The sequence below is a fragment of the Lithobates pipiens genome, unplaced genomic scaffold (genome assembly GCF_037356315.1).
Source record: "Lithobates pipiens isolate NorthernLeopardFrog02 unplaced genomic scaffold, aLitPip1_a1.2 Scaffold_18, whole genome shotgun sequence".
In the NCBI taxonomy this organism is placed as follows: domain Eukaryota; kingdom Metazoa; phylum Chordata; class Amphibia; order Anura; family Ranidae; genus Lithobates; species Lithobates pipiens.
Window position 1 is genome coordinate 250293873 of NW_027507758.1, and position 144179 is coordinate 250438051.

Sequence of the window (144179 nt, forward strand, 5' to 3'; positions counted from 1 at the left end):
GGGCTCAACATGCCACTTATCAATTTCCTTAGGGTGTCTACTTTCCAAAATGGGGTCATTTGGGGGGGTTTTGTACTGCCCTGCCATTTTAGCACCTCAAGAAATGAGATAGGCAGTCGTAAACTAAAAGCTGCGTAAATTCCAGAAAACGTACCTTAGTTTGTAGATGTGACAACTTTTGCGCAAACCAATAAATATACAATTATTGACTATTTTTTTACCAAAGACATGTGGCTGAATACATTTTGGCCTAAATGTATGACTAAAATTGAGTTTATTGGATTTTTCTAATAACAAAAAGTAGAAAATATCATTTTTTTTCAAAATTTGCGGTCTTTTTACGTTTATATCGCAAAAAATAAAAATCGCAGAGGCAATCAAATACCATCAAAAGAAAGCTCTATTTGTGGGAAGAAAAGGACGCAAATTTTGTTTGGGTACAACATTGCATGACCGCGCAATTACCAGTTAAAGCAGCGCAGTGCCAAATTGTAAAAAGACCTCTGGTCATTTACCAGCAAAATGGTCCGGTCTGAAAGTGGTTAAAATGTCCTCTTTTACCCTGTAAAAGTGTACACGACACAGAACATCTCGTGACTTAAACCGTGCAGGAACATGAGTCCTGGGAATCCTATGCACCCGGTCAAGCTCAATCTGAGTATTCGGGGGATTTTGCAGCACTTGATTTAAGATACTCATCACTATATCTTTTAGGGTGTCCCCCTCGCTCCCCTCCGGGACTCCCCTAATCCGGATATTGTTCCTTCTACTTCTATTTTCTGTTTCCTCAGATTGCAATTGTAACATAGCCATTTGCTAATGTTGTTTACATAGTTTCTCCTCCATAGCCGCCAGTCTTGTGTCAGTCAAGTTGTTTATCTTTTCTAGGCTGCACACTCTGCTATCAACCACTGTTATATTATCCCGTACCTCCTCAATTTCTTCTTTCTTGATATCCACACCCAAAAATGTTTGTTGAGGGGACTATTGCGGTACTAAATAAATCATAAAAGACTTTGTTATAAAAAAAATGTACAAGTAAGTTAATAAGGACAAAAAAAAAATGAAATCCATCAAAACTTTCATATTGCTAAAATCATATACACCACAATTTAATAAACTACCGACGGGTAACCCCGTAAGGTTTCTATTGAAGAGGGGTACAGAAACGTTTCCTCTACCGGTTTCGCGGCGAACCGCTTCTTCAGGAGGATAGTCTACAGAGTAAATAAAAATATTTGCAAATAATCAAATAGCAGCGAATCATATAATGACATAACAGAAGAGTTACAATAATTTAAATAGCGAGGGGATCAGCTCACCCACAAAGGAGGAAGCAGTAGATCACAGGACCCATCGGTTTCCTCCCACGGCAGATGCGGGGGGTTGTAAAGGACTCTTCAAATTTAAACAGATATATATGATATGAGAGTTAAAGTGAGATGAGACATTAACCTATACACACCTAAAGAGCGATATATAGGTGAAAAGGGATGGAAAATAGACTGTGTATAGGGGCTGTAAAAAGAGCCTATAAAAAGGAAGTGCTTAATTGTGCATCCTAAGGTGTCCTAAGCAAGCAAAAAATTACCAAAGAAATGTGACCAAATGGGAAGAAAAGGAAAAAGAAATAAGGAGTCTGTGGAAAAGGGCAAACCACCACAAAATATAGGGTAAAAAGGATATAAGTGAAACAAGTGTGAAAGTAAAAGCCAAACATACCGTTTGTGCTATATTATCCAGTGCACACCACCCATGTTCATAGAGGGAGATCGAACAGGGCAACACCATAGTAGCCAAGGAATGCAAATGTATAGTGTGCAGGGCAGGTATCACCTACTATATATATAATACACTCCCAGGGCATGCCCCTGTAGAAGACACATATGTCGAAACGCGTTGGGCGAGCTGTTGGCACCCTACATTGCTTTTAATTTCTATTTTAGACTGTCTATGTGATCACTAAGTCACTAATTATTTTTTGACTTCAATAAATCAACCTTTTTTATACCGTCTGACCTGCACCATGTGGAGCCTTTTTTCTTTTTTCCTTTTTTCTGTTTCTCTGGCTTGAACCTCCACAACGTCTCCCTCCCTATTTGGGCGAGATTGGAGCATCAGTACAACGGGCTACGTCTGAGATTGACTACATACACCCTTGACGTTCCATTTGAAAGGATCCATCACAGGGCCTACAATCGTTTTGAGCTCATCCATCAGCTCAACAGACCTCCCTCTTCGTACTCCTCGGTCCCAAACTGTGACCTAAAGCCTTCTAGACTCAACTGTCATATGACTGTATGGGTCCAACTAAGTCGGTAAGAAGTATTTTATCCATTCTTCTCTGATGTTACAGTCAAGCAGACTCGCATGAATACATCCGCTCAGTCCAATTTCCCCCCTCTGTGACGGTTCGGCCACCCTTGGGCCTGCTACATAGTGGAATGTGCGGCCAATATTGGACTTTTCTTTAGGCATTCATATTTATATTATTTTTGCCTTTATTCATACAATTTATGCTGACCACATTCATTAGTGAAGCGCTACACTATTTGTACTATTTTGTTAGGAAACAAACATGAACCTGGGTATTGATCGCCATCTGTGGGGGTACACACAGAGCAATCACTTTAAGCACATATGAAAAAAGGCATAAAGTAAGATAAGACCAGGAGACCTAGGGTACTAGAGGTCCTAGTCATCGGGTACAAAAACAGCAATACTCTAACCTGTATAGACATGTCCAACAGCGTCGGTAGTTTATTAAATTGTGGTGTATATGATTTTAGCAATATGAAAGTTTTGATGGATTTCATTTTTTTTTTTGTCCTTATTAAATTACTTGTAAATTTTTTTTATAACAAAGTCTTTTATGATTTATTTAGTACCGCAATAGTCCCCTCAACAAACATTTTTGGGTGTGGATATCAAGGGAGCAGCCTCAGCAACTGCCCCAATATCCTTAGAATTCCCAATTCTTGACAATTATCAATTGGGATGATGGTACTGTTATATGTATTGCGTATATTTTGTATTTGAGGCTATACTCAGTCTATGGCTAATTTCTTCTTTCAGTGAACCCACTATACAGGCCAAAAGTTTTTGTATATTTTCCTTCGTTGGGAGAGCCTGGATAAGCTGTCTAATATCAGGCTCGATCCCCTGCTCCTGTGTGTTATATGTGGCATGCGTACATACCTGCTCCTCTCCTCTTGAGGCTATTGGGGTCATCACCGTGTGTACAGCACCAGCCGTCTCAGAGTGTAGCCGACACTCCCCGCTGTGACTGTGACCGTGACTGCGAGGTCACCGACGCTCCACACTGTAACAGATCCACAGCCGGAGCCTGTGTCAATACCTCCACAATAGGCTCCTGTGTCCGCAGCATTCTGGTATCTGCGTCTGCCGGCTGTTTGGATTCCCGTTTTACTGCCAGGTATCTGGTGATGTATTAGTGGGTTGGAGTGTGTGCCCTTCCTGCGCTCTTCCCTCTCCTCGGCATGGGTTAGATAGGGATGTGCGTACAAACACTGTCGGTCTCCTGAAAGGTGCAGCTGAGCTCCGCTCTACATCGCTCTCAGTCGCCATGCTTAGGCCACTCCCCTTCAACAGGAAGCCTGGTCAGTGTGTCTCCTGGCAAACCATCTGATGCGGCCTTTCCCGATGAGGACCCTCACCCTGGACCAGAGTATTTTTAATTTCCGACTGTCCAGAGCCAGAAGAGTGGTGGAGAACACTTTTGGAATACTGGCCAGCCGGTTCCGCCTTTTTTTAACGCCTATCCACATGGAGGAATACAAAATAAATCACATTGTGCTGGCCTGCTGTGTTCTTCACAATTTCCTAAAAAGACATTCTGCAAACTATGCGGTCTCAGTTGTCCAAGAAGCAGACTTGCTGCAAAATGAGAACCTCACGGGCCTTGAAGCTGCTTGTCCTGGCTTGCCCCCCCCCCCCAAAGCGCCCGTGAGGTTAGAAATCAATACATGGAGTACTTTGTGGGTAGGGGGGCCATTCATATGCCAGACAATGTCTGAGCTGCATTTTTGGAATACATTTTTCTTTGAAACTCCAATATTTGTTTTCATTTACTGCTTGGCTTGGTTTTACGTGTCTCCTAGGTAAATTTACGTTTTTTATTGTTGTGCCTTTTTCTCCAACAGTGCAAACCCAAGTTCTGAGCGAGACGAGGGGAAAGTCTCTTCTTCAGATAATCTTATGATGTTGTGGGTCTGCTACACACACACCTTGTTTTTGTTAACTAATGTATGTAGTGCATAACTGACCAAAATCTTGCTAATTTTCAGCACCATGACAGAAATATGTGGGCTCAGGAAAATGGCATGATTGTGAAAATTAACACATCACTGTGGGTGTTATTTACTAAAGGCACATCCACTATGCACTACAAGTGCACTTCAAAAGTAAACCTGAAACTGCACTTGGAGTGCAAAGTGGAGTTGCCTTTAGTAAATAACACCCATTGTCACCGAAAACAACAATTTTACTACAAATACTGCTTTTGCGCATTGAAAAAGGAAGCCACACATTGTTGATTAATTAACTTTTTAATCTAAGCACATTCACATGTGCGTTTATAAAAGGGTTTTACAACAAACCAACATATTGGGTGTATCAAAAACATTATTTCAGGTAAAGTTTTTGTGTAAATAGGCATGTATCTAAGCGTAGCATACAGAACACAGGAACTTACAAAGTTCAACTTTGAAAAGTGAAGACAATATCAGACATGAGTATGTACAAACTGGGCTGATATTGCCTTCATCACATGGGGTGTCACCCCTGGAAAAGCCAACTTTGGAAGATGCACACAGTGTGTCAACATGTGCTATCTCCCATCATGGGGGATCAATGTACATGTTTTGGGGCTGCAACCCCTTCATCTCAGCCACTTTCCACAAAACACGTACATTGATCCCCCATGATGGGAGATAGCGCATGTTGACACACTCTGTGCATCTTCCAAATTTTGATTTTTCTAAAAGACAAAAGTTGTTGTTTAAAAGCAAAAAAATAAAACCCTATCTAGTTTGGGGTCTTTCACACTCTCCCCAAAACATCAATGATGGTCTTCATTTTATTTTTAACATCATTGATGTTTTGCTGTATATTTTCTAAATCCCGATTGTACCCCATTATCTCCCCAATCAGGATCTGGGCACTTTCACTGGTAAAATGTGATTCTTCTTCCACATCACCTACAAAACAAAGCAAAAAAACACACCATGTATTATAAATATGACAACATACATTGATGAGCTTACCGGAAGCTGTGTGGAGTATGTATGCAAGCAAGAATAATCATATGAACACACGACAACTACTTACTTTTTTGAAGAACACGCTTGATCCTTCTGTACTGATTGTGCTCCCTCAGTTTCAGGTCTGACCAGCGTTTTCTCAGTTGATCCCCAAAATTCTTCTGAAGACTCTTCACAACTTTAGTCATGATCTTGGCCTTTCTGATATTTGGGTTTGGGTAAGGTCCATACTTCCCATCATAGTCGGTCCTGTTCAATATGTCCGCCATCTCCAACATCTCTACAAAAGACATATTTGAGGCCTTAAATCTTCTCTTCCTGGATCGGGACGTTTCAGGCTCCGGGCTTTCCTCACCCTCCTCCTCGTTAGTGGAACTCTGATTGCGCACCTGCATTGTCTCCGCCATGTGCTCTCCCCACTGCGCCAAAAGCAAAGGGGCGGGGAATAGTCTAGAAAGAACGTCAGGGGTGGGCGGAGTTTCACGCATGCGCACTGTATATAAAAACACAACACGCATGTGTCGTCCGTACGTTCTGTGAACAGAGTGAGGAGCTGACGCGACGATCGTGCAAACGAAGGTAAAATTTTGAACTTGGTACATCACTAGACTAGACTGCTTCTATCTAGGCCTATGTTGGGACAAGATTAGGAGGGTTTATCATGGCATTATTAGTATTTTAGGGTTTGTCTTGTGTTGTGTCATGCAGACAAGAAGGATCCCTTCAAAAACCCCAATTTTATGGGGCTATTCCTTGAAGTGTACAGGGAGCTGCCTTGCCTGTGGCAGATCAACAACCCCTTTTATCATGACCGAAGAAAGAGGAAGGCAGCGCTGGAGAAACTTCTTTCTATGGTGCGGATCATGGTCCCCACGGCAGACATGGCCTATGTGAAGATGAAAATTGGTGCCTTGAAGATTACATATCTCAGGGAGAGAAAGAAGCACCTGGAGTCCCTGAGATCAGGAGATCCAGATGCCACTTATTACCCCAGGATGGTTTAATTCGAGAGGCTGCATTTTCTGGTAGACCAGGGGGAACCCAGGCCACCACTCGACCGTCTTCCTTGAAGGCTTCCTTCACCCCCAGCTGAGGCTTCCAATGCCCAACCTGGGCCTTCCAGGCAGCAACATGTGGTGGGGCCCAGCTTGAGACAGGTATTGCATTGTTGAACATATTTCTTGTCATACATTTAATGATGTTAACTAGATGTTCTTATTGATCAGTAAGTTGTGATTTAACAAAGTGGTTTACATATCAATAGACAGTAGTGACCAAAAATGATTGGGACAAGAATGAAAAATGCTGGGCTCAGAATGATAGTCTGTTCTATTTGGTAACATTCAATTTGCAACAGTCATGAGCTAAAAATGGTGTAATTGATGAGCAAAAAACTAAAACTTTTTCTTATTATACACAGTATCAGCAAAGAGGTACTCACCGAGGCCAAGATGCAGAGAGCGGTGGCTGTTGCAACTCAGCGCACACCACCCCTGGAGGTGATACAGGGAATGGGTTGCACCAAGAGGCACAAGCCTCCAGCGGGATACCTGACTTGAGTGAAGGTCTGGAGGAAGACTTGTGCAGGATGGACAGGACCAGAAGGTAAGCAGCCAGCAGGTCCGTAAAACAAGTAAAGAAAGTGCAGAAACAGGCCGAGGGTCAAACACCAGTAATCAGTCCTGGAGCCAGCAAGGCTGAGTGCAGAGGATAATCCAGAGGCAGGCCGAGGGTCAAACACAGGTGATCAGTCCTGGAGCCAGCAAGGCTAAGTGCAGCAGACAGAGAATAATCCAGAGGCAGGCCGAGGGTCAAACACAAGTATCAGTCCAGTGCGCAGCAAGGCTAAGAGTAGGAAGTCCGTTTAAACAAGCCAGGGGTCAGGTCAGGAGAGAATCAGCATAGTCTTCAGGCAATCCGGGTCAAAACAGGAAGTGGCAAACAGGAACAGGAAGCAGGGAAACACAGGTGAGCTGAGACAAACCAGCAACTTGTCTGTGTGCTAAGGATCCTTTTATAGGCTGGTCAGGGAATTCACGTTATGCGCGTGCTTGAGCGCACGCCTCTCAGTAGGGCTGCGAATGTGCGTGCGCCGATCCATGGCAAATTTGTGTGCGTCTATGCGCAGGTAGATGGTGAGTTTGATTGAAATTACTTCCCTGATAGTGCCCCCCCCAAGGGGCGGCCTCCGGATGCCCAAGCTGGCCATCAACTCCGGATGTTCCTGATGAAAAGCTCTAATCAGTCTTGGAGCATGAAGATTACCAGAAGGTTCCCAGGAGTTGTCTTCTGATGGGTACCCTTTCCATTTTACTAGGTACTGAAGTTGTCTGCCCGACTTTCTGCAGCTAAGTATGGCTTCCACTTCAAATTCGTCCTCCCCATCTATTACAACTGGAGGCGGGGGAGGCTCCTCTCTTCTGGGAAATGGACTAGGAACCACTGGTTTTAAGAGAGATACATGAAAAACTGGATGTATTCTGTATGATCTGGGTAAGTCTAACTCGAAGGCCACAGGATTCACCATTCTCTTGATTGTGAATGGGCCTATGAACCTAGGACCTAACTTACGTGAAGGGCAGGGTAGTTTGAGATGAGTAGAGGCTTGCCAGACCTTCTCGCCAATTCCAAAAGCTGGATTCTCCTTTCTCCCTTTGTCGTAGTACTTCCTGTAGTCGTCTTGAGCTCTTTGCATGGTTGCTCGAATCTTTTGAAAATTTGATTGGATAGAGACTATCCGATCCTGAACAGCAGGGACTGACGTTTCAGGGATGGAGTTGGGGAGGAAGGAGGGATGGAATCCAAAATTCAACCAAAACGGTGTTTGGTTAGTAGCCGTGTGTACAGAATTGTTGTATGCAAATTCTGCATAAGACAGAAGGGAAGACCAGTCATCCTGGGAGCCGGAACAGAAACAGCGGAGATATTGTTCTAGAGATTGATTTGTCCTTTCTGTCTGACCGTTGCTCTGAGGATGGTAAGCAGATGAGAGACAGACCTTGATTTCCAAGGCCTTACAGAGTTCTTTCCAGAATTTAGAAGTAAACTGAGCGCCCCTATCTGAGACGATACTGTTAGGTACTCCATGGAGTCTGACTATTTCCTTAATAAAAGTATTGGCAGTGTCCAAGGCAGAGGGAGTACCAATCATGGGCAAGAAGTGGGCCATTTTTTAAAGACGGTCAACCACGACCAGGATGGTGGTAAACCCTTCTGAGGGTGGCAGGTCCACAATAAAGTCCATAGAAATGTCTGCTCATGGCCGTTCAGGGATAGGTAGGGGTCTCAGTAATCCCCAAGGTTTGGCTTTAAATCCTTTGTTGCGTTGGCACGGAATGCATGAGGAGACAAATTTCTGACAGTCCCGCCTCCAACCAGGCCACCAGAAGGAACGGGAAATCAATTCTGACGTCTTCCGTATTCCGAAGTGGCCGGCCAACTTGTGGTCATGAAAAGTCTTTAAGATTGCTGGCCTTACTTCCTGAGGGACAAAGATCTTGTCATGTGCCCAAAGTAGATCATTGCGTTTCTTCAAGGAAGACACTACGGGATCGGTACAGTGGCTTGAGGCTGTTTTAATGGCGGTTACCAGGTCGGATTGTGTAAGCAGGAGAAAATTTTGCGGTGACAGAATGGTGCTGGGTTCAGTAAACTGGGGGGATTCAGGGAACATCTGGGAGAGTGCATCCGCTTTGCCATTTTTGGACCCGGGACGGTAGGAAATGTGGAAGTTGAACCTAGAAAAAAAGTGCCCAACGGGCTTGTCGTGGTCTTAAGCGCTTGGCTGTTCTGAGGTATTCCAGGTTCTTGTGGTCTGTAAAAATTGTAATAGGATGAGTTGCACCCTCTAAGAGATACCTCCATTCTTCTAAGGCAAACTTAATGGCCAATAGCTCTCGGTCACCGACATCATAATTCTTTTCCGGAGGATTTAGCTTTCGGGAGGCAAAAGCTACTGGATGCAAAAGGGCCTTGGGGCCCCGTCTTTGTGAAAGAATGGCTCCAGTGGCGGTTTCAGAAGCGTCAACTTCCAACACAAATGGCAAAAGTGGGTCTGGATGCTGTAGAATGGGTGCTGAAGTAAACAAAGATTTCAATTTAATGAAGGCTTCCTGAGCTTCCTGGGACCACTGGAAGCGTCCATGTTGACGGGTCAGCTGCGTAATCGGAGAAACAATGGATGAGAAGCCGGCAATGAATCTTCGATAGAAGTTAGCAAAGCCTATGAATCTTTGCACAGCTTTTTTGTCCCCTGGAGCGGGCCAATCAAGAATTGCCTTGACCTTTTGGGGGTCCATGGCGATCCCCTGAGTGGAAATGATGAATCCAAGAAATTGGACAACGGTCTTCTCGAATTCGCATTTTTCTGCCTTAAGGTATAGTTTATGTTTCCTAAGAATGGTAAGGACCTTTCTTACATGGTCTCGGTGTAGTTCAATGGTGGCAGAAAAAAGGAGAATGTCGTCTAAATATACGACTACAAAGTCGTCAAGGTAGTCTCTGAAAATGTCATTCACCAGGTGTTGAAAGGTGGCCGGGGCGTTGCACAGACCGAAGGGTATCACTAAATACTCAAAATGCCCAAACCTGGACCTGAAGGCTGTTTTCCATTCGTCATTGGTACGAATCCGAACAAGGTTATAAGCGCCTCGTAGGTCAAGTTTGGAGAAGATCTTGGCAGTCCGAAAGCGCTGAAATAGTTCTGGGATGAGCGGGAGTGGGTATCGGTTTTTGACAGTTATTTTATTGAGTTCCCTATAATCGATACAGGGTCTGAGGGAGCCATCTTTTTTCTCAACGAAGAAAATACCCGCCCCGGCTGGAGATGAAGAGGGCCGAATGAAGCCTTTTTCCAGGTTCTCATCGATGTAGGCTTTGAGAGCCTTTAGCTCAGTCTCGGATAGAGGGAATATGCGTCCGAACGGAATTTCAGATCCAGGTAACAATTCGATGGGGCAGTCGTAAGACCGATGAGGTGGTAGACAATCGGCCTTCTTCTTATCAAAAACATCCCTAAACTCGAGATATACTGGAGGGACATGCTGAAGACTGTCGGATGCAGGAACGACTGCCATACAGGTAGCTGGAACTGGAGGAAAACAGTGTTGAGAACAGTAAGAGGATGTAAAAGAGACCTTCTTTCTGCTCCAGTTAACTTGGGGGTCATGGGCCTGCAACCAAGGGAGTCCTAAAATAATAGGGAAAATGGGAGAAGAAATCAAATCAAAGCGTAGGAACTCCTGGTGGCCCGAGTCCGTGATGGTGAGAATCGGCTGGGTCTCTTGTGTAACTGGTCCGGAGCGAGGTAAAGACCCATCAGCCAAGTGGACAAGAAGATTTTGTTTTTTGTCTTGGAGAGGGATGTGAAGTTTTTGAGCCACAGAGATGTCCAGGAAACAACTGCATGCTCCGGAGTCAATTACGGCCGGTAGTTTAATCCTCTCTTCCGCCAGCTGCAGAGAAACAGAAAGAGTAACATAAGACTGGGTGAGGTTTGTGGCTTGATAGTTCATAACAAATTGCAGAGGTGGCTTACAAGGTTTCACTGGGCAGTTGCGAAGGTAATGGCCAACCCCTCCGCAGTACAGACATAGGTTGGCCTGTCGTCTTCGTTGCCTTTCATCTGGGGTGGGACGAGGGCGAACAAGTCCTAGCTGCATGGGTTCCCCTTCCGCGGCCAAGGGGCCGGCAGGGACCGGAATTGAAGGGTAAGGAGTGGTCGACTTGGGGAGCATCCAGCTGGGCCGAGGGGTCTGAAGGCGCTCAGAGCGACGCTCCCGCATGCGCCTGTCCAGCTTGGTGGCTAATTGAATCAGGTCCTCCAAAGAGGCGGGGGTCTCCACTCTAGCTAATTCGTCCTTCAAAGTTTCGGAAAGGCCTTGTCGGTATTGGTACCTGAGGGCGGCCTCATTCCAGCCGGTGTCAGCTGACCACTTACGGAACTCAACGGTATAGTCCTCCACTGGTCTCTTTCCTTGTGTTAAGGTGTGCAGAGTGGCTTCAGCTGTAGCAGTACGTTGTGGGTCATCATATAACTGACCCATGGAGTTAAAGAAGGTTTCCACCAAGTTCAGGAGAGGACTTCTTTGTTCCATAAGGCTATGTGCCCATGCCTTGGGTTCTTCGGATAGTAAGGAGATGATAAATCCAACTTTCACTATTTCAGAAGAAAAAGTCCTTGGTTGCAGGGCCAGAAGATATAAGGAGCAGGCATTTTTAAATGCCCTGAATTTTTTTCGGTCGCCCGAAAATCGCTCAGGCATAGGTACCCTTGGTTCAGGAGTCGCCATCACCAGAGCAGGCGGTGAATGGGCCTTTGGGGGCGCTGGTGCTGCGTTAACTGGTGAAGGTGTTCCTGCTAATTGCTGAAGACGGCTGTCGATTTGGGTGTACCCTTCTTGCAATTTCTGCACAGCGTCTGCAAGGGCTGTAACTTGCTGGCACAACATCTCCAAAGGTGAACCCGCTCTGTTGGCCTCTGACATGGCTGGTTTGTACTATCAGCAAAGAGGTACTCACCGAGGCCAAGATGCAGAGAGCGGTGGCTGTTGCGACTCAGCGCACACCACCCCTGGAGGTGATACAGGGAATGGGTTGCACCAAGAGGCACAAGCCTCCAGCGGGATACCTTACTTGAGTGAAGGTCTGGAGGAAGGCTTGTGCAGGATGGACTGGACCAGAAGGTAAGCAGCCAGCAGGTCTGTAAAACAAGTAAAGAAAGTGCAGAAACAGGCCGAGGGTCAAACACCAGTAATCAGTCCTGGAGCCAGCAAGGCTGAGTGCAGAGGATAATCCAGAGGCAGGCCGAGGGTCAAACACAGGTGATCAGTCCTGGAGCCAGCAAGGCTAAGTACAGCAGACAGAGAATAATCCAGAGGCAGGCCGAGGGTCAAACACAAGTATCAGTCCAGTGAGCAGCAAGGCTAAGAGTAGGAAGTCCGTTTAAACAAGCCAGGGGTCAGGTCAGGAGAGAATCAGCATAGTCTTCAGGCAATCCGGGTCAAAACAGGAAGTGGCAAACAGGAACAGGAAGCAGGGAAACACAGGTGAGCTGAGACAAACCAGCAACTTGTCTGTGTGCTAAGGATCCTTTTATAGGCTGGTCAGGGAATTCACGTTATGCGCGTGCTTGAGCGCACTCGCGCACGCCTCTCAGTAGGGCTGCGAATGTGCGTGCGCCGGAGCGCCGATCCATGGCAAATTTGTGTGCGTCTATGCGCAGGTAGATGGTGAGTTTGATTGAAATTACTTCCCTGATACACAGGAAGACCTCAGCCGGGGGGAGGCTGTGGCAAGTGGCAACCAGTCAACCAACGCTCTCTTTCTCCTCCTCCTGCCCCAACTACAGGAGCCCAGCCACAGCCTCGAAGGATGCCTGGCGGGAAGTGCCTAAGGAAGACGAGAGAGTGATGGCCTGGGTTCAGTCTGGTCTGACAGAAGATGCAGCCTCTTGAAGAACCACATCCTGGGGACATAGATGGCATCTGCTTTTCCTGATCTCTAGGACTTCTGGGCCAGACTTCTCTCCCTGAGATATGTACTCCTCAGGCCACCAATTTTTTCTTTTTCAAATTAGTTCATGTCTGCCCTGGGGCCAAAGGCTTCGCCAAATTGACAAGTTTATCCAGCGCTGCCTTCCTCTTTTTAGTTGTTTGAGACCTAAATAAAGGTTTTTTCTGTTTGAAGAAATACTTGTGTATGTGTTTGACTTCCAAAAGGCCAGTTTATTTGTGAGCAGGCAGGTACATTTCAAAAATACAAAGTGAAATGAATAACAAGGGGTACCAACACTAAACAACCTCCTGCAGATTAAAAAAGAAAAAGAAAATTTAAAAAAGATAATAATGTTGTTGTGGTAAGTTTACACACAAAACACACCCCAAAAAATGCAAAGATGAGCAAACTGTCAAAAAAGGAGATGTTTATGAAAAAAACCAAACACAAAATTCACCCAAAAAATAAATAGTGTAGATGTGACGATTTCAAAAATTGTATTGCTGAAATGAGTAAAAAAGACTCAGGAAATACGTTCGTGAGAAGTGTTTGTGACTATGAGTATCAAAAGAAGTTCATTCTTGCAGGATTGTAAAGAACAAGAGAATGCGCTTCATGAAAGAATTTTTAACATTGCAGTAGTTTTACCTGAGCGAGCGCTTCCGTGTCAGAATTTGATTGTGAGCATGCGTGGCACCTTGTCCGTCGGAGTAGGCTACACATGATCGGAGTATGTCCGATCGGAGCATTTGGTCAGAAAATTTTTACCGGCAAGTTGGAAAAGTTGGTCCGTCGGATATTCCGACGGAAACAGTCCGATGAAAACCACACACAGTCGGAATATCCGACAAAACGGTCCGATAGGAAATATTCAGACGGAATCTCCGACCGTGTGTACAAGGGCTTAGAAAAAATACAGAATATTTTCTACAATTTAAAATGCTTCTGACATTCATGCAACTCATTTTGTGTGTGGCAATACATATTAAGCAGGCATTGGCCACAGCTCAGAGACTCTGAGGAAGCGAGTATCACCCTTAAAACAGGCCAAGCAGGAAGGAGACTGGAAATTCTGATAGAGGAAATTAGCAGCACATGGACTCAAAAATAAAATGAAAAAATTAAAAACATACAAAAAAAAAAAAATGTTTATGATACATCGCACTTTAGCAAAATAAGTGTCCTTCAGTTAGGGTTTACATCTATTTTAAATATTCTCTGCATAAATTAACAGAAAATAGAGGTGTCATTGTATTTGAGAGATGTATGAGCTTGTACATAACACATAGCAATGGTTTATTTGCAAGTGACTGATAAATGTTGTCTACACTGGAAACAATGCGCTGTGTGTTTCGTGGAAGGACAGGTGTTGGATTGTTTATTACATGGAAAGCTATGCTTTTACTGCCTCTGTGTTTATCATTATCATTATCACTAGGTATTCTTAACATGATTGTACATGGAACAATATGTAGTTGATTTCTGAGTCCTATACTTAACGTAAAATTCTCTCCAAGTAAGAATTAAGATATTATTATATTTAAGCAACCAGAAGATATTACTAAAAAAGGCAAGCAAGCTTAAATGATACAAGTACACAATTTGTATCATGTTTTGGATATTGTAGCAAATGTAAAGAACCTCTATTATTATTATTTTTTTTGCTGTCTGTGTTTTGTTGGGGAGAATTTTCTTAACTTTCTGTCCCAAAGATACAACATGAAGCAGCTGGGGTGGGAAGGGCAGCTAAAGCAGGCAGTTAAGCCCCGACCTCCACAACACAGGGGTCTGTTCACTTGCCCCAGCTACAATGCTTTACATTCCTGCTGCCGGAAACTTAAAGAAGTTGTAAAGGCAGAAGGTTTTTTTTTTAATCTTAATGCATTCTTTGCATTAAGATAAAAAACCTTCTGTGTGTAGCAGCACCCCCTAATTACCTTCCTGAGCCTCATCTTTCTCCAGCCATCCAGGACACTACTCCTGATTGGCTGAGACAGAGCAGCGGCGCCATTGGCTACCGTGGCTGGCAATCAAAGTTAGTCAGCCAATCAGGGGAGAGGGGGCGTGGCTCAGTGTCTGAATGAATATACTCGGCTTGGGTGCCCCCTGTAGCAAGCTGCTGGCTGAGGGGCATTCAAAGGAGGGCAGGGCTAGTAGCAGCAAAGAGGTGCCTGAAAAGAGGAGGATCTGAGCTGCTGTGTGCAAAACCAACTGCACAGAGAAGGTAAGTATAACATGTTTGTTATTTAACTGCTTGCCGCCCGCCGGCTGTCATATGACGGGCAGGCGGAACGGCTCTCATTCTGGAAGGGCGTCATATGACCTCGTCCCATTTAAACGGGGAATTTGCGTGATCGTGCGTGCGCATCCCTGTTCCTTCGCTGGCAGAGTGTCACAGAGACACTGCTCACCACCGAGGGGGGTTAACTGCTAGTGGGCATGGCTGTTTACCACGTGACTTCATCACGGCCGATCGCAGGTGGTACTGTCCCACTTTGCACTGCACATACTCGTGATCGGTAGCGCTCTGCACGTGCACGTCGGTGGCGGTGTGTTTCCGGGAACACTGCTCATCACCAATGCTGGTAAACAGCCATTGGCCGGCAGCTATTTACCACATGATCAGCTGTGATCCTTTCACAGCCGATCACTAAATGTCAACAAACCCCAGTAATGAGATGCTATGTGGTTCTCCTCCTCACACACTGATCGTGTGTGAGGAGGAGATTGCGGTAACATCTTGTTACCGCCTACAGTGTACACCAATACACACTGATTGCCCCCCCCCAATAAAGAGGACCTGTCACCACCCATCAAAGTATCTGTCACAGGCCATCAGACTACCCGAGTACCTGTCACAATCTATCAGAGTACCCGAGTACGTGTCACAGTTCATCTGTGTACCTGTCAGTCTATATGAGTACCTGAGCACCTGTCACTGCCTTTCATAGTCCCCGAATACCAGTCACCAGCCCATCAGAGTACCCGAGTACCTGTCACCAGGCCATAAGAGTACCCGAGTACCTGTCACCAGGTCATCAGAGTAACCGAGTACCTGTCACCAGCCCATCAGAGGACCGTGAATCACACAGTGCAAACAAGCAAATAAATATAGTCCATAAACAAGATGGAGTTGAGTGACATTCAGTGACTTATTAATCTTGTGCCTCTCCAGTGAGATACGGGTGGCTTAATACTCCTGTGCCTCTCCAGTGTTCACAGCACACCAGGTAAAATGGCCCCTTACCTTTCTGCTGTAAGGTAAACAGCAAATTTGCCGAGATCCAGATGCTATATCCCATTCCTTGCAAATTGAACTGTCACCCCACACGGCTGGCATTAATATTTCACTATTTACATGAAGATCTCATAGAAGGAAGGAAGGGGCTCCAATAGTGAAATACGTAAATACATTTATTTTAAATTAAGTGTCAAAAGGTACTCACAAACATCAATGAAAAACATGCATAATACAAACGAGCACAGCGCTCGTACTGCGGACGTCACTTCCGGTGTCCTATTCTCCTCATATTCCTATGCGCATCATCACCTATCACTTGACTTCATCAGAGTGACCAAGTAACTGTCACCAGCCCATCAGAGTAGCCAAGTACCTGTCACCAGCCCATCAAAATAACCTGGGACCTGTCACCAGTCCATCAGAGTACCTGAGTACCTGTCTGTAGCTCATCAAGTTACCCGAGTACCTGTCTCCAGCCCATCAGGGTACCCGAGTACCTATGTGCAGCCCATGCCTCATAGAACATATGTTGGGGTGCTTGCTTTCCAAAATGGGGTCATTTTGTGGGTAATTCCACTGGGCTGGTGCTCAAGGTCCTTCAAAAGTGTGATGGGTAGGAATGAAATGAGATGTGTAATTTATGCTCCTAGAACATCTGAAGGTACTACTTCATTGTTGGTCCTCTGTATGTGGCCAGGCTGTGTAAAAGTCTCACACATGTGGTATCACCATACTCGGGAAGTGTAGCAGAATGTGTTTTGGGGTGTAATTTTTGCTATATACATGCTATGTGTTAGAAATATCTTATAAATTGACAACTTTGTGTAAAAAAAAAAAAGCGTTTTAATTTTTTTTCAATATTTTCCAAAAACTTCTGGAAAAAATGTATAATTTAAAAGACTCATTGTTTGCTTTCTAAAATGGGGTAATTTTGTGGGCAATTCCATTGTCCTCGTGCTTCAGGGCCTTCAAAAGTGCAATAGGTGGTTGAGAAATGAGATGTGTCATTTATGCATGTAGAACGCCTGAAAGTGCCACTTCAATGTTGGGCCTTTGTATGTGGCCAGGCTGTGTAAAAGTCTCACACATGGTACGTGGTATTGCCATACTCGGGAAGAGTAGCAGAATGTATTTTGGGGTGTAATTTGTTGTATGCATATGCTGTGTGTGAGAAATAACCTGATAATATGACAATTTTGTAAAAAATAAAAATAATTAAAAAAAATCTTAATTTTTCAAATTATTGTGGGAAAAAATGACAACTTAAAAAAAACTCACCATGCTATTTACTTAATACCTTGTTATGTCTACTTTCTAAAAAGGGGTAATTTGGTGGGTATTTGTACTTGACTTGTTAGTGTCTCAAGAAATGAGATACACCTGAAGTACTGAAGGCCTGATCAGATGTGATCAATTTTCAGTGATTGGCACCATAGTTTGTAGACTCTATAACTCTCACAAAGACCAAATAATATTCACTAATTTGGGTTATGTTTACCAAAGATATGTAGCAGTATAGATTTTGGCCAAAATTTCTGAAGAAAAATTACTAATTAGCAAAATTTTATGACAGAACCAAACAAAAGGGCATTTTTTTCACAAAACGTATTTATAGCACAAAAAATAAAAAACCCACTAGTGAATAAATACCACCAAAAGAAAGCTCAATTTGTGTGAAAAAAAGGACGCAAGTTTCATATTGGTACAGTGTTGCATGACTGAGTAATTGTCATTCAAACTGTAAGAGCGCTGAAAGGTGAAAATTGGTCTGGGCAGGAAGGGGTTGTAAGTGCCCTGTATTGAGGTGGTTAAAAAAAAAAAGCCTTTACATCACTTTAAGGTGGCATAGCCTGTCAAACCCAGCTATTCAAGTCAATTGGGCTGAGATGCAAAAGTGAGCCAAAACTTGGCTCGCATTTGCAGTGCCTCAGTCCTATTTTATATTTTTAGCCCAAAAAAAAGTTATAGCCTAAATATTTTAATGTTTTCATATTGATAGTAGAGGACAGAAGTATCTGATAGAAATTACACTTAGTGCTCTTAATTGAGACAAGTACACACTATACAGAGGCATATGTTCTGTTCATATTTCATGTCTGAAGTTTACAACCACTTTAATGCAAGTATGTCTAATTAATCTTTCTACAGACATTACACTGGGTGAGCTTGCCTGTTTGCAGAAGAGTAAGGAGCGAATACTGTGGGTGCCAACAATAGTAATCGTCCAATCAAGTTTAGCTTCAGCAAGCTCTGCAAGGGAGCATCATCCGGAGTCATGTAGATGCCTACAAACATGATCTGACCAAAAATGATCAGATCAGGTGAGCATTCTTTAAGGTCTTAAGGCAAATGTACCTATCCTCAGGATGCTTGTGAAGTGACCACAGCAGTAAAATAGTTTTTCACAAACAAAATATCTTTGGAGTTCTATTTATCAGTGTTCACCCTAGATTCACACAACTTCCACCCAAGAGTCACATGACTCTTATAGAAATCTATGTAAAAAGTTTTGGTGAATATTGGGTGAAAACATTAAGTTTACATAAAACCTTTTTTTTTTTTTTTTTTTAAATAGCAAATCAGTCTAAAGTGTCCTTTGCATTGATGTCGGCAGTCATATTTGAAAATTCTTGTCCAAATATATTTATTAAAGTTTCAAAGTTTCAAAAGAACAGTTACAAAGATGTAAGCAACACAGTGATAACTACAAGCCTTCAGTCGACATGGATTGACGAAAAAAGTCGAGCATTAATACAAATGGGTGCAAGAACGGTCTAAATAGAAAGCAATATAGAAGAGCAGGCATCAAGTGAGAAATTCCAGAGGCAGCATAAGTTTACATATAAGTGGGTTAGCAGGGAAAGCAATGATTTAGGTTGTAAAATGCAGCCTAAGGGTACTCAGGAGGGAGACCAGACATGAAAAATCAAGAGTGTATCATTATTTATGTACAAGGTGGATTGCAATCAGGGTCGAATTAAGGTTAAAATATTTGAAAATTCTCCACCCTCCCCCATATCTCATTGATGTAATCTTCCTGAGCTATAAGGGTTAATAGAGCCCAGGGACCTATTACAGACATTCATCATTCATCCCTTTTGCCTCCCCATTTAACATTCATAGAAGTTTTACTATATTTTTTCATCAGTATAAAGCTCTCTATGAATAGAGGAGGTGGACCTTTTATTCATCTGCCCATCCTCCATTCATAGAGCACTTTTCATGCATGGAAACTATAGTACAGCTTTCAAAAATGGAGGAGGGGCGAAAAGGATTGGAAAAGAAGCACAAGGCGCCACTCTAAGTGTAGTAAGTTGAACAATTTAATAGGCAACGGTTGCATATGTACTCACAAGAGTATGTTAAAAACAGGCATATTGGAAATTAAATAACAGCCATCCGGGAGGGAGTCCATCCAAGGCAGGGCGTTGGTACAGTGGAGCGGGTTGCGCCAGTGGATGCCAACGTTTCCTGGTCCTCGATCACACGGGAGGCCAGTGTGTCAGTAGGCAGGCGGCGTGTTTGCAGAGCAATCGCTCCTTCTTCAGGACTGTCGGGGGCCATTTTAGTTAAGGGCTTATATACTATGCTGCTAGAACTCCTGGTCTAGGTGACCATATGGCTTGGGGTGGATCAAAATAAGACTCGGAATCTTACATCATACATGTGGGGGGGGGGGGGGGGTATGGGACACCTCAGCCATAGCATTTGAATGAATAAAATTAATAATAATAATAATAATAAATGTGAATAATAATAAACATAAGCTCATAAAAGGTCTTATACAGAAACATTGGCTGAAACATGAAGCAAGGAACATGCATAGGTGGATATTGCTGCAGGACTGAATGTGCTTAAGCATAGGGAATATTAGGGAAACAGTGGGAGTGAACGTGGCAATCAAATGGTATAAAAACAGGAGATTGTACCGCAGTGCCGCGGAGCCCAGGTTGGCCTGGGATAGCCGGCCCCCACCACCCCTTCGCCGGGGCGGGGTCGGCGCGTAGTGCCGCTCGCCTCGGGACCAGAGTGCCGACGGAAGCGGGCCGCCTCTCTCCCGGAGCGCATCGCATGTTCGTTGGGAACCCGGTGCTAAATCATTCGTAGACGACCTGATTCTGGGTCAGGGTTTCGTGAGTAGCAGAGCAGCTACCTTGCTGCGATCTATTGAAAGTCATCCCTTGAGCCAAGCGAAAAAAAAGAAAAAAAAGAAAAAAAAAGAAAAAAAAGAAAAAATTCAAAAAAACAGGAGATTGTACATTTGGCATAAAATGAAACATTAAATGAGACAGTGGAGAAGCCATGGAGTAAATAATAAATAAAAATAAAAAATAATAATAAGGAATTGGGAATTAAAATAAAAATAAAAATTGAGAAAAAAATAAAATTAATAAATATAAATTAAATTAAAAATAAAAATAATAATAAAATGAAAATAAAAATGAAAATTAAAATGAAAATAAAAATACAAATACTACTAAAACAAGAAAATGTAAATGAAAAGAGGAGGAATCACTGTTCATACACTTATTAAAGGTTGGTCTCAGCACACTTGTGTCCGTTACAATGATGTAACTATAACTAATTTTACTATATCTAATTGTATTTTGACAAATTTGTTAATTCTGAATTTCCGAATTTTTCAATTTCCGAAATTTCCGAATTTCTGAATTTCAAAATGTGTGAAATTATGAACTTCCGAAATTAAGAATTTCCGAATTTCGATTTTTTGAACTTTTGATTTTCCATATTTTTGAATTTCTGAATTTAGAATTTTCGGATTTCCGAATTTTCAGATTTCGGAATTTCGGATTTCCCAATTTTCGAATTTCTCAATTTTGGTTTTCCCAATTTTTGGAATTTTCGGAATTCATAATTTTCGGAAATTCGAAAATCAGAAAAAAAGAGATAAAATCTGTTTAATTCTAAATAAAATCTAACTATTAAATTATAGGTATTGGAATTCCCTTTCAAATTTGTCTGTTAGTGAATGTAACAAGTACGAATTTATCCAAAGTTACCAATTATCTGAAATAACGAATGCCGCATCTAACCAAATGGAACGTAAAAATCTAATAATAATAATAAAACCTTTTTATTATTATTAATTATTTATTGTTAATTATTTATTATTAATTTGTTCTGTTCCATTTGTTTAGATGCAGCATTCATTATTTCAGATAATTCGTAACTTTGGATAAATTCGTATTTGTTAATTTAATAGTTAGTTATTAATAAAACTGATTTTCTTTCTTTTTTTCAGATTTTCACATTTTTGGACTTTCAAATCTTTGAATTCCCGAATTCCGAAATTCTGGAAATTTGGAAATCCGAAAATCCGAAAATTTGAAAATTCGGAAATCCGGAAATCCAAAAATCCGAAAATTCAGAAATCCGAAAATCAGAAATTCTGAAATTTGGAAATCCGTAATATAGAAACGTGAAAATTCCCCAAATTCCAAATGTTAGAATTTCCGAATTTTTAGATTTTCCGAATTTCTGAATTTCTGAAAAAAGTAAAAATTAAGAATGAAATGAAAACGAAAATGAACGAATTGTTTGTCAGTGCACATTTTTAATATGGGCTGGGAATATCGCTGTGGTGATTACGAAATTGGGGAAAGGGAAGAAAGAAGGGGGGAGGAAGGGGGAAAGAAGGGAAGAGGGATAGAGTGGGGGGGGGGGGGGTTTGGATTGGGATAGGTAGGAAGGGGCTGTGTGGTGGGGGGGAGGTTGACCAAAGGGACTGATCAAATCAGATTGTTGACCTCTGTTTCCTCATTGGATGGCCCAATCTGCACTCTTGATGATCGTCTGTGACAGGTCCTTGGCTCTATTGGTTGAACTAAATGTGTTTTTTTTTCAGCCAGACTAACTATATAACTATGTAGCTATTAACCCCTACTTCACAGAAGATTATGAATGTGTGGTATGGAGGGAAGGGGTAGAAGACTTATTCAGGAAAGCCTACCCCACCTCCACCTAAGAACTGTACTCGAGTCACCTCCATCAGATCATACCCTGCAGCTATTATCTTTTGTACCACCTCCCCTTATCTTTAGATTGTAAGCTCCATGAGCAAGGCCTTCCTATTCCTTCTGTATTGAACTGTATTGTAACAGTTCTGCCCCCTTTATATTGTAAAGCACTGTGTAAACTGTTGGCACTATATAAATCCTGTATAATAATATTAATTTCAACTATGACAGCTGACACCAGAACAAGCGACACTTTTAACGAAATGTAAGCACCGTCCCTTGTGCTTATTTCTTTTTGTTTTTTGTTTTTTTAAGTTTTCCCCTAACATAAGCTTTAATAACCCTTTCATTCCTAAACCTAATTGTGACACTTACATTTTTTTAGCAGAGACCCTAGAAAATACAATTTTTTATGGTATTTGCACAGCGTTCTTTTTGGGGAAAAAAGACACTTTCATGAAGTAAAAAAAAGTTACCCCAATTGTTTAGTACAATGTGAAGTACGTTATGCCGGGTAAATACATACCTAATCTGTCATGTTTTGAAATTGCACACACTTATTTTATTTTATTTTTATAATTTTTACACTGTTTTAAAACAAAAAAAAACTCATCATTTTTATTGCATGAATCTATCTATTGTTGCCGCTGCCGCCCCCTATTCAGGTGTTCGACCCCTTCTGTGAATTACAGCGGATTTTTTTGGAAGTGCCTGATTAGAACTGTCAGCTCTAATAGGCGTCCTGATTAGAGCCGTGGGCTCTAATAGGCTTCCAAATTGGTAAACAGCAGGCGTACTGCTGTGCGTTTGCTGCTTACACAGTGCTGTGTTAGGGAATTGAATAAATCGCTTCCCTATCACTGACCCGCCTCTCAGCCAATCAGGTGCACCGGGTCTGGTTACCTGTCACCTGACTGGCTGAAGCGGCAGGCACTGTGATTGGATGCCTATCAGGTGACCAATCATAGCAGAAGAGGATGGGAGAAGACATCGAGGACTTGGAGTTAGTGTGCAGGAATGCGCTGACCAGAGACAGGTAAGTGCTGGGCGGGTGGGGGGGGGGACACTGGCAGCATTTAATGGGGCAAACTGGTAGCAATTGATGGGGCAAACTGGTGGCAATTGATGGGGAAACTGGTGGCAATTGATGGGGCACACTGGTGGCAATTGATGGTTACAGTGGCTGCGTTTGATGGCACAGTGGCTGCGCTTGATGGCACAGTGGCTGCATTTAATGGGCACGGTGGTGCCAATTTATGGGCACAGGGGATGCATTTGATGGCGCAGTGGCTGCATTTGATGGCACAGTGGCTGCGTCTGATGGGCAGAGTGGCTGCGTTTGATGGGCATGGTGGTGACAATTTATGGGTACAGTGGCTGCGTTTGATGGGCACAGTGCCAGCGTTGAATGGGCACAGTGGTGACAATTTATGGGTACAGTGGCTGCATTTGATGGTACAGTGGCTGTGTTTGATGGGCACAGTGGCTGTGTTTGATGGGCACAGTGGCGGCAATTGATGGGCACAGTAGCTGCATTTCATGGGCCCTGTGAGGCTGCAATTGATGTTTTTTTTTTTCAGTTTGCGCACTGCCCAAAAATTTTGAGCACCAGCCGCAACTGCTAAAAAGTCAACCGATGGGTCTAAAAAACGGTACTGGGGTGATGCCTGCAGCTGCAGGCATTACCCTGATATAACCTTCTCAAGCTGAGAATGTGAATTTGCGTACAGTCGACATGAAGGGGATAAATAAACCCGTTAATGTATTATGTATACACTTCTTTAAATATTATAGATGTGTTCTAGAATTATGTCAGGTTCACTTTATTAATGGAAGGGGAGGACAATAAAGTTTATCCATAGGGGACACAACTTCTGCTTTACCTGCTGAGAAAAAGGGGAAGTATTTTCCTATGTTAGCAAAGTCAAATAGCCATGCAAAACACCTGTGTGTAACAGATGAAAGATGGTCCTCATTCTGAATCTTTGTCTGCTGAGCATTTTCTGTAAGTAATATATTTATACTATTTTCAACTTATTTTTTACTTATTTAATTTATTCTGTTTGTTTCTGAAAAAAGCATAAGGAAAGAATACTCTTTCAATGTAAAAGGTATGTCCATTTTTCTTTGTCTTTATGGAGTTTTCACAGGTTTATCATTACTTGCATTTACCTGCTGGAGCATGTTCAATCACTGGGCAGGAAAATACAAGTTGTTTATCCTTGTAGTGAGGCCATTTTCTGGACTTGAATAATGGCTATGTAGACGTGAAAGTGCAAAATCGACATGCACTATAAAGGAGTTTTTAGTTTATTTATTACAGGAATTTATATAACCCCGGCAATTTCCACATACTGTACCTTTACATATTATGCATTTACATCAGTTCCTTCCCCTCAAGGAGCTTACAATCTAAAAGTCTTATCTCACATGATATGTGATATTGTGATATTAAAACCCCCACAAGTGATATTAAAAAATTTAATATATTGTATCTTATCAATCCTTAGATGTGGTGGCTGCATTAGATTTCTGTTTTCAGTTTTTATTTCCTTCATTTTTACCTGGTGATCCAGCCAGTAGCACACTCCATGCTTTTTAGGGTATCTCTACTCTTGATGGAGGAGTAATGAAGACACCTTTGGACAGCAGCACTGTCAGTCTGGTGAGAGGACAGGGTTAGATGTTCTAGCAGATGTAGATAGACTTGACCAACATATTAAAGCGCTTGTTAAGATAACATACAAAAAATTAAAAAAAATAACAAACATGTCTATACATACCTGCCAGCCGCAAACCTCCTCTTCTCAGTTCCCCCACTCCTGGCCCCTCCTCTCTGGCTCTTCCCATGGGGGCACTCATGCGTGCTCACTCCCGAGCCCCGCTGCTGCATCCATTGACACAGGCATGTCACTGGCTTTGATTGACAGCACTTGGAACCAATGGATCCCAATGGAGATTCCGACAACCAAATTTGTCCGAAACTGTTGCATACACACGGTCGGTCAAAGTTGTCGGAAAATCCGATCGTTCAGAACGTGATGACGTAATTTCGTTATGATGGGACTACGTTCAGGCTAGTAGCCAATAGCTTTGATGTAGGAATTTGATCTGAGCATGCGTGGCACTTTTTCCGATCGGAATTCTCTACACATGATCGGAGTATGTCCTATCGGAGCAGTTTGTCAGAAAATATTTGCAGCAAGTTGGAAAATTTGGGCCGACGGATATTCCGACGGAAACAGTCCGATGCATACCACACACAGTCGATTATCCGACAAAACGGTCCGATAGGACACATTCCGACGGATTCTCCGACCATGTGTACAAGGGCTTAGACCCACCTTAAAGCCAAACTCCAGCTGACACTTTTTAAGAAGTTATAGCAACAGGTTTTGTTTTCCTTTTGGGATAAAGGTTTTACATAAATGATTAAAAGCTGATTATTGTAAGCACTCAGTATTAAATGGTATGTCTAAACCCTCTAAGTGCCATTTTTGGTATTTTAAAGGGGAAAAAAAAGCCTAGAAAAATAAAACACATGCAACCATCACATCTAAAAACTGATAAGCTGTAAAATAATACATTTTTGTTTTGGGGTTTTATACTGCTGTAATGGGTAAATTGACTAATTAACCACTTTCAGACCGGACCATTTTACTGGCTTAAGACCAGAGCACTTTTTGCGATTCGACACTGCGTCGCTTTAACTGACAATTGCGTGGTCGTGCGACGTGGCTCCCAAACAAAATTGACGTCCTTTTTTTCTTTTTTTATCACCCCTGCGGTTTTTATTTTTTGCGCTATAAACAAAAAAGAGCGTGGGCAGGGTGTTTTGGGAGCGGTGTATACACCGCCCCAAAGATGCTGCTTGCTGGGTTTTTTTCCCCCATCCTGCAAGCGCACCGCCCCAGTGTGAAAGCACTCGGGTTTTCACACTGAGGAGGCATGAGAGGCTCTTTTCAGGCATTTTATAGGTGCTATTTTTAGCGCTAAAATGCCTGAAAAGCGTCCCCAGTGTGAAAGGGTTTTTAATGTTTTAAATTTCCCTTTGTGGAGTGGCAGCAGTGGCTGTCTACAAGCTGGGAATGCTTTCCTAATTCTGAATTTCTTGCTTATAGGGATGTTATAGGGGCTTGTGGCTTTATGTAGGGCTTCTGTTGTGTGGAATGGGTTGTGAGAATGTGTATTAAACACAGAAATTCAACAGCTGCAATGACATAAATTGCCCTTGCTACTGCCATTGCCTTGAAGTTCTTCCACTTGGTTTAAAAGTAAATAACTTCATTGCTTTGCCACAGGAGCTTTTCTTCTCTATGTTTTGTTGTGCTTATTGGGTTGTTTAGAATTTTATGTCCATTTTTTTTTTTTTTTTTATTAAAGAGGAACTGCAGTCTGCTCACATAAATTTTAATAAAAACATCTTTGCTATTCTGAAGCTTCCCTCCAACCACTATGCACTATGCATATTATATTATATATACTGTGATTCTGTACTTGCCAAATATGCTGCTGAAATCTCCCTCCACTGAGTCTGGCTGCCTGTGCACTTCCTGGATTTATACAGACACGCCGCTCCAGCTCTGCAGCTCTCGTTGGCCCTCTTATGACCCCCCCTCCCCTTCCTGGCAAACTCTCAGGAGAGTGAGAGAGAGCTGTGCATGATGTCATAAGCCTAGGCTAATGACTAGACAAAAAACAGGACAGTGGCTGTATAAGATATTTACTGGCAGAAAATAAATGTTTTACTATCCAAAGTTGAAACAACAAGGGCAGAAGATTTCATAGATGGAAAAATAAAAAAATTACTGAAGTTCCGCTTTAAATAAGCTTAATTTAAAGTTGAGGTATTGAAAATTGTCATTATCATTAAAAACATATCCTAAATCGTGTTTTAAGATTTGCCCACTGCCTGCCATCTCTCTACCATCAGTTAGCTTTACATTCTTTCAAATATACCCTAATAAATATTCATATTATGTTTTTTATGGTGAATTGACAGTTGTTTAATTGTTAATGGCATGCTGTTGATTTCTATTTTAAAATTAGCCTAGGTTCAGGTGCGTTTTTTGATGCATTTTCATACTTCATGACTGGTTGTTAAATACAAAAACCCTGCAAAAAACGCACCAAAAGTGCATGTATATGGGTTTTTTATTTGCTTTTCATGCTCTCTATTAAAATCTATGGGGCCAAAAATGTCATATGCTGCACCTTTTCAAAAATCGCACTGCACATTGATGTAAACAGGCACTATAGAGAATAATGTGATTTTCATGGTCATGTACTGCATGACATCAAGAGAAGAGAAATCAAATGGAATCTGAATGAGTGCAAAAGCTTTCTACTTTCCACAGGGTTGCCATCACCTCCCTTTGATTATTGTCATATCTAAGCTATACGTGATTAGAATTAGTGTGTATCCTTTAACGGGATAGGTAATCGGCCAAAATTATCAGAAAAAAGTAAGGCTATTAGTGCCAGTGTGAATGACAGTGGCAGGAATCTGCAGTACCATGAGATCTGGCGCAGGCAAAAGCAGTGCATTTGCAACCTGCGTTTGGGATGTCATTAGGAATAAATTGACGCCAGCAGCAGACCGCACACCCAGTGAGTTTTAAACGAGGTATGGGACATGCGTATGGAACGTGGGGTTTCCCACACTGCGTTCTGGTGTGAACGAGGCCTAAACATTATGCCATGTACACACGACCGGACTTTTCGACAGCAAAGGTCAGACGGAACGAATCCACTGGACAATTCGATCGTGTGTGGGCTTCATCGGACCTTTGCTGTCAAAAAATCAGACGGACTTTTAGATTTATAACATGTTTCAAATCTTTCCGACGGACTTGAGTCTGGTCGAAAAATCCGTTCTTCTGTATGCTAGTCCGAAGGACGAAAACCGACGCTAGGGCAGCTATTGGCTACTGGCTATGAACCTCCTCATTCTAATCTGGTCGTATGTCATCACATTCGAATCCATCGGACTGTGTGATCGTGTGTGGCCAAGTCTGTTCGCTCAGAATTTCCATCGGAACTCCGCTGAAAAGTCAGTTGGGAAGACCGTCTGACCTAGTCTGCCGGAAAGTCCGGTTGTAAGTACACGGCATTAGTACCACTTGATGCACTGTCCAGCCCCGCTCAGTTGAAGCAGCTTTCAGGCTCTCATAGAGTGTTACAGGCTGCGGATCTGGGTGGTGTATTAGGTACACCTTACTAGTACCGGTTTTGTCCCCCTTTTATCTTCAGAACTGTCTTAATTCTTTATGGCCTAGATTCAACAAGATGTTTGAAACATTTCTCAGAGATTTTGGTCCATATTGACATGATAGTATCATGCAGTTGCTGCAGATTTGTCGGCTGCACATCCTTGATGTGAATTATCCCCCACACCATTATACCACCACAACCATACTAAACTGTTGATACAAGGCAAGATGGATCCATATGTTCATGTTGTTTATGCCAAATTCTGACCCTACCATCTGAATGTTGAGGCTGAAATTGTGACTCATCAGACTAGGTAACGTTTTCCAATCTTCTATTGTCCAATTCTGGTGAGGCGGTGCAAATTGTAGCCTCAGTTTCCTGTTCTTAGCTGACAGGAGTGGCACCTGATGTGGTCTTCTGCTGCTATAGCCCATCTGCTTCAAGGTTTTGTGCATTCAGAGATGGTATTCTGCATACCTTGGTTGTGTTTGAGTTACTGTTGCCTTTCTATCATTCCGAACCAGTCTGCTCATTCTACTCTGACCTCCTGACATCAACAAGGCATGTTCGTCCACACAACTGCCGCTCACTGGATATTTTTGGACCATTCTCTGTAAGCCCTCGAGATGGTTGTGCATGAAAATCCCAGTAGATCAGCAGTTTTTGAAATACTCAGAACTTCTTCCTCATTCTGATACTTGGTTTGAACTTCAGCAAGTCATTTTCACCACGTCCAGATGCCATGTGATTGGCTGATTATCAATTTGTTTTACCAAGCAATTGAACAGGCATACCTAATAAAGTGCCTGATTAGTGTATGTAGATCATTGAGTAAGAAGTTTGTTTTGTTTCAGCAATTCAAAAAGTGTGGACATTAGAGACAGCATTACAAATTCTGTAGAGATTTCCTTAAACCGCTCAACTTTTTTTCATATTTTCTATGGGGCTCTTTTGGGGAGACTCCTGCATTCAATGTATGGGGAATGTGACAAGAGGTGGACAGGAAATATGTCAGACATATCTCCTCAACAGAGGTCCCAATAAATTTAAAACCCAGTAAATTAAGTCCAACAGACTCTTATGCCACATACACATGACCGGACTTTTTGACAGCAAAGGTCCAACGGAACTAGGCCGTCGGACAATTCAATCTTGTGTTTTTGCTTGCCAAAAATCCGGCGGACTTTAGAAATAGAACATGTTTTACATTTTTCCACCGGAACTCCGCTGGACCGAGAAATCCATTCATGTGTATGCTATTCCGACGGACAAAAACCGACGCTAGGGCAGCTATTGGCTACTGGCTATGAACTTCCTTATTCTAGTCCAGTTGTATGTCATCACGTTCGAATCTGTCGGACTTTGGTGTGATTTTGTGTGGCCAAGTCCGGTCATTCGGAAAGTCCGTCGGAACTCCGCCGAAAGTCCGTCGGAATACCGTCGGACCTATTGCCTCGAAAAGTCCAGTCGTGTGTACGCGGCATTAGCCTGTAACTGATATACAGTATTATCTTTGATTGAGAATGACCTTTTAATAATGCTTATATAAAGCTGGAGGACAATTTTTCTATCGTGTTTGTGTTTTTTTTTTTTTTTTCAACTTAGCTTATGTTGTATTTTTTTTTCTGTATATAGATATCTCAGCTGTGGATATGACTGTTAAAGTGGAGAACGTGTATTTTAGTTCTGTAAACTTCCATACCACACTGCGTTGGGATGCCGTGTGTGATGTACAACAGCCATGCACGTATACGGTGCAGTACAAAGTGTAAGTCATTTTAATGTTCAAAAGCATATTAAAAGTATTTCTCTACAAAGGCACTATCCATTTTAAACTGTACAATAAAATAAAATGCCAACATTTTATTTAATTTTATATCAAGCCAGTGTAGTGCTACACTTGTAGGTGACAATGATTTTAACAGATTCTTTTCCGAACTAGTGCAGAGCCCACCAGTCACACAAGTAACATTACATTCACTCTGTCTCCAATAAATAATCTAGAGGTTGTCTTTTTGTTGTATATTGCTTGTAGAACTTGGAATGGGAGAGGGGTTGGATGGGATACTTCAAACATTGCTGACTTGTAACAGGAGCCACTCCTGACTAGGTTAGGCTTTTTTGAACCACCAAGGGTTAGTAGACATGGTCAGAACTGAGACCCTGTAATGCAGTGTACACATGGTTGGACTTTCCGGCAGAAAAAGTCCAACGGAATAATTCCATCGGATATTCCGATCGTGTGTGGGCAGCAACTGACTTTTTTTTTCAAAAATTCTGATGGACCTAGAAATAGAACGTGTTTTAAATCTTTCCGACTGAATCAATTTCTATTGGGAAAACCGTTCGCCTGTATGCTGTTTCGATAGACCAAAAACGTTGTACGCGTTGTACGTCACCTCATTCTAAACGATCAGTCTTTGGTGTAATTGTGTGTAGGCAAGTCCGTTTCAGCGGAACTCCATTGGAAAAAACGTCAGAGTTTATTCTGATGGAACAACCGGTCGTGTGTACGTGGCATAAGGGCTGTCCCAGAAAGAACTACTGCTGGTGTGTATCCTTCAAAACCAGCACACAGTCATTTTGATCTTGAGCTCAGGTCTATTTTCACAATGTCTCTCCAGGACAGCGGATCTCCCCCAGTTTCTATCAGGCATCTCTATGCTTCAGGACAACTGCTGAGTTCTTAACTTCCACCAGACACTCTTCAATGAGGGAGGGGTTAATACAATGCTAGAGGACAGCTACCACTTTCCAGCTTCCACCCAGCACTCTTCAGTGAGTCTTCCAGAGCAGATCCTTAGAGAGTCTGCTTGGCTGCTTCCAAAGATGATTAGGAATAGGCCCCCCAGCTCTGCCACAGCTGGGATCTCGATGAATTTCAGCAACTCCAACCAGCTACCTCAAAAGCACTGTCGCTGCACCGCATATATTAGAATCGGCTCCAGTTCAAAATGCATCCACTTTGCATATAACAGAGCCTAATACTAAACCTGATTCCTATTCAGCTTTTTCTTTCTAGGCAAAAGTATTGGGACACCTGCCTTTACACACCCAAGAAGTTTGAGGTGGAGGAACTTGATTGGCCTGCAAAGAGTCCTGACCTCGACCCAATAGAACACCTTTGGGATGAATTCGAGTGGAGATTGTGAGCCAGGCCTTCTCGTCCAACATCAGTGCCTGACCTCACAAATGCACTTCGGGAAGAATGGTCAAACATTCCTCATAGACACACTCCGAAACCTTGTGGACAGCCTTCCCAGAAAAATTGAAGCTGTTATAGTTACAAAGGGTGGGCCAAATCAATATTGAACCCTACGAACTAAGACTGGGATGCCATTAAAATTCATGTGCGTGTACAGGCAGGCATCCCTATACTTTTGAAAAAAATAGTGTATGTGATGACCTAATATTACCGTTGGCCAGGCTTAGTTGAATATATAGTAATGGAAATTAGAAGGGCAAAGAACATTCCACCACCATTTTTTTGTGTGTGATTATTTCTTAATGTCCTGAATGAACTAGGCTTGTATGAGCAACAAAAAAATATTTATAAATTCAGATTTGTGGTCCAGGACTTTAATGCAGTTGCAATCTCCTTGGGCCATAGTACAAGTTAGGGACCATACCCCCTGTGTCAAATCATCATCTTCCTTCTAAACTGGGCTCTTAAAGCGGGAGTCCGCCGTTTTTTTTTTTTTTTTAAAGCCAGCAGCTACAAATACAGCAGCTGCTGACTTTTAAAATAAGGACACTTACCCGCCCAGCGCGCCCGCGATGTTGGCACCCGAAGCCGATCTCTCGATCGTCACTCGGGTGCTGCCGCCGCCATCTTGGGTATGGGAATCAGGAAGTGGAGCCTTTCGGCTTCATTTCCCGGTTCCCTACTGCGCATGCGCGAATCGCGCTGCGCAATAAGAATGGACCCGCTGCCTCTGGGATCTGTGTGTTTCCCAGCAGGCAGCGGGGGACTTTCGGAAAGGGGCGTAGATCTACGCCCCTTTCCGCAGAGAGCTATCCCGGAAGTGGGTGTAGTTACCTGGATTATCCAGGTAACTGCACCCCCCTCCCCCCTGAAAGGTGCCGATCGTGGCGCCAGAGGGGGGGAGGATTCCAATGAGCGGAAGGTCCACTTTAGGGTGGACCTCCGCTTTAATTACTTTCAGCTTTACTCAGCAAGCATCTCTTACATATGACTTTATTGTTCATAGGGATGTAAATAAATATTAGCCTTTGTTGTTACATCATTTTCATAGCTTTATAAATATCTTAAGTGACGTGCTGGTTACTATGATCTCCTAGGGCAGGGATATGCAATTAGCGGACCTCCAGCTGCTGCAAAACTACAAGTCCCATCATGCCTCTGACTCTGGGTGTCATGCTTGTGGCTGTCAGTCTTGCTATGCCTCATGGGAATTGTAGTTCTGCAACAGCTGGAGGTTCGCTAATTGCATATCCCTGTCCTAGGGCTTGACCTTCAGAATTTGCCTCAAACCTCTGTTTATTCCTTAGTTATATCACTATTCATGTTTGTGTATATTAAAGTTGATATCTATATACTGTAGGTACAGTGCCCACTGGGTGGTACCATGAACACTCATAATCTTAATTAGTCAGGGCCAGATTAAGAACTTCGTGGGCCTGGTGCTGAAGATTTTTGTGGGGCCTTTTATAAACAATAAATAAATAAAAATGCAAACTATTTTTGTTATAACAAATTAAATTAGAGAGAGAGAGGGAGAAAGGGGATGAAAGAGGTGTGAAGGGTAAGGGAGGGAGGATGAGAAAGAAATGGGGGGGATGGGAGAGAGAGGATGCACATGAGCATGTGTGGGAATGACATCAAAGCAGCCTGGCCAAGGCAAGTGTCCGAAGGCACAGAACCCAGAAGGAAGACCGGGTGAAGATGGAAGTGCTCACAGCACAGCACTGGAGGGCTCAGTCTGACAGGTAAGTGTACCCTAATGTGCTAATATGCTGGGCATAATTGTACATTGTGGCATAACCTACCCCAGGGCCTCTAAAAAGTAGTAATGTTAGAAAAGTTTACTACTGCTTTAATATCACAGGAGCCTGTCATGGGGCCCCCTACCTGTGGCCCTTGGGCAGTGCCTTAGTACATAGTTGTCAATATTTCAAAAATATTTTCAGTGACGCTTTTTTTACAAGTGCTATATCTGGAGTAGCTGACATCCCCTATGTTCCTCTATACATCACAATAGTAATTACAAAATTAAATAAGTACTAATAATGGGGCAGAACAAATATGAGGACTGTGAGATTTCCTTTAGTTGAACTAACAAAAGTGTGCTCATTCTAGAGTTGGTAACACTGAGGATATTCAGTATAATTTTAAAGAACAGTTTTTGTGGGTAAGAGGCATAGGGGAGGAGCATGAATGGTATAAAAGTGGGAAGTATGTGCAGGTGAGGGAGAGGAATGTGGAGGGTCTAACAGTGGGCACTATGTACATGAGAGGAGTGCAGAGGGTATGGCAGAAGGCACTATGTACAGGAGAGGAGTGTGTAGGGTATGACAGTGGGCAGTATGCACAGCAGAGGAGTGTAGGGGGTATGACATTGGGCACTATGTAGAAGAGAAGAGTGTGGAGGGTATGACAGTGAGCAATATGTACAGGAGAGAAGTGTTGGAGGTATGACAGTGGGAACTATGTATAGGAGAGAAGTGTTGGAGGTATGACAGTGGGAACTATGTATAGGAGAGTAGTGTGGAGGATATGACAGCGGGCATTATGTATAGGAGAGAAGTGTGGAGGGTATGACAGTGAGCAGTATGTAAAGGAGAGAAGTGTGGAGAGTATGACAGTGGGCACTATGTATAGGAGAGAAGTGTGGAGAGTATGACAGTGGGCACTATGTATAGGAGAGGAGGATGAAGTAATCTGGGAATGAAAAATGGAAAGGTTTGTGGAAGGATGTTTAGGGACTGCGTAGTGGTTAAGCTGGCCATACATGGATTGAAATTACACCAATTAAGCAGAGACCAGCCATAGTCGATCTATGTATGGGCTAGCTGGTTTTACACAAGTCAACCTATTAACCGACTTGAGTACAACCAGCCTGTCAGGTTTTCCCCAAAACAATCAGTGCTGCCAGCTATAGTTAGCAACACTAATCATTGTATTCACTGGCAGAACACAATAACACTACGGGAGTGATTGCCCCATTCACAGGTCAGCAGGTGAGAGGGTGTGTGGGGACAGACTGGGGAGAGATACTAGTCAGTCCCTGGGTAGACACTGGTTAGTATCAGAGCCAGATACACACAGGTTACATACGCCACGATCGTTACTGTGAGAGCAATAATTCTAGCACTAGACCTCCTCTGTAACTCTAAACATGTAACCTGTAAAAAAATGTAAAGCATCGCTTAGTACACAACAAAAAATCGTGCTAACTTTATTTTTTTTTTTTTAATGAATGAAACAGTTTCTTTCCAAAAAAACACGTTTGAAAAATTGCTGCGCAAATATCGTGTAACATTGCAAAGACCACCATTTTATTCCATAGGGTGTCTGCTAAAACAATATATAATGCTTGAGGGTTCTGAGTAATTTTGTAGCATAAAAAAAATGATGATTTTTACATGTAGGAGAGAAGTCTCAGAATGGGCCTGGGTGGCAAGGGGTTAATTATCATAAGTAATATAAAAATAATTATTATAAGCTATGTGAGTTCATCCTCTCAGTCTGCTGCAGAGTGTTCCAGCTTGTATTTATACTGACCGCTCTGTATGTAGCTTATGACAGTCTGCACAAGGAGCCCCGTATCCATAGATGATAGCAGCCCCATATTTTAACCAGTGCTGCAGTGGGTCTTTAACTACCTACTCCCCAAATGTGGGGTCTCTGTGACTAATCGCCGAGCTACAATCCTTGTACAAGTCTATCTTTAAAAAAAAAAAAAAAAAAAACTTGATTTTTTTTGGGCAAATGGGCCTATCTTGAGAAAGGGGCCTGGAGCTGCAGCTCCAATAGCCCCTATGTTAATCCGAATTGTGCATAATTTGGAGAAAGCGAAAAATATGGACTTTTAAGGCACATACATCAATCAATTTCTTAAAAATAATTCCATCATTTATTATTGAATAACGTTAAAAGCTTTTATACAAAATATCCATCAAAAATTATAATTATATATATTAGGCTATTTATATGTGGTGTAATGCACATATACCACACAACAGGAGACTTGTTAAGATGTAAGCTACATGCTTCAAGTCCCTCCAGGTGCTAGGGTTTTCTTACACCAGCATGGTTGGCTCTACATGTCTTCAGGAGCCAATAGAGCATCTATTTGGGGGAGAAATATAGACTTGATAAATACACAAATGGTTACAAAAACATCATACTTAATTTAGAATTCATATCATTTGAATAATTCACCATTGGTTCATAATAAAACATACTTGCTGATGCTCCTGCTTCAAGGGTCAAAGGGGAGAACCCATACCAGACCGTAACATGGATCCCTGTGTGAGTGCAGGGGAGCATTCAGCTAGTGGGGGACATGATAGGAACAAAGTAAGCCACGCTCTAGTATTATATTACAATCAAAATAATATGGATAGTTGCAAGGAGTTGTTCAGGAAATTACAAGAATGGGAGTGTTAAACATCATTACAGTGGGGATGACCCACAAGCCTACTGGGCAATACCAGAACATAATTGTAATAAATTCAACTGTGCAGCCATATTAATAAATATACACGTACATGGATATACAGTGGGGCAAAAAAATATTTAGTCAGCCACCAATTGTGTAAGTTCTCCTACTTAAAAAGTTGAGAGAGGCCTGTAATTGTCATCATAGGTATACCTCAACTATGAGAGACAAAATGTGGAAACAAATCCAGACAATCACATTTGTCTGATTTTTGAAAGAATTTATTTGCAAATTATGGTGGAAAATAAGTATTTGGTCACCTACAAACAAGCAAGATTTCTGGCTCTCACAGACCTGTATCTTCTTCTTTAAGAGGCTCCTCTGTCCTCCACTCATTACCTGTATTAATGGCACCTGTTTGAACTTGTTATCAGTATAAAAGACACCTATCCACAACCTCAAACAGTTACTCTCCAAACTCCGCTATGGTGAAGACCAAACAGCTGTCGAAGGACACTAGAAACGAAATTGTAGACCTGCATTAGGCTGGGAAGACTGAATCTGCAATAGGCAAGCAGCTTGGTGTGAAGAAATCAACTGTGGGAGCAATAATTAGAAAATGGAAGACATACAAGACCACTGATAACCTCCCTCGATCTGGGGCTCCACGCAAAAGATCTCATCCCGTGGGGTCAAAATGATCACAAGAACGGTGGTCAAAAATCCCAGAGCCACACGGGGGGGACCTAGTGAATGACCTGCAGAGAGCTGGGACCAACGTAACAAAGGCTACAATCAGTAACACACCGCCAGGGACTCATATCCTGCAGTGCCAGACGTGTCCCCCTGCTACATGTCCGGGCTCGTCTGAGGTTTGCTAGAGAGCATTTGGAGGATCCAGAAGAGGATTGGGAGAATGTCATATGGTCAGATGAAACCAAAGTATACAACTTGTCGTGTTTGAAGGAGAGAGACCTGTTTAAATGTCAATGACTGCCTAATAACCCTAGGAGTGGCTCAATTGATTAAATGCTGGAAGTACTGGAAACTACTAAACTGATAGTTGAAACTAGTACTGAGTTTTAAGTTCACTTAAGGACTAAGTATTGATACAGCTTAGTACTGACTGAAAAGGTTATGAACTATGCTACGAACTAAGCTGCAAATTAGGTGATGAACTCTGCGATTTAACTATGCGATAAGCTCGGAGCGATATCTACTGGAGAGCAACTTTCCTTCCTGTGGTAGATAGCAGCTGATTAGATAATTGGGTTAAGCTAATATAGAGCTGCAAAAGTATAAGGACATTCCTTTTTTTTCTCCCCCCCCCCCTCTGCGTTTTTTTTTTTTTCGTATCCTCCCGCCCCTCTTACGCTATACAGAGACCGGGCAAGAGGGATGAATGGTACGTTTTTCATAGGTTCTCTATAGGATTTTCATAGGTGCCCCAGCAAAATAAAATACAAAAAAAAAAAATCCACCAAGTCGCAGAATTTTCAATTCCATCTAAACTAGGGGGTCTGAGAGGGTTAAGTGACTGGAGACATAAGAGAGGTCTTGATGGAGCAATGATTTTGTCTGAAAACTATGAACCCATGAGATCTATGGAATTTAACGGCCTGCATGAACTGTATTAACGAGAGGACCTATTTAAATATCAATGACTGCCTAATAACCCTAGGAGCAGCTCAATTGATTAAACGCTGGAATTACTAAACTGATAGTTGAAACTAGTACTGAGTTTTAAGCTCACTTAGGGACTAAGTATTGATACAGCTTAGTACTGACTGAAAAGGTTATGAACTATGTTACGAACTAAGCTGCAAATTAAATGATGAACTCTGCGATTTAACTATGCGATAAGCTCGGAGCGATATCTACTGGAGAGTAACTTTCCATTATGTGGTGGATAGCAGCTGATTAGACAATTGGGTCAAGCTGAAATAGAGCTGCAAAAGTATAAGGACATTCCCCTTTTTTTTTCTTCTCCTCTCTCTCTACGTGTTCTCCCTCCCCTCTTACGCTATATAGAGATCGGAAAAAAAGGACGAAGGGTACGTTTTTTTATAGGTCCTTTACAGGATCTTTACAGGTGCCCTAATAAAAAAAAGTAAAAAAAAAAAAAAACCCAGAGGGAGAGTTTAAATACTAGTGTAACTGCTAGTTCTATACAAAAATACTTGACAACTAAAGAGGGTAACCAAAAAAGCCCAGATGTAGAAAAAAAAACATCCTTGCCAACCAAAAACGCAAAAAAGGAAATGGCTAAGTTAAAAGGAGCCCAAGGAGATAAAACAAGAGAAGAAACACAAACAGAGAGAGAGATGGAAACTTACGAGGGGGAAGGGGAAGAACAGCGAAGTATAGCTCAAATGCCCACAAAGATAGAGATGATGGCAATGTTTGAAAGGATGGAAAGTTTAATTAAGAGTGAGATTACAAATGTTCGGATGGATCTGGGCCATTTGCTGCGGAGAGTAGAAGAGGCTGAGGAGAGAACTGAGAAACAAACACAAGAAATCGCAGAATTAAAATCGCAAGTGAAAGCACTGCAAATAAACCAAAGAAATACTTTTTATAAAATGGAAGCACAGGAAAATCAAAATAGACGCCAAAATCTAAGGATAAGAGCCCTCCCAGAGCAAAATGGAGAGAAACTGGAAGAAAAAATAAGGAAACTATTTAACCCCCTACTAGGACGAGAAGAGAACGAGGAGTTAAAGATCGATAGAGTACATAGAATCAGAAAGCCTCTAGGAATGAAGGAGGAAACCCCACGAGATGTCATTGTTAAATTCCATCGGTATACAGACAAGGAGAAAATATGGAGGAACCTCAGAGAGAGACACCCGTTGCAATACGAGCAAACAACTTTGCAAGTATTTGCGGACTTGTCAAGTGAAACATTATCCAGAAGAAGACAATTAAAACCATTACTAGAACATTTAAGACAAGCTAATATTAAATATAGTTGGGGGTTCCCTGCAGCATTGATAGCACATAGGGACGGAAAGACGGTTAGATTGAAATTTCCGGAAGAAGTACAGGACTTTTGTACAGAGTTACAGATTCCAACCATTAGTATACCTAAGTGATCGGAAAGAGAAGAAAGACTAATTGAAGAGGGAATAGGGCAGAGAGCTTAATGTAGGGGGGGGGGGGGGTAGGGGGAGAGGGGGGAGGGGGGGCTGGTGTAATTTATTACAAAAGAAACGAGATGGGAGAGTTAAAGTGAATAAAAGTGAATGTTGGTATGGGTGGAAACAGGAAGAGCCTCCCTGGACTATCTGCTCCCTCCTCTCCCCCCCCTATGTCTACCGAGCCTTCATGGCCGGGGGGGAGTGGAGGGACACAGAATTCCGGGCTTGGAGCTTCACCCCAAGGGGTGAGGTACATATTCCAGGATGGGGATATATTCTGGATATAGGTACAAGGACCAAAGAGGGGTCTGGGAAGGTTGGGAGGAGGTTGGGAGGGGGGGTGGGAGGGGTGGGGGGAGAAAGAAGACCCGACAGCAGAGAACCTCGTTAAGTGAGAAAAGAGAAAAAACCAGCCTGACTAAAATCTATGTCTATAGTTAATTGTTTGTCATATAACGTTAGGGGGCTAAATGAATCAGCAAAGCGGTTTAAAATTTTGAAAGAAATAGAACAATATGAAGCGGGTATAGTGTTCTTACAGGAAACCCATCTATCATACGAAAGCAAGATTAGAATATATTCCCCTAGGTTCCCGGTATGGTTTTATGGAGATTCTTACTCAAGGAACTCAAAAGGGGTAGCTATCGGTATAGGACGGGAGGTATACTATAAAATAGAAGAAAGATTAGTCGACCCGGAGGGTAGATTCCTCTTTCTGAAGGGGAAACTATGGGGAGTAGACTATACCCCCGCTAACATATACTGCCCAAATAGAAGTCCAACGGTTTTTCTGAAAGGAATATTGGAGAAACTATGGGATTTTAAAAGAGGAAGAGTAATTATAGCTGGAGATATGAACTTTTGTATGAATCCGCAAATGGATAGTTCGTCCCGTGTGCAGGGGATTGGGAAAGAGCAGAGGAGAATAATAAAACACAGGCTATATCAGTATCAGCTTATGGATGCGTGGAGAACTATGCACCCAAGGATACGAGACTACTCGTTCTATTCCCCTGTACACGGGACGTACACAAGGATCGACTACTGGTTAGTGGAACATAGGGTTCTGGACGAGGTGATATCCACAGATATAGGAATTAGAACATTGTCTGATCATTCTCCAATATGCCTGAAGATCAAAATCCCAGGATTTCAGAAATCTCCTTTTTCCTGGAAATTGAATAGGGAACTGTTGGACGAGAAGGGAGAGGAAATAATTAGAAAGGAATTGGAGTTTTTTTTTACCACTAATTTAAATGAAGAGAATATGGAAAATATTATTTGGGAGACACATAAAGCTTATATAAGAGGGATATATAATTCACTAGGTACAAATAGGAAGAGAGAAGGTATTAAAAAGAGTAGGGAGTTGAGGGAGGAAATCCATAGATTAGAGCAAGAACATAAAAAGGCAAATGGCAGGGAAAGTGGACAGGTAGTGGACCTATTACATAAACTGGCTATGAAAAGAGAGGAACTCGGGGAATTAATGGAACAGGAAATGAGGACGATATATAATAGGATTAATAAAGAGAGATATTATAGCGGCATTAAAAATAGTAAGATCTTCGCAAAGATATTGAGGAAAAAAAGATCGAAGAATTATATAGAGAAAATATTAAATAAAGAGGGAGAGTCGGTCTATAAAACTAAGGAAATAGCAGAAGTTTTTAGAGAATATTATGGGCAGTTATATTCCGTGAGAAAAAAAGAGACAGAAAAACAAGAGATGAAGAGAAGGGGAAAAATCAAAGACTATATATTTCAAGCAAATATCCCTAAAATACCGGGGGAATTGGCGCAGGAATTGGAGAATCCAATCTCAGTACAAGAAGTAATACAGGCAATAAAAGAGACCAAAGGAGGAAAGAGTCCAGGGCCTGATGGCTATATAATAGAATATCTAAAAAAGTTTGGAGACATACTAGCCCCAATTTTATGTGCATATTATAATGGACTAGGTACAAAATATGGACTGAGCGAGGAGGCCTCCACTGCGACAATCTCCACGATATTGAAAGAGGGAAAAGAGAATACAATATACTCAAACTATAGACCGATCTCACTACTCAATACGGACGTTAAATTGTTCGCAAAAATATTGGCCGCTAGAGTAAAGAAGTTAATGCCTAGCTTAGTCCATGCAGATCAGGTGGCATTTATTGAGGGGCGAGAAGGAAAAGATAATGGAGTAAGGTCAATATTACTGCTTCAGAGGATGAAGGAGAGTAGAATCCCCAGTCTACTCCTATCAATAGATGCTGAGAAAGCTTTTGACCGAGTAGACTGGGGATTCATGATGGGTACCCTAAGGGGAATGGGGTTTGGACCCAAAATTTTGAAGTGGATAAAGGCACTATATAACAGCCCCAAAGCAGTGGTAAGAGTTAATGGGGTACTATCAACAGCCTTCAGAATGAACAATGGGACTAGACAGGGGTGTCCGCTGTCCCCCATATTGTTCGTTCTGGCATTGGTGCCACTCCTGGAGACGATAAGGAGAAACCCAGATATAAAGGGGGTTGAGATAGAGGGGTAAATACATAAGACAGCCGCATTCGCGGATGATATTCTGTTTTATGTATCTAGCCCACGAATCTCCATGCCAAACTTGTTAAAGGCTTTACAGGAATACGGGGAATTATCTAACTTTAAAATTAACCCAAGTAAGTCAGAAATCTTAAACGTAAATATAAATTCAAGAGAAGAACTTGACATTAAGAGAGAATTCCCATTTCTATGGCAAAAAGAAATTAAATATTTAGGGATTAAACTGACTGCAACAATAGAAAAAATATACCAAATAAACTATATCCCCCTTCTAGAAGAATTGAGAGAAGAAATAAGGAGAATGAGAACAAAGCCCCTGTCATGGTTAGGAAGAATTAATGCCTTAAAAATGATTATTCAACCTAAAATCCTTTATAAATTTCAGCTATTACCAATATATATCCCCCCCCCCCTATATTTTTAAATGATAAATTTTTTTAATTTCTAAATTTATCTGGAACAACAAGAAACCTAGAACCCCACTGAAGACTTTGCAAAAGGGAAAAGATGAGGGGGGTCTGAATGTCCCAGACTTTAGAAAATATTACGAAGCAGCAGTGTTAACATGGGTGGTGGAATGGGCAAAATTAGAAAGTAAAAAAAGATGGGGAAAAATAGAACACAGTTTATCAGGCACAAATCTAGGTAGAGAAATCTGGACTCCTTTAAAATATAGTTCACTAGGGAAGACAACACATTTGGTCACAAAAAATGTGTTTAGAGTATGGGAGGGAATACACAAACATAACAAGTGGAAATATAATTCCCCTTTAATTTATTTAAAAGATAATGATTTTTTTGCACCTGGTAAAAGTATAATAGGAGGGAAATGGATAAAACAAGATAATATGCAATTACGACACATAATTAAAGAGGGGAAATTGAAAACACTAGCAATATTACAGAAAGAAAATGATTGGATGGATTTGAATGAGTGGCGATACCTGCAGCTTAGACATTTCGTCTCAAGACTACCACAACCGCTTAGAGATGGAGAAAATTTGACTGCCTTGGAGCGGATATGTGAGGGGAAATCCCCAAGGGCAGGTATTGCCCAGTTTTATAAGGTCTTGAGACGGGAATGTGAAGCGGAGGTACCAACTTTCATTAAAAAATGGGAAGAAGAGATAGGAGCACGGGGTGAAAACCAAAATATAGAAAAAATATTGAAGATGGTGCACAGATCCACGGAAAATAGTAAGATGATAGAAACAAATTATACAATTTTAGTAAGATGGTATAGGACCCCAGATATAATTGCAAAGTACCAGGAGGGCAATCTGGGAAATGTTGGAGGAATTGTGGACAAACGGGAAGTTTGGCCCATATATGGTGGGACTGTCCCAAGATTAAAGAATATTGGAGAGAAATAATAAGATATATAGAAGTAATAGCTAAAATACAGTTACCTGAGAACCCATGGTTATGCCTATTCCATGCAGTAGATACCCCAATTAAGGAGTATAGGAATTCCCTCACAAGCTCATTAATAAACGTGCCAAAAAGTCTGATTCCGAAAAAATGGAAAGAAAAAGAAGCACCCAAAGTAAAGGAATGGCTAGGAAAAGTTGAGGAAATGTATAGTATTGAAGGGCTGGAAAAGGAGGAAGAAAGAGAAAGAAAGAGATTCCATGTGAAATGGAAATACTGGAAAATCTTTAGACAATCTACGATTTTTAACGAGGTAATGGGTCGGTAGGGGTGGGGAGAGGGGTGGGAGGGAGATATTTTAGAAGAACTTGAGAAGTAAAGAAAGAAAACCAGGATAATGTGAAAAATTGAAGGGCATGAATGTATTTTGGTCCTATGGTTTTCTTTTAATACTTGATTATGTTTTGTACGCAACTTAAATGAAAAATTTAAATAAAGAATAAAAAAAAAAAAAATGAAGGAGAGAGAATGCTGAGTTGCAACCAAAGAACACCATACCTACTGTGAAGCGTGGGGGTGGCAACATCATGCTTTGGGGCTGTTTCTCTGCAAAGGGAGCAGGACGACTGATCCATGTACATGAAGGAATGAATGGGGCCATGTATTGTGATATTTTGAGTGCAAACCTCCTCCCATCAACAAGGGCATTGAAGATGATACATGGCTGGGTCTTTCAGCATGACAATGATCCCAAACACACCGCCCGGGCAACGAAGGAGTGGCTTCATAAGAAGCATTTCCTGGAGTAGCCTAGCCAGTCTCCAGATCTCAACCCCATAGAAAACCTTTGGAGGGAGTTGAAAGTCCGCGTTGCCCAGCGACAGTCCCAAAACATCACCGCTCTAGAGGAGATCTGCATGGTGGAATGGGCCAACATACCAGCAACAGTGTGTGACAACCTTGTGAAGACTTACAGATAATGTTTGACCTCTTTCATTGCAAACAAAGGATATATAACAAAGTATTGAGATGAACTTCCACCATAATTTGCAAATAAATTCTTTCAAAAATCAGACAATGGGATTGTCTGGATTTGTTTCCACATTTTGTCTCTCATAGTTGAGGTATAAATATGATGACAATTACAGGCCTCTGTCATCTTATTTAATGGGAGAACTTGCACAATTGGTGTCTGACTAAATACTTTTTTGCCCCATTGTACATACACATACATATACATATATATACGCGCCCACATAACTTCCCTCTTCTGGTCCATACATATATAACATCGGTTTCTATACTTTAATCCTTATCCATTGGCCATCTACTAGTTAGGGTCCCGTAGAAAAAGTGCTTCTTCCACCATTTATGTGAGTGCAGATGGTATCCCACAGTATAAAGGTCCTTAAAGATGCTAGGAAATATAAATCCAGACAGTGCCTAAGATTACTCCCCAGGAGGGGCAACACCCAACATACACCAAAGTTTACCCCTTAAAGGGGGTCTACTTCTGTAGGAAAATGTTACCTTAGTTTTCCTAGTTTGAGGGCACATCAAGCAGCGTGTCTGATGGAACAATCACCATCCTTCCTCCCAGGACATCACCTGGTCTGGCCACAAAGCAACTGCGCTGCGCTGCACCCGGCTGTGCTATGGCGGCACTCATTAGGGGAGGAGGAGCCATAAGTGCTGGCGACGGAACCCCACCCAGAAGAGAAGGATCAGGGCTTCTGTGTGCAAAATCATGGTGGATGTGCTGTATGGCCTTTCACACTTGGTATCTCTTCGACCCCTTCTCCATGTTACCTGGTTCTGAATTTACTTTTGGCCTATTGGAAGTCACATTCCTGTCACCAGGGCAAGCATTCTGCCATACACTACATTAGGATGGAATTCCAAGTGGCCTACTGTCTCCCAGATGTGTCAAGATCAAACCTTCTTCTGTTTTAATTTAACACAACTCTCTCTTCCCAAGGTTCCTACCTAAAACTTCCTTGTTTACCTGACCATTGACTATATTTGAGTGCAGTGCTGACAGAACTACTAGGCATGCCCTTTCACATAATTACACCATAATAAGGTCTCATTGTCAGCTTATAAAAAAACAACAGTGGTAAGACATTATGTCAATGTTGCTCGGGTGTGCATTCTGCCCATGTGGAAATCGTTGGATCCACCTTCTCTGCGGCAATGGTTCGACAAGATAGAAGACATTATATACATGGAGAGTCTGACTAGTTCCCTGAAAGGTACCCATAAAAGATTCAATAAAACTTGGTTTTATTGAATTGAGTATTCCTGATGTTTTATATCCTAATTCTGGTGTGTGCATAGCTTGGGTGGAGGCTCACGTGTACAGGATTTCTCTCATGAGGGTGGATCCTGTTGGATGTTATACACTGCTAGTTGAATCTATGTTCTGGTGAGCGTCTAGCACTCTTGTGATCCATTATCCGCTTTCTGAACTAGTATTGTACTTTTTTAATTTATTTAGCTCCACACCATATATTGTTTATTTAAGAAATACAAATATATGTTTTTGTTTTCAAATTATAGATATGGAGACAAGACATGGATAGATAAGTCAGATTGTTTGAAAACCCAGAACTTCTGTGATATGACTAAAGAAACATTAGAGAATGTTAAGGAAAAGATGATGGCAAAAGTATATGCAAATGCAACAGGGAATGTGACTTCGGCAAATAGCAAGTGGTTTGTGCCCATACGTAACAGTAAGTTGAGTAAATGTATCTTGTGCTTCCTGTGGAATATAACTTTTAGAAAAAAACACCAGATGAAAAAGAAAAGCATGCAAGCAAAGCATAGTTCTGCCAATGCCTGTAACATGGACCATAAAAATATACTGTAGTATTCAAGAAATTATTACTTAAACCCAGAAGTGCTTTGTGCTTTTTTTTACCAGTAATTTTCCTTTATACTGGCTCTTTGAAAAAATGTATTCAATCATAGCTGGATGAGAATGTTTAGTGTAATGTAACACTATTGATAGCTAAATGGAAATATAGAAGCATAGAAGAGTGATGACAGAAAAAAGACCACTTGGTCCATCGAATCAGCCCCATTTATATTTATACATTGTGAGGGGGTTAGCTCGGTAGCGGGTGTGTGTGACCCCCTGGATGGGTTCACAACACAAAGTCAGGCACAGCAGACAGCGGTATAGGTGCAAAAAAACAAAAGATCCGGTTTATTTAGGCTACATGCAGTGATACATATAACAGCAAAACAAAATAAAACAAGAAAATAAATCCTGGTCAGCTTGACCTCTAACTACACACGTAGACTCCCTGTCTAACAACTGGGTGCAGCCTTGTGCTGCCCCAGTCCCTGTCTCTATTGTAGGGGTTTGCCACACAGGCATTAACTCACCGCACAGAACAGATCTCAGACTCCCCAGTCTATACACACAAAACTGGTTCCAGGATGGAGCATCTCCCTATGCATGCTGGGGTTTTTTGTAGAGGTCTTAATGAGCCCACTTACTACAGCTGGGCTCATTAACTCTTCCCCTCTAGTTGTACAAGTCTGCATAAAGCCTGAATCTAGGGCACACATATTTCCCATCCTGAATACAACCAGGTGATTTTACCTGCGTGCTGCCACATACCCCCCCCTCTTGTTTCAACCTTGGGGTTGTAACACAAGCAGCCAGACACGCATGTATCCGAGACAAAGCATCCACATTCCCCATTTTAACACCAGGGCGATGCTTAACTGTAAAGTTAAATTCCTGTAGGGCCAGGAACCACCTATTTACCCTTCTATTGGTCTCCTTGTTTTGAGCCATCCACTTTAAAGGTGCGTGATCAGTCACCAGGTCAAAGTGCCTACCTAGCAAATAGTACCGAAGGGAATCTAGAGCCCACTTCACTGCTAAACATTCCTTCTCAATCGTGGAGTAATTTACCTCATGGGACTTCAACTTCCTGCTGAGGTAAATGACTGGGTGCTCTTCCCCGTTCCAGACCTGGGATAACACTGCTCCTAACCCAACGTCTGATGCATCAGTTTGTACCACGAAGTCCTTAGAGAAGTCTGGTGAGTACAACACTGGCTGGCTACATAAGGCTGTTTTTAAGGACTGAAATGCTTCTTCAGCCTCTGGGGACCATTTAACCATAACCGACTCTTTCCCTTTTGTCAGGTTGGTGAGGGGCACAGCCTGAGAAGCAAAATGGGGAATGAATCGTCGATAATAGCCAGCGATTCCCAGAAAGGCTCGTACCTGTTTCTTGCTGTTGGGACGTGGCCAACTCTGTATGGCCTCGACTTTATTGACTTGGGGTTTTATCACCCCCCTCCCAATAGTGTACCCAAGATATTTGGCCTCCTCCTGTCCAATGGTACACTTCTTTGGATTGGCCGTAAACCCAGCTTCCCGGATAGAGTCTAGGACTGCTTGTACTTTTGGCAAATGTGAGACCCAGTCTGTGCTATGGATAATCACATCATCCAGGTAAGCTGCAGCATATTTCTGATGGGGCCTCAGAATCTTATCCATTTTCCGCTGAATGTTGCCGGTGCATTCTGTAACCCAAACGGCATTCTCTTATATTGGAATGCCCCATCTGGGGTTACAAACGCAGTTTTCTCCTTGGCCGACTCGGCCAGGGGAATTTGCCAATACCCTTTGGTGAGATCAAGAGTTGTCATATATCGGGCTGTTCCCAGCCGGTCAATCAACTCATCTATACGTGGCATGGGGTAGGTGTCAAATTTTGTAACTTTATTTAATTGTCTAAAATCGTTACAAAACCGCCAGCTCCCATCGGGTTTGGGCACTAGTACAATAGGACTGGACCAGTCACTCTGGGACTCCTCTATCACACCCAATTCCAGCATCCTTTGAACCTCCCCACGTATTGCCTCCCGTCGGGCCTCTGGTATTCTATAAGGTTTTAGTTTTACCCTTTCTCCTGGCGGGGTGATAATGTCATGCTCTACGCCAGATGTTTGTCCCAGAAGCTCAGAGAAAATCTCTTTGTTACGAAGTACAAACTCTTTAACCTCCTGTTGTTGGGGTTTCGATAAGGTGTCTGCTATTCCAACCTCAGGAACTAAGCAATCAGGCTGTACTTGTGACAAAGTCTCTGCGACTAGGGATTCCCTATCCCTCCAGGCTTTCAGCAGATTGACGTGATAGATCTGCTCCGGCTTTCGCCTTCCTGGCTGTCTAACCCTGTAGTTCACCTCACTAATTTTTTCAATTACTTCATATGGACCTTGCCATTTGGCCAGAAATTTGCTTTCAACCGTAGGGACTAGCACCAAGACCCTATCCCCCGGGGAAAAAGTACGGGTCTTGGCCCCACGGTTGTACACTCTCTGCTGTGCTAACTGCGCTTGGGTTAAATGTTCCTTTACAATTGGCATTACCTGTGCAATTCTATCTTGCATCAGGGCGACGTGCTCAATCACACTCCTGTGAGGAGAACTCTCATTTTCCCAAGTTTCCTTGGCGATATCCAGCAGCCCTCTTGGGTGTCTCCCATAGAGCAACTCGAAGGGTGAGAAACCCGTAGAGGATTGGGGTACCTCCCTAATGGCAAACATCAGATAGGGTATTAGACAATCCCAATTCTTTCCATCTCTATCCACCACCTTCTTTAACATTTGTTTTAGGGTTTTGTTGAATCTTTCAACCAACCCATCTGTTTGGGGGTGATACACAGATGTACGCAATTGCTTCACTTTGTACAACTTGCATAATTCTTTCATAACCCGGGACATAAAGGGTGTACCTTGGTCCGTAAGCAGTTCCTTACAAATACCCACGCGGCTAAAAACAAGGGATAGCTCTTTGGCTATGGTTTTGGCTGAGGTATTTCGGAGAGGAATTGCTTCCGGATAACGGGTGGCATAGTCCAATATAACCAAAATGTACTGATGCCCCCTAGCAGACTTCATTATCGGACCTACCAAATCCATTGCGATCCTCTCAAAGGGGACCTCAATGATAGGAAGAGGTACCAGTGGGTTACGGAAATGTGGCATAGGTGCCGACTTCTGACACACAGGGCAGGAGGAACAATAATTTTCTGTTTCCTTCATGACCCCAGGCCAATAGAATCTCTGCAATACCCTCTCTCTGGTTTTCTCTGTCCCCAGATGACCTCCCAGAATGTGTCCATGAGCCAATTCTAACACCAACTTCCTGTAAGGTTTGGGTACTACAAGTTGCTCAATGGTTTCTTCTGCCCTTTGAGCCACTCAATATAGCAGGTCCCTTTCCATAGTGAAGTAAGGATAAGGGCAAGTCTTATCTGGGTTCACTAACTCGCCATCTATTTTCACCACATTTTCCCGTGCCTTTATTAGGGTGGGGTCTTTTAACTGTTCTGTGGCAAAATTTTCCCTGTGAACCTCAAGATCCGAAAACTCCACAGACGGCATGTTTTCATCTGAGGATGTTGGCTCCTCCCCAGTTTCTCGAGTTTCCCCCGCCAATACCGACAAGGGAAATTCAGGAGAGTCCTCACCACTCCCAGAGGAATTCTGGTCATCTTCCTGGTTTATAGGGGCACCAATGGGGGCCTCAGGACAATCCCAGAGGTCCCAGAATTTTGGAAAATCCCTTCCCACAATAGCATCATGTGGTAACTGAGACACTAACCCCACCTGATGAGAGAGGTTACCTTTGGGGTCTCAAAAAACACTGAAGTTACAGGATACTCTCGGGTGTCCCCATGCACACAAATAACAGCCACCCTGTTCTTCCCAGAGACCTCTGTAGTAACTAATTCAGCTTTTATCAATGGTACCAGGCTACCTGAATCTAGCAACACATCAACATGTCTACCATTAATACACATTTTACATAAATGTTTCTCAGGTCCCCGAATGGCCGTGCATGCAACTGTCGCAAACAGCGACTGACGTCTCTCCCTTATAAAGTCACATTGCATAGGCTCATCCACAACTGGGCAATTGGCTGCAATATGTCCCTCTTGCCGGCAGCGGTAGCAAATAACTTTTTTCGCTGCCTCTTGCAGCATGGGCTTCCTGGGCTGCTCCCGCCAGACCTTAGGTAGAACTCCCACCCTCTCACTCTCTCCACCCTCACCCCTTGGAGTCATCTTACCCGCCACTGGGGATGATCTGGTCTTAGGGGGGAAAGTCCGTGAGTCCCTGGAAGAGGTGGTCAAGTTCTCTGTAGCCAAGTACCTCTCAACCAGATCCACAAGTTTATCTGCATTTTCTGGGTCTCCATGGCTTACCCATTTTTGGATGGCAGTAGGAAGAGCTCTCAGGAAACGATCCATAACCACACGTTCCACAATGTTTGGTGCGGTCAAAATCTCTGGCTGCAGCCACTTCCTGCTCAGGTGAATGAGATCATACATTTGAGACCTGGGAGGTTTTTCAACCTGAAAATTCTAGTTATGCACATGCTGAGCCCGGACTGCCAGGGTGACACCCAGCCGTGCCAATATTTCTGCTTTTAGCACCACATAGTCTTTTGCTTGGTCAGGCTCTAGGTCATAATAAGCTTTCTGAGATTCCCCAGTTAACAGAGGGGCCACCAGTCCAGCCCATTGCTCCTTAGGCCACTTTTCCCTTTCAGCAGTCCTTTCAAATGTGGTCAAAAACACCTCCGGATCATCCTCTCCAGTCATTTTTGTCAGTAAACGGCTCACACCAAAGGATGCGGTATTATTGTACCCACTTGCTTCATTGGTCTGCGGACGTTGCTGTATCAATGTCTCTATTTGCTGTTGAAAATTCTGCTCTTGCTTCTGCAACAGGTCTATGAAGCGGGCTTCAGATCGCTGCTGGGCTTGTTGCTGAGCTTCCAAACTCTGCTGCAAAGTTGCATTTGTCTGCTGCTGGGCTTGTTGCTGAGCTTCCAAACTCTGCTGCAAAGTTGCATTTGTCTGCTGCTGATTTGCATTTGCCTGCTGCTGGGCTTGTTGTTGAGCTGCAAGGCTCTTTTGTAAAGCCGCATTTGTTTGCTGCTGATTTGCATTTGCTTGCTGCTGATTTGCATTTGCTAGAGCCAGCTGTCTCAGTATCTCCTCCATGCTGGCCTTTAAAAAAAAAAAAAAATTGAAAAAAAAACTGCCAAAATTCTCCACCAACTGTGAGGGGGTTAGCTCGGTAGCGGGTGTGTGTGACCCCCTGGATGGGTTCACAACACAAAGTCAGGCACAGCAGACAGCGGTATAGGTGCAAAAAAACAAAAGATCCGGTTTATTTAGGCTACATGCAGTGATACATATAACAGCAAAACAAAATAAAACAAGAAAATAAATCCTGGTCAGCTTGACCTCTAACTACACACGTAGACTCCCTGTCTAACAACTGGGTGCAGCCTTGTGATGCCCCAGTCCCTGTCTCTATTGTAGGGGTTTGCCACACAGGCGTTAACTCACCGCACAGAACAGATCTCAGACTCCCCAGTCTATACACACAAAACTGGTTCCAGGATGGAGCATCTCCCTATGCATGCTGGGGTTTTTTGTAGAGGTCTTAATGAGCCCACTTACTACAGCTGGGCTCATTAACTCTTCCCCTCTAGTTGTACAAGTCTGCATAAAGCCTGAATCTAGGGCACACATATTTCCCATCCTGAATACAACCAGGTGATTTTACCTGCGTGCTGCCACAACATATACATATATATATATATATATACATATATATATATATATATATATATATATATATATATATATCAATGTGACCACTGTGAGAGTCAGTCAGAACAGTCACATGATAGAGAAGCTTTGCCATTTTGAGAAGCGGCATCAAGGGATTAAATAATAAATCCAATCTAATAACAAATGTAGTAATGTAAAACAGCCCAGCAAATAAACAACCTTATGAATAGCAGTTCATAATGCCTGTGTAGGATTATGTGCAATAAGCAAATGTTACAGTCTTCCTTGTTGTCTATTAGGGAAGTCTGTACACTACACATCACAGTGATCTACTTACCCATGCAATATTCTTGTAAACAAAATATTCACAAAAGGCCTATTTAACTTTTTTTTCTTTTTTTTTTTACTCCTCACATTTTTTTAAATGTTTTATTATATCTTTTCATGTGACAACACTGAAGAAATTACACTTTGCTACAATGTTAAGTAGTGAGTGTACAGCTTGTATAACAGTGTAAATTTCCTGTCCCCTCAAACGAACTCAACACACAACCATTGTTGTTTAAACCGCTGGCAACAAAAGTGAGTACACCCCTAAGTGAAAATGTCCAAATTGGGCCCATAGTGTCAATATTTGTGCGGTCACCATTATTTTCCACTGCCTTAACCCTCTTGGGCATGGAGTTCACCAGAGCTTCACAGAGTCCTCTTCCACTCCTCCATGACAACATCACTGAGCTGGTGGATGTTAGAGACCTTGCGCTCCTCCACCTTCTGTTTGAGGATGCCCCACAGATGCTCAATAGGGTTTAGGTCTGGAGACATGCTTGGCCAGTCCATCACCTTTACCCTCAACTTGTTTAGCAAGGCAGTGGTCGTCTTGGAGGTGTGTTTGGGGTCGTTATCATGCTGGAATACTGTACTACGACCCAGTCTCTGAAGGGAGGGGATCATGCTCTGCATCAGTATGTCACAGTACATTTTAGCATTCATGGTTCCCTCAATGAACAGCACTGGTTGGCGCCACACACGCTTGACACCATCTGAACCAAATAAGTTTATCTTGGTCTCATAAGACCACAAGACATCAAGTAATCCATGTCCTTGGTTTGCTTGTCTGCAGCAAACTGTTTGCAAGCTTTCTTGTGCATCATCTTTAGAAGAGGCTTCTTTCTGGGATGACAGCCATGCAGACCAATTTGATGCGGTGTGCGGCGTATGGTATGAGCACTGACAGGCTGATCCCCCACCCCTTCAACCTCTGCAGTAATGCTGGCAGCACTCATATGTCTATTTCCCAAAGACAACCTCTGGATATGACTCTGAGCCCCTGCACTCAACTTCTTTGATTGACCATGGCGAGGCCTATTCTGAGTGGAACCTGTCCTGTTAAACCGCTGTATGGTCTTAACCACCATGCTGCAGTTCAGTTTCAGGGTCTTTGCGATCTTCTTATAATCTAGGCCATCTTTATGTAGAGCAACAATTCTTTTTTTCAGATCCTCAGAGTTCTTTGCCATGAGGTGTTATGTTGAACTGCCAGTGACCAGTATGAGAGAGTGACACCAAATTTAACAAACTTGCTCCCCATTCACAGCTGAGACCTTGTAACACTAACGAGTCACATGACAACAGGGAGGAAAAATGGCTAATTGGGCCCTGTTTGGACATTTTCACTTAGGGGTGTACTCACTTTTGTTGCCAGCGGTTTAGACATTAATGGCTGTGTTTTGAGTTATTTTGAGGGGACAGCAAATGTACACTGTTATACAAGCTGTACACTCACTACTTTACATTGTAGCAAAGTGTCATTTCTTCAGTGTTGTCACATAAAAAGATACTCTGTGTGTGTGTGTGTGTGTGTGTGTGTGTGTGTATATATATATATATATATATATATATAAATACTGTATATATAAATATATAGATAGATATAAATATTGAGACAGTATAAGACAGTGGATGGCCAGTACGTAATTCCATACCTCTTAAAATATAAAACTGTTCCTGGACAATCTTTCAATCAGAGTGATTATCTCCACGTGACTGTCTTGAAAAAATCGAGACAGATGATGAAATTAAATTAACTTACGTGCTAAATTTATATTTATATATTTTGTCTTTTAGCGAATATAAGTGTTCCAGATGTCATCCTTTCTCCCTCTGCAAACTCCATAGTGGTATATATATCTACTGTTCCACCATTATTATACGTCAACAACTATCCTAAAGAGAGAGAGCCGAAATTCTCTTATATCATTGCCATTTCAAATATGTCAAAGGTAAGACTTTTCACACTGATAAATAAATTTGCATGCTTTAACTTTCAGGTCCTCCAGCTCTTTTCCCTAGAATTAATGTAGAACTAAAGGTAAAACGACCGCCTCACCATTGTATATGTGCAATGGGACAGTCTGCAAGTGGTTAAACTCCCATGCTTTGCTTCTCTCGGGCGACTGCAAATATTCTACACTACCAGATGTGGCAAATACCTACTGCACATTGAGGTTCTTCCCCTCAGCTTGTATGTCTTGTAGAGACTGGTGAGAGAAACCTGTAGCCAGGAGCTGGCTATTGTTGCCTGCAATTCAGGACAGTACGCAGTGCTGTTGATGTGGAGCTGTTTCCCTCTAGTGTTGTCTTAGACTCCATGTTTCATTTCCTAAAGACAGAGCAAAGCATTGTGGGATGTGTGTATCCAAATGCTGGGGTTTCAATTCCAGCAGGACTGGTTTGAACTACAACTACCAGATGGCTGTGAGAGAACAGACTGCTGGGAGAGGATATAAAGGGGCTGGTTGAGGCCTAGATCTCTCTCTTGGGACCCCTGCCTGGATCTGCCAGCAGGAACTCTGTGGCACTGTGAGCTGCAGCTGAGTTGCGGCCTGCATAGGAGAGAGTTATACAGCGACATCCAGAGGGACATCTGCAGACAACATCGCTTCCTATCTACTGCAGAGGTTGTTCCTGATTCTTCAAGCTACCTGCACTTCTGATCCGAGTGGGCTGCGGCACGATGTGACGGAGGTCAGACGCCATCCCCTGAATCAGGGCCCAGAGGGAGATCCTGAAAGAACCATCATCATCTGCATCATTGCCAGCAACTTTTGTTACACTGTCAGTGAGCGGGCACCTGTTAATTCTATATACACTGCATCATTGTCTCTGCCCAAATTTCTGATACTTGTAGTGCTACGGGATGCAGGTACATCGTACCCCTACCCATTCACCTGGGGGAAAAAAAGTGTCAATAAAAAAACACACTAGACAGGTTTTTAAAGTAATTTATTAGGCAGCTCCGAGGGTCTCTTCTGTCTTTGGGGGTCTCTTCTGACTCCTCCGCTCTCTCCGGCCTCTTCTCCCGCTCTCTGGCCTTCTTTCCCAGTCTCCGTTTCTTCTTCTGCTCTCCGGCCTCTTCTCCCGCTCTCCGATTCTTCTCCCAGGCTCCTCCGCTATCTTCGGCTGTTTGCCGCTCTTTTGCTTGCAGTGACCCGGTCTTTTCCTTTTTCTTCCCTGTTCTCGTCTTATGATGTTGACACGACGCTCTCTCCCACTGTAATGCTGTGTACATGGTGCGCAATGACTTATATAAGCATGGGGCGGGGTCACCAGGTGACATCACCCGGTGACCCTGCCCCATGCCTATATAAGTCGTTGCGCACCGTCTACACAGCATTACAGTGGGAGAGAGCAGGACACTAAACGCCCAAGACTGGGGATCCCCCTCAACCATGTAATAATCAGGCTGACCCACTGTGCTCCAGAACCAGAAGAGTGTGTTTTAAGCTTAAAGTATAGCATACAACTATTTTTACAGTTGGAAAACATATGGGGGTCACCAGAAAAACGGTCAGGCGTGTTAACTTTGGGCTCTCGCTCCAGCGTTACTGCTGGAAGTGTGTCTACATGCAAAGATAGTTCCTGGACTTGGTGTGTCAGTTTGCAAATTTCCTCAGCAAATAAGTGAGCCTGTGTAGAGTCCATCTTGACAGAAATTTTTTGTGTTAAAGGCTTGTGATAATATCACATCTACCTCAACGCATGTGGTCATACAGGAAAGTCTGCAATTTCAAAGGATTCATTTCATATCAGCTAAATCTGCTCTGCTCTACCATCAAGGATTATTCCATCCCTCCTACTTTAAGTGCTAGCTGAAGATCTGCCAGATTCTGCGGTGTTACCATTAACCTCTTTTATCCTCTTCTCATCTTCACGAGTGACTAGTGTTGCTCTCATTTATCTGGAACTCTGTTTAAAGGAGCCAATTTAAACACAACAGTTGCTGAACATTTTATCAGGTGTTTTGATGTTGATGGCCTGTGGGCTGAGCAGACAGAAAGGAGTGGTCAGACTTAGAACACAAAGTGCTAGTCCCCAACCTTTCTGCTGCCTGTTCACATAGGTTTCAGGGTCGGGAACTAAGGTTTGATTGTATTTAGTCACACTGTGTTCTTTGCATTTTACTTTACTAACATAAATCTCTAAATTGCAAAACTGCATTTCATATTAGTGCTATATTGGTTTCAGATAAGATATCTTTATGACCAACACTTTTATGTTATGCATTTTTATGTGTCACTTTTGCCACAATAAATAAACTTAAACTGCTACACTGGCATTGTGTAAGTTTTGTTATTGGTGTCAATGGGTAAAAATGACTGAACCCAGGGTGTCAGAGGTCTTGCAGAGTCGGAGCAACCAGTGGGGTATAGATTCTGCCAGCAGCCTTCGTGAGGGTAGTGCTACAAACCACAGCATGTGACAGGGGGAGCAGATGTTCACTCACTCAGAAGTGTTAAATACCTGCAGCAAAGTGCCAGAGTATGAAGACATGGAAAGGTAAATATAAATGGTTTTCTCTAAAAAGATGCCATTAGTTTAAATACCTTTATTATATATTTATATATATCAGGTTACTTTAAAGACGGCATGAAAAATCGCAGCATTCAATAATCCCGTCAAAGACCTGAAAAATGTTGTTCAAAAGCATTCAAAATTTTGTTTGCTTTTAACATTTGATTTTGGAATGAATGGAATTTTCAGAACGAAAGCCGCATTTACTGTTACAATTTTCCAAAATCAATTTTTCTTTAACAAAATTTGTGCCTAGGTATGGCCAGTTTAAGTCCTAGAAGTCCTAAGTCAAGAGGGACATTCTTCAACAGAGATCTGCTATTTCCAATCCAAAATTACATATGAAAGCTTATTTTCCACTGTTCTTTTCATGTTTGGCTACTAGTTAACTAGCGTGATCCTTTGTCCTGACCCTATTTATGTCTAAACCGGCCCTGACAAAATGTAGGAAGAACGCCACTAGTATTTACATTGAATTTAGGGAAGTATTTGCTTTCATTAACCACTACTACAGATTGATGATTTGCAGACGTTTAGCAATAACTGGCTTGTCATCTGGTATATGGCGCTCAAAAAGATAAGATAACTGTGTTTACCTAACATCGGGAGTTAAAGTGTATTTTCGTGATTTATTACAAAACCAGAGGATGAAAATGCACATGCAGAAATGGAAATAACAAAACCTATCCCAGGTTTATAGATTTTGAGTAATGATTATACTTAAAATGACTGTAAACATTTTTATTCAATATCTTTATTGAAAATCAGTAAGAGGTATGGTTTCTATTTGCAGTAAAACATTAATTTACTTTGTTAGCCAATCTAATAGTGTTTGATGGCTTCTTTAGGAATGTTCCAGGTCTGTGTTATTATGACAGCCAGTGCTTTAATATTTCAAGCCTGTTATTGACCCACAATAATAGTTCTGCCAACTACATGCCAAATGTGCCTAATGGAAACAAATCAGCTCAATGGGTAGCTTGTTATGTCTAATAAGTGCATTCAATCCATTTGTCCTTTGGTGTTGGCATGTTTTGAATTGCTTGAAATCTGCTATCAGCTGGGTTTATACCCACAGACATTAAAGGGATAATAAACCCTTTCAGCATCTGATTTAATCACTTACAGAGTATGCAGCTTTTTCATCCTCTACTGTTCCTGTGTAAGCTGGTGCCATAATCGCTGGCCCAGGCTCAGGGTGGCTCCTTTCTCTTGCAGCATCCTATGGAGCCACCATTGCATGCAGGGACTAGAGTTGTCTCCATACATTGTGAGCATCAACAGAAACAAACAGCCCCAAATCCTAGAATGGCAGGACACTCTCCCGCTCTTGTGTACTCTTCTTTTCTCCCTTCTCCAAGCTATCAGACTGACTTGAGACTGCACTGTCCACTATTAACCCTTTCTTATGAAGACAGGAAGTTCAGGAAAGCAGCACTAAGAGAAAACAGGAGCCAGTAGCATTGAAAGCTGTAAACTCCAAGCGCTGGGACTAAGAATTTTAACCAAACTGGAGAATGCTTATTTTGGTGTGCTCAATGGGGTAGGCCTAAAAATGCTGAGGGTTTAAAACTACTTTAAAGCAACCCTGCCCTTCAACAAAACCACTAAATACAAAATGTGACTGCTGTGGCCAAGCACCACCTACAGTGGTGAAAATAGACCGCACCTACCTACACTTACCTCCTCTTTGCTGTCCTTGGCATCACAACACAGTAACAAACAACATGAGAAATGTAATGAACATAATTGAAGCAAAACAGGAAAAAAGTTCAAACAACATAATCAGAGTATCTTGCAGGAAGCTGCCCGGTTAGAACACAAAGGGCGACAAGCAACAGTGTCCTCTGGGGGAAAATGTCGTGAGTAGTCATCTTCAGGCTGTGACTCTGGGGCCACAGGTGGATGAAGACAAACAGGGCCCTCCATACCTTCTGCACCCGGGCCTAAGACTGAGTCCTCGGTCGCATCTGGACAGTCTGTGGAACTTGCAGGGGTTGCTGGACTGTCCACAGTTGCTAAACTGGGGCTTCCCGCTTGAGAGACTGGAGGGATTGGAGGCTCGACCAGGAGAGGAGGCAGGTACCATTTGATGGGAACTTACTTTACTGGTGGGACGTCCATAAGGTCAAATACTTCTCAGTCTCTGGCTGGTTTGGCAGAACAGTTGCCACTTAGCACACAGGGTCTCAGCAGGTTGTGATGTAAACATCTCTTGATGGGATTGGTATGCTTGAAATGATCCTCAAAGGTCTTGGAGAAAATTATATCATCCAAGTAGACTAGCACAGTCTCAAAGTTGAAGACCCCCAGGTATCTATCTATCAAGCATTGAAACATGCTGGGGGCATTACTTAGCCCAAAGGGCATATGGTTAAATGTAAACAATCCCAGGAGTGCGACAAAGGCAGTCTTGCCGCAATCTTGATTTCTCACTGGGACTTGCCAGTAGCCAATTGACAGGTTAAGGGTGTAGAAGTACTTGGCTTGACCCAGTACCATAAGTGTAAGGTAACCATCCCAGTGGGTACAGGCATGTAACTTGTGGTAGTCTACGCAAAATGGCAGACTCCCAACTCTCTTTCACACCAAAACCACGGGAGCAGCCCATGGGCTAAGACTTGCTCGAATGGCTCTGCTCTGCAGCTCGTTGCAGAATGAGTCCTTGACCCCCTGACATGAAACTTGGGGAATAGGACATTATTACTCCAAAATAGGTGGAACCACCCCCATACTGATTGGGTAAGCAATGGCATCAGTGTAGCCATAGTCTACCAGGCTGGTGTCAAAAATCAGTAGATACTTTACAAGCACTTGATGAAGCAGCCTTTGTTGCGGTAGAGGGTATTCCGGGAAGGGAATGTCCAGCTGTTCCAAAGGTAACTTGTATTGTGTCTCGTCTAACATAGACATGGCTTCTTATAGTGGGGCACAAATGGATTCTACCCAAGGTTGAGCTTCCGGGAACCAGTAATAGGCCACAACGTACAGGCCTGCAAAGGTGACATGGTTGGGGAATGAAACTGAAACTGAAACAAATTAACTTAAAGACGGCATGAAGAAAACCTAGAAAAATCTACTAGAACTAATGTCACTGTAAAAATTTCAACTTAGCCTACCTTAAAATTTAGCTTTCATTCACATTTTTTTCATGCCTGGGGAGTTGGTCACTCCCACAAGTCTGATGCCGGAGTTCAATAAGAAAGTAGAACATCTGGTACTGCAGGCTGATTTTCTTGACTAGTTTCAGGCCTGGCTGTCGGCTTTGATTTCTGCCCAGTGTAAATAGTAGATAGGGCATTGTCCAAGGCTCAGTAGTAGGTAGGGCAGCATACAGAGGTCAGTAGGATGTTGGGCAGCATAGAGGTCAGTAGGATGTTGGGCAGCGTAGAGGTCAGTAGGATGTTGGGCAGCGTAGAGGTCAGTAGGATGTTGGGCAGCTCACAGAGGTCAGTATTAGGTAGGGCAGCGTACAGAGGTCAGTAGTAGGTAGGGCAATGTACAGAGGGCAGTAGTAGGTAGGGCAGTGTATAGAGGTCAGTAGTAGGTAGGGCAATGTACAGAGGTCAGTAGAATGTAGGGCAGCATATAGAGGTGACTGGGTACTGTGGTGTCAGGAGGGCATGGTGCTGGAGCACCAGGAGGGCTGGGATGTTACGAGGGCACAAAATGAAACTAGTCAAGAAAGTGGCACAGGGAAGGTACAGTGGCAAACCTACATGTCCTGACCTGATCCCTGCTGGCAATCCTCTCCCACCTTCCTGCCTGGTATCACCCACAAGCCCCATGGATCGAGGAGGAGGGCTGGTGGGGATGAGCGCAGAAGAGATAGAGCTCGGGTGTCTTTGGAGACTGAGCTATTCCAGCTATTCTAGGTGGGGTCTGCCTCTGCAGCCTATAGGATTGGGTAAGCGTCCCCTTGCGCCACTCCGGAGCTCTCAGAAGACCGGGTCAGCAACACTGTTTTTTTTTTGAGAGCTACCCATCACCTGTTGGCAGTTTGTGAATGTTTTGTACACAGACTAGATGAAAAGGGGAAATACAGTAAATGAGGAAGTAAGGATAGCTTCACAACAGTGAAAGGAGAGGAACAGAACAGAAGCACAATTGCTTACAGCCTAATATTGGATTACTGCTATTGCTGCAGTTGAGCAGCAGTCTCTCTGCAGAGGCCCAACATGCTCCTTTGAGTCAGAGCTAGATCTCCCTGATGATTGAGAAGCTATAGGACTGATGCAGCAGGGAACATGTCGAACCTCTGCAGAGAGAACTCTGCTGCAGTTGCTTTCAAAAGAAAACAAATGACTTAGCCGCCCGACAAGTAGCGTCCCGTTCTGTACAATAGAACCATTCTAATCGGAGCGACACAAGTCGCTCCGAATTAGAAAAAGGTTCCTGTACGACTTTGGGGGCAACTTGAGGCGACTTGCATTGACCTTCTATAGAGAAGTCGTTTTGCAAGTCACCGCAGTGGTCGCGTCCAGGTCGCCTGAGGCAGTCGCGCTGTAAGTCGTGCTGCCTCAGCGTGAACCGGATCTAAGACTTAGCACAGCTTTTGTTTTGATGCAAGTTTTATGTTTAGCTGATTTAAACTAAAAGTTTCTTTAAGCAAAATTTTTTGTAAGCTCTCTTTCACGCTAGCTTTGCTCTCTGAAAAGCTCTCTGAATAGTATTTAACAAATTTTATTATATTGCCTCCCCACCTCCTCCTTTAACCCCTTGAAGCCCACACTAGCTTGGTGCAACTGTGTGCATTGGCCCTTGCACAACAGCTCCGCTCATTTGAATAGGTTACGTTCAATGGACATTAGCATCTGCTAAAAGTGACAAGGGATATAATTCCTGCAGCAGCATGTGTACACCCCATGCTGCTGCCTCTGCAGGTAAAGGGGGTCGTGGTTGGAGGGGGGGGGAAGTAAAAGTGCAGCTCAACCCCCAGAGATTTACCGCTCCACAACCACTAATGTGAATGAGTTCTAAGGATTCACATCTACTTTAACAGCATGCCCTAGTGTATGCCTTTTGGGTAGGCTGGGCTTTTTCAAGAAACCCTGGCAGCTAAGAAGTGCAATACATTTTTTTCCATATTATGGTACTGTTTATTAATACTGACACTAGTGGTAAAGAAGGCCCCAATACTATGCTTAGGGGCACATTGTTTTTTGTTTTTCTTTACAGCCCAAGGAAAACAGACAGGTTAGCAATACTACTTACAAAATGTATTACTTTATTGCCCTGATTTACAATCTTACATTACCAGAAAGGTGATTCTACAATTTAATAAGCCATGGCAGCCAATAAAATGTCATCTTTTTCTTGAATGAAGTAACCTAAAATGTAATTTTCGAGTTACTGAACTTCTCTAAAATGAATAAGCAATGTTTGCACATTAGTTCAGTGACCAGCAGAGGGAGCCCAAGCCTATATGTTAAAATATGTTTGCTATATACCTTTTATTGCTTTTCTTTCACCCTATGTTGGCTAATGGTGAGAGATCTTTCATTATATAGAGTAGTGCCGTCCTACTCTTCACATATTGACCAAAAAGCAATGATAACTTAGTTAGCAGGAGTAGCAAAATTCCTATTGATAGGTAAGCTGAAGATAATTGAAATGCGGAAGTAATGTGAGTCTCCAAAATCTCAGATCGTTAAAACCAACGTACAAATATAACATCTCAAACAGATCCCATTTTTAAAAATTTTGTCTAGGAAATAAAAATTATAAACATGTTTCATTATGTAAATACATATCTCCCTGTGTTTACTTACCTACATACTATATGATGGTTAGCATAGGCAACTATATATATGTAAGTGAAGGGAAACCAGGCGGCAGAGATTTAAAGGGAACAGGCAAACAACTTCTCCCTTTAGCTATTTTATGCAGAGTAATCAGCAGTTACAATAATGCAGTTTTCTTCCTCGAAGTTCAGTTCTATACAACAGGACACTTATGTATACCATTCTTAACCTCTTCCTGCCAGCCATATGCATATGCATCTCATATGTAAATATTTCTGTGCTGAAAGCGCATGCCCTGCCTGCTCCCAGCACAGTTACCCGCGGGTACCGTAAAGGCCCCAATGCCTACTTGCGATCGGGAGCTTTCCGATCATGGGACTGCTGTGACAGCCAATCACATCTGTCACATTATCCGAATGCCTGCCTCCATCTCCGGGCATTTAGAACCTCTTATGCCCTGTACACACAGTCGGACATTCTGACAACAAAATCCATCATATTTTTTCTGACGGATTTTGTGCCAAACTTGTCTTGCATACACACGGTCGGACAAAGTTGTCACAGAATCTGATTGTTCCTATCGAGGTGACGTACAATACGTACGTTGGGCCTTTAAATGGGTCAGTAACCAATAGCTGTGGTCTCTTAATTTATTCTGAGCATGTGTGGCACTTTGTCCATCTGGATTGTCTACACACAAACGGAATTTAAACGATCGGATTTTGTTGTCGGAAAATTTAAGATCCTGCTCTCAAACTTTGTGTGTCGGAAAATTGCGGCAGAAAAAAGTCCGCTGGAGCCCAAACACGATCGGAATTTCCAACGACACGATCCGATCGCACATTTTCCGTCAGAAATTCTGACCGTGTGTACAGGGCATAAAAGGGTCAGGAGGCAGGGGCAGGAAGGGGTTAAAGTAGAGCTAAAGCAAAAACTTCTGTCAAAGTATGGGGGATTTCTCTTCACTTCCTGTCCAAAAGGCAAAACAGGAAGTGAGAGGAAATCCATCCAAAATGAGGGAATTCTTAGTTGTCACCAGGGTCATCACAACTACTGAACCCATTGGAAGATTTCCCCTCTATCCCTGTTCTGGGGTGAACCTGAAATTCAGCTTTTTCTTTCACTTTTATTTATAACAGTAAACAGGGCAAATAGAGAGGGTGAATCTTCCTAATGGAGGCAAAGACAACAATAAAACCTGACAATTTTTCTAATCATTCTGCACGCTATACAAAAAAAAAAAATACATTTTCCTTTGTACTTTAGGCAGAACTGTAATGCAGGGCTTACATACAGGGGGTTGCTCAAGACATGTTTTCTTAACCATTTTCCACCTGGCCTATAGACATATGATGGCTGGGCGAGATATTCACATTTCCGGGAGCGATCTGTCACCCACTGTGTTAGCTGCTACAGCTAACCACATGGTACAGATGGACTGCGATTGGCCACTGCTGGTACCATGTGATCTCTGTGACCAATCACAGCAGATCACATGACAATCGTACACAATGGATGGCTTTCATTCATGCCATCCATTGGGGTTTATTTACTAAAGGTAAATCCACTTTGCACTACAAGTGTGTCTGCTTGCAATGATTCAACATTTGTGATGTTGAATCATTGCAGACAAATTTGCAGACACATTTTTGCTAGAAACTTGGAAACACATATGAATGAAACCCGAACACACATGCATTATACTGGTTCTGAGGATAATTTAATGCAGACAGTGCACCAAGTGAGTTTCATTACCACCTTAATCAGCCACAGAACCTGTGTAATTAATATGTGTTCGGTTTTAAAGGGATCAGGTGGCTACCCCCTCCTTCCTCCTTCTCCATTGGGAAAATTTCCATAACATGATCTATGAATGATAAAGAGTCTGTACAGTCAAAGGGTTTCCTCTACTATTCACAGATCATGTTACAAGCTGTTGTAATCTATGAAAGAACTTTTATCATGGGAGAACAAGAAAGGTGGGGGGGGGGGGGCGCATGTCCAATTTAATGTGAATCTGTCAGCCATTTTAACCAGTTTCCGACCGGCGCACGCCGATGTACGTCGGCAGAATGGCACGGGCAGGCATATTGGCGTACAGGTACGTCCAATCTTCAATGCCGCCCTGCCATCGCGAGCGCGCCGCGGGCGGCGCGCTCACGTGCCGGTCAGGACCCCCGTGAGTCTGGTCGCGGGTCCCACGGACTCGATCGCCATACCTGCGATCATCTCACGGGACGGCTGAATGGAAGAAATGCCATGTAAACTGCATTTCCCCATTCTGCCTAGCAACTAGTGACGCTGATCTCTGCTCTATGTGATTGGAGCAGAGATCAGTGTTCACTATATGAAAGCCCAGCCCCCACACAGTTAGTAACACACCCCTAGAAACACTTAACCCCTACACTGCTACCCACTGGTTAACCCCTTCACTGCCAGTGTAATTTACACAGGAATCACTGCATTTATATAGCAGTGATTACTGTATAAATGACAATGGTCCCAAAAATGTGTCAAAAATGTCCGATGTGTCTGCCGCAAATGTCGCAGTCACAATAAAAATCGCTGATCGCCGCCATTACTAGTAAAAAAATAAAATAATAAAAAATTATTAATAAAAATGCCATAAAACTATCCCTATTTTGTAAAGGCTATAACTTTTGCGCAAACCAATCAATAATCGCTTATTGTGATTTTTTTTACCAAAAATATGTAGAAGAATACATATCGGCCTAAACTGAGGGAAAAAAAATGTTTTATATATATTTTTGGGGGATATTTATTATGGTAAAAAATTATGCGTTTTTTTCAAAATTGTCGCTCTATTTTTGTTTATAGCGCAAAAAATAAAAACCGCAGGGGTGATCAAATACCACCAAAAGAAAGCTCTATTTGTGGAAAAAAAAAGAACGTCAATTTTGTTTGGGAGCCACGTCGCACGACCGCGCAATTGTCAGTTAAAGCGATGCAGTGCCGAATCGCAAAAAGTGGTCTGGTCTTTGATTGGTTAAACAATAAAGCCTTTTTCACACATGGGAAAATAATGCCATATTTGAACAGGCTTTTTTTAATCTTCATCAGCCTCCTCTCTGCACCCCTCTGATTTATTTTAAAGTGGTTGTAAACCCTTACAAACCACTTTGACCTACAGGTAAGCCTAGATTAAGGCTTACCTGTAGGTCCAAGCAATATCTCCTAAACCTATATGGTTTAGGAGATATTTGCACGAAAACGGGCACCGCTGTCTACGGGCACCGCTGTCTACGGCCCCTCTTTAATACTAGGGGCATTGCTACTAGGGGCGCTCACTTCCTGCACATTGTTCAATGGTCACTGATGCTCCCAATTTGGACAGGAGTGTACAACTTGGTTACCGTTTAGCTCAGAAGTCAAATACTAAAGGCAAATTGAACCGTAATCACACAGAGGAGGGTTTCTAGTGAATAGAGGTTAATAGGACACATCTGGTACCTAATCTTATTAGAAAGGTAAGAGGTACATTGGTATTTGGTTCAAAACAAGATGGCTGCCAGCTATTTTTATATTCTGGTACATTATTACCATTGTGTATCATTTCTTCTAGTTGCTGTTTACTGAGGTCACGCATCACAATGTATGGGAAACGACACACCTAGCACCTGACCATTACTGCATCAGTGTACAGATGAAGTTTGAGGAAAGAACAAGTAATCCAAGCCCAAAAGTGTGTGTGAACCTGAATGGTAAATACAGTCAATTTTTATGTCTGGGTCATAGAATATTTATGACATCTGGAAGATTGCTGGTGTTTTCTTTTATTGGAATGGGTCAACACTGTTTTTTAAAACTCTTCTTTACTAAAATGTCTTAGTCTGATTTCAAAGCACACGGAGAGCCTCTCATGGACGCTCAACATTACACACGAGTTTGTCTGTTATTGAGGGCAGTCTGCATGCAGATACAGCCTACCTAGGAATGCCCACTCCTCCAAGAGTCAGCCCACTGTTTGCTTTGCCAGGGATGAAGGCTTTTAAATGGCGTTCCGCCAAAAAAAAAAAAAAATTAAAAGCCAGCAGCTATACATACTGCAACTGCTGGCTTTTAACAATAGTACACTTACCTGTCCTGGAGTCCCGCGATGTCAGCACCGCAGCTGATGTTTTCATCAGCTTTTGGGTGCTGCCGTCGCCATTGCGGGTAAGGGTACCCGGCAGTGTAGCCTTACGGCTTCACGCCGGGAACCCTACTGTGCATGCGTGAGGCCCCTGCTCCTCTCTCCTACTGACCCGGTGACAGGGAGAGGAAGAGGGAGAGGGAGGGAGCCCCACGGTGATGTCACAGGCTACAGTCCGGACTCCCGGAAGTGGGAACAGGATACCTATCAAAGACAGGTATCCTGTCCCCCCTCCCCCCGAAAGGTGACAATTGTGGCATCCGAGGGGGAGAGGAGACAAATGAGTGGAAGTTCCACTTTTGGGTGAAACTCTGCTTTAAGAGGAATACTGAGACAGGGTGCTGTGATGTTTCAGAAAGCTATGTACAACACTCTACAGGCCCTTCCCACCAGTCATAATCTGCATGCATTGCATATATAAGCACCGAGATCCATTGATAATATCACTGGGTCTAAAATAAAGTATATAATGGGAATGGAAAGTTTTTTTCCAAAAAAATCATTAAGAAGAGGGAAGAAAGGAACCAGAAAGAGAAAATATAAACAAAATATAAACAGATTAGACTTCAGTTTTAAGATTAACAGCCTATCTGGAAACACACGCCTGATCATAAATTTTCAACTTGAAATACTTGTGTATATCAGTGTATAATTTACTGGGACCCATTCAGACTGTCCCAATGTGTAACGTTACCCCACACATTTTAATGTACAGTCTTTCAATCATTACCTGCATTGTGTTAAGGAGGAAGTAAACCCTGATGGGTTTGCTTCCTCTTTGATTCCCTGCAAAGGTAAAGCATAATGGACTACTATGCATCGCATAGTAGTCCATTATGTGTCACTTACCTGTCACAGGAGCCAGCAAAGTCACTGCTGTCTCCTGTAGTCCGAAGCATCCATGTTCTTGGTGGGTCTTGCTGCTCCGCCGCTGTCATTCAACGAAGCCGGGGTAACTTCATTCCCGCGCATGCGCACAGGAGCCGCCACTCTCGGCATATCACCGTTGACAGTGGCGCGCTCAGTGCGCCTGCACGCCGCTGTCTACGGCACATGCGCCATAGACAGCGGTGCCTGTCTTTCAGCAAATATCTCCTAAACCGTGTAAATCTAAGGGGGGACATGCAAGGAAAACAAAAAATAGCATTTTTGCTTGCACATGATTGGATGATAAAAATCAGCAGAGCTTCCCCTCATTTTAGATCTTCCCCTGAGAGCTATAGCATTTGTATTTCCAAGTGCACTTGCAGTGCACAGTGGATTTGCCTTTAGTAAAGCAACCCCTTAGTTTCGAGGTGTGTTGCAGTAATAAACAGTAAAATGCATGTTGCCGAAATGCAATATTCTGGATGGGGTACAAAATCTCTCAAGATTCCATCCAAAATAACACTGTACTCATGAGTGTTTTTACTCTACTGCCTATGCATTCATTCTTCTAATTCGTTGCTTCTAAAGTTCATTGTACACTCATATCTGCAACAACACTTAAGCCTCGTACACACGATCGGATTTTCCACAGAAAAATCGCCAAACTTTTGTCCGAAGGGTGTGTGCCGTGAACTTGTCTTGTATACAAACAGTACACAATTGTCGGACAACAAACACGAATGTAGTGACGTACTACAAGGAATTTCAGCTCTTGAGCGCCACCCTTTGGGCACCTTCTGCTAATGTTGTGTTTGGTGAACATTGATTCCGAGCATGCGTGTTTGTACTTTGGACTTTTGTGTGACGGACTTGTGTATACAAGATAGGAAAATCTGATAACAGACAGTTGTCCGCCAGAAAATTTACTAGCCTGCTATCCAACATTTGTTGGCGGAACTTTGGCCAACAATTGTCTGATGGAGCATATTAACAGTCGGATTTTAGGCAGTCTGTCATGACACAATTCCTGGACGAAAAAATCCAAACGTGTGTACGATGCTTAACACTATAGAAACCTCGGCACATAGAATAGTCCAAAACATATTCAACAACAAAAAAAATTGCGGTCATTGCAAGCCTGCACAACAGAAGAAAAATCAGTAATAATATATTCTAAAAATTGTACATTTTTCTAATATTAATGTAAGTATATTTTTTTTAACTGTTAACTTATTCAGGTGTTTACATTTTATGATATCCTCTTGTTTTTTCCTTTAACCTCAAAAGATGCAAAACTGTATTGAAAACCAGTACCAATAATTATATAAACACTTTTGCTGTAATATTATCTATTCTACAGACCTGGCACACAAGGAAGTCATTTTTGGATCTGCTGTTGCCATATGTGTTTGTTTGATAATACTTGTGATTCTAGCAGTTTACCTTATTGTGTATCGGCAAATGTTACATCCCAAATTACATCTTCCATCAAATCTGGTAAGCTGCATGCATATTTAGACCAGAAATATAATTCAAAGGTTTTGGACTGCACAACAATTACTTTACACATTCTATAGCAAATGTGTGATTATTTGCAAATACAATCCTGGCAGATAGAATGTGTTAATAGATGTGGCCAACATCCCTAATTGAATACACAATAACACTATACATTCCCCATGGGACTTTTTAGGGCCAAAATGTGTAAACCAAAATCATCAAAATTAAAGATACAACAATTTGTATTTACAATGTTCATTAAAAGATATAAAGTGCATAACGGCTCATGTACTCATCAATACATTATGTCATAGAATACCCCAAAAGTCCCAAATCAGGGAGTTATTATAATATTTCCATAGTGCTTGACATATCCGCACTGGTTCCTGAATAAGGGGTCAGTCCTTGTACAGGGACCAATGCAGATATGTCAAGCGTTATGGAAATACTCTATTTATTTTTGGTCTTCTATGGCATATTGGGGTTGATTTACTAGGATGAAATAGACTGTGCACTTTGCAAGTGCAGTTGCTTCAGAGCTTAGTAAATAAGGTGAAGCTTCACTTTGCAAAGAATACCCAATCACGTCCATGACAAATAAAAAAAAACAGCATTTATGCTTGCACATGATTGGATGAAAGAATTCAGCAGAGCTTACCCTCATTTATGAAGCTCTGGAGCAACTGCACTATGTAGAGTGCAACTGCACTTGCAAAGTGCACAGTCTATTTGTCCTTAGTAAATCAATAACATTGCATTGTTGAGTACACCAGTCGTTACATATTTTATGTCTATTAATGCACTGTGTAAGTAAAGATTGTTGTATTTTTAATTTTGATGATTTTGGTTTACACATTTTGGCCCTAAACATCCCTTGGGTATAGTGCCATTAAGGGTAATGACATTACTGCTCTAAAAATGCATTTTTTTAATTTATTTTTTAGCTTTTTTATGTTTAAGTTGTCACAGCTTTTAAAATAAAGACAAACATTTTTCAGGATATTTCATGTATATTCTTGCAGTGGAGCTTATTGCTTTTTACTGCATACTTTCTCAAGCAAACCTGATTGTCCAACAAGTGTACCTGGTAGTGGGGGGTGGTATATCAATGCTAGGCATGTAGCTGGTCTGGGTAGTAGGCTTCTCTGGGCGCTTGCATATATTACATTCTTTGTAGTTACAGCTATGGTATAGCCTAAACTTTTCATATATTGTAGCAATGTGGCCTTGTCTACACTTGAGGCCGGGGACAGTAGAAATAGGCCTCTGTTTTATCATCCCCTGACAAATCACTTTAATGTAATATGGCAGCTAGAGGGAGTGTTACACATGCTGCAGCGGTGATGCTTCGCTTCATGGCAAAAATGATACCACGGGTCAAGTTCGACAAAATGCATCCCATACAAGTTAATGAGGTTGCTCTGCACATCACCCTCTAGGGGTTAAAATAAGCGGCAAGGAGTCAACATATCACCTCCTAGCTGCCTGTCAACTGTCCTCTGATTGTCAAGTGCATTGAACTTCAAGCTGAATTCCAAGGCAGATATAAAAGAAACAAAAGAATGCAGCTTTGTGTTCAGTAAAATGTTCCTTGAGCCCAGGTTCACACTGACTGCGGAAATGAAATCATGCGAGTTCAGCTGAACTTGCACGATTTCATCCCGCATGTCAGTCCCGACTTCGGGGGCAAATTCAGAGGCATCTGTAAGGGTTTCTGCACAACTGTCAATGGAAATCGCACCCCAAAATCGCCAAAAGTAGTACAGAAACTATTTTGGCGAATCAGTGTGGCGCAGATTCAGACACTGCCTTTGCCGGAAATTGGCGCCGATCTGGCATGTCAAATCGCTTGCCTAATCACATCAATGTGAACCAGGGCTTAAAGCGGGAGTCCGCCGGGAGTTTTTTTTTTTTTAAAGCCAGCAGCTACAAATACTGCAGCTGCTGACTTTTAAAATAGTGACACTTACCTGTCCAGCGCGCCCGTGATGTCGGCACCCGAAGCCGATCTCTCGATCGTCTCTCGGGTGCTGCCGCCGCCATCTTGGGTATGGGAATCAGGAAGTGGAGCCTTTCGGCTTCATTTCCCGGTTCCCTACTGCGCATGCGCAAGTCGCGCTGCGCAATAAGGATGGACCCGCTGCCTCTGGGATCTGTGTGTTTCCCAGCAAGCAGCGGGGGACTTTCGGAAAGGGGCGTAATCTACGTCCCTTTCCGCAGAGAGCTATCCCGGAAGTGGGTGCAGATACCTGTACTGTACAGGTACCTGCACCCTCCTCCCCCCTGAAAGGTGCCAATTGTGGCGCCGGAGGGGGAGAGGATTCCAATGAGCGGAAGGTCCACTTTAGGGTGGACCTCCGCTTTAAATAAACAACAATAACAGGGCTTAAATGTATTTAAATATTTAAATTGTAAATGCAATCAGTGCAAATACCTTAACCAGTTCAGCTCTAAAACAATTAATTTCAATTCTTTTTTTTTTTTTTTTTTGCACACATGTAAAATTCTTCACTTTTGGCAAACAAATTATTTAAACCCCCAGAACATTACAGGCATACCCCACTTTTAAGTACACAATGAGGTTTATTTACTAAAGCTAGAAAGTGCAAAATCAGGCTCACTTCTGCATAGAAACCAATAAGCTTCTAACCTCAGCTTGTTCAATTAAGCTTTGGTAATAACCTGGAAGCTCATTGGTTTATATGTCTGTATATATTTTCTGAAAGCAGAGGTCCTGTAGAACAAAAATATGATAGTTGCAAATTTGTTTATTACATGCATATTTTCAGGAACAAATATCATCAAATTAATTTTAGTGCAAACACACACAGTATAATACACATTTTTTGTAAAATTAGAAAAGATGAGTTTTCTTCGAATAATTAGATGCCAAACATGGCAAGTCTTAAAATCACCTACACCTGTGGTATTGCAAAAAACTCTCCATAGGTGACATTTTAAAAGCCTTTACAGCTCATCAGTTTAGAGTTCACCAGGAGCTGGTGAAAAGTGATCAGCAGCTATACAGCCACCGCGTCACTTTCACCTTAAAGCCTGGAGCCGTAGCAGTCATCAGCTTGTGATTAACATTGCACTCTTTGGATGTACGCAGTTCATTAATTAACTTAACTAGTTAATTTGACTAGAAATCAGCATCTTTAAAGCTTTTGTACAGTAGAACCCCAAGAGGAGGAGGGAGAAGCAGTACAAGCAGCCAGTCAGGTGGGTTGCAATGCAAGAAGTTTTCTATTAGGAGGAGGGAGCAGAATGACAGAGATTTGCTGTCATGAGTGTGTGCTGCTTCTCATTTCACTGCCCAGTCATGTGGTGTGGATAGGAAAGATACCTGTAAGTGAAACTGCAGCAGAGAAAGATCAGGTCTCCTGCCCTGTCAGGCAGAATTATGCTGTGTGGTAAAACTGTGTAAATGTCAGGATTGGATGGACAGAAAAACGAATCCATTTGGCAAGTAAAACAACTCTCTTATCTACTGTTTGTCATTTGTGTATTTACGTAGCCTTTTGACTTTAATGTGGTAGTTATTTTACAATATATTTTTAATCTTTGTCTATAAATTTTGTTTTCAATAGAATTTTAATGATGTAAAAGCAAAATCAAGTGCCAGCGACTACAAATCTGATGAAGCGTTTTTGGCTCCCTCAATATTTGAAGGTATGGAATTTGGTAAACACACACTGGACTCTGATGACCATGAAGAACATCCTCAAAATAAACGATATGTCTCGACTGAAACTTGGAGAACAGGCTATGTTAACTTCAGGCAGAAGTACACTGATCCTAATTTTCCTTTAAGCAAAACGGTGGAACTTAGAAATTCGACATATGGGGCAAATGCTGCACAGGACTGTCTCCTGGACTATCCAAGCATTTGGATTCCACCTGAAGCAAGGTATACGAAGGCCAAAGAATGTCTTCATTATGGACACATTTGCAATGAATACGATTACTATAATGACCTAACATCATTTAAGCAGGACTGTAATAAGCCAAATCAGCCATATTTCAATCAGGAAAAAAAATCACATTGTTTGTACATGAATGAACAATTTCGGGCCTACACCAATATTTCTGGTGATACCTAACTTCTAAAACCAGCCTTTACCTTTGTCTGTTTACTCTATTATAAAAGAAATTAGTACTAATTTTGTTTAAGGGCCAGTTCACACCACATGCAGTCCAGTGCGTTTTTGTTCTGCATCAAAAACGCATGGAAAGTAGGTTAAATGGCTTCCAATGGCATAGTTCACACCAGTGCAGTCAGTTACGGGGCTTTTCAGTTCCAGAAAAAAAAGTAGAACATGCTGCATTTTTCCTGCACTGGACTGTACTGGAATGCAATAAAACTAATCAAAAACGCACTGGAATGCATCAAAAACACACTGGACCCTTGTATAGTAAAAAAAAAAAAATAGAAAAAAAGCACCTGGATTGCATCTGGAAATGCTTTAAAAACCTTAAAACCGTGCATGCAGAAACACATCCGGAATGGACCTGGAGTGCGTTTTTGTGGTGTGAAACGGCCCTCAAGGAGAGATTTTAGTAAACACAAGAAAAGATGAAATAACGTTTTACTGTTCCTGTAAGAAAAGTCTATTTGTTCAAGATTATAGGAATGTAAAATGTGTCCACTATGACCATATTACTCATATCAGATAGAGAGCTGGCCAAACCAGTTAGTCTGGTTTAAAAATGTACAACTAGAGATGAGCAAAGGTTTGCACTGAACAGAATGTTTTCAAAGCTAGGTTGCTAACATTTTTTTAAAAATTTGCTGATCTTTATCCATTGTCTGAAACAATTCGAGTGGAATTACCACATCATGATGGGTCAAGGGTTGGATTCTTCATCCGCATACATATTTAGACATTATAATGATGAATTCTTTGAGGGTTGATTTACCAAAACTGGGGAGTGCAAAATCTGGTGCAGCTCTGCATACAAACCAATCAGCTTCCAGTTATTTTTTTGTTAAAACTTAATTGAGCTGAAGTTAGAAGCTGAATGGCTACCATGCAGACCTTCACAGGATTTTTCATGCTCCAGTTTTAGTAAATCAACCCCTTTTTTTTCGCTGAAAAAAAAGAAATTCATATATCATACTGTGATTGCTAATTCTGCCCACTAGGTGGTGGCATTATTCTTCCCAGTGGAACTAGCCATGTGTCCAGCATAACTTTGACTGGCAAGAGACATATCTGTAGAAGTTTTCCAGCAAAAACATTGTTTTTTTTGGGGGCTTTTTACTTTTATTTTATAAATTTACTGCTCTATTTTTGCTATGTAAATAGTGTCAGTGTGATGACTTTCCCCATTCCCTTATCCTATGAGAAATTAATGACTATAGAGGGTCAGTTAGTGTGGAAAGATTGATGATCTCCGTTCAGTTTTCTGCAAATAACTAGCAATCTGTATAGTTGTTTTGTGCACACAGTTTTATACTGTATCAGTATAAATTAACTTTTCCTTTCAATTGTTTTTATGAAATTTTCAAAAAAGCACAACAATGAGAAAAAGAATGTACTATTAATGTATCGCAAAACATTAAATAAAAAATAAGCAAAAGTATAAGGGCCGGTTCACACAGCGAGCCGCGGCGAGGCGTCTCCGACTTACCTCGCCGCGACTTGCGGGGAGCTCAGCGGCGACTTGCAGAGGACTTCTGCATAGAAGTCAATGCAAGTCGCCCCGAAGTAGTACAGGAACCTTTTTTCTGAGTCGGAGCGACTCGAGTCGCTCCTCTCAGAACGGTTCCATAGTACTGAATGGGGGCGACTTGCGGGAGCGAGGCGAGGCGAGCCGTGTCGCCTCGCCTCGCCTCGCAGTGTGAACCGGCCCTAAGATGGGGGTGAGTACCAGACACCCCAAAATGCGCTCAATAATCCAATATTACAGAGTATATTAACAAGCAATAAGTACAAAAATCCAGTCTGCTGTAGTAAATCAAACTTCCATCTAACAGCTTGTAATATCCTGCTAACTCCAAAGAAAATGAGAGGCAAGTAATTGTACAAAAATGGAGGAATTAAATCTAAATTTTCTGAGTTACAGTAGTAAGCCTTATGACCTATAGGGTCAAAATCAAAGCTGCTAAATTTAACATTAGAAATTGGAACTTGGTGTACAACAGCAGGACATAGTTATGAGTACAAGAACTGCCTATAATATCTTTCCAATAAAATCAAGAATTCACCTAGAGAAAAATAGGGACAGAAAGAAGAGAAAATAGGAAACAGAATGAAAGATGTATAAGAGAGAAAAAAATGAGGAAGAAGGGGAAGAGAAGTGCCTGGCCACTTATGCATCTCCACCCACCTACACGTTGGCCTCTAGCAACCCGGCACCTGCAAATAGGAAAGCCAGAGATTCCAAATTTTGTCAGACATCACCCGTTTGTCACGTAGTATACTCACAATTTTTCTCAATTAACATAATCAATGTCAATTTATGATTTAGTAAAGCTACTTTAACCACAGGACTTTTCTAAGCTTTGGCAATCGTAATCTTGGCTGCCAAAAACATAAAATATGGTTTGCGTATGTCTTGGGATGTTCTTCACTGGCTCATTTAAAAGTGCAACCCGAACGTTTTTGGCCATATTGACCATAGTCACTGAATATTTTAAAGAGTGGATTGCATCCAAAAATGCCTGACCTTGGGGCAGGTCCACCATACATGCAAAATGGTTACCACCTGCCCACACCCCCCCAAAAGCAAGAGGGGGGGATATATTTTTGAATACTATTTGCAGTAGACTTTGTACCCTGCTTTGAACAAGGTCACATTCACGATACCTATATGGATACAAGTATTTCAGGCTCACCAATCCTCTTCCTCAATTTCCACATTAAGATCTTTTTTGCCAAGCTATCTGATAATGAGGATAATTTGGAGGGTGGAGTCACGAAAAGCCTATACAACATCGTGATGTCCCCCCAAAGTAAAATTTTATTGGTGACAGAGTCTAAACAAAGAGGTCAAGCATGTCTGTGGGGTTAATTTACTAAAGGTAAATAGGCCATTTACTTTGCCCCTTAGATTAGTCCCTTAGAATTGTCCCTTAGATTAGTGAATATGGAGAAAATGTACTTTGAATGAATACCCAATCTAGTGCAAGTAAAGTAAAAATATATATATATATTTTTGCTTGCATATGATTGGATGGTTCCCTTGCAAAGTGAGCAGACTATTTGCCTTTAGTACATCAACTCTTATGTGTCATTTTATACATAAAGTGGGACACCACTTTGTCTCGCTCTGCTATCCATCCTAGAAACAGTAGAGGGATGCAGCGCTAGAGACCACATGTTTTATGTATACAACTTGGTTAAACAGCTTCTCTGCCCAATCAGAATACTCTGTCACTGGGAGCTGCTCTGATTAACCACCAAGGTATCTCAGATACCATAGCTATAAATGAATCAGTACATCGGATATATTCTGTGACTTAGCACTTTGAGTGTGAAATGCACCAGGTTTATGGCTGTTTACTACACACTGTGTTTGCATACTGCAATCATTAAAGTGGTTGTAAACCCACTTAAAAAACAAACAAAAAAGCCTGCAAGACAAAGGCATAATGAGCTAGTATGCATAACAGCACATTAGCTGAAGCAATGGCACGGACATCGCTGGCGGACATCGCTGGATCCAGGGGACAAGGTGAGTAACTCTCACTGTGTCCTCCCCTGCATCGAGCGAAGCAATCCCGAGTCTGGCTCGGGGTTACTCCTGTAATTAAAATCTCAACCCGAGCCAGACTCGGGATTACCGCTAGGGGGGTTAAGAGAGTTATTCCTAATGCCGCGTACACACGTAACCGACTCGGACTTAGTCTGGCGGACTTCCCGCCGGACTGTCCGCCGGACTTTCCGAACGAGCTACTTTCCCACACACGGCACTTTTTCAGCGGACTAATACGGCGTACTAAGTCCGCTGGACTATCCGCCGTACTTTTGAAATGAACGGACTCGCCCACACACACGGAGGAAAGTCCGCTCATTTTGAGCACGTCTCCAGGTAGCCGGGGCCAGCAAAGGAGGCTTCGCTGGCCCCGTCACCTGGTATGGACTTAAAGGGGAACCCCTAGGCCGAAAAATCGGCGTGGGGGTCCCCCCCCAGGTCCATATCAGACCCTTATCCGAGCACGCTACCCAGCCGGCCAGAAAAGGGGGTGGGGATGAGCGAGTGCCCCCCCTCCTGAGCCATACCCGGCCGCGTGCCCTCAACATGGGGGATGCCTTTGGGAAGGGGGGGCCGCGCGGCCCCTCCACCCCAAAGCACCTTGTCCCCATATTGATGAGGACAAGGGCCTCTTCCCGACAACCCTGGCCGTTGGTTGTCGGGGTCTGTGGGCGGGGGGCTTATTGGAATCCGGAGCCCCCTTTAATAAGGGGGCCCCCAGATACCGGCCCCCCACCCTATGTGAATGAGTATGGGGTACAATGTACCCCTACCCATTCACTTGTGAAAAAAAGTTAAAAAAAAACACAACACACAAGGGTTAAAATAGTATATTGCACAGCTCCGGGGGTCTTCTGTCCATCTTCGGGGGTCTTCTCGTTGGACTCCTTCGCTATCTTCTGCTAGCTCTTTTAATAGTGGAGGAGCCCGACTTTCTTCATCGCCGCCGCCCTCTTCTTCCGACTTCGGGGGTCTTGTCCCCCTCTTCGGGGGTCTTGTCCCCCTCTTCGGTTCTTCTTGCCGGGCCACCGCGCCTTCTTCTAGCTCTTTTACAAGCGGCGGCCCGTTCTTCTGTCCCCATCTTCTGTTCTTCTCTTCTTTTATTCTCTTCAGATGTTGCCTCGTCGCTGCCTCCGCTCACAATGGCAGGGACGCGGCGCGCAGCGACTTATATGGGGACATCACCGGATGATGTCCCCACCCATTATGATGTCACAGTCCCAGAGGATGCTGGGACTGTGACGGGGGGGGGGTGCGCTCGCTCGTCCCCACCCCCTTTCCTTGCCGGCCAGGTAGCATGCTCGGATAAGGGTCTGAAATGGACCTGGGGGGACCCCCACGCCGATTCTTCGGCGTAGGGGTTCCCCTTTAAGTCCATACCAGGTGACGGGGCCAGCGACGCCTCCTTCGCTGGCCCCTGCTACCTGGAGACGCGCTCAAAATGAGAGGACTTTTCTCCGGGTGGGAAAAGTCCATTCATTTCAAAAGTACGGCGGACTGGCACACACACAGCCGGATTGTCCGCCGAAATGCGAGTCTGGCGGACAGATTGGAGTGCAAAAATACTTTCTTAGTCCGCCGGACTTTTGGGTAAAAAAAGTCCGCCGGAGCCTACACACGGGGGGATTGCAGTCCGCCGGACTTTTCCACCGGATTGTTTGATCGTGTGTACGAGGCATAAGAATTACAGGACTACAATATAAAATGCCAAATTTCCATGCAAAATAATTGTACCGCTTTCAGCACCTAAACCAGAATGAATCATACTGCCAGGGAGGTTAAGGAACAGCCAAGCAAGTCTGAAAATATAACCTCTCATGTCTGCCAAATCTGGCTCTGAGAGCTGTCAGAATTGGCAGACATCTGACTGGAGCCAATAAAAACATGACTTTGTTTACATCCTGTCTGTCTGCGCCGCAGTCTATTCAGCACTATGCACAGCAGGACCAGAGCTGGGCATATACTCTATTTGAGTTGTGTTTGAAATCTTTCACTTTAAGATCTTTCGTCAAATTTTCTAATTGTTAGTAGGTTCAAATTGGTGGCCGTTTTTGACCGCAGTGATGAGAACAAATTTTTATTCTAACAGTGAATGTGGTTTTCGTTCATTCCAAAGTTAAATGTTAAAAGAAAACAAAATGTAAATACTTTTGAATGACGTTCATCAAATGATAAAAAATGCATTGAGAATTTTCTTACACATGTTCGTACAAATGTTTGTGCGAAAATCTACTAGTGTATGGCCAGCTTAACAGCAATGAGAGGTATTTTCTGCAGTGGGTTACCTGAAATCATATGCGATGGGTGTAAATATAAATTTGTATGAAGACAGCTTTCTGTATGCAGCTTCTGATGTTCTCTTCCGTGATTACTGCCTGAGGCAGGACCTACTGTATCTTGTCTGATCTGGGGGTTCAAGGCATAAAGATATTTTAATTTTATCCTTGTGGCTATGTGTACTGCAGTGGTTGGGCTGGGCTTAAGTGCCTTATTATAGTGCCCACACTACTGGTCCTGGGGGCTGGAAAGACCAAAATCAGTGAGGGGGGGGGGGGGGGGCTGCTACCGCTGAAGACTTTGAAAAAATTAGCATGTAATGTCACACATGTTTTTCCATGCTGCGAGACTTGAGGCTGTAATTTTGTTAGCTTCTTCTAGTGGCCAGAGTGCGGTATTGATCTTTTTTTCATATACCTCAATGAGAAAATATAATGCATTTTGGCCACTAGATGAAGCTAACAGTCCGAGGGGGTTACTCTATTAGAGAAATTACAGCCAAAACTCCAGCAGCAATGTACTTGACATCTATCCAAAAAATGTTTTATAAAGAGACTTATATGTAAGTAGATTGTAATTGTGTAAAAAGTTTATTAAATTAGATTTCTTATCTGAAAAAAAAGAAAGTGTTTTGCGAAAATTTTTATTTCTTTTGTTCACTATTTTGTAATGAAATATACCCTTAATAAATATTTTATGCATTGCTGGTTGTTTTGCTATTGTTGTCATTTATGTTATCTACATAATCTGTATTATCAATATCAAGGGATCTACTTATAAGAGTACTACTTCATATTCCCATTGCACATGTTCCTGGATGCGCTCTCAGATTTGGGTGCTGTAGCAACAACCAGCTGGATACTGGTTCAAGTCACATGATGAAGATATTTGCCTGGCGAAGAGGCCCTGCATGGCTCTGAAACGTTGCACTATCCTTGTGCTGTGATCATTCAATAAATCACCCGTTTGGAAGCTATTTGTGTCGTTCCATGGTGTGCTGGCAAATATCTTCACTTATAAAAGATTCACACAACTTTCATCCAGGATTCACAGATTTTTTTCAATTTAAATCAAACTAAAAAAATGTGTGAAACTTGGATGAACGATATATGAATCTTGTGTGAAAACATTTATAAATCGACCCCCTAGTGTTTATGTAAAAGCTTTTCCACCATGGTTAATCTTTAGGAAGATTTGTAGCAATAATACTGAAGATTTTCTAGTATACTGAAAAATATCTGTCAGTCATTGGGCACCTAAAGTGGTTGTATTTTTTTGAACTAAAATAAAAAAAGATGTGATACTTGCCTGCTCTGTGTAAGCCCTAAACTTCCTCTTCTGGGGTCACCAGCTGGTGGTCTCCATAGTGCCTCTACTCTGTTAGCCACTTTCTTATTCTTTCTTAAGCCGATTCTTATTTGGACACACCTCCATAAACGCATACAGTGTGCCTCGGCCTCGCCCACTGCTACCTTCTCACAGGATTTGACTTTAAATATATAAAGTCTTTACATGGCAGGAGGACAATGAGGTTAGAGCAAGTCAGTCTAGGGCCTCTACGGAGGAGAGAGAACTAGCTCAGGCCAGAGGAGCTGTCATCCCCAGATATAAGGGAAGAGGTGCTAGGGATTCACCTTGTCCACAATATGAGGACAGCTATGCTGATAACCCTCAGTACTAGGTTCCTGTTCTCAATAGATTTGAACTTTTGAGGAATGACTATCATCCTGGGAATAGAGGCGGAGGAAGGGGGCGAGGGAGACCACCTTGGAATTATAACCATCACCCTGGAAATTCCAATAATTACAGAGGGGGTTTTCCAAGGAGAGGTTATGGAGGTCCCCCCCTGGGGAGGGAGGAGAAAGCCCACTTCAGGGAGTAAGGGGGAGAATATGTTCCACCAGTGAGAATGGAGGAGGAATGGATCCAATGGTATTACAATACACCATCCCAAAATAATGATAGAGAAGAAAGGAACCGAGGACCAGAGGATGTAGAGGAGGGCAGAGGAAAAAGAAAAAGAGAGACGTAGGACAAGGAAATAAGTCTATGTTTAACCCCAAAGTACCCAACAACCATTTTAGTGAGTTTTTTATGACCCTGGTCGGACAGGATCTTGATAAGCTTAATATTGCACCAGGAAAGCATAAAAAGGACATAGAATAAGGTCTTAGATTGTTAGAAAAAAAACAAAGATGTGGTCATAAGACCAGCAGATAAAGGAGGGAGACTGGTGATCTTAAACAAAGGACACTATATGGCAGAACTCAATAGACTGGTAGATGACCAGGAGACTTATGAAAAACTAAAGGGGAACCCCACAAACAAATATTAAACAAATACAATTTTAAACAAATACTAAACACAAACAAATACTAAATTGAAAAAAATGGTTAACAACTTCAGCCCCAGAAGATTTGGCTGCTCAATGACCAGGCCATTTTTGCGCAATACGGCACTGCGTTGCTTTAAACTGATAATTGTGTGGTCATGCGACACTTTACCCAAACAAAATTGATGTCCTTTTTCTGCCACAAATAGAGCTTTCTTTTGGTGGTATTTGATCACCTCTGCGGTTTTAATTTTTTGCGCTATAAACAAAAGAAGAGCGACAATTTTGAAAAAAATACAATGGGGTTTATTTACTAAAGGCAAATCCACTTTGCACTACAAATGCACTGCAAGTGCACTTAGAAGTACAGTCACTGTAGATCTGAGGGGACATGCAAGCAACATTTTTATGAGGGGGGGGGGGGGCAGGAAAGGCAGCTGCCCCAGGTGCAGTGGAATTATGTGAGAGGAGGCACCCCTTGGCAAGTTCTTGGCACTACAAGCTGACAGAAGTAATTACAGCAACATTGCTACTCCTGTCAGCTTAGCCCTGGAAGTTACAAGCCAAATTTAGAGAAGACGAAGGAGCTAGGAGGATGTGCAAGCTATGCTCCCACCCCAGCTACCTCCTACCACTGCTGAGCTCCTGTATCAGGACTCTCAGATCCGGGGCTGTGCAGGGTTTTCTTGACACCTCCTATCTCCTTTCTAAGCTGCCTAGGAGGTGAATAAGCAAACCCTAAAAGTCCTAATCTGACAGTCAGTGGTGTCTCCAACGGCACAATACCATACCCCTGAAGAAGCTTGTCAAAAGTGTTAACAAGTTAAAGCTGAGGGAAGGTTCCCCTAGGCTGCTTCTCAGCTCTGATGTGCCAAGATTATGAGGAGCCTGGGAGGAAACACATCCCACAGCCATTTGCTGTGTTGCATCTGAGGTCTGTGTGTCTGAGGGAGGGGGAAATTGTACTGGGGACACAACTAGGGGGAGGCAGACATAAATTTGGGATTTGGAAGAGAATGTGCTAGGAAGTGTGATTTGTGGAGATTTGTACTGGAAGTGGGGATGGGGGGAAGAGAATTTGTGCTGGGAGGGGGATTGAGGGGGTTGTGCAAGGAGGAGAAAATTGGGGGGGGGGAGAAGATCTACGCTAGCAGATGGGATTTGGATTTGAGGAGGTGAATTTGTGCTAGTAGATTAAATTTTGGGGAAAGAGAAGATTTGTGGTAATGGAGGTGATGGGGGGGCTGTGCTAGAAGGAGAGATTTTTGGGGGGGATTTGTGTTAGGAGGAAGGATTTAGGGGGAGGGATTTGTACTGGAAGGGGAGATTTGGAGAGGAGGGATTTGTACTTGGAGGGGTAATTTGAGAGGTAGAGAGTTTGTGCTAGGAGCGATGATATTTGAGGGGAGGAGGGATTTGTGCTAGAAGGGAGGTTGGGGGGGGGGGTTGAGCTGGGAGGGGGAATTGGGGGCAAAGATTTGTGCTGGGAGAGGGAGTTTCAGGAGGTCGACATCAGTGCAGGTATCACTGCTTGCAGGCAGCAAGGTACCATTAGATATGTGGAAAGTAAACAGCAAAAGATAAGCTGCATGTATTCAGAGAGTTCAGGAAGTTGTGGAAAGAGATGTCCAGCAGAAAAGTAGAGCTCACAACATGAAAGAAAATAACTATTGTATGTATTAATGCTGATTAGGGATGAGCCGAACACCCCCCGGTTCGGTTCGCACCAGAACTTGCGAACGGCCCCCACGTTCGTTACGAACGTTAGAACCCCATTGAAGTCTATGGGACTCGAACGTTCGAAATGGAAAGTGCTAATTTTAACGGCTAATATGCAAGATACTGTCCTAAAAAGGGTTTGGGGACCTGCCTCCTGCCTCAGGGGACATGGGTCAATGCAAAAAAAAGTTTTAAAAACGGCCGTTTTGGCGGGAGCACTGATTTTAATGACGATTAAAGTGAAAAAAAAAAGTGAAATATTCCTTTAAATATGGTGCCTGGGGGTGTCTGTAGTATGCCTGTGAAGTGCCACGTGTTTCCCGTGTTTAGAACAGTCCCTGCACAAAATGACATTAAACGGAAATAACACCATTTAAAACTGCTTGCGGTTTTAATGTTATATCTGGTTCCTGCAATATGGTTGAAAATCATTGAGAAAAATGGCATGGGTAGCCCTCCCTGCCCATTACCAGCCTATTTGGGTCTTGTACGCATATTAAGGGGAACCCTGTACCCATATTAAAAAAAGGAAATGCGTGTGGCCCCCAGGCCCTATATACTCAGAACAGCAGTATACAGGCGGTGCAAACAAGACAGGGACTGTGTAGGTTTGTTGTGTTAAGTTGAATCTGTTTGTAATTTTCAACTGGTACATTTTTAAAGTGTAGCTCCAGTCAAAAAAACTATTTCCTGACGCCTTCATGGCAGCACACACTGGGTTGTGACTCCGCCCCCACAACCTGACAGGATTGGATTAACTATAAATTTGAAGGGGAGACACCCTGCTGCATTCTCTTTTTTATCCTCACCTGACAGGTTGGACGGATGGAGTTTTCCTGTTACAGATAAATAAGCCTCTACCGCATTCGCCCCAGCAGGTTCAAGCCTCTCCTGTTTGGAAGTCCCTCCTGTACAGTCTCTAAAGGAGCTTCTATGGAGGGAACCCCCGCTCTGGTGGTCTCAAGGGGCTACTGGATTTCTGGCATTAACAAAGCTTTAAAGAAGCTTTTTTACCTTTGCAGTGGACTCCCCTTCTTCCTTTGCCTATTAATTCCTCTTATTTAAATAATATCCATCTTGTATTCTCTACCTTTGGGATTGCTGTCTCTTGTAGTCCCCTGTCATGGCCGCCGTTTGTTTCTCCTTCGGTGGTGTTTTCTCTATGCTGTAATTCCAGCCTAGATGGCGCCGTTCGGCCACTCTGAGCACGTGCAGTGCTAGTGTTTTTTTTTTTCTTGTTTTTTTTTCCCCTCTATGTTTTCAATGTGTGTTCCCTTATCCAAAATGGCACCGGAACACTCGGGACGCTTCTGTGCATGCGCAGCGCGTCAATTAGCCGTCACAATGGCGCTATTTTCAAATACAGAGCTGTATTTCTCTGTGATTCTGCTGTGCAATCTGCAAAACTTAAGGAAGGTTGCTGCCTCTGCATGTAGATCACTCTGCAGTCTCCAGGTAAGTCCCTGTGGGACTCCTATATATATTATTATTATTGTTATTATATTGTTTCTTGCAGATAAACTTTGTTAATAAATAATATATATATTTATATTTATAAGTGAATTGTGTGTGTGTGTATGTGTATGTATAAATGTGTGTGTGTGTATATATATGTATATATGTACACATTATTTCTCTCTATATCTCAGACTGTCCTTCACCCCTTTTTCTCTATGGAGTCCACTGCCCACGCAGACCACCATCAGCAAGTTAGGTAAGAGGCTCTACCGGGCAAGGTAAGTATTGAAGGGGAGAAAAAAAGAGTGCCAGACGTTAAATGCTGCATTTTTTTGGCAGCCCGTCTAGATCAAGAGGCGCAAGTTCCAGCCATGGGAGAAGGTCTAGCCATACGTCTAGCAGGATGTCCCGCAGGAGCCGCTCAAGATCTCCTTCATGGCACTGAAGACACAGCCACTCACAACATAGCTGATCAAGTCGCAGGAGATCTCCTTCCTCACAATGTCAAAGCCGCCACACCCAACCTGCAGCAAACGCTTGCTGGGTATGCGGCGCTCCGGCACTGCCAGATAACTTGCCTGTCGCAGATGCAAGAATTGCTACAGACCTCATAAGAGAATCAGTGCGGGAGTCCATACTGGAAACAACAACACCAGCATTAGTGTTAGTGTCATAGAGCTGCTCCCAGTACATCTTCAGCAGACCCCCATCTCACTCAGGCATCACAATCTTCCTCTGAAGATGAGGGTCAGGAGATGTCAGTGGGCTTTGATTTTTCCCTGGTGGAACCCTTTGCAAAGGGTGTTAAAGAAGCATTCGGCTGGCAAGATGATGCGGCGGAACCTCAGAAAATACGGAAATATTTTCCAAACCTAAAAAGAGATCCGTTATCCTTCCCATTTATAGTGGAGCTGGAGGATCTCATTAAAGACGAGTGGGAGAGGTCTGACAAAAGATCTAGTCTTACAAACAGATTAGCCAAGATGTACCCTTTAAAAGAGTCAAAAGTGAAGCCTTTAATTAATGCTCCCATCGTCGATTCCTCATTAATGTGCCTCACCCGCCACATCACACTACCAATCAAGGATGCTGTTTCCTTTCGGGATGTGCTCGACCGAAAGATGGACCTAGAATTGAAGAAGGCATATTCCATGGCTGGGGGAGCCTGTAGACCAGCAATTACCACAGCAGCAGTGGCCACAGCCATCTCAGGATGGGCATCTAAAATAGGAAAAGACCTACAGGATGGCATTGAAATGGGAAAGATTATTTCCTCTCTGCAAGAAGTCAAGCTAGCAGAGGCATCAGTAAATATTATAAGATCTTCAGCCAAGGCTATGCTGGCCTCCGTAACAGCGAGAAGAGCGCTATGGCTCAAACCGTGGATGGCCGATACAGCATCAAAAATAAATTGGTGCAGAATTCCATATGATGGTGCAAATCTGTTCGGTGCCAAGTTAGACTCTGCCATATCCAAGGTAACAGGAGGGAAGTCAGGCCTGATCCCCTCCGACAGGAGACCCAAGACGCAGAAGGGACCTGTTTACAGACGTAATCTTCCGGACAAATATAGAGAGTCCAGGTCCTACTCTCCTGGTAGGGAATTTAGAAGGGACTGGAAAAACACAAAACCTTCTTTTCTAAGGATACAGAAATCTAAGGCCACCCCGGCAGGGGAACAGAAGGAACTTCACCAAGATCTGGTCAGACCATATAAAGGATTTATGGACATTGTCCACAATCCGATTCGGACACAGGTGGAAATTCAAAAACAGACTCCCACCAAATCATTTCCAGGCAACCAGAGTACCATCCTCAGTATCCCAAAGGATTCTGCTAGTAAAGTACGTAGCAGAATTGAAACAAAAGGGAGCGATCCTGGAGGTCCCATCATGCCAAAAGGGAAGAGGGTTCTACTCTTCCTTGTTTCTGCTAAAAGACAGGGGATTTGCGTCCTGTATTAGACCTCAAGATGCTCAACAAGGATATCAAAGTGGAGGCTTTCAAAATGGAAAACCTTCAATCCATACTTCTAGCAATAAATCTGGGCGATTGGATGCTTTCAATAGATTTATCGGACGCTTATCTGCATATACCAATTCATCCGGCCTTTCAAAAGTTTCTCCGGTTAGCCATAAACCAACATAATTTCCAATTCCAGTGCCTCCCATTCGGCATCTCTTCGGCACCCAGGACATTTACAAAAGTATTGTTACCGTTGGTGGCTTTCCTCAGAGAAAAGGGATTACGCGTCCACCATTATCTGGATGACATCCTACTTTTAGCAAAGGATCAAGAGACGTTGATTCATCACCGAGAGATCCTCCTTACAACCCTCCAGAAGTGGGTGGATAATCAATTGGGAAAAGAGCTGTCTGCGACCCACACAAAATATGATATTTTTAGGGGCAGATCTAAACACCAAAACAAACAAGATACAGCTCCCACAAGAGAAGATCCGGCCTCTGATACAGAAAATGCAGAAGCTGCTATCAAGGAATCACTTACCAGCCAGAGCCTGTCTGAGTGTACTAGGGTCCATGTCCGCAACCATACCCATGGTGCGATGGGCACAGTGACACATGAGAACCTTACAGAACTCATTCCTCAGGCAGTGAGATGGAGTCTCAATGCGTCAGCCCATCTTCATCTCCAGATCGGTGAAGTAATCGATATGGTGGTGGACGTGCCCGAGCAATCTCAGGAAATACAAACCGATAGTCCCTCCAGACCCGGAAGTAGTCACTTCGGATGCCTGCCAGAGCGGTTGGGGGGCCCACTATCAAGACCAGGCAGCCCAGGGCCAGTGGCATATTCAGGATCAAGGTTTGGACTCGAACATTTTTGAGCTCAGGTAAGCCGTTTATGCCTTAAGGGCATTTTCACCATTTCTGACGGACAAGAATGTGCTCATTCGAATGGACAACCAAGTAGCAGTGTCTTATGTTCAGAAGCAAGGGGGTACCAGGAGTGCCACCTTGATGGAAGAAGTTCGGCCCATCTTGGAATGGGCTCAGATACATCTAACAAGTTTAAAAGCAGTGTATGTCCCAGCGGCACAGAACATACTACCCGACTGCCTGAGTCGAGAAACGCTATCCAACAACGAGTGGTGGTTGAACCCTCGGACTTTCTCCCTCCTTACGGAAATCTGGGGAACGCCGGAAGTAGATTTAGCAGCCACTCCGACAAATACCAAGTGCCACAGATTCCTGTCAAGAGGTTCATTACCATCGGTGGAGGGAGTGGACTGTCTAGTTCACCCATGGAACTTCAAGTTGGGGTATATATTCCCTCCAACTCCGTTAATTGTGAGGTTCCTATCCAGGCTTAGGAGATCCTCGGTGACGGTATTTACGATTATTCCACTGTGGCCGAGGAGGCAGTGGTTCACGACTCTTACAGCTCAGCCTTCAACCTCCAGTTCCTCTCCCAATAACTCCGGATCTTCTGTCTCAAGGTCAATTTTTACATCCTGCATCAGAGAAATTGCACCTGATGGCCTGGAGATTGAGAGGGCTAGACTAAGAGCACAAGGCTGTTCTCATGAAGTCAACCCTGATGCAAGCCAGGAAAGCCACTACCAATACCATCTATTCAAAGGTTTGGGGAAGATTCTGCTTCATGGCACAACAGAAAGGATGGAATTCCCTTTCTCCACAACCCTGTCAGGTCCTGGAATTCCTCCAGTCGGGGGTCAACAAGGGTCTAAGCTTAACCACTTGAGGACCGCCGTATTGCCATTGTACGTCAGCACAATGGCACAGGCAGGCATAATCACGTACATCTACGTGATTGCCTTCCAGCGGGTGGGGGGTCCGATCGGACCCCCTCCCGCTGGTTAAGGCGGTCCGATTCGGTCCAGGAGAGCTCCGTGATGAGGGGATGGCCGTTGGTTTTCGGCCACCCCCTCTGGATCGCTCCTGGCCAATGAGAAGCTTCCTCCCCTGTGTATTGTTTACACAGGAAGGAGGAAGTGATGTCATTCTCCTCGGGGCGGTCTTTTTGACCGGACTACGAGGAGAACAGTAAAAGTAAGTGTGCACCAACACTACACTGACATGTAGGTACACACAGGCACACAAACCCCCCCCGATCCCCCCCCCGATCGCCCCCCGATCCCCCCCCGCCCCCCCTCCCCCCCCAGTCACAGTGTCACTGATTGCATTGATCATTTCTTTACTGATCAATGCATTCAGTGTCAGTTGTGACAGTAAAAACTGTCAGGACAGTTAGTGTTAGGTCCAGGGTAGCCCCCTATCACCCCCCAATAAAGATTTAACCCCCTGATTGCCCCTAGAGTTAACCCTTTCACCCCCTTTTGCCAGTGTCACTAAGCGATCATTTTTCTGATCGCTGCATGTGTCGCTAGTGTCGCTAGGTAGCTAGTTATTTTTTTAGGTTCACCGCCAGGTTTTTATATTGCTAGGTACCCCGATATACTACCCAATAATGTTTTTAACCCCCTGATTGCCGCTAGTTAACCCTTTCACCCCCTTTTGCCAGTGTCACTAAGCGATCGTTTTTCTGATCGCTGCATTAGTGTCGCTACAGTCGCTAGGTGGCTAGTTATTTTTTTAGGTTCACCGCCAGGTTTTTATAGCGCTAGGTACCCCGATATACTACCCAATAATGGTTTTAACCCCCTGATTTCCGCTAGTTAACCCTTTCACCCCCTTTTGCCAGTGTCACTAAGCGATAATTTTTCTGAACGCTGCATCAGTGTCGCTAGTGTCGCTAGGTAGCTAGTTATTTTTTTAGGTTCACCGCCAGGTTTTTATAGCGCTAGGTACCCCGATATACTACCCAATAATGGTTTTAACCCCCTGATTGCTGCTAGTTAACCCTTTCACCCCCTTTCACCAGCGATCACAGTATAAGTGTCACTGGTGACGCTGGTTAGCCAGTTAGTTATTTAGGTTCCCCGTCAGGTTTTTATATAGCGCCAGGGACCCCCATATACTACCTAATAAAAATTTGAACCACCTGATTGCCCCTAGTTAACCCTTTCACCACTGATCACCGTATAAGTGTTACGGGTGACTCTGGTTAGTTTGTTTTTTATAGCATTTTATATTCAAATCCGGAAGGCAGTGCTTGGTTTTCGGGGTCCCGTACGTGGCTAGGCTCCCAAAAAGTCCCCCACATGTGGTATCCCCGTACTCGGGAGAAGCAGCAGAATTTATTTTGGGGTGTAATTTGACTTCTGCCCATAGCATGTGTGAGCAATATATCATTTAGTGACAACTTTGTGCAAAAAAAAAAAAGTTTGTAATATTCCCGCAACTTTTGGCAAAATATAAAATATTCCATGGACTCAACATGCCTCTCAGTAAATAGCTTGGGGTGTCTACTTTCCAAAATGGGGTCATTTGGGGGGGTTTTGTGCTATTTTGGCATTTTATGGCCTTCGAAACTGTGATAGGTAGTGAGGAGTTAAATCAAAAATTTGCACCCTTAGAAATCCTGAAGGTGGTGATTGGTTTTCGGGGTGCCGTGCGCGACTAGACTCCCAAAAAGTCCCACACATGTGGTATCCCCGTACTCGGGAGAAGCAGCAGAATGTATTTTGGGGTGCAATTCCACATATAACCATGGCATGTGTGAGCAATATATCATTTAGTGACAACTTTTTGTAAAAAAATTTTTTTTTTTTTTTTTTTGTCATTATTCAATCCCTTAGGACAAAAAAAATAAATATTCAATGCGCTCAACATACCCATCAGCAATTTTCTTGGGGTGTCTACTTTCCAAAATGGGGTCATTTGGGGGGGATTTGTACTGCCCTGCCATTTTAGCACCTCAAGAAATGAGATCGGCAGTCATAAATTAAAAGCTGTGTAAATTCCAGAAAATGTACTCTAGTTTGTAGACGCTATAACTTTTGCGCAAACCAAAAAATATTCGCTTATTGACATTTTTTTTACTAAAGACATGTGGCTGAATAAATTTTGCCCTCAATGTATGACTAAAATTTAGTTTATTCGATTTTTCTTATAACAAAAAGAAGAAAATATCTTTTTTTTTCAAAATTTTCGCTCTTTTTCCATTTATATCGCAAAAAAAAAAAATCGCAGAGGCAATCAAATACCATCAAAAGAAAGCTCTATTTGTGGGAAGAAAAGGACGCAAATTTCGTTTGGGTGCAATATTGCATGACCGCGCAATTACCAGTTAAAGCAGCGCAGTGCGAAATTGCAAAAAGACCTCTGGTCCTTAAGGTATTTATTGGTCCGAGGCTGAAGTGGTTAAGTACCTTAAAGGTTCAGGTATCAGCTCTGTCAGCTAAAACAGATACTAAGTGGGCATTCCACCCATTGGTAATCCAATTTACAGAGCCTATCTAAACATTAAACCGCCCAGGAGGCCAGTCTTTCCATTATGGGATCTTTCAATAGTTCTCCATGCTTTCGCTTCTCCTCCGTTTGTTCCATTTGAAACTATCTCTTTATGGGACTTTAAAACTGTCTTTTCTCATTGTGATTACATCAGCTAGGAGAGTGTCGGAGATCCAAGCATTAAGTTAGTTCTCTTTTCTGACAAAGTAATCCTCAGACCTTCCGAACACTTCATACCCAAAGTGGCAACTTCCTTCCATTACAACCATCATCCTTCCATCCTTCACGGACGATCAGGGTAATCCTCATCCACTAGATGTCAAAACAACCATCATGAACTACTTAACTGCTACCACCTCTTTTAGGAAAACTAACTCTCTTTTGATCATTCCCCATGGAACCAGGCGTGGGCAAGCCGCCTCATCATGCACTATTGCATCCTGGTTAGTCAGAACCATTAAAAAAGCTTACTCCACCCAGCATACGGCGATTCTTGAAGACATCAGGGCTCATTCAACTAGGGCAGTGGCTACCTCTTGGGCAGCATATTGCAGGGTCTCACCAGAGACAATATGCAGGGCAGCAACGTGGTCCTCCAGGAATACCTTTATTTCCCACTACAAGGTGGATTCTGCTCATTTATCCATGGCCGACTTCGGCAGATCCGTCATTAGAGCCAATTCTTCAGCATTATAAGGAATAAATATTATTTTACTTGCACCCACCCAACTGGCGAGTTATTTCCCAGTGTGTGCTGCCATGAAGGCGTCAGGAAAATGGAAAATTGTATACTCACCTTTCCGTAATTTTCCTTTCCTGACGCATCTTCATGGCAGCACACAGTTGCCCTCCCTGTTTCTTTTGTGATGATATTTACAGAGAATGCAGCAGGGTGTCTCCCCTTCAAATTTATAGTTAATCCAATCCTGTCAGGTTGTGGGGGCGGAGTCACAACCCAGTGTGTGCTGCCATGAAGATGCGTCAGGAAAGGAAAATTACGGAAAGGTGAGTATACAATTTTCCATTTTTTAAGCTTTTTGGAAAACATAGGGAAGGGTTATCACCCCTGTATAATTTGTTTTGTCGTCCGTCTTTTTTCATCTCACTTGCTGCTGTCTCCTTGCGTTTGCAAGTAGGAGATGTTTGTAAGTTGGATGTTTGAAAGTAGGGGCCTGCCCTATATTATAGCGGTATGTACTGGGTACAGAGCACGCAGACAGCACGCACTATCTCCTAACACTACTGACTGCAAGCTCTATTATTAACCACTTGACCACTGGGCACTTAAACACCCTTAATAACCAGACCAATTTTCAGCTTTTGGTGCTCTCACATTTTGAATGACAATTACTCAGTCATGCAACACTGGACCTATATGAAATGTTTGTCCTTTTTTTCACACAAATAGAGCTTTCTTTTGGTGGTATTTAATCACCTCTCAGTTTTTTATTTTTTGTGCTATAAAAGAAAAAAGACCGGAAATTCTGCGAAAAAATGAATTTTTCTTTGTTTCTGTTATAAAATTTAGCAGATTAGTAATTTTTTCTTCATAATTTTTTTTTTACTGGTTACATGTTTTGAGTTGCAGAGGAGGTCTAGGACTAGAATTATTGCTCTCGCTCTAACGTTCTCGGCGATACCTCACATGTGTGGTTTGAACACCGTTTTCATATGTGGGCGGGGCTTACGCATGCGTTCGCTTCTGCATGCGAGCACATGGGGACATGGGCGCTTTAATTTATTTTATTTTTTTTAATTGTTCATTTTACTTTATTTATTTTAGTTTGACATTTTTTTCCCCAAAAATATATTTTTGATCACTTTTATTCCTATTACAAGGAATGTAAACATCCCTTGTAATAGGAATATGGGGTGACAGGTCCTCTTTACAGTGAAATCTGGGGGTCAATATGACCCCACATCTCACCTCTAGGCTGGGAAGCCTGAAATAAAAAATAAAAAATAAAAAATTCTGCGAGAGCAGAATTCTGGGAGGCCGTTAATTAACGGCCTCTCAGAGTTAAACAACCGCCCTGAAGCCGTTAATCGGCAATGGGCGGTTGTTAAGTGGTTAAAGATAGATCACTAGCTAGCTATATAGGTGAGGTGAATATAGTGTAGTGGTGTATACTGCGGTCAGGGCACAGACAATAACCACTACACAACAGCTAGATAGGAAATCAGCCAAAAACGATTGGTGTGTACTGTGTTGAAGGTACACAGAACACCCACTGCTTCAGATGCCAACATACTACACGAGGCCGCCTCAAAGGCGGCCTTATATAGTGTGGGGCGTGCACTACACAGCCTGAGCTATGATTGGCCACAGGCAGGATGCCTGTGGCCAATCATGGCTCTCCTCACTGCTGGCGCTGCGATTGGCCAAGCATGCGGGGTCACAGTGCATGCTTGGCCAATCATGAGCCAGCAATGCACTGCGCCACCGCAGTGCATTGTGGTCCGCGCGCGCCACACGAATTTTGACGCGAACGGACCAAGAGTTCGGATTTCGTCGAACGGACGAACAGCCAATGTTCAAGTCGAACGTACGCTCGACTCGAACACGAAGCTCATCCCTAATGCTGATGTTAGAAAATGAAAGTGTGGGGGGAGCGGGTCGGAGCAAATTAAACTTTTACAGTATATTGTATGTTAAGAGGGGAAGTGATTTTTACTTTTTTTTTTCTTTTTCTCTTCTTCTTTTTTCTCTTTTCTCTTGTTTTTTTTTTTTTTTTCTTTTTGAATAGAATATTTTTATATGTGTATTTAGAGTTTTGGATATTATGTAAATATTATATATGGACATATGTCTTTGTTCTTTGTTGACTGTTAAGTTGAATTCTAATAAAATTAAAAAAAAATTAATAAAAAAATATATGGAAAGTGTACGATAACAATGGTATTTAAAATTTGTAAGCATTAATTGGCCATTTCCATTTTTTGGAATGTTCTTTTGATTATCTAAATGTTAAAGTGGACAATTCGAGAATCGCTTTCAATAGATGAGAAAAAACACAAGTAGTGTTTTTTGTAGACATATAACAACATGTAGCTATAACAAAAAACTCGAATGGCTGCACTCCCAACGAAAGATCAAAAAAATGCCTTTAGTGCTTTTTCCATGTACTTATCAAAGTTAATCCCTAATGTCAATCAAAAATCAAGACATTGCCATGGTATTTGAATAGAAAAACACCAATAAAGGGTAAACTATAGATAGAAACAGAAACATAGAACTATTAGTATGGGCATACAATTTCTGTGATTGATGGATTTTCTAGTTAATAGCGAGCATATGAGTATGTGTGTGTGTGTGTGTGTGTGAATAGTTGAGAGGAGACCTGGAGGGTAAAAGGTTGCGTTGGATATCTAATGGCGCGTACACGCGACCGGACTTTCCGGCAGACTAGGCACGACGGAATCAGTCCATCGGACAATCCGAGCGTGTGTGGACTAAGCCGATCATTTTTAATTTAAAAAATCAGACGGACCTAGAAATAGAACATGCTTCAAATCTGTCTGTCGGAACTCAATTCCTATTGGGCAAACCGTTCCTCTGTATGCTGGTCTGATGGAGCCAAGCTATTGACTACTGGCTATTGAACTTCCCTTTTTAGTCCCATCTTACGTCATCACGTTCAAAACGAACAGAATTTCGAATGGACTTTTGAATGGACTCCAACTCTGCCGAAAGTCCGTCAGGAAGACTGTCGGACCTAGTCTGCCGGAAAGTACAGTCGCGTGTACGCGGCATTAGAGTGGGTGATTTTTTTTTTTTTTTTTAGAGCACAGATCACTAAACAATCATTAATGGATTGTTTATTCAACTGGAATATTTTTTTAATTAATTTGTTAAGGGGTAGTAAAAATTACCCACTTGCAGTGTATTTTCTAGTAGGGAAGAAAAGTTTCCATACTCTGCAGGGTTATATTGCTATCTGTTCCCCATTGAGAAAATATCCTCTTAGTTCCTACCCAGGTCATGGGTCAAACAGAAAAGAAAATGAGGGGAAATAGACAGCATTTAAAACCTGACATGTTCTAACTCTAGTACACTGTGTTCAGCTAGCAAGCTGGCCGGGCACAGTGTGACCCCCCCGCAGTGTACACAACAAGCAGGTTGGCACCTCCCGTCTTCCAGATTTTTCACCTAGACAAGGATGACTTATTCTATGCACATCCCAGGAGGCTGTGGAGCCCAAGTATCAAGTTTTGTTCCTTACTCTTAAGTCCTATTCAAGACCAATGGATACCGGATCGTTGTGTCCCTGATTGCATACCAATACCTGCCTGCTGGTGGTGTCTAGAGGCATTTTTATTTTTTTTCAAAGGTTTTTATTGGTTTTCAGAATACATCATACAGTGAAATAATAACACATAGATATATATATATAGATATATATAAAACATGCAATCCATGTTGAGCAAGAATAATACAAACAAATTGGATATGGTTGTACAGTAGATGTAGAATGGAATCCTAGGTCTAAATAAACAGTTTTAACAAGATGCTAAAATCTATGGGAGAAATTCCCAAGGTAAATAAAATCAGATCGTTTAATTGTGTAGGTATAGAGTTGTACTATGATCAACAGGTCTAAAGGTGGATTGCCCGACCGTGACAACAAAGAACGTGTCAAGGTAAGTAAAGATTGAGAAGGAGGTAAGGGGGTATGTGATAGGTTTATATTTTCCAATCTGGAGATGTATCTCCTTGTAGAGAGGAGGGTGGGAAGAGGGACCTATGTTAAAGAGAGACGGGATAAAGAACGAGTGAGAAAGGGTAAAGAGAGGGGAGGATGTGTCTTCAGGTAAAAGAATCAGAAAGGGATTCAGGAGATCTGCTACTCGCCGTCTACGAATCAACACCCTTTTAGGGTGGACTGATGAGGTGTCGTGTGGTAGGAAACCCAGGGGGTACTCTGTGCTAAGTACGGGTATCTAAATATGCGAAGGTTATTCAGGAGGGATTTTGAAGCAGGTCGTGAAAGTCAGCAGTCGTTCGAAAGTGGATCCAAGGTGCCCATTTGGAGCTAAATTTCGTCGGAGTGTCAGCATGAATGTGAATCAGTTCTTCTATGTTTGCTATCTTGTCAACTCTATGGAGCCATTCTGCAATGGAAGGGATAGTAGAAGATTTCCAATAGATTGGGATACATTGCTTAGCTGCACTGATTAAGTGGAATGTAAGAGATTTTCGGTAAGATGTGCTAGAGCGGGCATCGTGATGTAACAAGAAAAGTGCTGGAGAGAAGGGTATTGTCGAGCTCGTAAGTTTTTCAATGTTCCTATGTATTATCTGCCAGAAAGGACGTATGGCTGAGCAAAGCCACCACAGGTGTAGGAGAGTGCCACCCGGATTGTGACATCTCCAGCATGTATCCGGAGTCTCTGCATCCCAGGAGTGGATCAGAGCAGGAGAACGGTACCAGCGACATTGTAATTTATAGCCATTTTCCTGCGTTGATACGTTCAGCGAACCTTTATGAATATGTAGGAAGATACGTTCCCATTCTTCCTGTGAAAAGGAAGATTCCAGGTCTTTCTCCCAAGCCTTGCAAGCCAACGAAGCGCCAGGATTGTAATTTTGGAATAGAAGTGAATGAGTCAAAGAGACGAGGTGAGTCAGGGGAGTCCGTGAGGTGCAGAGTTTCTCGAAGGGAGTCAGGGGTCTAGTGCAGTCATTTTGTTTATTCGTGAATTGCAGGTAATGTCTAATTTGTTGGTAGGTCCACATGGGGATTGGGGGCATTTTTAAGTTTTCTGCGATTTGTCGTGCCGTGAGCAGTCTTCCTTTGTTGTAAAAGGAGTTAATGAGAATCGGATCGTTAGTCCAATGTCTATCAAGGAAGGATTCGTGCATGCCTGGCGGAAAGAGTGGATTCAGTTTCAGTGGAGTCATTGGTCCAGGATTAGATGAAATTTCCTTTTGAGCGCATATAGTAGAGAAGCATTGTAAAGTTGGGGCTATTAATGGATGGGATTTAGTCGAAGCGAGCATGTTTGAGCGCTGTACCCAAGGAAGATGTCGAAGAGGGGAGTCCACGAACGAAGCTTCTAGAGCAATCCAATCTTTGTAAGGTGAGTGGATGTTCCAGTCAATAATCCTCGTCATATGAGTGGCTTTGTAGTAGTTAGCAATGTCAGGGAGACCTATGCCACCTTTGTCTTTGGGTAGGGAGAGTTGGTGATAGCTAATTCTGGGTCTGTGCGCATTCCATAGGTAATTCGTACATGCTCGTTTATATGATTTAAAAAAGGCTATGGGGAGTTTAATCGGGACGGCTTGTAAAAGATACAGAATGCGGGGGAGAATATTCATTTTGAGAATAGCAGCCCTACCGAACCACGAAAAGATTGGTTTGTTCCATAGTTTTAGGTCTGACAATATGTTATGTAGTATTGGTAGATAATTTTTTGCGTATAGATCGTCTAAATTTTTTGGGAGTTTTATGCCCAGATAGGTAATAGTCTCATTTGTCCATTGAAACGGGAAGTTACGTTTACATTGTTCGGCCAATTCATGAGGTAAAGAGATATTGAGAGCATAGGATTTACTAAAGTTAATTTTTAGGTTAGACAAAGTATTAAATGAGCCAAATGCTTTTAAAAGGGACGGAATCGTTATAAGGGGATTGGTGAGAAATAGTAAGATGTCGTCAGCGTACGCTGCGATTTTGTATTCTTTCGTTTTCGATTTAATTCCAGTGACATCTGGGTTAAGTCTCAAACTATTTAAGAAGGGTTCCAAGGTGAGAATATATAGAATGGGGGACAGGGGACATCCCTGTCTGGTCCCGTTTCGTATGGAGAAGGCATTCGATAAGGTATTATTCACTCTGATTTTCGCTTTCGGGTTGAGATATAAAGCATCAATAAAGCGGAGAAGGCGAGGTCCTAATCCGATGGTTTTCAAAACACAGTGCATGTAATCCCATGCTACCCTATCGAATGCCTTCTCCGCGTCAAGGGAAAGGAAAAAGCCCTTTTGTCCAGAGTTTTTGATTAAATGATGCAAGTTAATGGCTTTAATCGTATTGTCCCGTGCCTCACGGCCAGGGACGAATCCGACTTGATCACCAGAGATCAGTGTAGGGATAAGAGGAAGAATTCTGTTAGCAAGAATTTTAGAGAAAAGTTTCAAATCAACATTAAGTAGTGAGATAGGTCTATAATTTTCAGCTTTGGTTGGGTCTTTGTCACCCTTCGGAATTACCACTATATGGGCTTCTAGCATATCCTGATGGAGGGGATTGGTGTCTGAAATGGAGTTGAAGGCTCTACAGAAGGGATCTAAGAGAACATCCGAAAAGGTTTTGTAATAAACCGCAGGCAGTCCATCAGGGCCTGGGCTCTTTCCAGTTTTGGTCTGCTTAAGGGCGGTCTTCCATTCTAAAGAAGTAATCGGGGCCTCTAGAGAGGATATGATGTCTGGGTTTTGAATTTTGGGACAGAATTGGTGTAAAAATTCCTCCATCGTTCGTTGTCTGTGAGGTTTAGCTAAGGGGGGTACCTCAGAGTTTTTAAGATTGTATAAATTAGAGTAGAAGCATTCGAATTCTTTGGCTATCTCTTCGTTCGATGTAAGTTTTTTACCTGTGGAAGTATGTAAGGAATGTACAATCGTCTTCGACCGTTTGGCTTTCAAGGCTTGGGCCAAAAGGTGACCACTTTTATTGCCGAACTGGTAAAAGAGTTTCTGAGAGAGCATATACTTTTTCCGGATAGATTTCCCCAATTCCTCACGAATGGAGGAACGAATTGCTTGTAAATCGTGGAGGGTCTGCTCAGCCAGCGTACATTTGTGTGCTGTCTCTAACTTTCTAAGACGCATGAAAAGATCGGATAGGCGACGTTTTCGTTCTCTATTGATCTCAGCAGAAATGGATATGAGTTTCCCTCTGATAACAGTTTTGTGAGCTGCCCATTGAGTGACAGAAGAGGTATCTGGGGTAGTGTTTTCAGTGAAATAATCTGTGAGACATTGTCGGAGTTGAGAAGTGTGAATAGTGTCAGTCAGGATACTTGGATCCAATTTCCAGATATATTTCTAATTTCCAGATATATGTGCAGTCATGAGTCTCAGGGAATGTCAGAGTGATCGAAATAGGGTGATGATCCGACAGGACCATAGGTTCTATAGTCGCATGTTTGAGATAGGATAGATCAGTCTGGGTTAAGAAAAGGTAGTCAAGTCTAGAGTATTTGTCGTGAGGGTTAAAATAGAAGGTGAAGTCTTTTTCGGTCGGATGAAGGGTTCTCCAAGTATCGTGGAGAAGTAGATCTTGTAGCGTCATTCTAATTTGTTTTAGGGCCCTGTAAGGGAGAGTAGAGGAACCAGTCGATGTGTCGATCAGAGGATCTAGGGGGACATTAAAGTCGCCTCCTAGAATCAGCATACCTGATTGAAAAGTAGCCAATTGATTCGAGATTAATCTAAAGAAGGGGACTTGTGCCGAATTAGGGCTATATATATTCGCCAATGTGATCGGTTTGTCGTGTACCGAGCCCTTAAGAAAAATGTATCTTCCATGATCATCGATCTTGGTATCAATTACTTGTAAGGGGGTCCGCTTGGATATGAGAATGGATACACCCTTCGTTTTAGAATTCGGAGTGGTGGAGTGATAACCCTGAGGGTAGTGTAAGTTGGAGAATTGGCCTGAGAGCTAAAATGGGTTTCCTGAATAAAAATGATATCAGCTTTCATAGATTTCATATGGGCCAGGAGTTGAGATCTCTTTTCAGGCGTGTTAAGACCTTTCGCATTTAGAGATACGATCTTGAGAGATCTAAATTGTGTCGTGTGCGTATCGAGTGCTGGGAGGGCATGATGAGCAAAATCGTAAGTGACCAGCAGAGAAACAGACGGCGAGTAGCAGAAAACCTATGGGGTTGGGAAAGGGAATGCGAAGGGCAGGATATTAAGCAATTAGGAAAGAAAAAGAAAGAAAAAGGGAAGAAAGAGGAGAGAGAGAGAGAAAAAAAAAAGGAGGAAGGGGGGAGGCGAGGAGTTAGATATGATCAAAGGTAAGTATATCGTAGATAGTATGTGACAAGAAAAAGAAAAGAAAAGGTGGGTGTTTGAGGGGTGTAAATACAACTGGGGTCCGGAAGTATTTATTAGAAACTTCCCGACAACAAATAATACCAGTAAAGGTCAGGTGGATCTCATAGAGATTCCTGTGGTGGAGAGTGTTCGGTAACCCGATTAAGATGGGATATGCTCCATTTCCCTTGAGGTCGAGAAGGTAGAGGGAGGGGTATCAGTTCGTTTGTGGCGACAACGATAACATGAGAGGAAATATACAAACATGGAAGAAAATGGAGATATTGTTATGTAAAGATATGGGGATTGAGTAAATTCCACAGAGAGATCACGGAGAAAGGCATTGTTGATCAGGAAGATGCACAATACAACTAGGAGGGATCGGATGTAAGTTCTTAATAACGTACCTTAAAAATTCAACCTAGAACATAAACATGAAAACCGAAGGCATTCTTTGTAACTACGCTCGAAAGCGAGTATTCAGGATCTAGGAGTGTACACACTGAGGTGCAAGTTGACTGTATATTCAAGGAATGGAGAGGGATCGATTCTCCTCGCGAGGGTTGTCTCAGAGAGAACAAATGGTCGTAGCCAGACAGTCAGTGAATATACAGTGTTATGCGGTATTGAAGCATAAATCAAATGATAAGGTTATTAAGCAAATAACATTAATCGAAGGTTATAGAGTATTTCAAACTGAACGGATAGACTCAGCATGCATCTAGTTTATCAGATATATAGAGAACTAAGAAAATTTGAGAGAAAGCAGAAAAACATTATACCAGTCATTAGAAAAGGAAAAGTAAGTTAGCATTGGATCATCAAAAAAGGGAAAAGGAAAAAGGAAAAAAGTAAAGCAGGAGATGATGGCAAAGTCCAAGTCCAAGTAAGTTCTCCAACTCTTAAGGATCGCATCGTGGGTATAGATAATGTCCAGTCAGACAGCTTACCTACAGGCTTGACGTACGAAATCCAATACAGTGTATCAGGGTCTGTAGGTGGTGCGGTGAGGATGCAGGAGAACATTCGTGGTAAATGACTCCATATGAGTGTATCCGAGGTACAGTCCAGGGCAGTAAACCGCGAAATTTCTCGTACGTCGATAGTGGTTGACGAATGAAAAAAGAAGTAGAACTCTTCATGACAGTATAAGTTCCAGGTTTCTTGTGAGACAGCGTTTTACTCAGTTAACCGGGAAAACAAAGAACAAGATTTGCGGTGTAATGTGTCAGCGAGACGGATTTCCAGGAAGCAGAGACTTTATGATGTCCTAGGCTTTCGGTGGTCCGGTGAGGCTGTAGGGCTGAGATTGCGCACGTTGCCTTGAGCTCTCGGTGATGAAGCAGGGGGATGGCTCCTCCTGCGTCTGCCGATGTTAAAGTTGCCTGCTTCTGCAATGCCTTCCATAGAGTCAGCTCTCCGTAACACGGGGAGACGAAAATCACTGTACCAGTCAGGCACTTCGACGTGGGGCAAATTGAGAGTATTACAAAAATGCTCAAGATCTTCAGGCACTCTGAGATTAACCGAGTGACCGTTATAGTTGACTGAGAGACAAAGCGGGAATTTCCATCTGTACGGAATAGCGCGGGCTCTCAAAAGATCTAGGATCGGTTTTAGCTCTCGTCTTCTCTGTAGAGTAATGGCCGACAGATCTTGGAAAAGTTTAATTTCAGCGCCATGGTGAAGCATCCGCCCTCCATTTCTCGCTCTCCGCATAATTTCTTCCTTAAGAATATAATCTGCTATGCAGCATATGACATCCCTAGGGGGATCAGCATCCCTTCCTCTGGGTCGTAGAGCTCGATGGATGCGTTCTAGGACAATAGGCGTATCAGGGGGCCTCTCCAAGAGGCCATTAAAGATGGCCGTGACAGCGCGGGTTAGCTGTGTAGGTTCCACGGACTCTGGAAGACCTCGTAATCGGACGTTGTGTCTTCTTCCACGGTTGTCGAGGTCTTCCAAATGACGGTTAATGTCCCTGAAGTGGACCGCGTGGGATTCCGAGACTTGTTGCAGTCGGCAAAGAGTAGTGTCATGGCGGGCCTGTGTGTCTTCTATGTCTTCCACCCTCAGTATCATCGATTGAAAGTCCGCGCGTAATTCGGAGACCGCAGCCGCGAGTGCTCCTTTGATATCCACCGTCATAGCTTTCAAATCTGCAAGACTGAGCGACGGAGACGACGGTGGATCTGTGGGTTGAGATTGTGGGCTCCGGCTTCTGGATCTGTTAGGCCCTCTGCCATGAGGTGAATCGTCGCGCGGTGTGGCGTGTGAGTCAGACGCTGTTCCTCTAGGCCGCGCGCGGAATATCTCCGGTATATGTTGGTTTATAAGGGCGTCTTGGCTCCTGGACGATCGGGAGGGTAAACCAGAAGGGTTTTGCGGTGTACTCCCCATGTTTTTCGGTGAGATAGATACCCGATAGATAGATAGCTGGACCTCTGGGAGAGAGAGCTTAGAAGCGAGCGTCCATCTTCCTCAGGCACCAAGCCACGCCCCCCTAGAGGCATTTGACACTAGACGTCTCGAGTGGAATTTCTCCTCTCCCCCTCCCTCGCTGCAATCTTCTGGGACACCTCAGAGGTCCCAGAAGATTGCCCGGCCATTGAGGAGATGCAGCGCGACATGCACAGTGCACACCGGCTATGAAATCGCAAGCTGTCAGAACGGGTGCCCACCACACTTGTGATGCTGGCACCGGGGAGAGAACCAAGGGTTCAGGCTGCCACATCACTGCATCGTGGGACAAGTGAGTGTGTGTTTATTAAAAGTCAACAGCTACACTTTTTGTAGGTGCTGACTTTCAATAAACACAAAAATGACTGGAAATCCTCATGAATACTGTGCATCAAAAATGCTACTTTTAGGGACATTTGGAGTGTTTATTTTCTGCCTCTAAACGCACCTCTATTTTAGCCATGCACACATAGGTGTTAAGAGCTGTTTAGATTCAGAAAAACCCCCTCTGCCAGCCCATCCAGAAGCAGCAGTGTTTTGGTAAAAAAAAACTCTTGTAATGTGTAAACACGTCGAAACGCATGCTAACACTAGGCATGTCAAGCGATTGATCGTTAATTCATTTCAATGGCCAGAATTTTTTTTTTTTTTTCGGCCAATGAAATTAATAAATGCCCAAGCAGCCAACGCACCTAAATGCATCTAGATGGTTTTACACATGTCAAATGTCTTTTCTGCCAAAATACTGATGCCAACAGGAAAAGCATTTAGTAGAGCTGGGCAAAATGCCCTGTGTGCATGAAACCTAATGCCGTGTACACACGAGCGGATTTTCCGTCGGAAAAAAACTTGGATGGTTTTTCCAACAGAATTCCGCTCAAGCTTGGCTTGCATACACACGGTCACACAAAAGTTCTCTGAACTTTCGACCGTCAAGAACGCGGTGATGTACAACACTACAATGAGCTGAGAAAATTAAGTTCAATGCTTCCGAGCATGCGTTGAATTGTTTCCGAGCATGCGTAGGAATTTTGCACGTCGGAATTTGTACAGACAATCTGACTTTAGATAGAATAAAGAACCTGCTCTCAATCTTTTGCTGGCTGGCACTGCCAAAATTATAGACAACAATAACATTAATATCTACTAGAAAGATCTGTTGTACTAACCTAATCAGACACGAATACATGCAAATACATGTTTGTTTGCAAAGCTGCTATAGGTCTAACAATAGCATGATTATTAAAAGTATTCATAGCAAGTTACAGTTACATATCTCATGACTAGAGATTCTGGTTCCTAGATGGCAACCACAAACACAGTCACAAAGCAAAAAAATTAGTCACACAAATCCATTTCAAACTAGCACAGGGAAATTACATATGGGTAGGACAATGCAGTAAACCATACAAAAACACAGCCACGACACAAAATCATATTCTATAGGCCCAGTAAATAAGAAAAATAATAGCTGTTCTGTTTCAAATGCTGATATACAGTATGCATTGACATACCTACTTAGATGCAGTCTGTGAAGACAATATGGCCACTTACTCACTTGCAACAATCCACAGGCAGCTCTTCCAGAAGTTGAATCCAATTTAGTTTTACTGCAGATAAGTGCAGTACAGAGGATGCTTTTACAGTATTTTAAAGTGTAAGAAGACAATTACTTTAAATACCTTCTCCCTGCTGACTAAGGCCGCGTACACACGGGCGGATTGTCTGCCCAACTAAGTTCGTCAGACAATCCGACAGACAGTCCGTCCAAATTTTGAATGAACGGACTTGACCACACACGACGAACAAACAGTCCGCTGAAAGCTTGCGCGATGATGTACGGCACGTACGACGGGACTAGAAATAGGAAGTCCAAGACACAGCAAAGCACCCTTTGGGCTCCTTCTGCTGACTTTGCGTTAGTAGAAGTTTGGTTAGAGACGATTCGCGCTTTTCAGACTTCAGCTTAATTTGTCCGTTCACTGCGGCGCAGTCTACCTGTGAGGTTTGTATCTGTCTTTCGGTACGCGTGGATCAGTTGTACCTGTTATTAGGCGCTTCTGGTCCGCTCGTTTCTGGGTTTCAGGTCGTTCTTCATAGGTCTGGCTGTTCTTCAGTGCGTTCAGTTGAGCTTGTTTGTCCAGCCGACCGTTTCAAAGCCATGGAGTGTGGACGTACTCGGGAACGAGTTCGTGCTATATTGGGGCTTGGTGTTGGGGTTAATACTTTGACCCGAGCCCAGTCTGTGAACAGGGTGAGGAGGAGTTCATGGACAAAGAATTGGTTGCGCCAGCGTGACCAATTCTCGCATATGCCTTTACTCCGTGAGATCCGTGAGAATAATCCTGATGATTTCAGGAATTATCTCAGGATGACGGACCCCGTTTTTCACCGTCTGCTGGCTTTGCTGACCCCTTATATCAGCAGGCAGGATACCTGCATGCGGCAAGCCATCACTCCGGAGCAGAGGCTCGTCGCCACGTTGCGCTACTTGGCGACAGGGAGAAGCCTTCAGGACCTCAAGTTCTCGACAGGCATCTCCCCCCAGGCTCTGGGGATCATTATTCCAGAGACCTGTTCTGCCATTATTCGGGTCCTACAGAAGGAATATATGAAGGTAAGTTTGTTCTTTTAATATTGCATTATATGCATTATATGCATTGTATGTTTGTATTCATTTCATCATGACTTTTAATATCCATGACAGGAATATGATGTGAATGTCCCCTTTATATGAATGCATGCATTTTTTTTATTTATTTTTTTATTTTATTTTTTTATGTTTTTTTTTTTTTTTGTGTCATTTTTTTTTGAGCTTTTTACCTTTTTGTGTCCCACGTGCATATTTGCTTTCACTAACGTCCTCAGCATTCAATCTTGGGCCCCTATACACCCACATCCGAGACTGTTCTTCTCTATAATTCATATTGTCAGCTCCATTGTACTATTTTACTGCCCCCCCCCACCCTTTGTATACTCTTTGTATACACCCTGTGTGTGTGTGTATATATATAGATATAGATATAGATATATAGATATATAGATATAGATATAGATAGATATAGATATAGATATAGATATATATATATATATATATATATATATATATATATATATATATATATATATATATATATATATATATATACATATATGGATTGTCAACTCATTAATTAGTCACCCCACTCAAATTGGTTCCAGGTATTGTCTACTCATTAATTAGTCCCCCCACCCCACTCAAATTGGTTCCAGGTATTGTCTACTCATTAATTAGTCCCCCCACCCCACTCAAATTGGTTCCAGGTATTGTCTACTCATTAATTAGTCCCCCCACCCCACTCACCCACCTAACTTATGTCCCCTGGTCCATCAGAGGGCTGATTAATCTGTGAATTGGGCCGCCTATTTTTTGTTTTGTTTTTTGCAGAAATTTTTTTTGCAATATTTCTGTTTAACTTTTGTTCCAAAATGTTTTTGAGTTTTATTTGTTATGAATTGTTTTTATTTAATGACTATTTTTTTTTTCCCTGTGTTTGACTCCCCAGTTTCCTTCCACGCCACAGGAATGGCAGACTGTGGCTTCCCAATTCGCTGCCCGTTGGGACTTCCCCAACTGCGGAGGGACGATCAACGGGAAACATGTGAAGATTGTGCCCCCACCCCATTCGGGGTCCTACTATTGGAATTATAAGGGGTTCCATAGTGTGGTGCTAATGGCGGTGGTGTCGGCACAATGTGACTTTCTTTATGTGGATGTGGGGAAGAACGGCCGGATGTCTGACGGAGGAGTCTTTAGGCAGACCGAGTTCTGCCACCGTCTCCTCACTGGTGGCCTGGACTTGCCACCAGATGCCGAGAATGTGGAGGGTCTACCGTTTGTGTTTCTAGCTGATGAAGCGTTCGGTCTGAATGACCATCTGATGAAACCCTTCCCCCAAAGGACCCTCACCCCGGAGAGGAGGGTTTTTAATTACCGGCTGGCCAGAGCAAGAAGGGTTGTGGAGAGTGCCTTTGGCATTATGGCCAGCCGGTTCCATCTGTTACTGACAGCGATCAACCTAGCAGAATATAAACTGAACTATGTGATTCTGTGCTGCTGCATTTTGCACAAATTTCTCCGCAAACTTTCAGGGGACCAGTACCTGCAGCCTATTGGGCCTGAGGCCGGACTAATATTTCCAGAACTCACAGGGCTGGATCATGCCCTTCCTGGTTTAGCCCCCCAAACAGCACGAGAGGTGCCTGACCGCTATGTCAGCTATTTTAATGGAAGGGGGGCTATTCCAATGCCAGCTGAGCAATAAAAATTTATTTTTCTTGAAATATGTATTGTCTGTTCAAATATTTAAGTTTGGTTCTTGTTTGCTTGTCTCCTACATTCTCCTAATTCAGGGATATGCAATTGGCCAACCTCCAGCTGGTGCAAAACTACAAGTCAATCATGCCTCTGGGTCTCATGCTTGTGGCTGTCAGTCTTGCTATGCTTCATGGGACTTGTAGTTCTGCAACAGCTGGATTTCCACTAATTGCATATTCCTGTCCTAGTGCATTTGTATTGCAAAGTGGTTTTTGCCAATAGTAAATAAGGCCCTTTGTGACAAAAAACACAAAATGACTTCCCAAACTGGTATTGAGTATTGAAAGAAGAAGACACACACACACACACACATCTTTTTTTTTTGAATTTTTAATAGTGCACATTCCAACCAGTGCCTCTTTTTTAGATATTTTTCTTTTTGTTTTTTGTTTTTTTTGGTAATTTTTTTTTTTTTTTTTTTTGGAAACATATAAATATATAGATATATCTATATATATACATATAAAATAAAATTATAAAAAAAATACATAAAATCTAATTTTTAACTATTTACAGAAAACAAGGGGTAAAGCCAAATTTTGAAGATGCATACCAAAAATTGGTAATGTCAACATGTGCTATGTACCATCATGAGTGATCAATGGACGTGTTTGGTGGGTGCAATCCCTTCCTCTCACATACTAGAATGAGGAAGGGTTTGCAAACACCAAATGCGTCCATTGCGATCCTCTGATGGCACATAGCACATGTTGACACACCGTGTGCATCTTCAAAATTTGGCCTCTAAAAACAATGTTATAAAAACATTAAAAACTTTTTGGCAAGGAAATGAAGAACATGATCTTCTGTTTTAGGCAAAAGGTTCTTAGATTCTCCCTAAAACATCGATCATGTTCTTCATTTCCTGCCTCATAGTGTCCAGTTGTTGTTGCATGGCATGGATTTGGTGTTGCATGGCATGGATGTTGTTCTCCATGAAATCAATCCTGCCATTCCAGGCCATGATCTGCCCAATCAGCCTCTGGGCACTGTCTGTGGAAAATGGCTCTGCGGCTTGTCCATCCACAACCAGATCATCACCTAAAAACATGTGTAGATAAAAAATTGGTTAAAATATACAGCCATTAATTGTTTACCTTAAGCTGGGTTGTCAGACACTCACTTTGTGGGGTGTGTATCTCCACCACCTCTTCCTCCTCCACATCTAGCCCTGGGCTGGGCTGATCCAGCTCGGACACTGGGCTTGGCTGCTCCCTCAGGGACACGGGGCTGGGCAGCTCCATCACGGACACGGGGCTGGGGCTAACTGCCCAATCAGGCTGGTGAGGTCGGGGGGTCCTGGGCTGCTCCGCCTCTTGTCTGAGTCTTTGTTCCCCTATGAGAATGAAAAACCAAACAAAAAAAGGTATACTTTTAAGCATAGTGATATTTGAGTTCAGAAATTGGAATATGAAACATTGGTTTGAAGTGGTGTACAATTATTAGCTGGTTATTACAAGCTCCTAGTTTAATACATCATTAAAATGACATTTTTTTAGTTAGGCTGTGTTCAGACTGCTGCGATGTGCGGACGCTGCAAATCTACTGTGGTTTCACGCATCGCATGCCTCCCGGAGGCAGTTCGCACTGCCCTATGTGACCTGCTGGGAGTATCAGTGTAAAGTTTTATTGACACCTCCAAATTAGTTCTCATATCACAGTGCAATCTTTAAACTCGGACAGGAATCGGACCACATCGTGTGAACACCCATGTGATCCGATTCGGCTGTGGACTAAAAAAAGGGCCATGTACAAGTTTGGGCCGGATGCGATGCGAATTCAGCCATACTATATGTATGGCTGAAATCGCATCACACAGAGATCACATGTGATTTGCACTGCAGTGCGCTGCAAATCACATTTGATCTCGTACATTGCAGCAATGTGAACCTAGCCTTTAACCAAACTGTGATACTTTATATCTTTTGTCCAAGTTTCACAGACGGACACACACGAATCATCCCCTGGAGTACCTGTGTGTGATTATGTCAAAAAATGTTCTATGATGTCCCAAACTACACTAAATGATTCCCAGTCCAGATGTTGAACCAGCATTTTATCTATCTATCTATCTATCTATCTATCTATCTATCTATCTATCTATCTATCTATCTATCTATCTATCTATCTATCTATCTATCTATCTCATTTTTTTATTGAGACTACATTGCACTGAATAAATTTATGAAACTTTATTAAAGATGTATATCCTAAATTGAGTGTGACAATTCAGTTTATCATGAACAATACAAAAAAATTAATAACTAATTAAAATCTAATCCAACACCAGATAAATTTACACCATATACAAATTCATGCTATTTACGCCCACATATATGAACAACCATATGCGCTCATTACATGAACTATTAACTACACGAACGATCAAATTCGCCAGATTTACATACAATACCTATACGAACGATTACGATCAAATTCGCCAGATTTACATATAATACCTATACGAACGATTATGTCCGACAGTCACGATAAACGCGGAGTTTACTCACTTTTTTTCAGGGCCTTTTTGATGCGATGATATTGGTCCGGCTCCCTGGACTTGATGTCGAACCATCGTTTCCGGAGCTGGTCCTTGCCTCTTTGTACCCCAAATTTGCTCTGCAAAGTTGTGACGACCATGTCCATGATGCCGCTTTTGCGGATATTGGGTTTGGGGTACGGCCCATTATCCCCATCATAGTCCTCCCTTCTCAATATAGCCACCATCTCCACCATCTCTTCAAAGGCCATGTTTGTGGCCTTATATCTCTTCCTTGCTCCGGAAGCATGGGGTTCAGGGCTTTCCTCCGCGCTGCTCAATGAATTTACGTCCGCCATTTTCACCAATCAATCTCCCACAGCGGAACGAGGGTAAAAGGGGCGGGGAAATACGGTCACACGGAACGTCAGGGGCGGGCGACGCAGGCGGAGCTTGAACGCATGCGCTGTATATAAAGCGTTACCGCGAGGCCGTACGCTTGTCCGAACGGAAGCAACGAGTGCTACACGCGACGGTAAGATAGTTATGTTTTTATTTTCTTTTAATTTTAAGCCTGCGTTAGGAATGTATATAGTGAAATTTCACCTTATTGATGGTTAATTGATTTTTATGTGGGTTGGTGGTTGAGTGGGGTTGGTGTTTTGTGTGGTAGTGTGGGGGTGGGGGTGGGTGTATGGGGGGGGTAGTGTGTGTGTGTGTGTGTGTGTGTGTGTGTGTGTGTGTGTGTGTGGGGGGGGGGGGGTGGGTGTGTGGGTGGGTGTGTGGGTGTGGGTGGGTGTAGTGTGTGTCTCACCTACATTGTCACAATATAAATAGTGTGCATTTGGTCTGACATAATTTTTTTTTTATTATTTTATTTTTTTTTTTTTTTTTTTCAGAAATCAAAATGCAAAAGTATAACCCAGACCCCTTTAAGGAGGAGGCCTTCCTCTCCACATTTATTGATCTAATAGAATCACACAGGAGCCTTTGGGATTCCAAACACCCACAATATTCCAACCGTCCTGGCCGGAGGAAGACACTGGAGACAGTTTTGACGTTTGTGAAAACCCGACTCCCCCAGGCAGACACTGACTTTGTGAACTCCAAAATTCAGAACCTGCGTAGCGTGTATAGGCGGGAGCGCAAAAAGATCCTAGACTCCCAAACATCAGGATCAACAGCAGGTCAGGTCTATGTACCTAGGCTGTGGTATTATGACAGGCTGCGTTTTCTGGATGACACGTCCGAAGCCAGGCAGTCACTTTCCACTCTTCCGTCTACCCTTCCCTCCACCCTTACCTCCACCTCAGGTGAGCCATCCCTGGAAGATCCAGACCCTTCCTTGCTGGACGAAGTTGATGCGCCCAGCTGGAGCCAGGTATATTTTAGTTTCTAAAGTTAGGATTGCTCAAATATTAATGATGTAAAGTTCAATGTTTGAATTGCTTCCAAATCTAGGATTTCATCACAAATTAAATTAGATATAAGGATACAGTAGTTTCCACAAATGTGGCTCAAATCTTGGTGAACCGAAGGAAAAATGATGGTGTCAAAATGATAGCCTTTTGTATTTCAAGACAAATGTATTTGCAAGTGAGAACTGTAAAATTGTTAGTGATTGATGATTTCAAAATATAGACATATTTTATTTATTGATTTCTTTGTTTTTTTACACAGGATGAGCTCACCCAGGAGGAGGCCGGGACCAGTGGTATGGAGGAGGAGGCCGTGACCAGCCACACACAGGAGCTAGCTGGGCCCAGCAGGAGTCGGACCGAAAGCCAGGTCCCTCCCCTCCGCCTAGCCAGCAAAAGGCCCAGGAGGATGACACGTACAGAGGAGGAGTCCTTGGCACTTATACGCCAAGCCACCCAAGTGCTGAGCAAACCCCCCAATCCTGAGGAGGCCTACGGTACTTATTTAGCAAGCAGGTTGTTAGAAATGGAGAAGGCACAGCGCAACTTGTGCGAAGCTATTTTTTTTATGCCATTCAACGGGGTCTGAAGGGTGAGCTAACACCGACCACCAAACTGTATAACACAGACCCTACTGCTCCTGCTCCTCCCACTCCTCCTCCTCCTACCGCAAGCCCACCACCAGAGGCACAGCCTCCAGCGAAGCGTGGAGGGAAGGCTAGACGGAAGAGTCGGAAGTGACTGCCTGGCTTCAGTCTGCTCTGAAAGAAGACGCAGGCTGTTGTAGTACCACAGTCTGGGGACTTAGATCTCATCTGCTGCTGTTCCTGGTCTTTGGGATTCTAGGACCATGTTGTGCTCCCTATTTACATGTTACACAGGTTCTGAATTTTAGTGGCCACTCACTTGATGTGTGCCTGGGGGACAAAAGGCTTCACAAACGTCAAAATTGTCTCCAGTGTTGCCTCCCTCTTGATTTAGTTTTGTTCTGACGAAAAATAAATATTTATTATTTCCAAAAATATTGTATGTTTTTTTTTGTTATTTTGGATTAAAAAACAGAGTTTATTTGTGAGTAGGCAGGTACATGTCAAAAGACTCTGGGGGTTATTTACAAAACACACGTTCATGTTAATATAAATATGCTAACTTCAAGTGCAATTTTTAAAGCACTGCAAGTGCACTTGGAAGTGCAGTCGCTGTAAATTTGAGGCTTGACATTTGAAATGAGTGGAAGCTCTGCTGATTTTGAACATGCAATCATGTGTAAGCTAAAATGCTGGTTTGGGTATCTATCTATCTATCTATCTATCTATCTATCTATCTATCTATCTATCTATCTATCTATCTATCTATCTATCTATCTATCTATCTATCTCTACTTACATAGCCCTGCTTGGCCAAAAAAAATGCAAGTCCATCTTGTTTCAAACCCCCCCCCCCCCACAAAAAAAATAAATAAAAATAAAATAAAACATTTTTTAACTGACAATAGTAGTTCCAAAAATATATAGTAATAGATAAATTATATAATTTTTTTAAAATATATATATATATATATATATATATATATATATATATATATATATATATATATATATATATATTTTTTTTTATATATATTTTTTTTTAATTTTATATATATATATATATATATATATATATATATATATATATATATATAATTTTTTTTTTTGATTTTTTTTTTTTTTATATTTTTCTAAAATTGGAAGATTAATCATAGGATGAGGATGAATAAAAACATTCGGTATAACTCTGTGTGAATATAAGCAGCAAAGCTACTTCACTTTTCTTGCATTATGAAGAAGAAAAGAATGGGCTATATTAAAAAACCACAAAATTAGCAGCATGACGAATATGCTAGCTTCAATACGAACACTAGTTTTACAAGACCGAGCGCTTCCGCCCTGTCCGCCCTGTAAATCCTTTCTGGACATGCGTCATACTTAGTCCGTCCAACTTGCCTACTCACGAGCGGACTGTCCGCTGAAACCAAGTTTGGACGGACAAAATTACAGAAATTCCGAAAGACTTAGTCCGTCAGACTGTCCGCTGAAAAAGTCAGCTGAAGCCCACACACGAGCGGATTGTCCACTGAAACACGGTTAATCGGACTAAGTTGGGCAGACAATCCGCCCGTGTGTACGCGGCCTAAGGGTACATGGAAGAGGCAGGGAAGATCTAGCTGTGACTGAACTAAATAACATTGAACAGGAAGGGTGAACAGAAGGTGAATTAGGAAATAGCACTAGATGACAGTATACATCAGAACATCAATAACATAATGTGATTCAATGTATCCACAGCAAAATAAATAAAAGATGGGATACAATAGCAGCTAATACACAACTGTAATTAGTAGGAGTGGAGTAGTCACATTGACAATATACCCCAATACAATTTTGTTTATTTTTAAATTTTTAACAGATTTCATAGACCTTGTAACAAAATGCACTCCAGGAGGTACAAATCCTGCTGATGATCATTATGTGTTTCTTTCCTAACCATCTCCGTACTTTACCAATTGCAACCTCCTGAGCTTAGTCCGGTGTTTCTCAACTCCGGTCCTCAAGGTGCCACAACAGGTCATGGCCTTGAGGACTGGATTTGAGAAACACTGGCTTATGCCGCGTACACACGACTGGACTTTCCAGTAGTCTAGGACATTCCGATTGTGTGTGGGCTAATCTGATAGTTTTCATTTAAAAAATCAGACGGACCTAGAAATAGAACATGTTTCCCGCCCATTGCACACTGGATACGGAAAGTAGAGGAGGTGAGGAAAATGGAGGATTTAATCTTCACAGCACTAAATAGGCAAGAGACCTATAAAAAGACCTGGGACAAATGGCTTGTCTTCCTCTATTCTGCTGAGGGACAACGACTTCTAGGGGCACAGAACACCTCGCCAGCCTTACCAAACCCATAACCTATAATCACCCTCATGCCTTCCACCCCCCCCCCTTTCCTTTACACCCTCCCCCTGGTCCCTACTTTAGTATCTCCTCTTTTATCGCTAAGGGAAAAATGAGTGAACTAGGGGTGAGGGGCCCTGACCTCTGCCATCTATACGTGAATGCATGGTGGAAGGCATAGTGCCAAATAAGAACTGATACCTGGCTTGCTAGCTCATGTGAATATGTATACTGCAGCATGTTTTGTAAGTAATAGCCATAGATGTTATATTTGGATTGTATAACCACGACACTAGACCCTCCCTTATCTATATTGTGGGGACCTTCCCCCCTTCTACCTTGGCGTTGAATACGTTTATATTTGAAAAAAAGAAATAGAACATGTTTAAAATCTGTCCGACAGGCTCAATTCCTATCGGGAAAACCATTTGTATGCTGGTCCGATGGACCAAATACGACACAAGGGAAGCTATTGGCTACTGGCTATTGAACTTCCTTTTTTTAGTCCTGTCTTATGTCATCACATTCAAAATGAACGGACTTAGTCCATTCATAGGTGGGCAAGTTCGTTCATTCAGAAAGTCAGTCGGAACGTCGCCAAAAGTCCGTCGGGAAGACCATCGGACATAGTCTGTCGGAAAGTCCGGTCATGTGTATGCGGTGAAAAACAGTGAAAAACAGAAACACAGAAGGATGATCAAGAGCAGTGTGTTATGTACTGTACCTAAGAGTGGGTCAGAAAGGTAGTCTGCTGAAGAACCTCTTTTAGCATGCAGTTCACATCTAGCAGATAATGTAAAATCAAAATTTCCTTTTCAGTGAAAAGGGGATATTTGCATACAGTTTAAATAGCCACAGACTCGTGAGATAGTGGGAAAGCTAGTCACTAGGGAAGAGCCAAGCGTACCTGGGTTATGTTCAAGACAGGCTAGGTGAACATTACTTACTTTTGGAAGCCAGATCCTAAGACATTGAAGTCAGTGGGAGTTGAAAGTTAAAAATGAATGGTCATATTCTAGGTCAATAGAGAAAGGATTGTCTAGCAACTGGCATGGGTGGTTAGGCACTGCCCTTCTGTAACATGTAACAAAGCAAAAAAAAATAATGCTAAATTTCTTTAAATAGTATGCTCGTTGGATGCCCATAATTTGCCTTTGACATGGCACTGACATTTACAAAGAAAGGGTGTGTGCCCCCTAAACCATACCAGGCCACATACCCTTGCCAGAGATCCCCATGCCATGAGTGACTTAATATGTCCTTTTTTGGTAAATGGTATCACCTAACAGATCCTGCCCCTTTGTTTATTTTTAGCCATTGGAGATTTTGTAGGGGTACCCCTTTACTCATTAACCTAAGAAAGGGCTGGTATCTGGGGTCGCCTTACTGGATCAAATACGTTTTTTTGATTTTGCATGGGTTCCCTTCTTGAATCCATAACAGACCTAGAATTCCCAGTTGACAGCTGAATGGGTGGAGTTAAGATGACTCATGGTTGTTGGAACACCGACAGCTTCCTAACAACCAGCCTGAAGGGAAGCTGTCACATTTAACAGTGGTACTGGTGCTATTTTTTTCACTTCCCACTGCTGAAGGAGGTTCGACTTGACAGAACATCCATTTTTTAAACCAGTTGCCAAACCTCTGAACAAGCAAAATTTAGTCTGAACCTGGTTTCGGAACAGATCAGACACCTTATCTCTACACAAGTACAACTTGAAATACCTGGAATCCATTAGTTTGATGTGTGATAATGTTGAGCTGAAACGAATCATAACATCTACAAGCCATGGTTGGGCATATATCCAACCAAGCTAAAAGCTGTCAATTGGTTTGCTGCTGCACAACAATCAACACAGTTGGGAAAAGGACAGTTTTTAGTAGGCAACCTACCAGTATAGAAACATTGTGAAATAGGCCAGGTATGCTCTAGTAGATTTTTGAATTAACAGTCGTACAAAAATTCTTAGTACAACTTGATGAAAGTCATTTTAAAGTAGTTCAAAATTTGCTATGCTTTTAGTATTTGATTTTGGAATTAATGGACTTTAGTAAACAAAAAAACAGACACGCTGATAGAAATGAATTCATTTGAGAAAAGTTTTCCATCGTGTTCCTTCAAATTTAACTCATCGCTACGAGCTGGGGCCTTTTCAGGAGTTTGGTTCAGTACTACAAAGTAATCCTACTACTTTTCCAATAAGTGGGAGGAAACCCTATGCAATTACGTGGCTAAGATCAAGTTTAGTATCTTATCAATCTCCAGTATGGGTGCTTCATAGTAATTCTATCCTTAGAGTAGGGATGAGATGGCTGTTTGTATATTGCTCCTGCTGGTGTGATGAGGGTCCTGAGATATCTTCCCGATGGGCAAGGAAATTGAATATAGCATGCACCCCCATCAGAAGCCTTGTGCCCCAAGGGGTCAGGGAGAGGTCCTACTTCTTTGGTAGATGAACACACACTTTTTGCACGTTTTTGGTTCACTTACTGTTTCGTTTTTGTGAATCCATCAGGACTTCAGGACTTCTCCCATCCTCTGGAACTCCCTGCGCCAGTATATCCGATCAGCCCCTAACCTGTCCACCTTTAGGAGATCTCTGAAAACTTACTTATTAAGGGAAGTCTATCCCACAACCACCTAAAAACCCGAGCCACCCCCTCCATCAAATCATTCCCTGCATCTATTACCTTTTGTACCACCACCCCCTCCCTTTAGAATGTAAGCTCTATGAGCAGGACCCTCATGTCCCTTCTGTATTGAACTGTAATGTAATTGTGCTGTCCCCCCTCTACATTGTAAAGTGCTGCGTAAACTGTTGGCACTATATAAATTGTGTATAATAATAATAATCACAGATTTTAAAAAAGATTTTAAAAAGTACTTAATATGCATTATTAAAGAAATCGGGCTTCTACAATGTGAAGCGGGCTTGACCTTTTTAAGAAATCTGCAGGGTATCCCCAATGTGGTTGTGTTACCTAGTTTATGCTACAGTTTTGCTCGGTTCTTATCAGAGAAATGTCCAGTTCTATAGCCAGGACTGTGTGTCTATATTAGTAAATCATAAAAGAAAATGGATTGTTGGTTATACAAGAAAAAGGAGAGTGCAACTTATGTGCAGTCTTGGGAAGACTACTACTCTGAGTGACACTGTGTTTCTGGGAATCTGGCTACAGAGACCGGTTGGCTCAAATTCATCGTTTGTTTCAGCTCCAACTGGACTTTGTATTTGCCTGTAAAGGAGTTCAGTAAAGCTGACATTTTTTTTTATCAAAGTGTCTCCTGTGTCCTGTGCACTGCAGCCAGCACAGCGTGATTACAGCTATTCCTCAGGCAATTTAAATAAGTGCTGTGTAAATTTTTATCAAAGCATGACGGACACTTCAACCTAAAATGTGCTGTAAAATTGAGCTGCACAAAACCTGTTAAAGCTGATTTTTATAAAATGCACACATTAATGCAGCTCTGTAATAATTATACATCATTACATTTTTTCATTTGAGCGGTGTAAGTACCTAAATTTAAATCTGGACTCCAAGAATTTAGAAAAATTTACCCTTGCAGTAAGGCCCCTGCAAGGGTTTTCTGCTTGATGAGTCTAGGGGTGATGGTATCAGGACTAATACTTACCTTACTGCCTGCTCCAGCAGGTGTCTTCCATACAGGGGACTGATCCCTCGCTGATCCCTCTCTAAGGCACTCTCCACGTACAGTGCAGGGTTGCCAGGTATGGTGCAGGGTTATTAGCCTTGTACTAATTATGTGACTATTCTAAGAGACTCCTCACAGCCCATAGCATTGGAGAGAAGAGGACAGTGCCAGATCCTGTCAGAGCAGAGCTCAGAGAGAGGGCAGGAGAAGCAACACAAGAAGACAATCAGGTGTGCTGCAATTGAAGGAGCATGTCCATAGAAGAAGAGAGGAGAGTGGCAGAAAGGTGAGTATTTCTGTGTCTTCTGCTTTCCCCCTAATTAAATCACATGGTAGTGAGGAGACCTGTAAGTGAAAATGAAACTGCAGCAGAGATAAATCAGATCCCTTCCCCTGTCAAACAGGACTGTGCTTGTGTGACAGAGTTGTGTAAATATCAGGTCTCACTACCGTACACATACACATACAGTACCTTTAGCAAATAAAACAACTTTCCAGTATTTATTTCATATGTTTATTTATAGATGTTTGCCAAGAGTTTCACTTTTACATTACTTATTGTATACAGTAATTATTTTATTTGAATGTGCTGCAGAACAAATATTAGTCCCACATTAAGGACATTCTGACACACACCAGTGCACAAGCCTTGATTCATTATTAATAATATTAACATGCTGCAGAACCCAGAGTATACACATTAGCGTGCTTTCATTATGTTATTCTAACTGTATAGCCTAAAGCTGTGCACTCTTACTATGATCCTATGTCACCATGCTGTGAAAGTGTTGTGCTGTGTTCCTTTACCACACCTACCGACAGCCAATTTTAATGAACGCTGTTAAATCGACTGAAACTAATGTCTGCAATCAAAGGAAAATCTGATGCTGTGCATTATATAAATAAAGTAACAGATTATGGGGCGCTAAGAGGGCAGCAATCTTCATTGATCTCATTATGCACCATGGTAACATAGGTTATCAAAAATTTTATTAATCAATGCTTATTTTGCTGTCAAGTGGAAATCATTAATGGATGTCAAATGTCACTACAAGGTATGAAGAATTGTGCTAAAATACACTGTTTTAAATGCTACCCTGGTCTATCTTTCGAGTTTATGTAATCACAATCATTATATCTTTATGTGCGTGTGTGTAGACGGTATTCTTTGAGTTATTTTGTCCCTCTCGCCACTGTTGGTATGTTATCTCAATTTAAACGTTTTACCCAAATTGGTTAATTTATTCTTATATATAATGCACTCTACTGCTTCAAGTCAAGCTAGCAAACCCAGATAGAAGTCAAGCTAATAAATTCAAAGACAGAAGGCCTTAGTGATAAAATAAATTATTTATTATTTTTTTATGTTAATTGCCTCAATTTATTTGGGCCTCCATGTCACTGTTGTATGGGATTGCATGCAGCCCACACCAAAAATGTACATTTTTTATAAATAACTATTAAACAATGCCCAAAAATACAGTCTAAATAGAAAAAACACACAAAACAACTTATTTGCAAAACAATGGCCGCGGTACTTCATTGGTTTGCAATAAAATATAAATATTTCAAAAATTATTTAATTCAACCATAAATAATCAAGTAAAATTAAATCTATCTATAAGCTCAGTTATTAGAACTCGAGCCAAATTAATTAAAATAAAATTAAATGTCCCCTCTAGAAATCCAGGGTGACCATACCACATAAGTGCCAGTGGCAAGGGAGGGAAGGGAGGGTAGCTCTTTTGCCAAGGCTTGACCAAATGTGAAAAATTCCTGTCAAACAAACATATTTATAGGGGTCCTACGATTTCTAGATGCGTCCACGGCTTCTAATTGGTTAAAAAATTCTCCTCATAACTTTTAAAGTGACAGTAACCTAAATACCTATATTATATTACCTCACAAATATTTATGAAATTTGGGCGAGAAGGGGACAAGGCTGCAGCAAGCCCATGAAGGCGGGCCCAAATAGCTGTTCCCTCCTTTTACATGGGATTGCATGCATTAATGGCAAGTAAAAGCTTGGACATTAGCTCTATTAACTCTTTTTATGATCTTCTCCAGGACTTTACTATGTCCTGCAGAAAACCAATACAATCTCACAATTTCACAATATTTCAGAAAAAATAATAACTGTATTAGGGGAAATCAATTGAAATGTTTGCAGATCCTGCTTCATCAGCAAAATTAAATCTAACGTTCTAAGCTTGCATAAATCATTTCCTCCTACATGAATGATTAAGATATTAGGCAAAGGCCATTCATCAGCTAAACAAGTTAACACATTATATAGATGACACCATCGAAGACCTTTAATGCCTTTCCATAACACAAAAAATTCATCCTGAGGCATTGATAAATTCTCAGTGTAAATACGCTGTGCTGCTGTTTTCCTTGCCCAATAAATGTAGGAGTGTCCCACGATCCAGACACATTTCTTGATTCCTAAAGAGATCAAATAAACAAATTAGGATGGATGTAAGTTTTAAAACAATTGGAACCCCACCTACCTATTTTCTTAAAGTGGTTGCAAACCCTTACAACACACTTTGACCTACAGGTAAGCCTAGATTAAGGCTTGCCTGTAGGTCCAAGAAATATCTCCTAAACCTATACGGTTTAGGAGATATTTGCCCGAAGACAGGCACGCAGGCGCACTGAGCGCGGCATTTCCAAGAACAGAGCTGCCGTGCATGTCGGCTCCCGTGGGCGGGAGTGACGTCATCGCGGCTTTGCCGAATGACAGCGGCAGAGCTGCGAGACCCACCGACAACATGGATGTGCCAGACAACAGGGGACAGCGGTGACTTCGCTGGCTCCTGTGTCAGGTAAGTGACACATAATGGACTACTATGCGATGCATAGTAGTCCATTATGCTTTGCCTTTGCAGGGAATTAAAGAGGAAGTAAACTCATCAGGGTTTACTTCCTCTTTAATGTCATCATCATTGGACATACAGTACCACCTTGCACAGGCACCGAAGCTGCTGCAATTCTAAAGGAATGTCAAGTGAACTTGAATTTGCTCAAACTCAATACACTCAAACATTTCTTTAAAACGCCATTAAACTGAAAAATAGTAAGAGGGTTACCATCCATATGCAACAAAAATTGACCAGCAAAATGAGGGCGTATAGCTGCAGATTGAAACAGCGTATGTAATGGGCAAATCTTCTCATTAACACAAGAAGACAGAACCAACCATTGGCCTTTACCTAACTGATCTGTTTTAGATCTATTTATAAATATCCTAATTGAATGATCCTCAAACAATGTGATCTCTTTGTAAACCAGATAAACCTATTTTATTGAGGGATTAATTCTGAAATCCATAATGCTCCAAAAAAGGAAAGCACAAAAGCAGATCTAAAAAGTAAAGCTTCAATATTAGAAAAACAAATAGAAGCAGTGCTCTCGCATATCTTTTCCAAAATTTCCATAGATATCGGTCTCCTTATTATCATTCAGCAAGCAGAAATCTTTCCCATTTATTCCAAGCTCTTGAATATTCTTTCCACATTTGAGTGGCTACTGAAGACTTAATCGCTTGCGTGACCAGGTTCAGATCAAATCCCATAGATGCTCTGGGCAAGGCTGGCTTTCCAAATCTGGGAAGAAGCTGACGGAAACTGACGGAAACTACTCATCTGAAATTGAGAGAGTGAGTCAGCTAGAATGTTTTATATACCTGGAATAAATTTAGCCTTTATCTATATATTCCAATTTAGACACAAGAAGACTAAGTGATGCAATAATTTAATGACGTAACGATTTAGAGGATAAACAGTTAACTGCAAAAAGCAGACCCTTATTATTTGTTGTAATAAGGATGCGCTTATTCGCAAAAAACTGACCCCAAATTTCTACAGCAGCTACCACTGGAAACAGTTCAAGTAGAACTATATTTTTTGTCAGATCTCTGGATAACCAAGATTTCGGCCAAGCACCACAACACCAGTGCTCTCTCCAAATTGCCGCAAAACCTTTAGAACCTGCAGCATCTGTAAACAGATGAAAGTTTGCCGCAAAAATAAACTTATCCTGAAAAAGAGAGCGACCATTAAATTAAAATTTTCCCATACTACTAGATGCTCTTGAAGATATTCTGTTAAAAGAATGTGCGAAAACAGAGATTTCAAATCTGCAGTCGAAAGATACAAACGTTTAGAAAATATACGGCCTACAGGCATTACCGTAGACATAAATGCTAACAAACCCAGCAAAAATTGCATTTCTTTTAATAGAAATTTCATTTTTTCGCAAAAAATATATAAATCAAGTTCTTCAATTTAACAATTTTTTTCAGTTGGTAGTCTAAATTCCATTAGAGAGGTATCAATAATAATACCCAAAATTCAAGAATAACCAAAATTCAATAGCTGCACGTGGCAGAACAGTTTTTTCAACAGCTAAGGGAACTCCAAAATTGTCCTAAATTTATTTAACGACCTAACAACCGGCCCATAGCCGAATGACGGCTACAGGGCAGTTGTTTAAATCTGGGAGGATGTCAAATGATGGAGCGATCACTTATAAACAAACCGGCGTCATGTCATGATGCCGGTTCCTCCCTCCCCTCTCTGTACCGATCTGTACAGTGTGAGAGGGGAGAGATCGGTGACAGCAGTGCTGTGGGCTGGATCTGTAGTGCCCACAGCGCTGCTCACCGACAATTAACCCTACAGTGCCCTGCCAATACTCTGCAATTCCCTGCTTATACTCTGCAATGCCCTGCCAATACTCTGCAATACCCAGCAATGCCCTGCCAATACTCTGCAATAACCAGCAATGCCCTGCCAATACTCTGCATTTCCCTGCCAATACTATGCAATGCCCTGAAAATACTCCTCAATGCCCTGGCAATATTCTGCAATACCCTGCCAATACTCTGCAATGCCCTGCCAATACTCTGAAATACCCAGCAATGCCCTGCCAATACTCTGCAATACCCAGCAATAATCTGCAATACCCAGCCAATACCTAGCAATACTCTGCAATAGCCTGCAATACCCTGCCATAAACTGCAATACCCAGCCATACCCAGCAATACCCAGCCATACTCAGTGATACCCTGCAATACCCAGCCATACTCAGTGATACCCTGCAATACCCAGCCATACCCAATGATACTCTGCAATACCCAGCCATACTCTGCAATACCCAGCCATACCCGGTGATACTCTGCAATACCCAGCCATACTCAGCCATGCTCAGTATGTATGAAGAAAAATTACTAATCTGCTAAATGTTATAACAGAAACGAAGAAAAAATATATATTTTTTACAGAATTTTCAGTCTTTTTTCTTTTATAGCACAAAAAATAAAAAACCTGGCAGTGATTATATCCCACCAAAAGAAAGCTCTATTTGTGTGAAAAAAAGGACAACAATTTCAAATAGGTACAGTGTTGCATGACTGAGTAATTGTAATTCAAAATGTGAGAGCACCGAAAGCTGAAAATTGGCCAGGTTATTAAGGGGGTTTAAGTGCCCAGTGGTCAAGTGGTTAAAATAATTTAATAGATTAAAACAAAGATCTGAATCTTTTGGACCTATAAATAGTAAATTGTCAAGATAATGAACAATGCCATCCCAACCTGACGTAACAGACAGAACCCAATGTAGGAAAGAAGAAAATTCCTCAAAATAGACACATGACAGTGAACCTTCTAAGAAAAAATCTAAAGAGTTAAAGGCCTCTGTCGCTATTGGTAAAAGCCTAAAAGCTTTCGCCAAAAAGGCCCCGTGCCCGACCAACCTAATTTTTTCAATCACATCTTCAAAGGAAGCATACAAAACAGAACAGATTGAATCATCAATATCATAATTTAACGATTTTCCAAAAGGAAACAACAAATAATGAATTAATCTAAACTCATTCGGTTCCTTCTTGGAAACTAAACCCAATGGTGATATCCTGAAGTTTTCAAAAGGAGGGGAAGTAAAAGGGTTAGCAATTCTACCCTTAGCTAATTCATTCTGCAATTTTTCCAAACTATATCTGGAGCTTTATAGACAGATTTTACATTTTTAGCGATCGAACAACCTTCACCCTGAAAGGAAGGCAACAGAAAACCTGAATAAAACACTTGTATTAAAAAATTAGCTTTCTCCTTGTTTGGTATTTGCCCAACCATTGAAGCTTGTTTCCCAGATTCACTGGAGTATGAGCTTTTGTTAGCATGGTCTCTGTGTGATTGTAAGGCCATGTTCCTTTTATAACATTTGATAACCAGGTGCGATCCTGAGCAAAAGGAACACTCATGTTTGTATCTGCACGAAGTGTTCCATTTGCACTGAGATTCATTATACGGAAAACAAAAACATTTCTTATAAGCTGCTGACCCATTACATATCGGATTTGGTCTAGGGGTAGGCGGTTTCTGTGCAATAATTAAATTAAGCCATAACCCAACATCTTTCATCCCTAACTTAAGAGTGGGGTGAATAGCCAGCTTCTGCCGGAATGATTCATCATACTGGAACCATCCCATACCACCAGAATTCCTATTTGCCTCTAAAATTTGTTGAAGATGTTAAAAAAGGTCTCCACATAATTCAGGTTTCTTTTCAGCCAAAACCCTGGAAAAAATACAGTATCCTTGTAACCAGTTAGAGAAAGACCTAGGAATAAATTGATGCTCATCCTGCTTATCGTCAAATTTCTTGTCATGACGAAAAGAAAAGTCTTTTGTGGACGGGAGAAGAGAAATAACATCAATAAATTCTCCTTTCCAGATTTTTTCTTTTAAAGTACTAGATAAGTGAAAACCTAAAGGAGAGATCTCACAAGGTAACACTTCTTTAAAAAGAGCTTCCGGAACTGTATTTTTATTGCGAGCCGGATTAACAGACTGCACATTTGTAATTACCTCAGAAATACCTGAATTACTGACAGAAATATGAACATCTAACTGTGATAAACAATTATGCGCAATATTTGCAGCAGAGGTTAAAATATTAGGAGAAGTCTGTGAACTTTTTGTAAACACTTGAACTAAAGAAGTTAAAGAACCAATCTACTCATTCAACATATTTACATTAGCTACCTCTTCTGCAACTACAGGATTATAATTGCCATCAGCAGCCTGTGACTAGGGATGAGCTTCGTGTTCGAGTCGAACGTACGTTCGACTCGAACATTGGCTGTTCGGCCGTTCGGCGAATTCCGAACGTTTGGGCCGTTCGCGTCAAAATTCGAGTGGCGCGCGCGGACCACAATGCACTGCGGTGGCGCAGTGCATTGCTGGCTCATGATTGGCCAAGCATGCACTGTGACCCCGCATGCTTGGCCAATCGCAGCGCCAGCAGCGAGGAGAGCCATGATTGGCCACAGGCATCCTGCCTGTGGCCAATCATAGCTCAGGCTGTGTAGTGCACGCCCCACACTATATAAGGCCGCCTTTGAGGCGGCCTCGTGTAGTGTGTTAGCATCTGAAGCAGTGGGTGTTCTGTGTACCTTCAACACAGTACACACCGATCGTTTTTGGCTGATTTCCTATCTTGCTGCTGTGTAGTGGTTGTTGTCTGTGCCCTGACCGCAGTATACACCACTATATTCACCTCACCTATATAGCTAGTGATCTAGCTTTAACCACTTAACAACTGCCCATTGCCGATTAACGGCTTCAGGGCGGTTGTTTAACTCTGAGAGGCCGTTAATTAACGGCCTCCCAGAATTCTGCTCTCGCGCGCCCCCTGGGGCGCGCACTCGAGAGCATCCGTGACCGCCGGGTCCACAGGACCCGGCGCATCACGGATCACGGTAAACGGCCGCTCGTCGCGGCCGTTTACCACGTGATCGCTCCGTCAAATGACGGAGTGATCACTTGTAAACAAACCGGCGTCATGTTATGACGCCGGTTCCTCCCTCCCCTCTCTGTACCGATCGGTACAGCGGAGGGGAAAGAGATCGGTGTCAGCAGCGATGTGGGCTGCATCTGCAGTGCCCACATCGCTGCTCACCGAATTTAACCCCTCAATTCCCTGCCAATACTCTGCAATACCAGTGCATACTCTGCAGTACCCTGCCATTACTCTGCAGTACCCCGCCATTACTCTGCAGTACCCCGCCATTACTCTGCAGTGCAGTACCCTGCCATTACTCTGCAGTACCCTGCCATTACTCTGCAGTACCCCCCATTACTCTGCAGTACCCCCCAATACTCTGCAGTACCCCCCAATACTCTGCAGTACCCCGCCATTACTCTGCAGTGCAGTACCCTGCCATTACTCTGCAGTACCCTGCCATTACTCTGCAGTACCCCCCATTACTCTGCAGTACCCTGCCATTACTCTGCAGTACCCCCCATTACTCTGCAGTACCCTGCCATTACTCTGCAGTACCCCCCATTACTCTGCAGTACCCCCCAATACTCTGCAGTACCCCGCCATTACTCTGCAGTACCCCGCCATTACTCTGCAGTGCAGTACCCTGCCATTACTCTGCAGTACCCTGCCATTACTCTGCAGTACCCCCCATTACTCTGCAGTAACCCCCATTACTCTGCAGTACCCTGCCATTACTCTGCAGTACCCCCCATTACTCTGCAGTAACCCCCATTACTCTGCAGTACCCTGCCATTACTCTGGAGTACCCCCCAATACTCTGCAGTACCCTGCTATTACTCTGTAGTACCCCGCCAATACCCCGCCAATACTCTGCAATACCCTGTCATAAATTGCCATACCCAGCCATACTCGGAGATACCCAGCCATACTCGGTGATACCCTGAAATACCCAGCCATAGACGCCCCCCACCCCTCACCGCCCTCCGGTGCTTCTACCAACTCGCCAGTACGATCAAAGCCAGAATCTTTTTTTTATTTTTTATTTCAGGCTTCCCAGCCTAGAGGTGAGATGTGGGGTCATATTGACCCCCAGATTTCACTGTAAAGAGGACCTGTCACCCCATATTCCTATTACAAGGGATGTTTACATTCCTTGTAATAGGAATAAAAGTGATCAAAAATATATTTTTGGGGAAAAAAATGTCAAACTAAAATAAATAAAGTAAAATGAACAATAAAAAAAAAAAAATTTTTTTAAAGCGCCCATGTCCCCATGTGCTCGCATGCAGAAGCGAACGCAGGCGTAAGCCCCGCCCACATATGAAAACGGTGTTCAAACCACACATGTGAGGTATCACCGAGAACGTTAGAGCGAGAGCAATAATTCTAGTCCTAGACCTCCTCTGCAACTCAAAACATGTAACCAGTAAAAAAAAATGTAAGCGTCGCCTATGGGGATTTTTTTAGTAGCGACGTTTGGCGCCATTCCACGGGCATGTGCAATTTTGAAGAGTGACATGTTTGATATCTATTTACTCAGCATAACTTCATCTTTCACTTTATGCAAACGTTGGGCTAACTTTACTGTTTTTTTTGTTTGTTTTTTAAGCACAAAACTTTTTTCCCCCCAAAAAACGCGTTTGAAAAATTGCTGTGCAAATACCGTGTGAGATAAAAATTTGCAACGACCACCATTGTATTCTCCAGGGTCTTTTGGTATGCATATGCTGTGTGTGTGAAATAACCTGATAATATGACAATTTTGTGGAAAAAAAAAAAAAAAAAGGAAATAGGCCGTCAGTACTTCAGGTGTGATCAATTTTCAGATATTGGCACCATAGCTTGTGGACTCTATAACTTTCACAAAGACCAAATAATATCCACCAATTTGTACTTATTTTTACCAAAGATATGTAGTAGTATGAATTTTGGCCAAAATTTATGAAGAAAAAATTACTAATCTGCTAAATTTTATAACAGAAACGAAGAAAAATTCATTTTTTCGCAGACTTGTCGGTCTTTTTTCTTTTATAGCACAAAAAATAAAAAACTGAGAGGTGATTAAATACCACCAAAAGAAAGCTCTATTTGTGTGAAAAAAAGGACAAACATTTCCTATAGGTCCAGTGTTGCATGACTGAGTAATTGTCATTCAAAATGTGAGGGCACCGAAAGCTGAAAATTGGTCTGGTTATTAAGGGTGTTTAAGTGCCCAGTGGTCAAGTGGTTAATAATAGAGCTTGCAGTCAGTAGTGTTAGGAGATAGTGCGTGCTGTCTGCGTGCTCTGCGTGCTCTGTACCCAGTACATACCGCTATAATATAGGGCAGGCCCCTACTTTCAAACATCCAACTTACAAACATCTCCTACTTGCAAACGCAAGGAGACAGCAGCAAGTGAGATGAAAAAAGATGGACGATAAAACAAATTATACAGGGGTGATAACCCTTCCCTATGTTTTCCAAAAAGCTTAAAAATATTTTTTTTGACTGGAGCTACACTTTAAAAATGTACCGGTTGAAAATTACAAACAGATTCAACTTAACACAACAAACCTACACAGTCCCTGTCTTGTTTGCACCGCCTGTATACTGCTGTTCTGAGTATATAGGGCCTGGGGGCCACACGCATTTCCTTTTTTTAATATGGGTACGGGGTTCCCCTTAATATGCGTACAAGCCCCAAATAGGCTGGTAATGGGCAGGGAGGGCTACCCATGCCATTTTTCTGAATGATTTTCAACCATATTGCAGGAACCAGATATAACATTAAAACCGCAAGCAGTTTTAAATGGTGTTATTTCCGTTTAATGTCATTTTGTGCAGGGACTGTTCCAAACACGGGAAACACGTGGCACTTCACAGGCATACTACAGACACCCCCCAGGCACCATATTTAAAGGAATATTTCACCTTTTTTTTTCACTTTAATCGTCATTAAAATCAGTGCTCCCGCCAAAACGGCAGTTTTTAAAACTTTTTTGTGCAGTGACCCATGTCCCCTGAGGCAGGAGGCAGGTCCCCAAACCCTTTTTAGGACACTATCTTGCATATTAGCCGTTAAAATTAGCACTTTCCATTTCGAACGTTCGAGTCCCATAGACTTCAATGGGGTTCTAACGTTCGTTTCGAACGCGGGGGTCGTTCGCAAGTTCTGGTGCGAACCGAACCGGGGGGTGTTCGGCTCATCCCTACCTGTGACATAATACACAGAACAGCACTGCTTTCATGCATGGGTGTTGAGAGACCTCTGTTGCATCCAGTGGAGAGAGCTGAGCATAGCAGCTCCGAACTTCCTGCAGCTGTGGTGTTCTCTAGATGCCTAGGAACCGCCACAGGAATAGCCTGACGTATGGCCCGCCCCTCCGTCAGTCGCAGCCTGGATTTCCTATTTGTGCTGCTGTTCGGCGGTGGGGAATAGCTTCTGTGCTTCTTCCTAGCACGTCTTCCAGAACTTGCGCCGCCTCTGGTCCAGCCTCTGGTCCAGCCTCTGGGCTCTCCTGTTCCACCGCTGGCGCACTCCCAGCTGAGCACCTCTGACCGCCTCTTTACAAGCCGATGCCGCCGCTCTTTTCTCTGGCGGCCGACTACTCAGTCTATGGCACTGAACATCACTGTCCTCAGCGGGGGCTTCCGCCGACACCCGCCCAGGTAACTCTTCCATCCACTCCTCTTCCTCTTCGGCTAGGGTGCCGTCTTCTTCTTCCTCTGCTAGCGCCAGGCACCTCTGCAGCCAGTCGTCTCCCCCGCTGCTCTCCTCTCTCTCCAAAATCTTCCTGAGGAGAGTCTTTGTGGTCAAGCCTTACAGAGAGGTATTATACTGTAGCTCTTTTGCCAAGGCTTGACCAAATGTGAACAATTCCTGTCAAACAAACATATTTATAGGGGTCCTACAATTTCTAGAAGCTTCCACGGCTTCTGATTGGTTAAAAAATTCTCCTCATAACTTTTAAAGTGACAGTCACCTAAATACCTATATTATATCACCTCACAAATATTTATGAAATTTAGGCGAGAAGGAGGCGGGCTGCAGCAAGCCCTTGAAGGCGGGCCCAAATAGCTGCTCCCTCCTTTTACATTCTGTAATGACTTGGAGGCCAGCATGAGGAACCAGTGCAAGCTGTGGAGGATCCAGAAGATCAACACTCTCAGATGTGTTGGATTATCTGCAGATTTCTGCTAAAGATAGTGTATTTTAGTAGTGCAGGCAGTAAGTAAATTTTCATAGTCTTATTTTACTAAGATGTCTATGTGGGGAATTTTTTTTTTTGTGGTAGGACCACTTAACTATATAGTGCGGCACAATGGCACCGATGCGTGAACCCCGTACATATACGGGTTCCTTTAAGAGCTGCCAGAGGGAGTGCGCACACACAGCGGGGGACCTGATGCGCGTAGCCAGCGATCGCCACCAGCCACGTGCGGTCGCATGTACGAGCGCCAGCATGGGGATTTGTGTGTGTAAACACACAAATCCCTGTGCTGTCAGAGGAGAGAAAACATTTTGTTTGTTCCTAGTAAGTAGGAACAGCGAAATGTCTCCTCTCATACTCAGTCCTATCCCCAAACAGTTAAAACACACTGAGGGAACACACATTTAACCCCTTGATCGCCCCTTAGTGTTAACCCCTTCCCTACCAGTGTCATTTACACAGTAATCAGTGCATTTTTATAGCACTGATTGCTGTATAAATGTCAATGATCCCAAAAATGTGTCAAAAGTGTCCAATCTGTCCGCTGCAGTGTAGCAATACAGCTAAAAATTGCAAATCACCACTATTACTAGTAAAAATAATAATAAAAATGCCATAAGTTTTTCCCATAGTTTGTAGACGCTATAACTTTTGCACAAACCAATCAATATACACTTATTACGATTTTTTTTTACCAAAAATATGTAGAAGAATATATATTGGCCTAAACTGATGAAGAAATTAGTTCTTTAAAAACATTTTTGGGGATTTTATTATATATTATAGAAAAAAGTTAAAAATATTAGTTTTTTTCAACATTGTCGCTGTTTTTTTGTGTACAGTGCAAAAACTAAAAACCGCAAAGGTGATCAAGTAGCACTAAAGGAAAACTCTATTTGTGGGGAAAAAAGGATGCAAATTGCGTTTGGGTACAGCATTGCATGACAACGCAATTACCAGTTAAAGCAATGCAGTGCCAAATGGTAAAAAGTGCTCTGGTCAGGAAGGGGGTAAAACCTTCTGAAGCTGAAGTGGTAAGGCAGCTGGCTTTTATGTAAAAGCTTTCCTAATGGCTCATTAGCTGCTGGATGGCGGGACACAGAAGCACATCCGCATGAGTGCCCCAATGGAAAGCTTCTTCACGTGGGGGCACCCGATTAAGGGCAGGAGCCAGGGGCACTGGTGGAGGATCCCAAAAGAGGAGGATTGGGGCTGCTCTGTGCAAAACTTTTGCACAGAGCAGGTTAGTACAACATGTTTGTATAACATGTTAATAAAAACATTTTTTTACAACCCCTTTAACCAATTCAATACCGGGCTATAGTCATATGACATCCGCAGATAGGATCTCCCATCCTGGGGGGGGGTGTCATATGACGTCCTTGGTTTCTCGCCACTCCTGCGGGACCTGGGGGCCCGCAGCGCGGTGATTGGGGATGAAGTGTGTCCCTCAGACACTACCCATCCCAGATCCGTGTAAAGAGCCAATAAAAAAATGTCTCTTTACCACGTGACCGACTGTGTCCAGCTACAGCCGGTCACATGTACTGTCCACGCACAGAGCGGCGATTGGGGATGAGGCTTGTCACCCTGACACAGCCCAACCCCAATCGCAGTAAAGAGCCAATGAAATTGGCTCTTTACCATGTGACCAGCTGTGTCCAAACACAGCCGGTCACAGAATGTCAACAAACAGCGGTAACGAGATGTTACCGGGTTCTTCTCCTCACACACTGATCATGTGTGAGAAGGAGATTGCGGTAACATCTTGTTACCGCTCACAGTGTACACCAAGCACACTGATTCCCCCCTAATAAAAAGGACCTGTCACCAGTCAATAAAGTACCTGTCATCACCCATGAAAGTACCTGTCCCAGCCCATCAAAGTACCTATCACCACCCATCTGAGTACTCGAGTGTCTGAGTACCTGTCACAGTGCATCTGAGTACCCGAGTACCTGTCACAGCTCATCTAAGTACCCAAGTACCTGTCACAGCCCATCTGAGTACCCAAGTACCTGTACAGTCCATCTGAGTACCTGAGCACCTGTCACAGTTCATCTGAGTACCTGTCACAGTTCATCTGAGTACCCAAGTACCTGAGTACCTGTCACAGTTCATCTGAATATAAGAATACTTGAGCACCTGTCACAGCCCATCTGAGTACCTGTCACTGCCCATCTAAGTACCTGTCACCACCCATCAGAATACCCGAGTACCTGTCACCGGGCCATCAGAGTACCCGAGTACCTGTCACCAGGCCATCAGAGTACCTGAGTACCTGTCACCAGGCCATCAGAGTAACCGAGTACCTATCTCCAGCCCATCAGAGTACCTGAATACCTATCTGCAGCCCATGCCTCATAGAATATACGTTGGGGTGTTTGTTTTCCAAAATGGGGTTATTTTGTGGATAATTCCATTGTCCTGGTGTTCCAGGGACTTCAAAAGTGTAATAGGTCGTTTGTAAATTAGAGGTGTAATTTATGCTCCAAGAACGCCTGAAGGTGCTCCCTGCATGTTGGGCCTTTGTATGTGGCCACGCTGTGTAAAAGTCTCATATATGTGTTATTGTCATACTCAGGAGAAGTAGCAGAATGTGTTTTGGGGTGCTATTTTTGCTATATACATGCTTTGAATTAGAAATATCTTATAAACTGACCACTTTGTGCAAAAAAAAAATATGTTTTAATTTTCTTTCCACGTTTTCCAAAGACTTGTGGAAAAAAATTAACCGTTCAAAAGACTCATTATGCCTAATGCCGCGTACACACAGTCAAACTGTATTGCCGCAATGCCGCGTACACACGGTCAAACTGTATGACGTACTTAGTCTGGTGAAAAAGTATGCCAGACTGTCCGTCGGAATTTCCGAACGGGCTACTTGCCCACACACGGCACTTTTTGAGCGGACTAATACGGCGTACTAAGTCCGCCGTACTATCCGCCCTACTTTTGAAATGAACGGACTCGCCCACACACGCGGAGGAAAGTCCGCTCATTTCGAGCGCGTCTCCAGGTAGGCGGGGCCCGCGAAGGAGACGTCGCTGGCCCCGCCGCCTGGTATGGACTTAAAGGGGAACCCCAACGCCGGAAAAAATCGGCGTGGGGGTCCCCCCCAAGTCCACAACAGACCCTTGTCCGAGCACGCTACCCGGCCGGCCAGGAAAGGGGGGCGAGCGAACACCCCCCCTCCTGAGCCGTACCAGGCCGCGTGCCCTCAACATGGGGGGGTACCTTGGGGAAGGGGGGGGCGCGCGCCCCCCCCACCCCAAAGCACCTTGTCCCCATGTTGATGAGGACAAGGGCCTCTTCCCGACAACCCTGGCCGTTGGTTGTCGGAGTCTGCGGGCGGGGGGCTTATCGGAATCCGGGAGCCCCCTTTAATAAGGGGGCCCCCGATACCGGCCCCCCACCCTATGTGAATGAGTATGGGGTACAATGTACCCCTACCCATTCACCTGTAAAATAAAAGTACAAAAAAAACACAACACACGAGATAAAATACTTTATTGCACAGCTCCGGGGGTCTTCCGTCTTCGGGGGTCTTCTCGCAGGACTCCTCCGCTATCTTCTTGTAGCTCTTTTGCTAGCGGAGGAGTCCGGCTTTCTTCCTCGCCGCCGGCCTCTTCTCCCGACTTCGGGGGTCTTGTCCCCCTCTTCGGTTCTTCTATCGCCGCCACCGCCGCCTTCCGTTCTTCTTCTTCTTCTCCTTCTTCTCCAGGAGATGTTGACTCGACGATCTCTCCGGCCACAATGCCAGGGCCGCGCTGCGCGGCCACTTATATAGGGACAAGGGGCGGTGTCACATGGCTTTATGTCACATGGGTTGGTGTCACATGGTGACCCCGCCCCTTACGATGTCATAGTCCCCATGTGACATCAACCCATGTGACCAACCCATGTGACATATGTGACATAAAGCCATGTGACACCGCCCCTTGTCCCTATATAAGTGGCCGCGCAGCGCGGCCCTGGCATTGTGGCCGGAGAGAGCGTCGAGTCAACATCTCCAGGAGAAGAAGGAGAAGAAGAAGAAGAAGAAGAAGAACGGAAGGCAGCGGCGGCGGCAGCGGCGGCGGCGACAGAAGACCGGGCCACCGCCTGTAAAAGAGCTATAAGAAGGCGCGGTGGCCCGGCAGAAGAACCGAAGAGGGGGACAAGACCTCCGAATTTGGGAGAAGAGGCCGACGGCAAGGAAGAAAGCCGGACTCCTCCGCTAGCAAAAGAGCTACAAGAAGATAGCGGAGGAGTCCGGCGAGAAGACCCCCGAAGACGGAAGACCCCCGGAGCTGTGCAATAAAGTATTTTATCTCGTGTGTTGTGGTTTTTTTTGTACTTTTATTTTACAGGTGAATGGGTAGGGGTACATTGTACCCCATACTCATTCACATAGGGTGGGGGGGCCGGTATCCGGGGGCCCCCTTATTAAAGGGGGCTCCCGGATTCCGAAAAGCCCCCCGCCCGCAGATCCCGACACCCAACGGCCAGGGTTGTCGGGAAGAGGCCCTTGTCCTCATCAACATGGGGACAAGGTGCTTTGGGGTGGGGGGGCCTGGTATGGCTCAGGAGGGGGGGCGCTCGCTCGCCCCCCTTTCCTGGCCGGCCGGGTAGCGTGCTCGGACAAGGGTCTGCTGTGGACTTTGGGGGGACCCCCACGCCGATTTTTTTCGGCGTTGGGGTTCCCCTTTAAGTCCATACCAGGCGGCGGGGCCAGCGACGTCTCCTTCGCGGGCCCCGCCTACCTGGATACCCACTCGAAAAGAGCGGACTTTTCTCCGGGCGGGAAAAGTCCGCTCATTTCAAAAGTACGGCGGACTTGCATACACACGGCCGGATTGTCCGCCGAAATGTGAGTACGACGGATAGAATTAAAAAAAAAACGAAATTCTTAGTACGCCGGACTGCACGCTGAAAAAGTCAGCTGAAGCCCACACACGAGCGGACTGTCCGCTGAAATGTGTTTCGGCGGACTAAGTAGGCCATACAGTCCGCCCGTGTGTACGCGGCATTATAGAATAGATGTTGCTTTCCAAAATGGGGTCATTTTGTGGGTATATCCATTGTCCTGGTGCTCCAGGGCCTTCACAAATGTAATAGGTCCTTAGGAAATTAGATGTGTCATTTATGCTCCCTGTATGTTGGACCTCTCTGTGTGGCCAGGCTGTGTAAAAGTCACACACGTGTGGTATCGCCATACTTGGGAGGAGTTGCAGAATGTATTTTGTGGTGTAATTGGAAGTATTCTTATGCTGTGTGTGAGAAATAACTTATTATTATGACAATTTTGTGAAAAAAAATCTTAATTTTCCCAAGAATTGTGCGAAAAAACGTCAAAAGACTCACCATGCCTCTTACTAAATACCTTTGACTGTCTACTTTCCTGACATTTCAGGGCCTCACGAAAATAGATAGGCCATCAGTCCATCAGGTGTGATCAGTATTCAGTGATTTGCACCATAGCTTGTGGACGGTATTTAATGCTATCTTATTGGAGAATTGAGTTGTCTGTGGAAGACTCCTTTTCTGCAGTTGGTCATATTGGCCAGACTGACAGACATATTAGACTGGGTTCTAAAAGAGGATTCCATGCTTAAAGTGGTTGTAAAGACTCAAAGTGTTTTACCTTTATGCATGAAGGTAACATACCTCCTCTGTGCAGCAGCCGCCCCTAATACTTACCTGAGCCTGATCTTCCTCCAGCAATGTGCAGGAGAGCCTCAGCTCTCCGGTGAACTCTCCCTCTTCATTGGCTGTCAATCACAGCCAGTGAGCCAATGAGGAGAGGGGTGTGGGGCAGAGCCACGACTTTGTGAATAAATGAAAATGAAAATGAAAAGCCGTGGCTCATGAACAAGCCTGCTTGGGTGCCCCCATTGCAAGTTGCTTGCTCTGGGGGCACTTAGCTGGAGGGAGGAGCCAAGACTGCCGACGAGGAACCTGAGAAGTGAAATATTGGGGCTGCTCTGTGCAAAACCACTGCTCAGGGCAGGTAAATATAACATGTTTCTTACAAAAAAAAGGAAAGTCTTAATATCACCACTTTAGGTGTTGCTTCAAACACAACGGTGAACAGAACAAGGTCTGGTAGGACCTGATTCTGCCTTTAATGTACATTTGTAGTAAAGGATCAAATGTAAGGCTGGTTTCACACTGTTGTGATCTTGTTTAGCTGCAGTGTGGGAAAATAGATTTTCTATTAGGTCATGCATTTTTGGCACTTTTTCTGAAAGTCCTGCATGCTTTCGGAAAACACAACTTATTAGAAAGTCTAAAGGACCATGGCTAAAACATGCAAAAAATGCAGATAGACCTGCTGTAAGTTGTTCTACCAGTCATTTTCATAATCCGACCGTGTGTGGACTCCATCGGACTGTTTCCGTCGGAATATCCGACCGAAAAGTTTTAGAGCTGGGTTATAAAATTTTCCGACAACATGATCCGATCGGACTTTGTCCGATCGTTTGTAGAGAATTCCGATCGGACAAAGTGCCACGCATGCTCTGATCAAATTCCTAGACCAAAGCTATTGGCTACTAGCCTAAACGTAGTCCCGTCGTAACAAAATAACCACATCACGTTCTGAACGATCGGATTTTCTGACAACTTTTCGGACAATATCAGACGGATTTGGTTGTCGGAATGTCCGACCGTGTGTACGAGGGCTTACATGTGAGTTCAACTACTTTGATTTTGAAATTTTAAGTAAATGTTTCTAAACAGTATTGTGCAATGAAGTTCCTTCCTTCATATCTACTTGTATGAGGTAAATTCACTCCAAGAATTGTCAGCCTAAGAAAATCTTCAGGGGTCTGAGCACCAAGAAGCCCAGATTTCATTATCTTTGAGCATGAGCACCAATTATCACTGGATTGGGACTCTTATTAATGTGACTACAGTTTTGTCGTAGAATTATATGTTATTTGTTTAATAATATTTAGCACTTAGCGCAGTGTATTCATTCATTTTCATTGGTTAATTTGCACAGCAAAATTTTCACTGCAGCTGCTAATTGAATATATATTCTTTAATACATTTTTTGTTATATCTTTGGCCGCTGGCAACAAAAGTGAGTACACCGCTAAGTATCAATATTTTGTATGGCCACCATTATTTTCCAGCACTGCTTTAACGCTCTTGGGCATGGAGTTCACCAGAGCTTCACAGGTTTCCATTCCTCTTTCACTCCTCCATGATGAAATCATGTAGCTGGTGGATGTTAGAGACCTTGCGCTCATCCACCTTCCCTTTGAGGATGCCCCACAGATGCTCAATAGGGTTTAGGTCTGAAGACATGCTTGACCAGTCCATCCCCTTTACCCTCAGCTTCTTTAGCGAGGCAGTGGTTGACTTGGAGTTGTGTTTTGGGGTCGTTATCATGTTGGAATACTGCCCAGTCTCCAAAGGGAGGGGATCATGCTCTGCTTCAGTATGTCACAGTACATGTTGGCATTCATGGTTTCCTCAATGAACTGCAGCTCCCCAGTGCTGACAGCACTCATGCAGCCCCAGACCATGGCACTCCCACCACCATGCTTGACTGTAGGCAAGACACACACCATCTGAACCAAATAAGTTTATCTTGGTCTCATCAGACCATAGGACATGGTTCCAGTAATCTATGTCCTTACTCTGTTTGTCTTCAGCAAATTGTTTGAAGGATTTATTGCGCATCATCTTTAGAAGATGCTTCTTTCTGGGATGACAGCCATGCAGACCAATTTGATGCAGTGTGTGGGGTATAGTCTGAGCACTGACAGACTGACCCCCCCCCCCCACCCCTTCAATCTCTGCGGCAATGCTGGCAGCACTCATATGTCTATTTCCCAAAGACAACCTCTGGATATGATGCTGAGCATGTGCACTCAACTTCTTTGGTCGACAATTGCGAGGCCTGTTCTGAGTGGAACCTGCCCTGTTAAACCTCTGTATGGTCTTAGCCTCCACGCTGCAAATCAGTTTCAGGGTCTTTGCAATCTTCTTATAGCCTAGGCAATCTTTATGTAGAGCAACAATTCCTTTTTTTTTACGATCCTCAGAGAGTTCTTTGCCATGAGGAGCCATGTTGAACTTCCAGTTACCAATATGAGAGAGTGAGAGCGGTAACATTAAATTTATCACAACTGTTCCCCATTCACATCTGAGACCTTGTAACACTAACAGAGTCACATGACACCGGGGAGATAAAATCCGGGCCCAATTGGGACATGTTCACTTAGGGGTGTACTTACTTTTGTTGCCAGTGGTTTAGACATTGATGGCTGTGTGTTGAGTTTTTTGAAGGGACAGAACATTTACACTGTTATAGAAGCTGTACACTCACTACTTTACATTGTAGCAAAGTGTAATTTCTTCGAAGTTGTCACATGAAAAGATATAATAAAATATTTACAAAAACTTTTGTGAGATACTGTATATGTAATTATCTAGCATTTTGTGCAAGGCATCAACCGAACATCATCAATTTTCCCTGAACAACTTTGAAGTCTATGGGAGGATAATTTTGATACCTGATTTTGTTGGGCTAATAAGCAAATCTATAAAAAGAGTTATAGGAAGCTTGACATTTGGGAGGCTTACAAATGACAAAAAATGCTGTTATGTTTTGTTTTGTTATGTTTTTTGTTATTATTGTTATGCAATAGTGCAATGTTCACAGACTGCCTCAAAGAGGAGAAGGGGCAAGAGTGCTAGAGATGTGGAAGGGTTTATCAGCAAGTCTGACAACTATCTGCCCAATGTACTGTGACTATATTGATTGGGCCGTTTAGGAAAAATACCTCCAAATACTTCCAACCTCCCTACCATCGCTATATCCTACAGGACCTGCTGGTCCCCTTCTACCACCACATGCAGCACCTCTGCCTTTCATTTTAAACCTACCTCTGTGTTTCTTTTTGGAGGTGAATTGAATTTTTAGCTTTTGCTCAACCTATGACAGTAGATATAACTGAACCCCATGACTACGCTCCGATGGGCAGAGCGAAAAACGTTGGGGGTATGGCCTGGTCAGAGTTTGCCACTCATACATTAATCCCAGGGATGGTACAGATGTGCGACCATAGGGAGACCTTTTTTATCTCTACTTATGACTGTAGTAGGGTGAATTTTTGGTGCTATTGAACATACTTGTTACTGCACAGCAATGCCGCGGTGTGTTGTGTACAAATGGCAGCACCAACAATTGGCCAGAAACAAATGAATGCTAGTACACACCATAAACTAAAAAAAAAAAAAAAAAAAAAAAACTTGCAAGACAAAATAAAAAAAAGCCCGGCTTTGTTTTACTCTATTTGGAAAATAAACTAGAAAATGTTAATCGAAAAAAAAGACAGTAATAAAGCACAAAAAACTTCAAAGGGGCATCACAGAGGCTAGCAAGCATGCAAGTTTGCTGCTGATAAGGAAGAAAAAAGTCCCAAGAAGAACAGTTGGTCTATGGAACTGTGATCACAGGGTGATACACAAGGGTATGTAACTCATCACACTGCAAACTACAGGATAGCACTGTACAGTACTGTATTTCTCCTATTCAAAATGAATGGCACTACTATGCAGCAATGCATGCATTACCACAACACATAGCTATTAAAGGGCCCTTAATAAAAAGACTACAAAAATGTAAGGTTGTCTTAATAGATGAAACTTTAAAGTAATATTAAAAGTCCAATTGTTTTTTTAAATAACAAACATGTCATACTTTCCTGCTCTGTGCAATGTTTTTGTATAGAGCAGCCCAATCCTCCTCTTCTCAGGTTTCCCACTAGCAGTCTTGGCTCCTGCCCCCTTTGAGTACTCCCACAGAAAATCTCTTGCTGGAGGTTGTACTCGTGGGGTGGCTCACTCCAGAGCCCCGCTGGCTGCGCCCATAGACACAGACAGCAGAGCTTTGCCTCACCTCCTCGTTATAGGATCTGATTGACAGCAGCATGAGCTAATGGCTCCCTTTGCTATTAATCTATCCTGTGAGGAGTGAGAGAGTGGAGAGAGTGGCTGCTCTTGCGCATAGCTCTGGATCAAAATCGGGCTCAGATAAATATAAAGGGAAGCGGGGGGATCTTAGATGCAGATTTTTTTTTTACCTTAAGGCTGGGTTCACACTGCTGCGGGGGGAGATCCGGATGTGATTCGCACCGCACTGCAGTGCAAATCACATCCGATCTCCGTAGCGATGCGAGTTCAGCCATACAGATAGTATGGCTGAATTCGCATCGCTCCCGCAGCAAACTCGCACGGGACCCTTTTTTTGGTCCGCAACAGAACCGGATCGCATGGGGGTTCACACCATGCGATCCGATTCCTGTGCGAGTCGGCAGATCGCACTGCGATATGCGGACGGATCTGGGGGTGTCATTAACATATCATTGACACTCCCAGCCGTCCGCATAGGGCAGTGTGAACTGCCGGCGGGAGTAATGCGATGCGGGAAAACGCCGCGGATTTGCGGCGTTCCCGCTTCGCAGCGGTGTGAACCCGGCCTAATGCAGAGAATGCATTAAGGTATAAAACCTTGAGGCTTTAAAACCACTTTAATCTCTCACCACTTAAGAAATATCCCTACTTATACTTGGAGTATATTCTACGCATTTTATCCACTTTTGTTAATGACCAACATATGTCAATTAATAATTCTTATAGACTTTCTGATTCAGATTTGTAAGTTACATTAAAGTGCATTTTATTAAGTTAAATCTTCTATGTAAAAAAACAAAAAAATAAAATAGAAATTTAGCAAAAAGTCATTTAGCTATCAGACACATCGACCAGTGGTTCTACTAACAATGTTTTAGTTGTGTGAATCTTTTTTTTTCTTCTTTTTTGTGGTTTAGTGAAACTGTAATAATATGTGCACGCTCTTGCCTATAAAGGAAGTAAACAAAAACTTGGTCAGGGTATTCAAAGAACTGTAATTTTCTCATTTGTTTTTTTTGTTTTTTTTTCATAAAAATAACTTCTTCCAGTAGCTAGACTTTTAGATATATTATAAGTTACGCTAGTGCTCTACCAGAAGTACACAAAGTTGTCAAATTCTAAGTCGATATCATGAAGCTTTCCAGAATTGGTTGCTATTTTATTACCTAAGAAAATTTAAAAAAATCCTGTTTACTACTATGGAAGAGATTCAGGCTGCTACTGAGAATCTTGACTGAGCCATAATTAAACCAACCTAAAAAGATTCAAAAGTGAAAAAAACACTATACACCGCTCCAGGTTGGTCCACTGCTGATTCAAACCCCAAATCTTTCAGGTTCTGCTCTGGCTCCTACTGCAAAACTTCAATAGCAAAAAAGTGGATGACTTCACACTGATGTTCAGTAAAATTCACAAACAGTATTTGCAAAAGTTTCAAATTCAAAAAGCACACAGTATACAAGGAGATCAAACGTTGAGACGTTACAAACTAGAAGACGCTTAATCATAGCATCCCATACACAGAGGCCCTGCTGAATAAAGTGATTCTAAAGGCTCAAGGTTTTTTACCTTCATGTATTCTATGCATGAAGGTAAAAAACCTTCTCTGTGCAGCATCCCATCAGCCCCCCATAATACTGTATGTATTATGCAATGTGCACGAGTGCCTTGGCTTTTTGGGACTCTACCTCTTCATTGGCTAAGACAGCAGGCTCCCACTGCTGTCAATCACAGACACTGAGCCAATCAGGAGAGAGAGGCGGGGGGGCTCAGCCGCGGCTCTGTGTGTGAATGGGCACGCAGAGCTTGGTTGCCCCCATTGCAAGCTGCTTGCTCTGGGTGCATTTGGTAGGAGGGAGGGGCCAGGAGCTACTGTGAAGGACCCAAGAAGAGGAGAATCAGGATTATTCTGTGCAAAATTACTAAGTAGGTAAGTATAATATGTTTTTTTTGTTTTTTTTTAAAAGAGACGTTAATATCAATTTAACTACCATTACATAAAAAACAATGTTAATGGAAGCAGAAACAAACAGAAAACCATTAAAGAAAAGTAGCATGCATAAATATTATAAATCATATATAAGAGTAAACACCAAAGAAAATATAATAATACAAACTCTCAAATAAATTACTCAAAAGTTATTATGTTGTGGATACCCAGAGAATACAAATAAACTCCCTGTCACAGATTGTACTCCACAATAAATCAAAGTTTCCCACAATAGTTTACTAATGACTGCAGAGCAGGAATAATAGTCCTGATAAGATGATAGCTGTTCACACCACCTTAGTAATGCAGAAAAAAAGTAATCAAAATTAAATGACACTAACGCTGAATGCACCCAAGGATCAAGATGACCTAAGCTAATATACATAATTGTGTTTAGGACTTGTCAGCAGAAGAGAGTAGGCCCAATCTACTCATAAACATGGGTCACATCCCATTCATAATTCAGCCCTTTAGGGATCTGAGTTTATACCTCTATTTTGCATAATAGCCTGATCTCCTCCTCCTTTAAAGAGCCTAACTTTCTCAATAGCTTGTACCATGAAAGCAGATATGTTCCCTCCATGACCATCATTAAAATGATGGGCAACATTGGTAGAGAGGTGCTGTTTTATGACATAGAGGTGATCATGTGTGCAATCCCACTATCTTTTAGTAGTTCTAAATACTGTATATGTAGAAAATTTTACATAAATAATCAAGTTTTGCAGATCAAAAAAAAAGTAAATTTTAAATGCCCCATTGCTGACCATTGATCTTATAGTATCACCTCTCAAAATCTGATGTCTAGTGGTTTTATGACTGTCTGTGTGTTTCTGCTTCAACAACACTGTTTGTTATGGCTTACGTGGTTACAGTAATACATGTTGATCCTTAGGACCCTTCCACACTGGGTGGGCTCTGTTTGAATCCACCTGTTCAGTGGGGAACCTGTCCTCTGATCCCCGCTGAGCAGGCAGATGGCTGGTCCATGCTCCTCTATGGGCGGTTGGATTTAAACAGACCACCTGTCCATTTACACCAGACTGCCATCCGATCTGCCAGATGATCTCCCCATTCATCTCTTTTTAGCAGACAGGATCAGATCGGATGTTGGTGGGTGTCAATGGACATCCGCCACTCCATAGAGGAGACTGGAGGGTCAGACTGGGTCCACCTGAAAAACTGACAGGTAGACCCAATCAGTCTGCTAGAGGAAAGGGGTCTTATTGTATCTTATTTATGTTTCTTATTGTGTTTATATACAGTGCCTTGAAAAAGTATTATTTTTCCACATTTCCCTTGACATTTTTCCACATTTTGTCATGTTACAACCAAAAACATAAATGTATTTATTGGGATTTTATATTTATATATAGTTATATTATATTTATATTTATATATTTATATGAGATAGACCAACACAAACTGGCACATACCCCACTATAGGTTTAAAGAACCCGCTACTTAGACAACAGAGACCGAAAAGACCGCTCTTAGCGCTGGACTGTTTCACCGGCAAATTGATGAAAGACTTTTCAGATCTCAAAATTGACAGTGAATTGCCACAATTACCACTCTGGACATACTTCCAACTTAGAAGCTACTGCAATGATGCCACGCGTAGACCACACTTAACGAGAGCAGTGACAGAACTAGAATCAGTATGCTTGAAAGGTGAACCCACCCAAAAAACCACTACACTTGCATATGCCTGGTTGAGAGCGCTAGGTCCACGTGAGGACCACAGGCTCAGGGAGAAGTGGGTTCGGGCTCTTGGTACGCCGATTTCGGACGACCAGTGGGACAGGGCCTGTATTTTATCACACAAATGCTCACTGAGCACGAAAATGCAGGAAACGTCCTACAAATTACTGACCCATTGGTATGCCACTCCGGAGAAAGTCCACAAATGGTTTCCACAGTCATCTGACAGATGTTGGAGATGTGATCAAGAGGAGGGCACCCTACTTCACATTTGGTGGCAGTGTGACCGATTGCAACCATATTGGTCAGGGGTGAGGGAATTGATCAGGCGGATCACGGAGACCAGTCTAGAGTTGGATGCAGCGTGCTGTTTGGTCCACATCACCAATACCTCCTTTAAGAAATACAAGAAGTCGCTCACCAGACATATGATAAATGCAGCCAATTCTCTAATTCCATTATATTGGAAATCCAAAACTACCCCTACTATACGAGAGTGGCTGCTTAAAATTGCTCTTATCTGTGAGATGGAGCATACAGCGGCCCAATCTGATGAGCGAGTGGATGGTTACCATAGGACCTGGTCTCCGTGGTTTGCTTTTAAATATTCTCAGTCTTACAGGGATTACACAGGCCGAAATTTGACTGCCTGATGGGGGGCGGTGTTTCGACCATACGTTCTCTACTATTTTAATACCACACTAACATTGTTCCTATTACCTTACTGGAGCTTCTGGAATAAGGCACTTTTTTCTCTTTTCTCTCTTTCCTCTCTCATCACTCTCCTTTCCTGCCTCGTTTATTCCTATATTGGGTTTATTTGATAAGCATCTAGTTTTTCTTGATATGTTTTCTTGATGTTCAATGGGAATGAATGGTTCCTGATGGAATCTGGGGTTAGATAATGATCCGCTCTTCTAGGTCCGGTCGGGCCCGCAATGGAGGGACCTGGCTATATAAGATGATACCCCAATTGCTAACTAAGAAATATCATTGACACAGTTCTGATTTTGTTATGTATTGTTCCGTTTGTGCAGTGTCTTTTGCATACCCATGTAATATGTATCTTCATTTGCTAATAAACTTTTCTTGAATGAAAAAAAAAAAAAAAACTGGCACATAATTGTGAAGTGGAAGGAAAATGATAAATGATTTTCAAAATATTTTACAAATACCGTAAATATCTGAAAAGTTTGGCATATATTTATATTCAGCCCCCTGAGTCAATGCTTTGTAGAACCACCTTTTGCTGCAATTATAGCTGCAAATCTTTTTGGGTTTGTCTCTACCAACATCGCACATCTAGAGAGTGACATTTTTGCCCAGTCTTCTTAACAAAATAGCTCAAGCTCTGTCAGATTGGATGGTGAGGGTCTGTAAACAGCAATTTTCAAGTTGCCACAGATTCTCGATTGGATTAGGTCTTGACTGGGCCATTCTAAGCCCCCGTACACACAGTTGGACATTCCGACTGAAAATGTCCGATTGGACCGTGTTGCCGGATAATCCGACCGTGTGTGGGCTCCATCTGACTTTTTCCGACCAACAAAGTTTGAGAGCTGGATATAAAATTTTCAGACAACATGATCAGATTGGACTTTGTCCGATTGCTTGTAGAGAATTCCGATCGGACAAAGTGCCATGCATGCTCAGATCAAATTACGAGACCAAAGCTATTGGCTACTAGCCTGAACGTAGTCCTGTCGTAACGAACAAACGTCATCACGTTCAGAACGATCAGATTTTCCGACAACTTTGTCCGACCGTGTGTAT

At 42.8% G+C, this 144179-nt stretch overlaps 1 protein-coding gene across 1 annotated transcript; it reads left to right on the forward strand.

Moving 5' to 3' along the window:
- Window positions 1-23947: 23947 nt before the first annotated feature.
- IL22RA2 (interleukin 22 receptor subunit alpha 2) lies at window positions 23948-74225 on the forward strand. The gene is made up of 7 exons (XM_077486779.1): window positions 23948-24000; window positions 29844-29976; window positions 45454-45629; window positions 53646-53800; window positions 65700-65838; window positions 68497-68633; window positions 72227-74225. Exons 1-7 carry the CDS (start codon window positions 23961-23963, stop codon window positions 72737-72739), a joined length of 1293 nt encoding a protein of 430 aa, XP_077342905.1. The 5' UTR covers window positions 23948-23960; the 3' UTR covers window positions 72740-74225.
- Window positions 74226-144179: the final 69954 nt, after the last annotated feature.

What these genes read in the sequence shown, in the direction of transcription:
- IL22RA2 (XM_077486779.1), top strand. Translation starts at nt 23,961, where the DNA reads ATGGTCCTCATTCTGAATCTTTGTCTGCTGAGCATTTTCT. An exon ending in TTGTCTGCTGAGCATTTTCT is followed by an intron (nt 24,001 to 29,843) that starts GTAAGTAATATA and finishes TTCTGTATATAG; the next exon opens with ATATCTCAGCTGTGGATATG. An exon ending in CCATTTCAAATATGTCAAAG is followed by an intron (nt 53,801 to 65,699) that starts GTAAGACTTTTC and finishes CATTTCTTCTAG; the next exon opens with TTGCTGTTTACTGAGGTCAC.